This window comes from Anopheles merus, unplaced genomic scaffold (genome assembly GCF_017562075.2).
Source record: "Anopheles merus strain MAF unplaced genomic scaffold, AmerM5.1 LNR4000012, whole genome shotgun sequence".
Classification (NCBI taxonomy): domain Eukaryota; kingdom Metazoa; phylum Arthropoda; class Insecta; order Diptera; family Culicidae; genus Anopheles; species Anopheles merus.
The window spans coordinates 75,613-207,500 of NW_024427592.1; the positions used below are offsets into that span (position 1 = coordinate 75,613).

A 131,888-nucleotide genomic window follows, 5' to 3' on the forward strand; every position below is an offset into this window, starting at 1 on the left:
CCGTCTCATCCTCATCCTTGCACACAGGGCACCGAGATGAAGAGGCGCGATTGAACCTGTGCAGATAGCTTCTAAAACAGCCGTGGCCGGAAAGAACCTGGGTGACAAAGTAGTCCACATCACCATGTTTCCTGTCTAGCCATGCTGCAACGTCGGGGATCAGCAAGTAGGTCCATCTTCCGTTCAACGAGTTACTCCACTCGTTCTGCCATTGCCGCTTCGATGCTTGCCTTGAGGCTTTCTTGGCAGTCTCGGTGAAAGATTCCCCCGCACGCGATTTCCGGAAGTTCTTCGAGTCCTCCTCGAGGGTGATGCGAAGAGGCATCATGCTCGCAATAACGCATACCGCTTCGTACGAAATGGTACGGTACGCGCTAGCAACACGCATGGCCAACTTCCTGTGCACCTTATTCACGGTGTTCTGGTGCTGCTTCTCCTGTAGTATATGCGCCCAAACCGGCGCTCCGTACCTCAACACCGAGATGGCGCAGTTAGCATGAAGGCGCCTAATGCTGCTACTCGGTCCGCCAATGTTTGGAGTGAATGCCGCTAGTGCATTTATTGCTTTCATGGCCTTCTTGCAGGCTTCCTCGAGGTGGCTCTTAAATTTCAGTCGGTCATCAATGACTACCCCAAGATACTTCAGCGATCTGGTAGACTCGACTTGTACAGTTCCTGCCATTATCGATGCTTTTTGGGGCACCTTGTGACTGCTGATGACGATGAACTCAGTCTTCGCATGCGCAATCTCTAGCTTTGCATCCCGCATCCACCGGTCAATCCGACCGACTGCGTCGGTGGCAAGCATCTCTACCTCCTCAATAGACACGGCTGAGACAGTAATAGCGATGTCGTCTGCAAAACCAGTGATTTCGACACCAGGAGGGAGGGCGAGGGTCAGTACTCCATCATACATGACGTTCCACAGGGTGGGACCAAGCACTGATCCCTGGGGTACGCCTGCGGTGATGGTTTTTGTTTTCACTCCTTCCGCCGTATCATACTGCAACACGCGACCGTCAAGATAATTCCTCAACAGCCTGCACAAGTGCGGGGGAATCTTCATGCGCTCTACCGCTGCCGCGATTGCCTCCCAACTAGCACTGTTGAAGGCATTCTTCACGTCGATGGTGATGAGCGCACAGTATCGGGCTCCACATCGCTTCCGTTGAAACGCCGCATTACCTTTTTCCAGCACCGCCAGTATCGCGTCCACTGTAGATCGTTTTTTCCGGAAGCCAAATTGACGGTCAGACAGACCGAGTGGTCCCTCAGTGTATTTTGTAAGGCGGTCCAAAATCACCATCTCTTGCACTTTGGCCAGGTTATCCACAAGCCCCAAGGGCCTCAAAGCTGAAGGGTGGCCAGGCGGCTTACCTGGCTTTGGTATCAAGACTAATTTCTGTCTTTTCCACATAGACGGAAACTGGCCGGTAGTCAGGGTGTTCATTAGCACGTTTCTGAACACATCAGGGTATGCCAACATAGCAGCCTTGATCGCCATATTGGGGATGCCATCTATCCCAGGAGCTTTGCCACATTTTAATCGATTAGCCAGGTTAATAATCTCCTGTCTCGTTACAGGCACAGGGTCAGTCTCTGGCGTGTTGATCGTAGGACTGAGGTTCGGTGGTGCATGTGTTGGAAACAGGATTTCAATAATGCTCTTCAGCTTTACAGGACACTGTTCTACAGGTTCCGAAGACTTTACCTTGTTCATGAGTGTATTGAAGGCAAGTCCCCAGGGCTTCCGAGCGATTTCGTCGCATAGCTTGAGGAAGTGTTGCCTTTTACTGGCTTTAATCGCTCTTTTAAGTTCTGACCTAGCCGCAATGTATACGATCCTGAGTTGCTGTTTGACTTCAGGGCATCTTTCTCGCTGCATTTTGCGCCGTGCTGCTACGCATTCAGCCCGTTGTCTTTTAATCGACGCGTTCCACCAGTACACAGGTGGTCGTCGTCCGTTAGGAGGTTTTCTTCTTGGCATAGCGCCATCACAGGCTTTGGTAAGGGCTATCATGATTTGGGAGGCGCTGACGGCTTCGCCGAAATCTCCGAAAGCTAAGAGCTCTTTAAATAAATCCTCATTGAAGGATTCGGTTTTCCAGCCTCTACCACCAACTCGGGACCCATGCGCTGATGATGATGTTAGCCTATGCCCTTGGATGATGGCGTATCTGACAACATTATGGTCGCTGAGTGTGAGTGCATCACTAACTCGCCAGTTTAATCTCTCCGAGAAGGTGGGACTGCAGAGCGTAATATCAACGATTGATGTCCTCTCGTTTCTGTTGAACGTGGGGGTTGTGCCGGTATTTCCCAGCGTTACTCCCAGCCGGGCGAAGCTTTCGAGAACAGCATCACCTCTGCTATTAGTTCGCTTGCTCCCCCATTCAACAGCCCAGGCATTGAAATCACCGGCAATTACAAGTGGTCTATGCCCATCCAGCTCTGCTATGAGGTTGTCTAACATAACATGGAACCTCTCTAGCTCCCAACTTGGGGGAGCATAACAGCTGCAGAAAAACACTCCATTTACTTCAGCTATGCAGAAACCCTCGAAGGTGTTTGATACTACCCGTTGTATTGGGTACCTGCCTGTCACCCATATTGCAGCGTTCCCAGTCTTATCTGCCACCCAGCTACTAGAGTCTGTTGGAGCGCTGTATGGCTCAGAGACTATGGCAATATCTCCTATCTCTTCCACCATCACCTGGCTCAGTAGTGCCTGTGCCTCTTCACAATGGTTTAGGTTTATCTGGACTACTTCCATGGTGCTGTTTTCTTAGCCGCCGGACAGAGTGCTCCGCTAGAGTGATGCGCGTTGGATCCATCTGGACAAAGCACACATCGTGGTGGCTGACGACACGTAGCAGCGAAGTGCCCTTTTTCCCCGCAGCGCAGGCAGCAGTCCCTTCTGTCTGGCCCACAGCAGTCCTGAGAAATGTGGTCGGTTTGCCAGCAGCGGTAACATCTTCTGCTCGGTATATTTATACGCACCGGGCAGACTGACCAACCGATTTGCACTTTTCCTGCTCATGTAACCACCGACACTAGCTTTACCGGGAGTTTCACTAGAGCGGTCTGCATACCAGAGAAGGAAGGCTTCATCGTTACCTCGACTTTATAGCCTTCGAGGCCAGTTATCTGGTTTCTCAAATCCCTCTCTACGTCAGCTGCTTCCGTTTCTTCGTCGATGAAACGAATTTCTACTGTCTCCATTTGTCCCAAAGACTTTACGTTGCCAGCTTCACCAATGGCTTGTTGGATCTTTCCGGAAAAGCTTTCGCACTCCGTTTGATCACTTTTCTTAAGCTCAAATAGCAATCCTCCATTTTTAGTGCTTCTTATTCGAGCAACTTGTTTGCCGAACGACTGAAGCTCAGGGTCAGCTTTAAGCTTGCGGAGGATGTCTTTGTGCGTTGATACTTCAGTGGTCTCAACTAGGATTGCCTCCGTTTTTGGACGTCGCGGTACGGGTTTAACTGGGCCGTTGTGTTCACTCGCTCTTGTTTGCTTACCCTCCGCCATGGCTCCCATCTTCTTCTTGCGTTGGGCTTTTTTGCTGACAACCGTGCTCCATAGCTCACCGTTCTCTGAGTTTTTCCCCCTTCGCTATATTCTGCATCTGGACGGTTACAAGAGGGAGCATCGTTTTTTGCTCGTTTAGCGTCCTCTGCTTCCTCTGGCGTTCTCACTTTCCTACTTCTCTTCCCAGTCATAGGTGTTTCTGGAGGTTCCGATTGGACCTCGCGAAGCGCCTTTTCAGCCCTCTCCGCTCGCAACTTCATAGACAACATCTCCCGTTCGATACACGATAACGCCGAGAGGATGCTCACTGACATCTTTTTGATGCGAGCATGTACATTGTTCCGATCCTTCGTGTACGTATGCAGCTCCCTTGCTACCACCAGGGCTTCTTGCAGTTTGCTGGCACTAACCTCGAAACCCACTTCCTTGATAGGATGGGAAGTTTCCTGGCACTCCATGCTGGCTGAAGTCGGCTCTTCCGGCGTAACTTCAACGACATCCACCGCCGGTGATACAGAACCCTGCACATTATCATCCGAGGGCGATCTTGGCGTCTTGTTGCTACGTCCAAAAAAGGCGCCTATGTCCTTAAGGGCAGACCCTAGCGGACGAGGATGAAGCGATTCGTTTCCGTTCATTCCGTTAGGCGAATCCAGACACGCAGCGCATTTAGTTCTTTGAGTGTATGCGCACCCTAAGACGTTAACCGCGCACGGTACGTGTATACGCACCCTAATGCTTCTTCCGCACTCACGCACTACGTTAACACAAAGGCACTCACGCACTCGAAGATCGTAAAACACTCACTACGCACACAGTATACCGGTGGTGTTTGGACACAACAACGCAACAAACGCAACGATAAGTCACTGGAACTCACAGAACTCACGTTCGAGTCACTCACGCACTGGGTGCCACTTTGCTTCACCAGCACAATTACACTACTCGCTAAACTCAAGTGTGCGTAAAGGCACCCGCAATACCGACCTATACTTCACGCGCACTATCAATATTTGAGAGGTACAGTGTGTATCCTAAATGCACGAGATACTTTCCACGGCAACACCACTACAAAAAAACCGCACTTTCTTCGAAAACGACCTTGTTCTATAGTGGCGGCTTCACCCGCGTTCCACAAGACTAGCACGTTCCGCGCTTCTGCCCCTCAGAAGAAAAAGGCCCGCGGACAGAACCCGCTATACGCACGGAAACCACAGGCAGAACCAAACTCCTTGTCAAGGAAAAGCACCAGTGAATCGCACCAAAAACACTATAAAAAACAGTTTCGATCAGAAGCGACAGCAAAATCACGTTCTTCATGACTCAAAGCCAATCAGCCAATCCTCTGTGTGTGTGTGTGTGTGTGTGTGTGTGTGTGTGTGTGGTGTGTGTGTGTGTGTGTGTGTGTGTGTGTGTGTGTGTGTGTGTGTGGTGTGTGTGTGTGTGTGTGTGTGTGTGTGTGTGTGTGTGTGTGTGTGTGTGTGTGTGTGTGTGTGTGTGTGTGTGTGTGTGTGTGTGTGTGTGTGTGTGTGTGTGTGTGTGTGTGTGTGTGTGTGTGTGTGTGTGTGTGTGTGTGTGTGTGTGTGTGTGTGTGTGTGTGTGTGTGTGTGTGTGTGTGTGTGTGTGTGTGTGTGTGTGTGTGTGTGGTGTGTGTGTGTGTGTGTGTGTGTGTGTGTGTGTGGTGTGTGTGTGGTGTGTGTGTGTGTGTGTGTGTGTGTGTGTGTGGTGTGTGTGTGTGTGTGTGTGTGTGTGTGTGTGTGTGTGTGTGTGTGTGTGTGTGTGTGTGTGTGTGTGTGTGTGTGTGTGTGTGTGTGTGTGTGTGTGTGTGTGGTGTGTGTGTGTGTGTGTGTGTGTGTGTGTGTGTGTGTGTGTGTGTGTGTGTGTGTGTGTGTGTGTGTGTGGTGTGTGTGTGTGTGTGTGTGTGTGTGTGTGTGTGTGTGTGTGTGTGTGTGTGTGTGTGTGTGTGTGTGTGTGTGTGTGTGTGTGTGTGTGTGTGTGTGTGGTGTGTGTGTGGTGTGTGTGTGTGTGTGTGTGTGTGTGTGTGTGTGTGTGTGTGTGGTTGTGTGTGTGTGTGTGTGTGTGTGTGGTGTGTGTGTGTGTGTGTGTGTGTGTGTGGTGTGTGTGTGTGTGTGTGTGTGGTGTGTGTGTGTGTGTGTGTGTGTGTGTGTGTGTGTGTGTGTGTGTGTGGTGTGTGTGTGTGTGTGTGTGTGTGTGTGTGTGTGTGTGTGTGTGGTGTGTGTGTGTGTGTGTGTGTGTGTGTGTGTGTGTGGTGTGTGTGTGTGTGTGTGTGTGTGTGTGTGTGTGTGTGTGTGTGTGTGTGTGTGTGTGTGTGGTGTGTGTGTGTGTGTGTGTGTGTGTGTGTGTGTGTGTGTGTGTGTGTGTGTGTGTGTGTGTGTGTGTGTGTGTGTGTGTGTGTGTGTGTGTGTGTGTGTGTGTGTGTGTGTGTGTGGAAACCCCAAAACTATTTGATTCTGATGCGTACATTTTCATCAGCTACGACTACAAAGTCCATGCATTTTCGATCTCGCTACCTGAGAGACAACACAACCATTGGCATTGGCATCTTTGCGATCGGCTCTGCTGTTGGGGGTATTAAAAAGACACATGATTTAAGCAAACGTGCGTGTGATTTGTTGCACATTTATTTCTAATTCAGCTAGCGGACGCAAGTGGAAACAACATTTTGAATTGAATCCATACAAAAGAGGATTCTGGATTTGTTTATTACGGTGCGCGTATGGTGCTGTCCGTCCAGAATCTGGTGGCTTGTTGGCTTAGAGTCGGTATCATGACGCCGATTGACCGGCATTGCCTTGGAATGGGTTCGGATCGGTAGGTTCATGTCCTTTGTTCAAGTGCATTCCGTGCATTTGTCGCGCCACAGCGGTAGACCCGGCAGCACCAAAGTCAAAACAAAAACCTTCTCCGAGTGTGGACTGCTATGCTAAGTTCTTCTTCTTCTTCTTCTTATAATTATTATTATTATTGGCGTAATAGCCTACGTGATCATGCCGGCCTTTTCAGGACTTGAGTACCGCGTAGCCTGATAGTCACCCCTTGCTACGGCGGACGGTTCATACGCGGTTAGAACCCACGACGGGCATGCAGATGTGCGGAATGATGGCGGTGCCGCGAGACTGCTCCTATCCAGCGTGCAACTTGCATACTGCCACACTGTCTCCTGCTCGATGCATACGCTGCAGGCAGGGGGAAGGATGCACCACCACGATAAAAAAAACACGGCCATGTACCAGCGGCAGACCTAACGATAGGCGGACTAGGCGGTCGCCGAAGATCTCTAGTCTGTAGTATGCCGTATGTCTACAAGTGGACAGATTATTAGCAACAAGGGCCCCCGGAAAGATGGTCTTTAGGGCTCCGTGGCTGGAGAAAACCATTTGCACCTCCCCTCCCCCCATGGCGGCTACAATTTTAGGGCCTGTGACCGATGATCGTAGGGGTCCCATGGCCTTCCCACCGGCAATTTAAGTATAGTGTTCAATCTCCCAACAGCTGTGTGCCAGTACCCCCTCCTCCCTGTCATCAGTTACCATTGACAGGGGCCTCAATTCGTCTTTCCGCCTTTCATGAACACCTTCCTTTCTTTGACCGATGGATCATAACATTTCGGAAAAAAACACATTTGGCGACAGTTTTGCACACACACGCACGCTCATACCCTTGCGCAGACGGCTCAGCATATCTGTGTAATCTACAACATACGAAAGCAAAAGCTTAGTGTAACAAAGTTATGCTTAATGCTTAACTCGTTCAGATCGATGGCAGGCCCCACTGCCTGCCAGTGAACTTTCCAGCCTGCGTTCTAGGTGCTGGTGGAAAGGAAAGTTGATGAAAATCAGCGCCGGGATGAACGTGTTAATGCGAATTAGGATTCAGCGCGTTTCACAGCAAACCCTCCAGCGTTAGCTAGCGATTCCTTAGTCATTTTTACATTGCAGCAATTGAACTTATTGCGCTTTTTTTGTTTGATTTGTGAAAATTCAAATGCATCGCAGCAATGTGTGTAAACGATTTTTTAAGCGCCACAGCAACTCATGAGCATTGTCCACACGCGAGAAAGAGATAGCGCTATGGAGGGAAAAAGCACGGACGACGACTGACAGCGATTGGCCGTCTGACGCACCAACACATTCAAACCTTCGACAGCGCGCTCAGGCGAGGGGTACGAGGCGGAGCCAGGGACGGGTAGCTCGACGAGCTGCTTGACAAATTTGCCGTTGGAGGGAAAAAGATGGCATGATAAAATTCTCCGAACGGCATGATTTCTTCCGTCGCTTTGCGCAGCGGGATTGTTAAGTTTTCCTGTACTTTATTGTTGCACTACCCGTTCTCACGCGTCCCAGGCTGCAAATGTCACATAAAAAGGTGCCTTTCCGCAGTCTTTCGGGCGCCCGTACGGTTACGAAAAGGCGCCTTTATAACGATGCTTTAGGCAGTATTTGACAGAGTTCGCTTACCTCAATGTATATATGGCTTGGTTTTTGTGTGTGTTTCGTGATGATATGTCGCCCTCACACTGTCCAACAAAAAAAATTAAATAAAAATTAGCTGTCGTATGTTATTGCCTTTCTGAAATCCCTATGTGCACTCCCCCCTCTGCCCCACGTTTTTGCTCCTTGTACTTCCTGTAGTTGTCCTGCATCACCATTTCGTTCGTTGCTGCTGCCGTGTGATATTGTGTACAACCGGGTGTGTGTGTGTGTGTGTAGAGTTGTTTCGATGAGCATCTTTTTCATGGAAGGCTTTGTTGGTCCGCATCAGTGTTCAACTTCTTCCTGTAGAAATAGTTAGCATTTGCATCGCAGAGTTTATGGTAACAGCTACGGGATCCCCGATAGAGGCCATCGTTTGTGTGGCAATAACAATACGCGAGCTGCACAATACGCAACGTGGAGAAGTAAGTGCGTAAGAAGAATCGAGATGTACAAAACAATAACGCTTTTTTTCTTGCATTTTTAGCGCAAAACGACCTATGCTAAATTTGAAAATGATAGATAGGAAGTGTGTTATGGTGGCATCGAAACCACAAAATAATGGTGAGAAATTATGTTTGGTCGCTAACGCATCCTGCAATAGTATTATGAAATGTCATATTAAAAATGCTTTTATACCAGATTCAACGACTAGTGCTGCCAAACCGATTTTGCACGAGCAGTTGCTGCAAGAGCTAAATGCTCCGCTACATTCTGCCACGACTTCGGGTAATTCCAAAACGGCTTCTTCTTGTTCCATCCCGAGCATGCCAAACAAGCAAAAACAAGTACAATGTAAGTAAAAGAAAGTAGTTTTAGTAAATTCATAGTTTATCATACTACACTAGCTCAAAACTCTAATATGGTTGTTTATATTGTTTAACTTTCAGATAAAGTATCAAGATCGCAATCAATCGGGACTCAAACGATGTCTGTTGTTGATGACAACTCGTGTCTGAATATAATATTAAAAAATTGACCGAAATTCAATACAAACCACAACAGACGAATAAAAAGCTAGTAGATATGGAAAAACAGATCAAGCTGATGCGTTCTGAGCTAGATATAGTAGCTGATCGAGTTGCTCCTAGCGTAGGGATTGTACGTGTGTAATAACTCGGACCTTTGTGATATTTATGGTAAACGCGGAACAGAACCTTCTCGTTTGTTTCTTGGTTCATCACTGTCCTAGTTCCGGACACGATGCGTTCTATTTATTAGTTTCATTAGTTTCACGTCAGGCGAGATATCTGAAGCCGTTTTGCCAATGTTGCATTTTGTTGTGGGAACCGAAATTGTCATCGGTTCCCTGTTATTTTGTAAAGTGGCAAAATGTGGGAACCATTCGATAGAGTCGCGGACACGCGTCTCTTATTGCACACTGCAACCGCAGTCCGTTTTGGCGTTAGCTATTCCGGTACTGGGCAGTGCGTGTGCGTATCGAAATTAGACCTGTCTAGACGGTGTGGAATGTTCGTCACACGTGCAACTAGCTTTGAATTTGAGCCTGTTGGTACCAAAGACGAACTAGACGATCTGGAGCTTAAATTAGTAGACAACGATTTTAAAAATAAGATGGAAGCATTTGTGGATGCCCGGCTACCTACAGATAGTGTGGATGCGCGACTTCATACAAGCATGGATATTCTTTTCAAAAGAGAGTTTGTGGTCAATATCAGTTGGTCTGGTATAGGTCATCCAAACCCAAAAATTCCTTTCAATAATTATAAAAATATATTAAAATTCTATGAATATATAGGCACATGTCAGGGACTTATCCCTACGGACCAAAAAATTAAAGAAGTTTTACAAAATAAGTTTAGGCATAGTAAGCAACGGTTAGAATTAGTAGGATTAGTGAAAACTTCGCATCATAGACATAAGAAGTATTAATCAGTTAGGAATAGTTTTAATAATGTTAATACTTATAAATGAACTTTTAACGAATTTATGTACGTACTGAAAAAAAAATCGTTTTATTGAATTAAAACACATCATTTTAAAAAACGTAGTTGTTTTGTTTTAATAAACCAATGTATGTATCAAGGGAACAAAACTATTTTCATTTTCCTTAGACAATGGCACTATTACTAATTTACATTTTATATCCTGAAAACCTATTATAATATTTTCTTTTCCTAAATCGTTAATATTTCCGCGATGTATGTTCAAAAATTTAGAATTGAAAGGATAGTTGAAATCATCAATAGTCCTAGTTAGCTTTCTTGCTGTTAAGTCTACGGAAGACTGCTGTATATCTGCATTTACAAATTGACATACGCTACCCGATTTTGTTAAAAACCAAGAATTGCTACCATCATTCTTTATACAAAATCCTTGGCGCACATGAAGTGTAGTAATATTTCCTCTCCTATGAATCGTTGGATATTGTAGTTGTTTAATATATTTATCGGGTTTATAGGCTGCCCATTCTGCTATACGGTTTATTGTTTGTTCTAAACTTTTCGATCCACTTTGCAATGAATGTTTCATATGCTGAAGTTCGTTCTCAAATTCATAAAAATATATAAACCGAAGTATTCCAAAATCAATTACTTCTTGGTAAATATGCAAAAGGTTATGAACATTACTCGAAATATATTCTGGGCCGTAAATAATTCCGTACTGTTTGACGAACAGCTGTAGGAGAGTATTTGCTAATGACCAATGCTCTTTGTATACTTCAGATGAAAAAATTGTAATGCTACAAAAATACAACATAAAATGATTGTATTGTTGTTCACTCAATGTTCCTCTGAGTACAACAACGGATGCGTAAAATAAGAAAGAGTTTAATTCAGTGCCTTTCCAATACTTGAGATCACGTAATGAACGGAACTTTCTGTGTATCTCTACAGGTAATTTGATGTGCATCAACATTGCTGACATTTTGTTGATTTGTTCAGGAGATAACTTGTGCACCACACCAAATTTTCCACATATCCAGCCCATTAACAAACGTTTTATAACTCCTAAATCAATTAAATGCAATGAATCTGCAACTATTACTTGTTTTACAAGATCAAATTCGTCTAATAGAGATAACCTTACTAGCAATGAGAATGAAAAAGTGTGCGACTTTCAGGCGAGGGGCATGTAGAAGCATGGGGAGACGGTTGGAAATACGCGGAATTACGCGGTGGCGCGAGCGTGTTTTGGTTTCTACACAGTTTTTGCACTCACACAATTACACATGTGTGAATGTGTGCGTTCACTTTCAGCCTGCGCGCTCTGTTTGGTTTTCTCGCAGCGGCATGCGGCTATCGGTGTCTCGCTCGCACTAGTGCAGCGAGTGTTCCTCTGTGCGCTCCCTTTCTTGCCACCACACGAAATCGTCAGTTCAGCTCAAGCGTTCGCCGTGAAAGGCCGCGCGCGTGTTAGCCTAAGTCCCGGGCGATCGAAGATTCGCTAAGTGTTGAAGTGTTGTGCACATTGAAATGAAGCTGCGCTTATCTTTTATCATTTATCTTAAATGTGTGATTTGCGCTGCTTCATTTCAATTTTTTTGCTGTATTCAACATCAAAAACGGGATCCACGCAGTTAGACGGCTATTTTAAATAAGACGATTTTATTTAATATAAATAATGTGTGTGATTTTGTGGCAAGATTGTGTGAAGATATGTGCGAAAATGCCCCTTTATTTGCAATAAAAGTGATAAAATATAAACCAAGTTTAATGTGTTCAAATTTTTGTTTTGATTCGGGTGCACCAAGTCCGAATGAAGGGAAGCGCACAGCGTGCTACGAAAGAAACGAGCGGGAGGGGGTGTCAGTCCAGCGCAGCGCAATTCGCTGGAATCAAGTGGGAGGGGGTACCAGCTCAGCGCAGCGCAAGCCGAAAGAAACGGGGAGGAAGGGGTATGATAAAACAGCGCGAGCGAGCGTTCTTTACAGCGAGAGCGCCTCGTGTATTTTAAAGGCAAGCAAGAGAGCGCATTCTCTCCGTGGTAGCGCTCCATCCGCCATTTTTAATTTCGAGCCCAAAACAACGGACTTCGGATCCGATCTTGGGCCGGGCCCCCACCGCTTGTTTCTACCTACCCCTCGTCTGAAAATTTCGTTCTCTTTGTCTGTCGGGCGGTCAACCCCCAACGCTATTTTGCCGGACATACAGTCGCCAGCTGAAGCCATGCTAGGCAGAAAAATGCGAACAGCGTTGGAACTGCTGAAACCTCCACCTGCAGCGCAAGCAGAACCGGCCAACTTGGATAGACGATTTCAGCGCGGTGACCTCGTCTACGCCAAGTTCTATGCGCGGAATTCATGGAAGTGGGTTCCGGTGCAAATCATACGAGAGTTGGGCAGCGTTATGTTCGAGGTGCAGACGAACAATCAACGGGTTCACAGGCCCCATGTGAACCAGCTGCGAAAACGTGATTCGGCCGTGGGGGCTTCCAGCGAGGACGTGGACATAGATCATTTGCCGTTTGATCTGCTGACGGACAGCACGGTAGCGGAATCGAGTTCTGTTCCCTTGACGGACCATCAAACTAGCGCGTCACCCACACAACCATCTCCACGCCCAATCCCGTTCGCTACTACAAGACGCCAGCAGCCGATACGGTCGCCACGCCGGTCTTCTAGGCTTAGAAGACTTCCGCGTAGGCTCGAGGGGTATCGTCTGTAATTAAAAGGGGGGAGATGTTGTGAGCTAACCTGGCCCGGACGCATTCACGGCGGTAACTCAAGGATGACAGCAAAGCATCATCCGTCAATGTATGCGTGTGATCGATCCGGGGGGTCATCGGTTGCGCGGTCACGGACGTTGACCGCCAAACACCAGCGCGCACTGAAGAACTAGCGGTCAGCAAGGAAGCGTGCTCGAAGCCAACACCAATTGTAACCGAGTGAAGTTGAATACATACGTTAGTAAATTTATTAGTAACGCGTGAGTTTTATTCGACCACCTCTGCGATCGAAAGAACATAAAAGTGTGAAAGCCAACAACAACAACAGAGAATAACGCATCGCGTAGAAACAAACACACCGTTCTTGGGTCAGGGGGGGAAACAACGGGAAAAGCTTAATTCTCTCTCAGCGACGCCGCTTGGATCATCCCGAAGGAGCTTCGCGTGCAACGGATGACAAGTTAAGTAGAATGACCGCAATCGGGTTTGCGCAAAGTTTTAAAACGGACACTAAGACGAAAATCGACCTCTTTCTACCATCGCGCCAAGAGAAGCAAGTTCAGTAAATTTTTTAATACAGTTGAAGTGAATTAAGAAAACTGAAGTTTCAACCTTTACTACGCGAAAGAAAGAGCTGGTGTGCTGGACGCAACAAATACTTTGTATTGCATGTATTTCTCAAACGAAGTCAAATGCTCTCCCATCGCAAAGTCGCATGCAAAACTTTAAATAAATTTATTGCAACCGGACTTAGTGTATCTTTTTTTTATTTTTTTTTATTCAAGTGTATTGTAGTAAATTTGAAGATAGTTACGGTCGCCATATACTTAGTATGTTCGATTTTAGATACGGTTGCCATGTAATCTGATGAGCGTACGTACGGTACAATTGATCCACGAGTACCGTCGCGGTAGGTCAGTGTTTCGCTAACATGTATCGAAGTAGAATAACATTTTGTTCGAAACGAACTTTTTGACACTAGATCGTCCAGGCGATCATGGAAACCCGGAAGGGGTTTCCCTTACTGGACACGTTGGAGGTTAAAAGCCTTACCTTGGAAAAGGAAACATAACTCTTGAAATAAGTTTGAAAGGCGAAGTTTTTTGGACAACGTAACGTCCTATCTTGACAGTCTGAACGAATCTGTTTTGTAACGGTCGGAATTGGTTTTATTGATACACAATAGATGTTATGGAATTGCACATGGTTTTGGAATGTGTTTTTGTGGCAATTAAAGGTTATTGATATGAGGTGCAATTTAAAAATTGTATCGAAGTGAGGTGTCTGTTATTATGTGCTTATGCTGCGCTATTAGTGATTTTACAAATGTTCTAGAAAGTTTCAACTGTTCTAGCCGAGGAACGGGTGCGGTAGCCGGCTTTGCATACACTGCGTTCTAAGCAATAAGTTGCTTATCAGTTTGTCAGTTTGTCTGCTATATTGCAGATTGCTGCGATAACGCTTGAATTGCTTATGCTGCGCGTTTCGGTTGTCTTCCATAAATGTGTATCAATTGTTTTTATCTATGATCGGTATGGTCGGGGTGTGGATTGATTTGCTGATGTGTGATAATGAATGTGTTGCAATGGTGTGATTTGGCATTCTGAAGTATGTGAGTGTGTCTATAGCTGATAGTGCGTATTATAATATGTTCTGTATAGTAGATATGCTACAGTCTCTTATTTATATAAAATTTCGTATGCAAGCTCCTTCATTCCGAAAAATTTGCGTGTTGAAACATTGTTGATATTACATAACGGTTGCATTGAAAAAATTGACAAAAAAAATGTTGATTGTTCATGGGTTTATCTTAGTCCGTACTAATAAAACCTTAATTGCACTTTGAAAAGTAGTATCCCATGAGTCAGCAGACAAAATTTGACACCTCTATCAATTGAACTCAAACCATGTTGGCTGAAAAAGTGAAAGGCGTTTAAAAGCGTGCGCGACAAAGAATGGCACCCCGTAACGTCTAAAATGGACTCCGTGCTGAAGTTTGCAGACGTCGTATAAGCTCGTTTCGGCATTTAGGTCGCCAACATCTTGGCACTATTAGGCAACAATCAAAGCATCGAAAGAAATCCGAAGTTCATTTCTGAGGATCCAAAAGAAGCTGAAAATGAAGACAGACCGGGAGATCGATGCAACCGGCCAAACAGTGAAATAGTACCTGCGAAACATTAATAAACAGATGATGAATTATAAATCGCATCCACTGGCTTCGCAACGGCAAACAATGTCGCCAAAACTCAATGCGATCATTTCAGGTGAATTTCGGCAGGACCCTAGTCCGCAAACTGGTCCAACATCATTCACCTCTGTTTCATCGATTTTTTTCTAGACCAACATGATGCAACAGCTCGACTGTAACCATTTTGTCGTGATAACTTAGGAGAAATTGATTAAAAACGAAGGTAGAACTTAAATCATCTCCACACGAATGTCTTCGTCCACCATGGTGAAAATTCCGGATAACTTACGAAAGGCAACTTAAATCACTAAGCTTAAAAATTATCTTGAAAATTAATCATGTTATTATCTCTCCTAGCTGTTTTTCTTCAGCCAGCCCAAAAAATGCATTTTTGCATCAAATGTTACGGGGATATTGACCTCGAGTTCAAACATACTAAACGGTCCGTCATTCCATGGCACATAATATCAAACTGTAAAGAGAACTGTTTAGTCGCGAATAGTTTTCGGATAAAGTTTCGTTTTCTTTCGTGGATTTTTGCTGCTAATACTTACCGAAGCCGTTGTAATAAATTGCTGGTGATGATAAGAGAGAAAAAGCTTTTTCGCCCTCTATTTATCAATTTAAGATCGATAGAGATGTGTACATACAGGGCGTTTGGGATAATTTTGACAGTTACATTTTTGTTTATAACTCGTGATCGAGTTGGCATAGGAAAACAAACAATACGTCATTCGACAGCTAAAAGTGTACGGAACAAGCAGCGAAAACATCACACAGGAATTCGGCCGTTGGCACGTGAGATGGCACCATCCACCATGAAAATGGCCCTGAATGACGACTTCCGGTACTTCTCTTACAAGCGCCGAAGAGGTCAGTTGTTGACAGGTAGGGTCGCGAGCGTCGGTTGGGGAACGCCAAGAAGCTGCTCAACTTGCTAAAGCATCCCGTGGAGCCTGGCACGCGCCGAATGTGTGGCCTCCCAGCTCCCCGGATCTTAATACAATGAATTATTTCGTGTGGGGCGCGGTGGAACGGGACACCAACAGAACCTCCAGCAACACCAAGGCGGAGCTGATGTCGAAAATCAGGTCCGTTTTCGCGGCCCTAACCCGTGAAACTGTCGCCAGGGCTTGTTCCCGGTAAAGGAGACCGGGTGGAGGCTGTAATAGAAGCCGAGGGCGGATATTTTGAATAAAATGAATAAAATACATGGTAAGCTACTATTTCGTAAACAAAAAATTCCCCGATGATTAATTTTGCCATAAAAAAAAATTTCTTTCTCCGTAGGTGACTGTCAAAATTTTCCCGAACGCCCTGTAAATAATCGACCGTGCGCAGATGTGATCATTGAGTGATTTGTCATTTAGTATCTTGTATGTATCATTTGGTTAATTGGCGCATTGTAGGAATGTGCAGATCTTGAGAACGTAGGTCTTAACAGCTCACGTATCCTGAGAGGTCGTTCAGGACCATAAAGATTCAGATTTTCAAGTAGGTAGGGAGAGTCTATTTCCCCACTGATTAACTTCGCGACAAAAGTAGCTTGTAATGCCCGACGTCTATGTTCTAAGGTTTGTAGACCAGGAAGCATGCACCGTGACAGGTAATCTAAATGTTGTGATGAAGCCCATTGTAATCGGTGTATTGCTATTCTGGAGATTTTTTTTGTATGGTTTCTATCTTAGCCGTCCACACGTGACAGTATGGGGAGAAAATAACTGAATTAGACTCTAGGATGGAACGTACTAATCCGGTATATAATGCTTTCAGACATAATTTATTTATTTATTATTATAAAGTATCGAACCTCCATGGCCTACATACACAATTAAAACTAATGTCTTATAAACTATGTGTTCCTAAAATTAGACATAATGCAATCTCGTATGACACTAGAACATTTTGGTATACTAAAGGACAGGTCTATAACATTTGAAAATAAATTAAAATTCTTGGACATCAATAGCTGTTGTTGTTGTTGGCTTTCACACTGTTACCGCAAGAGCTTAAAGCAAGAAGCGTTTCACTCCATCACCGTCTCACCCAAACGTTGGTGTTATGATGCGTTTATTTGTACCCCCGCCCCTATGTTCTTCTTACCCGTACCGCGCACCCCTACATTCTGACTTAGACTTCAAAGCAAAGCGAAATGGACAAACTGGATTTGGCAAAGATGGATGGATGGAGAAAGAGTGATGGATATTTCATAACGATTCAAATCACATATGTTAAAAACAAAATAAAGAGACTTGAAAAAATTTAAATTTTAATGAAAAAATAAAGGTTGAAAAAATTTAAATTTTAATGAAAAAATAAAGGTTTCCGGCATCGTTATAATGATATAAAAAATGTAACTAACAACTTATTAAAAAAAATTTATACATACATACATATATATATATATATATATATATATATATATATACATATATATATATATATATATATATATATATATATATATATATATATATATATATATATATATATATATATATATGTATATATATATGATGTATGTATGTATGTATATATGATATATAGTTATGTGGCATTGGACACCAGCACGTGGCACGACACAATGCTTTACCATATTGCAGCGCGGCACATTCCATCTCTTCTAGTTCCCACGGGCGCGCATCATCGGACACCAGCCGGGCCGGCAACGCAGACAGCACGGTCGCGCGGCATCGGACACCAGCCGGACGCAGACAGCTCCCACAAACATACACCGCCAACCGAGGTAGAATTAATGTGAGAGTTTAGTTTTAGTTTAGAACTCATCGGAGTAACATTTAATCTTTTTTGAATAAAAAGCCGAATAATAAATGTACACCGCATAATTGGCGCAGCCGGGTAGGCACTAAAGAAAAGTGACGTCATAGTGAGAAACAGTGGAAAGTACTGAACTAATAACACAGTACAACAGTGATCCCGCAAAGTGCATCGTGATCTACGAGCATCGAGCATCCACAAGCACCAAGGACGGCAACGTCGCTGAGGAGTTGAGGATCCCCCCGCTAAGACGCACACGGAGCACCGTCATTGTTTTCTTGGCCTTCGCCCAAACACGACTTCAACATCAACCGTGTAAGTATTTAGTGTTGAGTTTCTGTGCGTGAAATCGTGTTCAGTAAAACTACCTAAATAATAACACAAGAAATCGGGGGTGAAAGAATTTAAAATTAATGTGAGTGCGCACTATCAGATAGACGCATCACACTAGTTTTATAAATTTCATTTCATTCACGTACCTAGAGCCACTACCAGATAGAGCTTTAGGATTGGCTTTCTTTATGCCAAAAATCAAGAACAACGCTTTCAAAAAGGCCCAACAGCTGATTCAGGAAAGGAATTTTACATCTGAAACAAGTTCCGAATCAGAAGAAAGTACGGTATCTGAGGAATATTCGCACATACCAATTGCAAATTTGCAGTTATCACTTGAGCACCTAAACATGGAACCTCAAGCCCAAACTACTCAAGAGAGTGGTAATGATCAGATGGCTCGTATGATACAAGCCATCGAAAACATAAGTGCAAGATTAACGCAGCAGGAGTTGCAATGGCAAAGTACAAATGGAAACCAGGGAATAGCACACCAACGAAACGATCCTATTCCTCGTGAAGTGACAATATCAGGTGATCCGTTCCGTATCCCTGATCCCATAAAAATGTTGCCCATATTTAATGGCAATAAAAAGCAACTCGCAAGTTGGATAGAAACAGCAGAAAAAACTCTTCGTTTATTCGAAAACCTCGTGTAACCACAAATATTTGAAATTTATGTGACAGCTGTTATAAACAAAATAGAGGGGCATGCTAAAGATGTAATTTGTACAAACGGCAACCCAAAAACGTTCAGTGAAGTGAAAGAAATTTTGATAACATCTCTAGGAGATAAACAAGATCTTTCCACGTATAACTGCCAACTCTGGCATAACAAAATGGATGGTAACGCAAACACGCATTATCAGAAAACTAAGGAACTGGTTCACAATATAAAATCGTTGGCAAAACAAAATCCTAAGTACAATCTTCATTGGGATGCCATAAACGACTTTATAGACGAATATAGTCTAGCTGCATACGTCAGTGGGCTGCAGAAACCCTATTTTGGATATGTACAAGCTGCTGAACCCAAATCAATCGAAAATGCGTATGCATTTATATGTAAATTTACATCAAATGAATCGAACAGAAATCTTACCCATATTCAATTAACTCAATCAAAACAATACTTAGGCACCTCTCATACCGCAGGGCAAGGAAATAATAAAAAACAAACAGAAAGGAAATTTAACAATACAAAAATCACACAGCCTCAGCAACAGGATTACAAACCTCGTAAACCAGTTGACACGAATCTGCCAGCCGAACCAATGGAAATAGGTTCTACCAAAAGTCGACTTACTTTAAATAAGAAACAGCTGTTTAATGCTGAAATAACAAAACCCTCCGATAACGAAGAATCTGAGTCTGAAGATGAATTAGACATAAATTTTTGCTTAATTCATCCAGAAAACAAAAACACGTAAATTACTTGCCTTACATTATATCAAATATTCAAACTTATCCCACAAACATTTTGATCGATACTGGAGCAAATAAAAATATAATACGGCCGGGCATTCTCCCACAAACAACAAAGGTAAAGGAAACCAAAATAAAAAACACCGCTGGATGTAAGCACGTTACGGAGAAAGGACGTATTAATTTATTCGGCGATAATTTTCCAAATCAAACCTATTATGAGTTAAAATTTCATAATTTTTTCGACGCACTCATTGGTTCAGAACTAATGGCTAAAAACCAAGCAATAATAAATTTCAAAGAAGAGACATTTGAAATAGGAAACATGAAATTCAAATATGAAAAATATTTTCCCGATAAACAATTATATTCGCATAACTTAGAAATGGAAACATCCGTTAATGGCGATTGGTTCGTACCAACGTTTCAAAAACTTTGTAAAGGAGTTGTTATTGAGCCAGGTTTATATAGAGCTAATAACAATAAAACGACAGCAAAAATTTTAAGCACAGAAAAAACAATACCTGATGTCAAAGGAAAATTAAACATAATAGTAAATAATTTTGAAACGATTTCCCCAATCCCATTACATCCAGAGCGTAGCGTTACAAATGAAGTGCTTAGCGAAATAATCCGCACAGATCATTTGTCAATACTAGAGAGGGATGAATTATTCAAAACAATACTTGCAAATAAAACAGTTTTACTTAGGGCTGGAGAGAAACTTACATCTACATCTTTAATAAAACATAAAATCTTAACAACAGACGAAAACCCTGTTTACACAAAATCATATAGGTATCCACACGTTTTTAAAACAGATGTGGAAGAGCAAATCAAGGAATTGTTCGATAACGGAATCATACAACATTCAATTAGCCCTTACTCATCGCCAGTTTGGGTCGTTCCAAAAAAGATAGACGCATCAGGAAAACGTAAAGTGCGCGTTGTTATTGACTATCGTAAGATCAATGACAAAACCATTAACGATAAATTTCCCATCCCACAAATAGAAGAAATATTAGATAATCTTGGCAAATCAGCATATTTTACCACCTTAGATTTGAAATCAGGTTTTCATCAAATCGAAATGGACCCTGACCATCAAAAAAAGACAGCGTTTTCAACAGCTTTAGGGCATTTTGAATTTACGAGAATGCCATTTGGCTTGAAAAATGCCCCAGCGACATTCCAACGTGCGATGAATAATGTTTTATCAAACTATATTGGATCAATTTGCTATGTGTATCTTGATGATATAATCATAATTGGCAAAAATCTTCAAGATCACCTCAACAATGTTTCAAAAATCCTTAAGAGGTTAAGTGATTTCAATCTTAAAATACAATTAGACAAATGTGAATTTCTTCGCAGAGAAACGGAATTTCTTGGACACATTATTGCCCCTGACGGAATCAAACCTGACCCAGAAAAAATAAGAAAAATTCAAGAATGGAAACTTCCATCCAATCAAAAAGAAATAAAACAATTCTTAGGACTCGTAGGGTATTATAGACGTTTTATTAAAGATTACTCAAAATTAACAAAACCTCTCACTAAATTGTTACAGAAGGATGAAAAAGTAAACTTTAATGATCACGAATATCAGGAAGCCTTTAAACATTTAAAAAATATAATAGTTTCAGATCAAATCTTATCTTATCCTGACTTTGAACTTCCTTTTATATTAACAACTGACGCCAGCAATTATGCCCTCGGTGCCGTTTTATCACAAGTAATAGATAAAACAGAAAAACCCATAGCTTTCGCAAGCCGTACTCTAAACAAAACAGAGTCAAATTACTCCACAACAGAAAAAGAGGCACTAGCCATCATATGGGCAGTAACCAAGTTTAAGCCGTACCTGTATGGTAACAAATTCACTTTGGTTACCGATCATAAACCCCTTATTTACATTAAAAACTCAAATAAGAACGCTAAATTGATACGTTGGCGATTAGACTTAGAAAATTACGACTACGACGTAATCTATAAGACAGGAAAGACAAATGTTGTGGCAGACGCACTTAGTAGAAAAGTCGAAGTTAACAACAATCAACTAGAAAATGTTGTTTCTGTTGATCAAGTATCTGTGGAAAACAATAACAGTTCATCTTCTTCCGAAACAGCACATTCAGCAAACACATCCGATGACTATTATATGCATTTTACAGAAAGAGCTATTAATAGTTACAGAAATCAAATCATTTTTAAAGTAACGGACTCCGACTCCGTTATCACGGAACAAATTTTTCCAAACTATAAGCGAACAACTATTTGCTCCACTTCGTTTGATAATAGAAAAGTTACAACATTTTTGAAAGATCATTCGAATGGAAAGCAAAATGCTGTGTTAGCTCCGGAATGCTTACTTAATTTAATTCAAGAAGTTTACAGAGAATGCTTCTGCAACACAAACTGCCATTTCATTATTACGCAAAATATGGTTGAAGACGTTACTTCCGAAACAATGCAAGACATTATCATAAGAAAAGAACATGATAGAGCCCATAGAGGCATAACCGAAGTTGAAAGTCAGATTAAACGATCTTACTTTTTCCCAAACATGATCAAACGAATCAGGCAATTAATTAATTCATGTACAATTTGTACTCAACACAAATACGAACGAAAACCATATAATATAAAAATTTCACCAAGGCCAATAGAAAATGGTCCTTTTTACAGAGTCCATATGGATATTTTCGGCATGGATAGACTATACTACCTTTCTTTAATTTGTGCATTTTCGAAGCACCTTCAACTTATAGAAATTAAATCTAGAAACATGACAGATATACGGAATGCCCTTTCACAGTATTTCAGAACATTTAGACCACCAAGAAAAATCATTTGCGACCATGAAGCAGCTTTTACTAGCATTCAGTTCCAAGACTTTTTAGCTAATTTCGGAACCGTAATAGAATTCGCTTCCTCATCAGAGTCAAATGGCCAAATAGAAAAAACTCATAGTACTATCATTGAAATTTATAATACCAACAAACACAAATTCATCAATAATTCATCTCCTGAAATAGTGCAAATAGCAAATGCAATGTACAACGATACTGTTCATTCAGTCACCACTTATACCCCTAATGAAATTATTTTTAATCCAGGTTATACGATGAACCCACCAGAAATAGCCGATAACGCCGACAAAATTTTCAAAAACGTAAAAAAGAACCTTCAGCTAGCTGCAAATAGAATGAAAAAAAATAACGAAAAAAAAGAAATTGCACCTGATGTAAATGAAGGACATGATGTTTATGTAAAGAAAAACACTAGAAAAAAGCTAGATCCACGCTTTTCAAAATCAAAATGTTTGGTAAATAATGAAAAAACCATTCAAATTGGACCAAGAAATGTCAAACGCAATAAAAATAAAATAAAACGCATAAGAACATAATTGTACATGAAACTAATATTTTTTATATATTTACAGGATTTGACGTCTCAAAAACAAAAAAAAAAGAACAGACGACTGGCTGAGCACAATTTTTTATTTTTTTCATTCTCTTTTTAGCAAAAAAAAACTAAAGAAGAAGAAAACAAAAGGATCGCAGTGGAACGACTCATTGTCGCTCATTTAAATTTAAAGCATTTAAATTAGGAAAAGAATCGAGAAATCGAGGGAATCACAGGAAATAGCAAATTAAACTATTAATTGAAAAATGAATAATTTTGAATTTAAATTTTTTTCTGCTGCACGACAAGACGTCGTCAGAATAGTTATGTTGATGGTCATTCTAATGATAGCTCATATTAAAGCCCAAGAATTAAAAATAACTAGTTTGATTGATCAACCAATTTTAATTCTAGAGAAACATAATTGCAAAATTCAAATCGGTAATATCAATATAATACATGAGGTAAACATAACAGAAATTGAAAATACAATGCACCTATTAACTCAAGTAGCTTTTCGCCCAACCAATAGTCCTCTATCAATAATTGCGAAGCATAAGGTTAGAAACTTATGTTCTAATTTTAATCTCATAAGACCAAGGAAGCGTTTGATAAGAAGCGTAGAAGCTATAGGCTCGGTTTGGAAATGGATTGGAGGAAGCCCGGATGCACATGACCTGCAAATCATCAACAGTACAATGAACGATTTGATAGAGAGTAATAATCAGCAATTCCTAGTAAATGAAAATCTTGGAATGAAAATTAAAAACCTCACCAACGAAATGAAGCAGATGATTGAAAATAGAAACGACATTCTTCTTAATGAATTAGACATGCTGACGGCAATTATCAATATAGATACAATTAACAAGATATTAGAAGATATACAAGAAGCGATATCGTTATCCAAAATGTCTATTACAAGCAGCAAACTTCTATCACCACGGGAAATTGCTATTATACAACAGCTATTAGAAGACCAAGGAGTTAAAAGCGATATTCCTGACGAGATCATTTCTTATGTCACACCTAAAATAGCAGTCAACAACAACAAACTGCTCTACATACTTAAAGTGCCAGAGTTGCAAAAAGAGGAGTCAAAAGTAATAGAAATACTAGCACTGAATCACAATAACTCGTTAATCAAAGACTATCCAAGGCAACTCGTGAAACAGAAAAAGAAACTATATACAACAAAGAATCCAGAGAAATACGTACAAAAGTATTCTGATATCATGGATTTTTTTGATAACTGCATCGCTCCATTAGTAATGGGGAAAGAGAGCCATTGTATAGTAGTTCCGGAAAACGAAACAACAGCTAAAATGATAGGTGATAATCAACTTCTTATTGAAAACGCAAAACATCATTTGGTAACATCCGATTGTGGACCGAACGATCGACATTTGAATGGAAACTTCTTATTAACTTTTTCTAACTGCACCATACAATTCAGAAACAAAAGCTTCACATCAGAAGAAATCCATGTCAAGAGTCCAGCTGTATATGGGACAGTATTCAACATCGCAATTCATCGAAAAGTTGTCGAAACTCCTTTAGCCTCCTTGGATGATAGAACATTGACGAATCGCAAACACATCGAACACATCTACTTGCAACAATATAAAAATATTACTTGGAATTGGAGCTTATTAACTGGACTGGGACTGTCCACTACAGTATCTATTGCCATTATCATATTTGTCTATTTTTACTTTAGTCGTTTCATCTCAGCCATATCAAATCAGATAGAAAAGAGGAAATCCCGCTCACAGAAGTCGTCACGAAACCATCGTAGAGAAAATAATCTCGAAGACAGTTTAAACGCATGAGGACACGCTTTTTTTACCCCCTGGAGGAGTTATGTGGCATTGGACACCAGCACGTGGCACGACACAATGCTTTACCATATTGCAGCGCGGCACATTCCATCTCTTCTAGTTCCCACGGGCGCGCATCATCGGACACCAGCCGGGCCGGCAACGCAGACAGCACGGTCGCGCGGCATCGGACACCAGCCGGACGCAGACAGCTCCCACAAACATACACCGCCAACCGAGGTAGAATTAATGTGAGAGTTTAGTTTTAGTTTAGAACTCATCGGAGTAACATTTAATCTTTTTTGAATAAAAAGCCGAATAATAAATGTACACCGCATAATTATATATCATATCGTATAATAATAATCGTATAATATATATATATATATATATACGATTATACGATATGATATATATATATATATATATATATATATATATATATATATATATATATATATATATATATATATATATATATATATATATATATATATATATATATATATATATATATATATATGTATACGATTATACGATATGATCTATATATATATATATATATATATATATATATATATATATATATATATATATATATATATATATATATATATATATATATATATATATATATATGTATGTATGTATGTATAAATTTTTTTAATAAGTTGTTAGTTACATTTTTTATATCATTATAACGATGCCGGAAACCTTTATTTTTTCATTACAATTTAAATTTTTTCAACCTTTATTTTTTCATTAAAATTTAAATTTTTTCAAGTCTCTTTATTTTGTTTTTAACTTATGTGATTTGAATCGTTATGAAATATCCATCACTCTTTCTCCATCCATCCATCTTTGCCAAATCCAGTTTGTCCATTTCGCTTTGCTTTGAAGTCTAAGTCAGAATGTAGGGGTGCGCGGTACGGGTAAGAAGAACATAGGGGCGGGGGTACAAATAAACGCATCATAACACCAACGTTTGGGTGAGACGGTGATGGAGTGAAACGCTTCTTGCTTTAAGCTCTTGCGGTAACAGTGTGTGTTGTGAGCTAACCTGGCCCGGACGCATTCACGACGGTAACTCACGGATGACAGCAAAGCATCATCCGTCAATGTATGCGTGTGATCGATCCGGGGGGTCATCGGTTGCGCGGTCACGGACGTTGACCGCCAAACACCAGCGCGCACTGAAGAACTAGCGGTCAGCAAGGAAGCGTGCTCGAAGCCAACACCAATTGTAACCGAGTGAAGTTGAATACATACGTTAGTAAATTTATTAGTAACGCGTGAGTTTTATTCGACCACCTCTGCGATCGAAAGAGGCGACGAGTAAAAAAAAGCGACGTAAAAAAAAAACGCGATTTTTTTTTCATTGCATTTCGACTGTGAGTGAAGCTTGTGCTGTTCGAAAAATTACGCGCCCGCGAGCAAAACGCAGAAGGATGAGCACCAGCGAAAACGGTGCATCGGATTTCCCCATGGAAGGAGAGCAGCGAAGATCATCCTTGCTGCGTTCGACTGGTTTTGCTACGGGACAGCAAATTTTTCCACCCGCGAACGAGAATGTTGTGCCAACGGTGAATCTGCCATCGCAGAATGCAGCGGGGCAGCCATCGCTACAGCATTTTGCTGCGTCATCATCAGTGCCGGCGCAGTCACCCGATTCTGCGATGCTGATGCAGATGATGCAGTTAATGCAACAGCAGATGCAGCAGCAGCAGCAGCAGCAGCAGCAACAGATGCAGCAACAGCAGCAACTAATCACGCAAGTATTGCAGCAGTCACAAGTTACAAACCAGCAAAGCCAGACCTTCCCGACGCAGGTCATTGCCCCCAGTAATCCGGAGTTGATTATTGATGCGTTGTCGGGTAGCATCACCGAGTTCCGGTACGAGGCGGAATCCGAAATAACTTTCGATACGTGGTTCGCGCACTACGAGGACCTGTTCGCACAGGATGCCTCCCGCCTCGACGATGCAGCAAAGGTGCGCTTACTGGTGCGCAAGTTAGGCCCTGCGGAGCACGCACGCTACGCTAGTTTCATCCTGCCCAGCGTTCCTCGGGAGATACCGTTCGATGAAACGGGGAAAAAGCTGAAGGCCCTTTTTGGGAGAGCTGAAACGCTTGTGAGTAAGCGCTACAAGTGTTTGCAGCCAACGAAATCTCGTACGGAGGATTTTGTGTCGTTTGTTTGCCGTGTGAACCGCTCCTGCGTCAACTTTCAGCTGTCCGCAATGAGCGAGGAGCAGTTCAAATGCCTGATATTAGTGTGCGGCTTAAAGGATGATGCTGATGCGGACGTGCGCACGAGACTTCTCTCTCGTATCGAGGAGAGAACCGACGTCACGCTAGAGCAGCTCTCCGCTGAGTGTGAGCGAATCTCCAGCTTGAAGGTGGATAGCGCCATGATCGCTACTCAGGCGGAGGAGCAAATCCTAGCACTAAGAGGTAGAAGCAATGCACAACAGCAGGCGAGCAAGTGGAAACAAAGAAAGCAGTACCAGCATACGAGGAACAGTGATAATGTAAACAAACCACCTGGGCCGTGTTGGTTATGTGGAGACGCTCATTGGGCAAGTGAGTGCTCATATGCTCTGCACAAGTGTCGCGATTGTAACGTAACCGGTCACCGAGAAGGTTTTTGCAACCAGCAGAAAAGAGGCAACAAAAAGGGGAAGTACAAGAAAAAAAAACGCACGTCGGTGGACATGCGTACGGTGACGGTCAATGTTTGTAATGTCCAGCAAGCTAGAAAATTTGTTAACATTTTCATCAACAGTAACAGGGTCCGCCTGCAGCTTGACACTGGATCGGATATTACAGTAATCGGACGAGAAACGTGGCAGCAGCTGGGTAAGCCAACACTGAAGCCGGTAACAGTCCACGCAAAAACAGCATCTGGGTCCCGCCTTGAATTGGATGGTGAATTCGAGGCACAGATAACGATCGGTGACAGAACGCGGTCTGCTGTTATACGCGTTATGGACTCGGCCTTGCATCTTTTGGGGGCCGATATGATAGCAACGTTCGAGCTCGGTGCCGTCCCCATGGACCAGTTTTGCAACAAGGTGGAAGCAGAGGGAGTGAAATGGGAGAGCCGATTCCCTGCATTGTTTAAAGGCAACGGATTGTGCACCAAGGCGAATGTACAGATTCAGCTCAAGCCAAATCACCGTTCTGTGTTTTGTCCCAAGCGCCCGGTAGCGTACGCGATGCGAGCAACGGTGGACAAGGAGCTCGATCGCTTAGAGGATCTAGGGGTGATTACTCCGGTGGATTATTCGGACTGGGCGGCCCCAATTGTGGTGGTGAGGAAGCAGAACGGCAGCGTGCGGATTTGTGGAGATTATTCAACTGGGTTGAATGCAGCTCTTCAATCGTACGAATATCCACTCCCACTCCCAGAGGATATTTTTGCAAAACTGGCACAATGCAAGTATTTTTCAAAAATCGATCTAACGGATGCATTCTTGCAGGTACAAATTAAAGAGGAATATCGTCCACTCCTGACGATTAACACGTATCGCGGATTGTACCATTACAACCGTCTACCGCCTGGCATTAAAATTGCTCCAGCCGCGTTCCAGCAACTCATCGATGCAATGCTCTCCGGCCTAAAATGTACATCTGGGTACATGGATGATGTAGTTGTTGGTGGCAAAACAGAACGCGAGCACGATGAGAATTTGCTCAACCTTTTCCGGCGCATAAAGGAGTACGGATTTACAATCCGAGCGGAAAAGTGTTCGTTTAAAATGCCAAGGATAGAGTACCTGGGTTTTGTTATCGACAGACAGGGTCTCAGACCAAACCCAGCGAAAATAGATGCGATCCTGAAGATGCCAGCACCGACGAACGTTAGTGAGGTTCGGTCCTTTCTGGGTGCTGTGAATTATTACGGCAAATTTGTACCAAAGATGCGAGAATTGCGATACCCGCTGGATGCATTGCTCAAAAACGACACCAAATTTGTTTGGACACGGGAAAGCGCAAATGCTTTTAACAGGTTCAAAGACCTGTTAGCATCCGACTTGCTGCTGACGCACTACGACCCGAATGCAGAGATAGTGGTCTCTGCCGATGCATCGTCGGTTGGACTAGGCGCGACCATAAGCCACAGGTACGCGGATGGCTCGCTGAAGGTTGTCCAGCACGCATCGAGAGCCCTTACGAAGGCTGAAGCAAATTATAGCCAAATTGACCGCGAAGGTTTGGCGATTATATTTGCTGTGAAAAAGTTTCATAAGATGCTGTTTGGGCGCCATTTCCGACTGCAAACCGATCATCGACCCTTGTTGCGGATTTTCGGGTCACATAAGGGTATACCAGTGTACACGGCAAATAGGTTGCAGCGGTTTGCATTGCAGTTGCTGATGTACGATTTTACCATCGAGTACGTGCAAACCGATAAGTTTGGCAATGCGGACGTGCTCTCAAGGTTGATACACGAGCACGCAAAACCGGATCCGGAATACGTAATCGCAAGCGCTGAGTTGGAAAATGATGTAAGTTCCATAGCGTCATACTGTATTAATATATTTCCACTCAATTTTAGAGACGTTGCGAAGGCCACGGAGTCCGACCCTGTCCTGAAGAAGGTTTACGGATACATCATGGAAGGGTGGCCCCAAAATGTCGCGTATGCTGCAGAGCTGGCTTGCTTTTACCACAGAAGCGAAGCCCTAACCACGGTGCGTGGTTGCATTTTGTTTGGGGAAAGAGTGGTGATCCCTAGCAAGCTGCAGCAGCGTTGCTTGAAGCAACTACATAAAGGGCACCCCGGTATCCAGCGAATGAAGTCGAAGGCCCGGAGTTACGTGTACTGGCCATCCGTTGATAAGGACATAATGGAGCACGTAAAGGGATGCCACGCTTGTGCGATAGCGGCGAAGACTTCACCTCGCGAGAAACCTGTTCCCTGGCCAGCGACACAGAAACCTTGGGAACGTATTCACATCGATTTCGCTGGGCCAATCGATGGTGACTATTTTCTGATCGTGGTAGACGCGTTTACCAAGTGGCCAGAGGTGATACGAACGCGAAGTACCACATCAGCAGCAACGATCGCGATACTGAGGTCAATCTTTGCGAGATTTGGATACCCGGAAACGATGGTGAGCGACAACGGGCCACAATTTGTAAGCGCTGAGTTTTCGGAGTATTGCAGTAGTCGCGGTGTACAACACGTCACAACTGCGCCATTCCATCCGCAATCGAATGGGCAGGCGGAGCGCTTTGTTGACACCTTCAAGCGGTCGATGAGGAAGATCCAGAAAGGGGGAACAACGCAGGACGAAGCGCTTGACGTTTTTCTGGCGAGCTACCGCCCTACTAGCAATGAGAATGAAAAAGTGTGCGACTTTCAGGCGAGGGGCATGTAGAAGCATGGGGAGACGGTTGGAAATACGCGGAATTACGCGGTGGCGCGAGCGTGTTTTGGTTTCTACACAGTTTTTGCACTCACACAATTACACATGTGTGAATGTGTGCGTTCACTTTCAGCCTACGCGCTCAGTTTGGGTTTCTCGCAGCGGCATGCGGCTATCGGTGTCTCGCTCGCACTAGTGCAGCGAGTGTTCCTCTGTGCGCTCCTTTTCTTGCCACCACACGAAATCGTCAGTTCAGCTCAAGCGTTCGCCGTGAAAGGCCGCGCGCGTGTTAGCCTAAGTCCCGGGCGATCGAAGATTCGCTAAGTGTTGAAGTGTTGTGCACATTGAAATGAAGCTGCGCTTTTCTTTCACCATTTATCTTAAATGTGTGATTTGCGCTACTTTATTTCAATATTCGTTTACTGCATTGAACAGCAACAACGGTATTCATGCAGTTAGACGGCTATTTTGAATAAGACGACTTTTTAAATATAAATAATGTGTGTGATTTTGTGGCAAGATTGTGTGAAGCTATGTGCGAAAATGCCCCTTTATTTGCAATAAAAGTAATAAAATATAAACCAAGTTTAATGTGTTCAAGTTTTTGTTTTGATTCGGGTGCACCAAATCCGAATGAAGGGAAGCGCACAGCGTGCTACGAAAGAAACAAGTGGGAGGGGGTGTCAGTCCAGCGCAGCGCAATTCGCTGGAATCAAGTGGGAGGGGGTACCAGCTCAGCGCAGCGCAAGCCGAAAGAAACGGGGAGGAAGGGGTATGATAAAACAGCGCGAGCGAGCGTTCTTTACAGCGAGAGCGCCTCGTGTATTTTAAAGGCAAGCAAGAGAGCGCATTCTCTCCGTGGTAGCGCTCCATCCGCCATTTTTAATTTCGAGCCCAAAACAACGGACTTCGGATCCGATCTTGGGCCGGGCCCCCACCGCTTGTTTCTGCCTACCCCTCGCCTGAAAATTTCGTTCTCTTTGTCTGTCGGGCGGTCAACCCCCAACGCTATTTTGCCGGACATACAGTCGCCAGCTGAAGCCATGCTAGGCAGAAAAATGCGAACAGCGTTGGAACTGCTGAAACCTCCACCTGCAGCGCAAGCAGAACCGGCCAACTTGGATAGACGATTTCAGCGCGGTGACCTCGTCTACGCCAAGTTCTATGCGCGGAATTCATGGAAGTGGGTTCCGGCGCAAATCATACGAGAGTTGGGCAGCGTTATGTTCGAGGTGCAGACGAACAATCAACGGGTTCACAGGCCCCATGTGAACCAGCTGCGAAAACGTGATTCGGCCGTGGGGGCTTCCAGCGAGGACGTGGACATAGATCATTTGCCGTTTGATCTGCTGACGGACAGCACGGTAGCGGAATCGAGTTCTGTTCCCTTGACGGACCATCAAACTAGCGCGTCACCCACACAACCATCTCCACGCCCAATCCCGTTCGCTACTACAAGACGCCAGCAGCCGATACGGTCGCCACGCCGGTCTTCTAGGCTTAGAAGACTTCCGCGTAGGCTCGAGGGGTATCGTCTGTAATTAAAAGGGGGGAGATGTTGTGAGCTAACCTGGCCCGGACGCATTCACGGCGGTAACTCACGGATAACAGCAAAGCATCATCCGTCAATGTATGCGTGTGATCGATCCGGGGGGTCATCGGTTGCGCGGTCACGGACGTTGACCGCCAAACACCAGCGCGCACTGAAGAACTAGCGGTCAGCAAGGAAGCGTGCTCGAAGCCAACACCAATTGTAACCGAGTGAAGTTGAATACATACGTTAGTAAATTTATTAGTAACGCGTGAGTTTTATTCGACCACCTCTGCGATCGAAAGAACATAAAAGTGTGAAAGCCAACAACAACAACAGAGAATAACGCATCGCGTAGAAACAAACACACCGTTCTTGGGTCAGGGGGGGAAACAACGGGAAAAGCTTAATTCTCTCTCAGCGACGCCGCTTGGATCATCCCGAAGGAGCTTCGCGTGCAACGGATGACAAGTTAAGTAGAATGACCGCAATCGGGTTTGCGCAAAGTTTTAAAACGGACACTAAGACGAAAATCGACCTCTTTCTACCATCGCGCCAAGAGAAGCAAGTTCAGTAAATTTTTTAATACAGTTGAAGTGAATTAAGAAAACTGAAGTTTCAACCTTTACTACGCGAAAGAAAGAGCTGGTGTGCTGGACGCAACAAATACTTTGTATTGCATGTATTTCTCAAACGAAGTCAAATGCTCTCCCATCGCAAAGTCGCATGCAAAACTTTAAATAAATTTATTGCAACCGGACTTAGTGTATCTTTTTTTATTTTTTTTTATTCAAGTGTATTGTAGTAAATTTGAAGATAGTTACGGTCGCCATATACTTAGTATGTTCGATTTTAGATACGGTTGCCATGTAATCTGATGAGCGTACGTACGGTACAATTGATCCACGAGTACCGTCGCGGTAGGTCAGTGTTTCGCTAACATGTATCGAAGTAGAATAACATTTTGTTCGAAACGAACTTTTTGACACTAGATCGTCCAGGCGATCATGGAACCCCGGAAGGGGTTTCCCTTACTGGACACGTTGGAGGTTAAAAGCCTTACCTTGGAAAAGGAAACATAACTCTTGAAATAAGTTTGAAAGGCGAAGTTTTTTGGACAACGTAACGTCCTATCTTGACAGTCTGAACGAATCTGTTTTGTAACGGTCGGAATTGGTTTTATTGATACACAATAGATGTTATGGAATTGCACATGGTTTTGGAATGTGTTTTTGTGGCAATTAAAGGTTATTGATATGAGGTGCAATTTAAAAATTGTATCGAAGTGAGGTGTCTGTTATTATGTGCTTATGCTGCGCTATTAGTGATTTTACAAATGTTCTAGAAAGTTTCAACTGTTCTAGCCGAGGAACGGGTGCGGTAGCCGGCTTTGCATACACTGCGTTCTAAGCAATAAGTTGCTTATCAGTTTGTCAGTTTGTCTGCTATATTGCAGTTTGCTGCGATAACGCTTGAATTGCTTATGCTGCGCGTTTCGGTTGTCTTCCATAAATGTGTATCAATTGTTTTTATCTATGATCGGTATGGTCGGGGTGTGCTTTTATGGTGTGGATTGATTTGCTGATGTGTGATAATGAATGTGTTGCAATGGTGTGATTTGGCATTCTGAAGTATGTGAGTGTGTCTATAGCTGATAGTGCGTATTATAATATGTTCTGTATAGTAGATATGCTACAGTCTCTTATTTATATAAAATTTCGTATGCAAGCTCCTTCATTCCGAAAAATTTGCGTGTTGAAACATTGTTGATATTACATAACGGTTGCATTGAAAAAATTGACAAAAAAAATGTTGATTGTTCATGGGTTTATCTTAGTCCGTACTAATAAAACCTTAATTGCACTTTGAAAAGTAGTATCCATGAGTCAGCAGACAAAATTTGACACCTCTATCAATTGAACTCAAACCATGTTGGCTGAAAAAGTGAAAGGCGTTTAAAAGCGTGCGCGACAAAGAATGGCACCCCGTAACGTCTAAAATGGACTCCGTGCTGAAGTTTGCAGACGTCGTATAAGCTCGTTTCGGCATTTAGGTCGCCAACATCTTGGCACTATTAGGCAACAATCAAAGCATCGAAAGAAATCCGAAGTTCATTTCTGAGGATCCAAAAGAAGCTGAAAATGAAGACAGACCGGGAGATCGATGCAACCGGCCAAACAGTGAAATAGTACCTGCGAAACATTAATAAACAGATGATGAATTATAAATCGCATCCACTGGCTTCGCAACGGCAAACAATGTCGCCAAAACTCAATGCGATCATTTCAGGTGAATTTCGGCAGGACCCTAGTCCGCAAACTGGTCCAACATCATTCACCTCTGTTTCATCGATTTTTTTCTAGACCAACATGATGCAACAGCTCGACTGTAACCATTTTGTCGTGATAACTTAGGAGAAATTGATTAAAAACGAAGGTAGAACTTAAATCATCTCCACACGAATGTCTTCGTCCACCATGGTGAAAATTCCGGATAACTTACGAAAGGCAACTTAAATCACTAAGCTTAAAATTATCTTGAAAATTAATCATGTTATTATCTCTCCTAGCTGTTTTTCTTCAGCCAGCCCAAAAAATGCATTTTTGCATCAAATGTTACGGGGATATTGACCTCGAGTTCAAACATACTAAACGATCCGTCATTCCATGGCACATAATATCAAACTGTAAAGAGAACTGTTTAGTCGCGAATAGTTTTCGGATAAAGTTTCGTTTTCTTTCGTGGATTTTTGCTGCTAATACTTACCGAAGCCGTTGTAATAAATTGCTGGTGATGATAAGAGAGAAAAAGCTTTTTCGCCCTCTATTTATCAATTTAAGATCGATAGAGATGTGTACATACAGGGCGTTTGGGATAATTTTGACAGTTACATTTTTGTTTATAACTCGTGATCGAGTTGGCATAGGAAAACAAACAATACGTCATTCGACAGCTAAAAGTGTACGGAACAAGCAGCGAAAACATCACACAGGAATTCGGCCGTTGGCACGTGAGATGGCACCATCCACCATGAAAATGGCCCTGAATGACGACTTCCGGTACTTCTCTTACAAGCGCCGAAGAGGTCAGTTGTTGACAGGTAGGGTCGCGAGCGTCGGTTGGGGAACGCCAAGAAGCTGCTCAACTTGCTAAAGCATCCCGTGGAGCCTGGCACGCGCCGAATGTGTGGCCTCCCAGCTCCCCGGATCTTAATACAATGAATTATTTCGTGTGGGGCGCGGTGGAACGGGACACCAACAGAACCTCCAGCAACACCAAGGCGGAGCTGATGTCGAAAATCAGGTCCGTTTTCGCGGCCCTAACCCGTGAAACTGTCGCCAGGGCTTGTTCCCGGTTCCGGAGACCGGGTGGAGGCTGTAATAGAAGCCGAGGGCGGATATTTTGAATAAAATGAATAAAATACATGGTAAGCTACTATTTCGTAAACAAAAAATTCCCGATGATTAATTTTGCCATAAAAAAAAATTTCTTTCTCCGTAGGTGACTGTCAAAATTTTCCCGAACGCCCTGTAAATAATCGACCGTGCGCAGATGTGATCATTGAGTGATTTGTCATTTAGTATCTTGTATGTATCATTTGGTTAATTGGCGCATTGTAGGAATGTGCAGATCTTGAGAACGTAGGTCTTAACAGCTCACGTATCCTGAGAGGTCGTTCAGGACCATAAAGATTCAGATTTTCAAGTAGGTAGGGAGAGTCTATTTCCCCACTGATTAACTTCGCGACAAAAGTAGCTTGTAATGCCCGACGTCTATGTTCTAAGGTTTGTAGACCAGGAAGCATGCACCGTGACAGGTAATCTAAATGTTGTGATGAAGCCCATTGTAATCGGTGTATTGCTATTCTGGAGATTTTTTTTGTATGGTTTCTATCTTAGCCGTCCACACGTGACAGTATGGGGAGAAAATAACTGAATTAGACTCTAGGATGGAACGTACTAATCCGGTATATAATGCTTTCAGACATAATTTATTTATTTATTATTATAAAGTATCGAACCTCCATGGCCTACATACACAATTAAAACTAATGTCTTATAAACTATGTGTTCCTAAAATTAGACATAATGCAATCTCATATGACACTAGAACATTTTGGTATACTAAAGGACAGGTCTATAACATTTGAAAATAAATTAAAATTCTTGGACATCAATAGCAACGGATCCCTAGCACAGAAAAGACGATAACGAAAATCAGTTATTAAAAATTGTCGAGTTCTTAAAGGTCTAGTAGGGACATAAAAATTTACATGACTTAGCAATAGAGGTGCATCGATTCTTCCAGTTAATAGTTTAAAAATAAAAATTCCTTGGGCAACCATTCTTCTCTTTTCCAAAGTTTCAAGCCCTAACAACTGACACCTCGTATGATAAGCTGGTAGCACGTCGTTATGTCTCCACGGAAGCCGCTTAATAGCTACCCGGGTAAATTTTCGCTGGATCCTCTCAAGCCTCTCAATTCTAGTAACTTGCTCCGGAAACCAAGCAACTGAAGCGTACTCAATCAAAGGACGAACAAGGCAACAGTAAAGTGATTTTAAACAGAGAGGGTCATGAAACATTTTGCTACTTCTAATTATTTGTCCAAGAGTCCTGTTGGCCCTAGCAATTACGTCGTCAAATTGTTTTTCAAAATAAAGTTTCGTGTCTAATATAATTCCTAAGTCCCTAACAGTTTCAGATCGAGGCAATGAAGTGTCAGAAAGAACATAATTAAAACATAATGGAGCTCTCGCACGAGTAAACGAAATAACCGAGCACTTACTGACGTTGAGTGACAAACAGTTTAAGGAACACCAATTATTAAAAATAGAAAGAAAGCCTTGCAATCGGAGACAGTCATTAGAACTACGCACAGGAAAGTACATTTTAAGGTCATCTGCGTATAGTAGAACCGGGCAGTCAGGTATAGCGTAGACAATGTCGTTAATAAAGAGATTAAATAATAGAGGCTCTAAAATGCTGCCTTGAGGAACACCAGATACCCTGCTAAATTCACTAGAGATGCAATCCCCAATCTTAACACGTACTGAACGACACGATAGGTAGGAATTCAGCCACTTAACTATACTGATATGAAAACCAAGCTTTAAAAGTTTGCTAGTCAAAGTATGGATATTGACGCTATCGAAAGCAGAGTGAAAATCAGTATAAACAGTATCTACTTGGAACCCTTTGTCTAGCTGCTTATAAGTAAAATGCAAGAACTGCAATAAGTTTGTGACGGTGGAGCGTCCAGGTAGGAAGCCATGTTGCAAAGGTGTAAATACGTTAATAGCGCCATGCATTATATGTTTATGAACCAATTATTCGAACAGTTTACTGGGGGCACATAGCCCACATAGGAAATAGCTCGATAATTTGAGATAGAAGTTCTGTCGCCTTTTTTGTAAACAGGAAAAATCCATGACTTTTTCCATTGGTCAGGGAAGAATCCAGTGCTAAGTGATTTATTAAAAATGGTTGCTAGTGGTGAAGCCAATTCGTCGATGCATGAAACGATCACTATTCCCGGAATGTTATCGGGTCCAGAGGCTGAGGAGGGTTTCAGCTTTGAAGCCATTAAACGTACATCATCGATTGTAAAAGAAGGCAATGAAATGTCTACGGAGTCCTGAGCCACAAAACGTAACGCTTCCTCTACCTTCAGGTTGTGTTCGGGATAGCTCGTGCAACTACGCGCAAACAGCTCTGCAAAACCATTACATATTTCTCGCGTGTCGGTAAATAATCGACCATCAAGTGTCATGCATGATGGGAGGGAAGTACGTTTCATCTTACGGTCCATAAAGTTCCAAAATGATTTTGGACAAGCCCGAATGGATATCTGGACACGGCGGATGTAATTAGCATACAATTTTCGGTTATGAAACTTGAAGATCCTTGCAGCCTCCAGGAAATTGCTTCTATCGGCTTCTTTGCGTGTACGACTGAATATACGATACGCAGAACGACGCATTCTTTCTAACCTTTTAAGGTATCTAGTGCACCATGGTTGTGAATTTGTAAATATTCGTTTAGGTACAAATTGTTCAATGATGTTTGACACTGTTGACGTTAAGTATTCAGAAGCAGCTTCTACTTCCATGTTTTGAAGTCTAGTCCAATCAGTGTCGCTCAACGCTTGCTTTATGCTAACAACATCAGCTCTGGCAAAATTATAAGCAGATACAGCACCAGGCAAGACTATGCCGGAATTATCGTCTTAACTAGTGTGGGAGTTCTGCAGCGTGATTTCCAGTGGTGGATGGTGGTAATCAACCGGAACAATCGCGACAAGGGGGACATTGACTGAGTGCATAGGCACGCTATTTTCAAGCTCATTTGAGACGAACACAAGATCCAATTGTCTTCTTAGATCATTTACTATCCCACTAATTTGTTTTAAGCAATGATATTTATCAAATCCAAAAAGCGATTTTGACCAGGCACAGATGACGCGGGTTCATAGTACCTATCGATAGCACGCCAGGCGATCATTAGTTGGTTGAAGTCACCCAACAGACACATCGTATCGTTGTCGTTCATAGAAGCACTCACACTATCAAGAGCCTCGTCGAAAGCAGTCATAATTGCAGTATTTGTACTAAGATCAGGAGGGATGTAACTTACACCAACAAAGATTTTACTTGAAGGCAGCAGGATTTTAACCCAGCAATGTTCAATACACGTTATATTGGTGTGCACAGGAAGGCATTTGAGACGTTTGGAAACAGCGATCAGGACACCACCACCAATCTGTCTGACACTGTTATTAGCATTTCTATCGCTTCTTTAGATAGCGTATTTGTCACAGATTACCTGCTGCGATAGTATTGTATCATCAAGCCATGTTTCTGTGAGAACAATAACATCGTATTCAAGCTCACTAGAAGCAATGTAAACATCCTCAAGTTTAGTGCGGAGTCCATGAACGTTTTGGTAATATATGGTAAGGTCATTATTATGCCGGTTTAGTGTTTGGCCATTGTTTTCAATAGTGGTCTCTGCGTGCGTCGATACAGTTGAATGTGGAACGAAATGAAATGGTAGTTGAGTATAGCACTGAGTCGCGGAATATTTCACACCACAACATTCATTAGGTTGTTTAATTATAGTACCGGGTAGATCAAAGTTGTGTTCAGGCATTCTGGAGGTTGTTCGTCCGTGATTGGCATACCGGCAACAGGTGTGTAATTTGTTTGTGAAGGCATTACAAAGCTCGGTAGAGCTTTGGAGTTTTTTCGATCGACAAATTCCCGGATCGGAAGGCCACTTGGCCAGTTTGTTGGGTTCAGTGCTTTAGTACGGAGCGATGCTGGTATTAGCACTTTGAATGATAAGAAGGTAACTGTAGATAGGTCAGTGTCCTTACGCCACAAACAATGGACCAAACACATCATCAGTGCCCAAAAAGTGCTTCACTGTTTTTTCGACTTTTTTTTTGTAGTGTCAGTAGAGAGACGCGAAATATATAGTTATTGTTGCTGTTGTTCAATCTTGTTTGATCTTCTGGTGTTTGCGTTTTGGTTACATTAGAAAATAGCCTTTTCGCATGGTTCACTCGCCTCATTTGAGAAGGCTGGCTACTAAGCGGTGTTGCTGAATGAGCTTGATTAACAAGAGTAAAACCGGAGCGAATCTCTTTTATGAGTGGTTCAAGTGCTGTTTTAAAGCAATCAGAAGCAGTCATTAATGCCGTTTGCAAGCCCATTTGAACAATACGAGGGCGCGTATAACCAATCGACCAAGATTGTGCAGACTAGTGGATAATAGATCTTTTATCTCAAGAGTTTGCCTGATTACAAATCCTAACATCCTATTGGCTTTGGTAATAATAGAGTGGTAATGCTCGCGAAAGGATAGTGATGAATCAAGGATCACACCAAGATCCCTGACTGATGACACGCGAGACAAATTGTAACTGTGCAATGAGTAATAAAAGTTTAAAGGGATTCGTTTCCTGCTCAATGTAATCGCGCTGCATTTATCCACACAGAGGTTTAGCTGGTTTGCCACACACCAATTGATGAATAGGTTGAGATTGTTCTGGAGCGCGAAAAAGTCATCGATTAACCTGATAACTGAAAAAAGTTTAATATCATCAGCATAAAGTAGTACAGAATGTTTTGGGAGAATAAGAGTCTCGTCGTTTATGTAGAGTGTAAATAATAGCGGCCCCAAGTTGCTGCCTTGTGGAACTCCCGAAGTATTTGTGAATGGTTGCGAATAGATGTTATCTATTCTTACAGAATACATTCTGTCCGTCAGATATGATTTTAACCAATCGATGACAAGAGGGAAAATACCAAGCTGTGCGAGTTTTGCATAAGGATGTTGTGATTGATGCTATCAAACGCAGCTCGGAAATCAGTGTACACTGTATCCATTTGATATTCCGATTCAAACGATGTATGACATTCCAAAACGAACTGAGCTAAGTTGGTGGTTACGTGACCGATATGTAATTGATACATGACATAACTAGGACGTCGTAGATCTTGATTTCCAAGATTTTTGCTAAAGTGCATAGAGATGTTATACCACGATAGTTTTTTGCATCATTCTTAGGTTCTCTTTTAAGGATAGGTGTCATCCATGAAAATTTCCACGGCTCAGGAAAGATTCCCATTTTAAGCGATGCTGTAAAAACACTGTCTAGAGGAGCGCGCAAAGCATCAACGCACTTTTTCGTTACGATGGTCGGTATCCCATCGGGCCCCGGAATATATGAAGTTTTCAGTCGATTGATGGCATTACAGATGATATCACCGTTAATCTCGAAATCATTAAGCGAAACACAGAAAGCGTTAGAAGGTGTGTATTCCAAAGCAACCTTAAGCAGCGATGAGGTAGTAGTATCAACAGAATAAACGCTTTTGAATTTTTCAGCGAATAGTTGACATATGTCGTAGCGATTATCTGCATGTTTATCGTTCCAAACAAGATGACTAGATGCGCCGCTGTCCTTTCGTTTATTGTGCACGAATTGCCAGAATAATGTTGGGCAATCGATGAACTGTGATTGTAGATTTTGTATGTAATCATTGTAGAGCAGTTTGTTCACTTGTCTAAAATGGCTGGTAATGGTATTTAGCCAGAGCTTGTCTGATGGCAAACGAGTGCGTTTATATCGGCGCTTGGCTCTATTTTTAGACCATCTTATATTATTTAATATCCTGTTACTCCATGGAGGTCCACGTTTTCTTGATGCTGTCTTTAAGGGACAACATTCAGCGAATATACTTATTAGTTTATCAGTGAAGGAACGAATAGCGGTTTTCAAATCATAGTTGGTGGTGCAGTCGGGATTACAGAAGGACCAATCTACATCGCGCAGCATAGCATCCATTTTAGCGTAGTCGGCTTTGCGGAAATTAAAGCTCATGAGTGTATTAGCGTTGTCCGAGACAGGATCGTTGATATTAGTGCAATACGATTTGAATTCCGCAATTAAACATGGATGATACACATCGGTATTTATTAGCCAATCTTGTGTAGATTGGATCTGCATCCCTTCCTTCACAATATTGTCGTCAGCAAAAATGAGGTCTAGTACATTGTTTTTGATATTTTTAATAAATATAACTTGTGTCAAGCCTGCATAGTTCATTTCATCCAGCAGATCCCCGCATAAGGTGGAAATTTGAGAACCAGAAAAATCGAGCATTGGTAGTCCCCTGTCTGACAACTTCCATGCAAGATTAGGTTGGTTAAAATCTCCTAGTATTAACAATTAATCGTGTAGGTGCGCTTCTCTAGCGTTCCGCACGGTTGAGCATAGAGCATTCATTACATGTGTGTTATCAGATTTATCTGGAGGTATGTATATGGCTCCAATAATGTGGGCAGTGTTCATGTTTGTGATACGAATGAACACGGTTTCAATTGAAGGGTCAGAAGAGAACATTTGACTCACCCATTTTGATAGTACTGCGATTAGAACCCCTCCTCCTTTAATCTTTTTACTATTTGCAGAATTTCGATAATTTCGGAAGACCGTATACCAGTTGTCAAAAAGTTGACCGGAGTAAATTGTACTGTCCAGCCAAGTTTCCGTTAGTACAATAATGTCATAGTCGCATACTGATGAAGCAGCAAAAAATCACTGAGTTTTGATCGGAGCCCATGCACATTCTGATAATATACTTTTAAGTTAACATAATCAATTTCATTGTTTTATTATTATTATCGGATCGTAAAATATTAACATGATCATGTGAGCTTACCGGATCATCTGACTGCGCAATTCGTATCGTTGTGTTGGAGGGGATGGGGACAGAAGATGCGGCGGAGATGTCAACAGAATCGGGGAGCATGGTTCTATGATCGATGAAGAGTGTAGCGGTAAAGTTTCTGTTGTTGTCGTTAGCGGCAGGTGCACTAACGGGCCGTTGAACGTTTGCCTCATGCGAGCACGAGATTGGGACGACGGTGCATTCTCGTTTTTTGGATTGCCATTGGAAACAAATCTTTTGTATGCCATGCCTAGCGGCCAAGTGCTGGGTTCTAACGCTAGATTCAATAGCGATTTAGGTACACCGATTTTGAATGAGATGAACTTTAGTTCATAAGACATGTTGTGTGGTCGAATCTTATATATCAAAATATCGGTAGTACCCAATTGTTTTGATATCAGTTCACGCATATCATTTATTGTTGTGCTGGGATCAACTCTCGTAACAAAAAGCCAGAATTAGGTTTCTGTGTTAGGAATGAACTTGACCTCTTCAGGTATATCAGCTGTACCATGCTTTAATTCAGTGTTGCAATTTCGAATAATTGTTTGTTTATCTGTACAGGATGGTAGTATGAGTGAACGAGAACGGGTTTTTTCTATCCTTGTTTTCAACGAATCTAACGTAGAATGTTGCATTCTTGCGGGCGGAATAACTGCTATCGATGATGCCGTGCCGCCATACGTAGGACTGACTATCCTGCTATGGGGGGAAATCAATAAGTCACTGAAAGCCAACCCCACAAGTGTGTTGGCAGGCCTTGACCGGCATCGGTTGTTGAGCCAAAGAAGAAGAAGAAAAAGAAGGACAACCTGATGAATTAGACGAATTGGTATTTGATTGTAACGCCGTAATAATGTCGGTGTATATGTGATCACTGAATCGCTTGTCTACTTCTTTTACTATATCTTCTTTGAAGGTTTGTAGGAGTTGGGCTATTGTACTAATACAAGAAGATTTGCTTTCATGGCACTGTGTGCATATCCAACTGAGACCGCTGTAGCTGAACAATTCTTTACTACATGCATTCGTAATGTTAAGGCACCTTGGATGAAAAGCAACTGTACATGTAGACAACTCCGAATTACCACAACATTTTATGCTTTCACCAGCAATGAGGAGTAAACACTTTTTGCATGTGTCACTCATGATTGTGTATTTTATATCACTGGCTGGTGTGAGTGATACAATGGTGTTGGCGTAAACGATGAGCTGACTCGCAGATAATTATGCGTCTTAGTGTGCGTAATGCAACTGGAAGTCTGATGTTCGATGGCCAAAGATGCGATCAAAGAATGCGATATCAGCTGATGAAATATCGTTTAAGCAGGATGCTGCGATATCACCGGTATCGGTATGTACAAGAGCGGCAAGGGCAGCGCTTAACTATTTGAAGCTAGTACAATATCACAGAGAAACTACGAAGTTCAACCCAAAAAAACTGGAGAAGCACGGAGCACAAACTAAGCACTTGTTGTTCCGTCGACGATGATCCGTAGTTCAAATCTACACGATTCGTGCAGCTGCTCTAACAAATACTTTGCCGACCGCTATTCTTATCCATTCCCACGAAACACTCACGTCACGAAAAATCGAATCGAAACGAATGTACTTGGCGCGAAATTCGATGGCGACCGATCGTTGACCGTTGCCCCTGATGCAGGGTGATTTGCGATGGCGGTAAACGACGATGATGAATCAGCACACTTGCTGCTCTTGATGCAGAGCATATTCCCAAGCTCTTGATGCAAAGCGATGAAGGTCCAATAAATGTAATAAATTATCACTAAGCTGGCTGTGATATACGGATTGCCGAAAGCCGAAAAGTATCGATAAAACCGTTGTGTCCTTAGCGCCAATCAATTTGCTACTGTTTAATCACATTTCATTTCATTACATAAAGTTCATTTGTTTCTCCATTTCATTTCTAATTCCAAGAGTTCATTCTCCAGTTCCAATCCGCAATCGATCTAGTTAAGTTGAAATATTTCACCATTTGAAATAATTCACGATCGACATGAAACTTGAATTAATGTATTAAATCCAAATTTCTAAACTAACTACTATTCATTAAATTCAATTTCCAACAATATTCATTTGGTGAAATTTGTTCACAAGTTTTCACTAGCTTCATATTTCAATTGTTTTGTGTGCACGGTGGTATGCATAACATATGCATAAGATTTTTGAGTTTTTGCCTCGAGTTTTCGGGTCGTATAGCGAGGACTTTGAAAAGCTTTCTGCTGAAACGATCTCTTTAGGCCTGTATCTGTGCTCCATCACATGCGATTCAGTGGCGGATCAAGCCTCTCGGAGGCCCTAGGCTTTATGGTAGACGGTAGATATGATAGATAGAGATGATAGAGAGATGATAGAGATGATATGATAGAGCTTCATAACCAAATCCTTCGACGGGGGAGGGGGGAGAGGGTATAATGGTGTACGGATCATACACAGCAAATTTTCGAAGTTTGCTGCAGTATTGTTTTTTACTGAAAGCTATTCAGTAATAGATAGTTTTGCTGAATTTCACCATTAACGCTATGTTTTCATTGATTTTCAGTTAAACAATTTACTGAACATATTGCAGTACAACAAGTTTTACTGAAATTCAGCTATATAAGTGTCAAATTTGTCGTTTCACTGGATATCAGTGAACCAAATTACTGACAATGCAGCAATTCATTCTGTAAAAACGACATGTTAGTCAACCTGAGCTTCAAAAGAAAACATAATGCGATGCCCGTTTGCTCATGATGAACAAAAAGTTGATTTTGTAGGCGCTTACAGACACCCCGATAAAATTTCAGGTGAGTATTCGGCTTGCAGGAATGTTGGGAATGTAAAAGAATGTTTTGGTTGAGAAAAATCTTCACGCCACTGTGCTGTTCTTGCTGAAATTTCGTGGTAACCGTGAGAGCATACCAAATCATCAAACTTGTTTCAGCAAAATACAGTTCACATCTGTATAAAAGTTAATGAAACAGAGATGAACATGGGCAGAACGGACTGCAACCCTGCGCATCAATAAAAACCCCAATTCAAATACTTTTTTTCGCCACTTTTCAATCGATATCAATTACTGAACAATCAGTTATATCTGAAAGGTTTTGTGGTATGTTCGATTTTTGGGTACTGTGGGTATTGTTTCGAAGCGGACTTTCGACACTTGATCGTCCTGGCGATCATAGAAACCTTTAGGAGGTTTCCCTTACTGGAAATGTTGAAGGCCTTGGGTTGGGGACATAAGTAAATTCTTTAATGTTTTGCGTATTCTTTTTATGATAACTTTTTATTCGATTATCAAATCGAACCAATACCTAGAGAAACATGTTTTAAAACTTTTTTTTTATTTTTATTGTGCTTTAAAAAATAAAATCAACTTTTACCTCTTGTAGTTATATTTATAGAATCTATTCCAAAAGTTTTATAGCTCGTAACATTCTTCTAATGTCACATAGATTAAAATTATTTCCCCGACAGTCGGGAAGACATGGCGGTGTATTAGTATCAATTGAATTAATTGCTGTGCATTCAATTTACGTAACTAAAAGTCATACATAATAAATTTATAACATAAAAAGAAGTATTGTTATTATAGCTGCATGAAATAAGTTAAAAAAGACATTTTTGATCAATAAAAATACAAATTTCTGTATAAAATGTATTACCCACCCCGGGTAGGTGGTCATAAAGATGAGGATGTATTTTTGGTCATTGATACGAAGGTTAAATGAGAAGTCGATAGATGTTCGAATCTGATCGAATGATCGGAGTTGGTTTTATTTACACTCAAAAGAAGTTAAAGGTTTAGCGCCTTTGATTCCTGGTTGTATGTTGGGAAGTTATTGTTTTCACTAAGCTAGTTACGTTAGTCTTTTGTTGGCAAGAACGATGGTTCTAAACGATATTTTCTTTCCTATTTTACAGTATAATGCTCTTGTTTCACATTACGGACGATTTAATTTAAAATCTTGACAGTAACAAAACTCAATTTTGTTTCGGCAGACCGAAGTTTACAACTTCATAAACAATCTTCCTTCGAATTCCGGGCAAAATTCTAAAGTTGTTTCTCGTAAATATGAGAATAACATTAGAACAATATTTTGCTTTTACGTTGGTGTTTACCTTTACAATGAATACTGATGCACCGTCTTGCTTCGAATTACGGCCACTTTAGGCAATTTTTGGAATTTCATATGTTCTTACTAATTCATTTTCAATCGGTATAATGTACAATTTATTTTACTGTAGCACACAAGATTTTGCTAATTGTTTTCAGGATATTCTAAAGATGGTACAAAAACCTTAACAGCTGATAAATTATCGAGGCAAACGTATAATCGTTCAGTACTATTATGAGGCTTTATGGACAAGTAATGCCAGGTCAGACAAATTGATAGCGCATTTCTTAAAAAAAGTTCCTAGAAAATCGTTCTACTCTTAAAATGCAATAGTGTGTAACCATTGTTCTCGTAAAATCAAAAATCATTTTTTTGTGAAATATTCGTTATTATTTTCAAATTTATCCTCAAATGGTCAAATTCATTGGTCGCCAATCTATGATAAGGTGATCAAATTTGGAAAAGTTCAACGATCTGAAATGTCATACTATAATATGTTCAGTTAATTTTTAATGAATAGGATCTTCCTATCTTTCAAAATTGCGCAAATATTTTCGCGGGCCTGTCTGCATATTGCGGCGGGCCGGACTTTGCCGACCGCTATAGACCCTTTATTGTTTCAATTTTTACGAATTCATTCATATCGATATTTACTTTCCGTCGACCCTTGCAAATCTGACCCTAACCCTGCAACAGCATGCCTCCATCATCACTTCGTCCAGTCTACAATTTGGACTGGGGTCCCAAAAGTTAGCCGGGGCACGAGTTTTTAGTTTTTACGTGATAACACAGACACATGCCAAATTAAAGAGCGCACACATCGACATCTGAATCGATTCTTGAATGAAACCTCAACAGATAAAAAGAGCGTGCTTGGTGTCAACCAATTTTTCTTGCTAATTTCTCTGGCTAGGAACCGTTGTGTTGAGATTGGTTTCGGAGTCTTTAAATGTCGTATGTGTATGTAGTTTGCTGTTGTAACGGATTTTCGCTTTACCCAACTCGTGCGTAGCGTTCTATGCATTAGATTTTCTTTGGAAATGTCCGCGTAGTTTCGTTGCACATGTTAAAACGGCAAATATGTTCTGCTTCTGATAGAACAATGCTTCTCATAAATAAAATAAATATGCTTCTGATAGTTCTGATAGTAATAGTAAATCTTTTAGTAAACATAGCCCCCAGGGGGGGGGGGCGTCATGTGTATTGGGTTGACGACACCAAATGCAAGGGGCCCCTCAATCGACGGGATCATCAACGGGCCCCCCAAATTGCTGAGTATGTAGATGATGTAGAGATATATGTAGACACAGCTGTAACAGTTTTTGATTTTGTTGTATTCGAGAAAAAATGGAATAATCGATTAAAAAAACATATGTAAATTAACATGGCCTATAGGTCCATTGCGCATTTCCATACCCCCCCCCCCCTCCCTTCTGTAGTGTCTAAGTATAGGTATAGCGTAAGCGTATAGTGTAAGCGTTAGAGATAAGTATATCTATGTATATGTAAGGATAGGAATAAATCGTCAGTCATAAAACAGTACTCGATTAAGCAACACGCAACTCTATAATAGTTGGCGACGAGGATACAGCTACCGAAAAAGTCAAATTACACAAGTCTAAAGTCATGTCGTTAATCGGTGAAATTGAACCATTTGTCATGGGCGAGATCGTCAGGGAGTACTTGGAACGTATGGATATTTTTCTCCAAGTAAACGAGGTGGAACCATCGAAGAAGACGATTATGTTGCTGACCTTGGGTGGAGCGTCGCTGTATAGCCTCATATCAAAGCTGGTGTTGCCTGAACAGCCAAAAACGGTGAACTATGAGAAGCTGTGCATTAAGCTACAAGAGCAACTGGAACAGAAAGTCAACGTAGTAGCGGAACGGTTTAACTTCAGAAACTGTCTGCAAAAAGATCGGTCGGTTGCAGAGTACATCGTTGAACTAAAAGCACTCGCACAATCGTGTAAATTCACGTGCTGTTTAGCACAATGCTTGCGAGATCAACTAGTAGCTGGTGTTCGAGATGAAGGATTACGAAAACGTCTTCTACGAGAGTCGGATTTAACATTCGAGAGCGCAGAAAATATCGCCAGAACGTGGGAAGCTGCAGATGAACAAAACGAAACGTTTGCAGCGAAGGAGAAACCGAGGGAGATGGCGGTGATAAAGTGTGCGCCAAAACGAAGCGTCGGTCCGAAAGTGCACTACTACCGTGGAAGCAGTACACCTATACATCAACAGAGCAGTGCGCATAAGCAGGAGAGCAAGTGTTACAGATGTGGAAGAGCGCATAATCCACAGACATGTCCTGCGCGTATGTGGCAGTGTTTCACTTGTAAGAAGTATGGTCATGTGTCGTCGTGTTGCCGAAATACTAACGTGCATAGTTTGCGATCGGAATATAGGGATGTGTCACTAACACGCATATTCGATGATAACGCGATTAGTAGTCCAGAAGTGTGCGTACTAAAAGTTAATGAGAAAGACGTTGAGTTTGAGATAGACTGTGGTGCGTGTAATACAGTCATACCGGAGAGTGTGTATAACGAAAAATTTGCCAATATCGAATTAGAACAAACACATTTGCGTTTTATTACGGCATCGGGTCAACGTGTAGTACCGTTAGGAAAAATATGTGTAAATGTAAGCACAAAGACTAAAACGGTCAGTCTAGAAATAACAGTAATCGCAACTGAAAACAAAGGGAATCCTCTACTAGGTCGTGATGCGTTAGACATATTATTTCCTAATTGGCGAAAAAGTTTTAATTTAAATCAAATTGATACCGATAAATGGCTTGAAGAAATAAAAAAAATGTTTCCGAATTTAACAAACGGTGATCATAAAGAAGCGATAGAAGGATTTGAAGCGAATTTAGTGTTAAAGCCAAACTATACACCCATATTTCACAAAGCGTATTCAGTGCCGTTCGCTCTAATTGAAAAAGTAGAAGCCAACCTAACTAAATTAGTGGATGACGGTATACTTGTACCAACACGTACATCGGCGTGGGCGAGTCCTATAGTGGTGGTAGGAAAAAATGATGGCTCTGTACGCATTTGCTTGGATGGAAAAGCTTCAATAAATAGGTACCTTTCGGTTGAACATTACCCATTACCGAGGATTGATAATATTTTGGCAAAAATTGCAAATTGGAAAGTGTTTTGCAAAATAGATCTAACAGGAGCGTATTTACAAGTTAAGCTATCGGAAAGCTCTCAAAATGTGTGTACGATAAATACACATAAGGGTTTATATAAGTACACTAGAATGCCATTTGGAGTACAATCAGCACCTGCAATATTTCAAGCTATAGTCGATCAAATATTGTTAAATACTAAAGGCATTGCGTATATGGACGACATAATAGTTGGTGGAGAAAACGAAAAACAATGCAAATAAAATTTATGTAAGGTTTTAAAAAAGCTAGAAATTCATAAAGTAAAGATAAATGAAAAAAAGTCGGATTTTTTTAAAACTGAAGTAGAGTACCTAGGCTACAAAATATCAAAGAACGGAATAACACCGAATGAGTCGAAAGTAAAAGCGATTATTAAAGCACCGGTACCATCAGATGTGATGCAATTACAAGCGTATCTAGGCATGATAAACTACTACAGCAGGTTTTTGCCAAATCTAGCAACAATACTAAGTCCAATGTATCAACTTCTACGCAAAGAGAAAAAATATGAATGGTCAAAGGAGTGTCAGGAATCATTCGAGAAAACAAAAGCAATGTTAGTTACCAACAACATTTTAGTACCGTTTGATCCAAAAAAACCTGTCATATTAGCAGTGGATGCAAGTCCTTACGGGTTAGGAGCAGTGTTGTCTCATGAAATTGGAGGAGTAGAAAAACCTATATATTTTGCTTCAACAACTCTTTCTCAAGCACAGAGAAATTATGCTCAGGTTCATAAGGAAGCATTAGCTGTTATTTTTGGTGTCCAAAAATTTCACAAGTACATTTACGGCATCAAATTTAAACTGGTAACTGATAATACAGGTGTCAAAGAAATATTTAAACCATCAAGAACAACATCTTCTATAGCAGTAGCTAGGCTGAGCCGATGGGCATTGTTATTAGCGAATTATGAATACGTGATAGAGCATAGACCAGGGAAATGTATGAGTCATGTGGATGGGTTAAGTAGATTACCCTTGGCAGAAGTTTTAGAGATAGAAGATGAATTCACGCAATTAAACACGATGTCGTCTTCCTCAATTGTAGATATTGAGTTGGTCAAACAATTCCAAAAGTCAGATAGTATTTTGCATAAAGTCTACATAAATGTGAAGTACGGATGGTCAAATAATGTGAATTGGGAATTGAAAGATTATGCTAATTTTCGCAACAGTTTAGCAATCGAAGATGGAGTGTTGTTTTTCAACGATCGAGTAGTAATACCAGATAAGCTAAAAGATAAAATAGTCAGTCTATTCCATGAAAATCATAATGGGTTAGTAAGAATGAAAATGTCAGCTAGAAAACTCGTATGGTGGAAAAATATGGATAGAGATTTTGAACAGTGCATAAAAGCATGTCAAGTCTGTCAGTGTAGACAAATCGTACCAAAAGAAATAGTCACAACGAAATGGGTACAATGCACGCGTCCGTTTCAGAGAGTGCAAATCGATTTTTTCTTTTTTGAAAATAGTACACTATTCATAATAGTCGATAGTTTTTCCAAGTTCATGGAGGTTAAAATTATGAGAAGCACTAATGCGGAAAATGTCATAGAGATGCTTGAAATATTTTTGCATGTTTTGGATTGCCAGAGGAAATAGTGTCAGATAATGGTCCTCCTTTTGGTTCAGAAAAGTTTTTGTCATTCTTAAGAGCAAAAGGTATAAAAGTCAGTAAGTCCCCGCCGTACCACCCACAGTCAAACGGGTTGGCCGAGAGAGCGGTTAGGACAGTAAAAGATAGTCTTAAAAAGTATTTGTTGGATACGAGATTAAAACCATTAAGTCTACAAAGGAAGCTGAATCATTTTCTAATCAGTTATAGAAACAGTCCATGTACGGTAACTAAAGTCACACCATCAGAGAGAGTATTTTGTTATGTACCACACACATTAATAGCAAAAGTAAATCCTATAAAAGGACATGAAAGACAAGTCTCAACGAAGGAAGAAACAAGAAAGCAAGTCCATGTGATAAAAGATCAAGATGAATATGAAGAAGAAGAAGAAGTGTATTATAAAAACCACTTTAAGGAACATATGAGATGGATTCCAGCAATAGTCAAAAAGAAAATAAGTGGTTTAAGATACTTGATTAGTCTGAATGGAGTAATACGTATGGTGCATAAAAACCAAATAAGGAAAAAGGATAATCGAATGAATAAGAATGTAATCATAACACCAACAAATGTAAATATTTCACATAAAAGGAAAAGGAGTGAATCAAGTCCTCCGCCGTTAAGACGATCAAAAAGATTAGAAGGACAACCAAGATTGAAATATCCAAGATAGAAGTAAACTTCGTTTAAGGGGGAGAATGTAGTGTCTAAGTATAGGTATAGCGTAAGCGTATAGTGTAAGCGTTAAAGATAAGTATATCTATGTATATGTAAGGATAGGAATAAATCGTCAGTCATAAAACAGTACTCGATTAAGCAACACGCAACTCTATAATACCTTCAATCTTAAATCTTTCCCATTTCCCCTTCTCTTCGATCCACAAACTTGTTGTGGTCGATTAGGGCCAAGAATGAAAATTTTAGTATTTGCATGAAAAAACACACACACTCCAGTATCCCAGGCCAGGAATGTGAATACCATTTTTAGTGTGAAACAGCTGTCTGCTTTCGGCACACAATCGCATATCGGTAGCAGGGGCCCCGTATACAAGAACAGGACGGTTCATCCCAGCCAAGAGCGCACACAATGACATCGATTTAATCGTTTCTCGAATGAAACCTCAACCCACTGAAGCACCGTTGACCAAACGACCTTCCTAGGCTTTTTAAAGCGACGCGTGCTTGGTGTCAATTTTTCCTGCTAATTTCTCCGGCTCCGAGCCGGTGTATTGAAATAATGTGTTGGGGCCTTTAAATTTTTGTCTGGGTGTGTTATAGTGATGTGCTGTATGGAGCGCACCCACGACTCCGATCCGACTCCGACTATTCCGGATTCCGGCAAAATGGAACCACTAGATCCGCCCGGAGTCGGAGTCGTCCGGAGTCGACCGGAGTCGTCCGGAGTCGACGACTCCGAACGACTCCAAACGACTCCGAACGAGTCCGACTCCGAACGACTCCGGACGACTCCGAACGACTCCGGTCGACTCCGAACGACTCCAAACGACTCCAAACGACTCCGAACGACTCCGACTCCGGGCGACTCCGGACGACTCCAAACGACTCCGACGACTCCGAACGACTCCGAACGACTCCGAACGACTCCGAACGACTCCGACTCCGGGCGACTCCGGACGACTCCGGATGACTCCGAACGACTCCGGATGACTCCGACTCCGGGCGACTCCGGGCGACTCTAGTGTCGGGTTATATGATTCATTTCACGACCCGACCCGGAGTCGGATGCGAGCCAGCCGGAATCGATTCCGACCCGTGGGTGCAGCGGGTGCGCTAGGTCGGAGTCGAAATCAAATCTGACCCGCGGATACAACGAGTTCGGGTCGACCCGACTGATGAGTAGGTGCGTATGAGTCAAGGTAGGTTCAATACCCGACCCGAACTCGCTGCACCAACGGGTCAGAGTCGCTTATGCTTTCTCGCACCTACTGATCATCCGGGTCGACCCGAACTCGCTGCAGCCTCGGGTCAAAATGAACCTAACGCGACCCGACCCGTCCCGAACTCATTGCACCAACGGGTCGGAGTCACTTATGCTATCTCGCACCTACCGGAGTAGTTGCACCCACTAAACCTACTTGTATCTTTCGGGTCGACCCGGCGATCTAGGGGGCCCCGTCATTGTGGAAGTTCGACTTCGTCGCAATTCTACCCCCCCCCCCCCCTTCCCTCTTATTTAAATCTTATTTTCAATGAATTCATTTTTCCATTGCTTCACTCACTGTATTTTGTCGAGGGCTCCGAGCTGCAGAAAACCGGGGCCTCATACTACTCAAAGTATTCTATAAAATGTTCTATGAAATCTGCCATAAGTATACTTTTATCAAAGTCGCAAGCAAAGAACGCTGCGATACGCGCGTCAGCTCAAATAAATACCATTTCATCATCGTTGGCAAAAAGCATTGGACAGAGCGAGAAACCGTCATTTTTTGCTGGTGTGGATGCCGGTGCATGAGACACCCAAACCGCACAGAGACACTTGCTGCTAAAATCGAATGCACAGAACGCTGCGCTTAACCACCACCGAAAACCCGTTAAACAACCACAAGCATACAACACACTAGTGATGGGTAAAGTTGGCAAAAATCCGGAGTCGACTCCGATCCGACTCCGTTAAATTCGGAATCGACTCCGGAAGGTAGGTCCGCGCTGCAATATCCGGAGTCGTTCGGAATCGTCCGGAGTCGTACGGAGTCGCCCGGAGTCGCCCGGAGTCGGAGTCATCCGGAGTCATCCGCAGTCGTTCGGAGTCATCCGGAGTCGTCCGGAGTCGCCCGGAGTCGGAGTCGTTCGGAGCCGTTTGGAGTCGTTCGGAGTCGTTCGGAGTCGTCGGAGTCGTTTGGAGTCGTCCGGAGTCGCCCGGAGTCGGAGTCGTTCGGAGTCGTTTTGAGTCGTTTGGAGTCGTTCGGAGTCGACCGGAGTCGTTCGGAGTCGTCCGAATTTAACGGAGTCGGATCGGAGTCGACTCCGGATTTTTGCCAACTTTACCCATCACTAGTGTGTTGTATGCTTGTGGTTGTTTAACGGGTTTTCGGTGGTGGTTAAGCGCAGCGTTCTGTGCATTCGATTTTAGCAGCAAGTGTCTCTGTGCGGTTTGGGTGTCTCGTGCACCGGCATCCACACCAGCAAAAAATGACGGTTTCTCGCTCTGTCCAATGCTTTTTGCCAACGATGATGAAATGGTATTTATTTGAGCTGACGCACGTATCGCAGCGTTCTTTGCTTGCGACTTTGATAAAAGTATACTTATGGCAGATTTCATAGAACATTTTATAGAATACTTTGAGTAGTATGAGGCCCCGGTTTTCTGCAGCTCGGAGCCCTCGACAAAATACAGTGAGTGAAGCAATGGAAAAATGAATTCATTGAAAATAAGATTTAAATAAGAGGGAAGGGGGGGGGGGGTAGAATTGCGACGAAGTCGAACTTCCACAATGACGGGGCCCCCTAGATCGCCGGGTCGACCCGAAAGATACAAGTAGGTTTAGTGGGTGCAACTACTCCGGTAGGTGCGAGATAGCATAAGTGACTCCGACCCGTTGGTGCAATGAGTTCGGGACGGGTCGGGTCGCGGTAGGTTCATTTTGACCCGAGGCTGCAGCGAGTTCGGGTCGACCCGGATGATCAGTAGGTGCGAGAAAGCATAAGCGACTCTGACCCGTTGGTGCAGCGAGTTCGGGTCGGGTATTGAACCTACCTTGACTCATACGCACCTACTCATCAGTCGGGTCGACCCGAACTCGTTGTATCCGCGGGTCGGATTTGATTTCGACTCCGACCTAGCGCACCCGCTGCACCCACGGGTCTGAATCGATTCCGGCTGGCTCGCATCCGACTCCGGGTCGGGTCGTGAAATGAATCATATAACCCGACACTAGTAAGCGCCTACCAATCCAACGTTTTGTTAATCACGAGTAAGCGGGCATCGCATTATGTTTTGTTTTGAGGCTCAGACTGACTGACATGTCGTTTTGACAGAATAAATTGCTGTATTTTGAGTAATTTATTTACTGATATTCAGTGAAACGACAAATTTGACACTTATATAGTTGATTTTCCGTAAAATTTGCTGTAGTGTAATGTATACAGTAAATTGTAGTAAACTCAGTAAATTCAGTGAATTGACTGGAAATCATTAAAAACATGGCATTAATGCTGAAATTCAGCATCAATAAAAACCCCAATTTAAATGCTTTTTTCTCGCCACTTTTTTATCGATATTATTGGAATTATAGTAAGCCGTATTTGGGTTATGAGTAATTTAATCATAGTAACCTATGAATTTGTGTAGTTATAAGTTTTTGTATGAAATACAATTCATTCTGTTTCTAACCGTACACCAAGCTGGTTGACTGCATTTCTTCCAATAGGTTATGGGCCCAGGACCCAGAAGCGTACAGTGATTGAAGCAGAATCTTTTCGCCGTTATTCCGAAGAAGTTTTAAGATGAACCCGAACTCCACTGGATCCTCAAGCGCTGCAGGTAGTAGCATAGTTTCGTCGAATCTTCCTGGCATCGAACGTCTTACCGGTAGAGAAAATTGGGACACTTGGAAGTTTGCGGTACAAACCTTCCTTGAGCTCGAAGATCTCTGGTGCGTGGTAAAGCCGAAAAAGAATGACGACGGGAGCTACGTAGCCGTGGATGCAGGCAAGGATCGCAAGGCAAGAGCAAAAATCATCCTTCTTCTTGATCCGTTGAATTATGTGCACGTCAAGGAAGCAACGACAGCAAGAGAAGTTTGGGCTAAGTTGGAGAGAGCTTTTGAAGATTCTGGTCTTACTAGAAGAGTCGGACTGCTCCACAAGCTGATAAAAACGGATTTGCTGTCTTGCGAATCCATGTCCGAATACGTTAACCGCATAATTTCAACGTCGCATCAACTCAACGGAATAGGCTTTGTGATTTCCGAAGAGTGGATTGGAACGCTTCTATTGGCTGGTTTGTCTGAGCAATATCGTCCAATGATAATGGCTTTCTGGAAAATTCAGGTGTAGCCATTACTGGAGACGTTATCAAAACAAAACTTCTTCAAGAAGTGCCAGCCACATCCACTGAACCAGCGTTTGTTGCAAAAAGGAAAGTTTTTGGAAAAACATTTAAAGAACAGAATCCTCCGAAAGGGCCGAGATGTCGGAAATGTTCCAAGTACGGCCATATAGCAAAGGATTGCTACAGTTCGAAAAAGGAAAATACGTTTTGCACAGTGCTTTCTACTATCGGGACAGCCAACGGTGAAGATTGGTATTTTGATTCGGGAGCTAGTGTTCACATGACACGAAACGCGGAACTCCTACAAAATGTGAAGCCATCGAATGGTACTGTGGTAGCGGCTAACGGCGGTAATATGAAAATCACCGGAACGGGATCGTACATAGCGAAGCCTTCGTGTAGCAACGATGAGATTCCTGTTTGTGATGTTCAAGTATTACCAGACCTATCAGTGAATCTATTGTCCGTCAACCAGATCGTCAGGAAAGGATACATCGTCGTTTTTAACAACGATGGATGCAAAGTGATTGACAAAGGTGGCGATGTCGTAGCTACGGGCAGCCATGAAAACGACCTCTTCAAGCTTCAAGAACGCAAGCAAGGTAAGAAAAATGCTTTGGCGGTTTCATCTACAGGAAGCTTGGAGTTATGGCACCAACGGATGGGACACCTAAACATCAACGGTGTGCGCAGCCTCGCTAACGGATTGGCAGATGGAGTCAATATCGACGGAGGAAGCATGGCCGACTGTAATGTGTGTCCGATGGGGAAACAGAGTCGCCTACCGTTCAGCAAAGAAGGATCGCGTGCGGCTGAGATATTAGATTTAGTTCATTCTGACATTTGCGGGCCGATGGAAGTCAAATCTCTAGGAGGAAGCCGATATTATATTGTATTTGTGGATGACAAATCACGCCGGATGTGGACATATTTCTTGAAATCCAAGTCGGAAGCTGAGGTAAACAAAATTTTCCAGGATTTTCACAAGATGGTAGAACGGCAATCTGGACGAAAATTGAAGGTACTCAGAACAGACAATGGAAAAGAATATGTCAACACAGGGTTCACAAACTACTTAAAGAAACACGGCATTGTTCATCAAACATCCAACGCATACACTCCGGAACAAAATGGCATGGCGGAACGAGCGAATAGGTCGATTGTGGAGCGTGCAAGGTGCATGTTACACATGGCGAAACTTTCGAAAAGTTTTTGGGCGGAAGCTGTGGCTGCTGCTGTGTACCTTCTGAATCGTTCTCCAACCAAAGGCCATAATGTTACTCCGCAGGAAGCGTGGTCTGGTAAGAAACCTAACTTGTCCCATATTCGGATCTTTGGTACTAGAGCGATGAAATTTATTCCGAAGCAATATCGCAAGAAGTGGGACGCTAAATCAGAAGAGTGCATTCTGACCGGTTTCGATGAGTTTACCAAAGGGTATAGATTGTACAACATCAGATCGAAGAAAGTTACAGTCAGTCGTGAAGTAAATTTCATTAATGAAGGTGTTGCTGTTCCTATCCAAGAAAAATCAAGCGGAAGGCATATGATTCTCCTTGAACATGAAGAGACAGTTTCTCTTTCACCGAATTCTACATCACAAATGGAGGCAGTTTTGAGAGAAAATGAGGACGAGGACAGCGACAGCGAATACTTCACGGACGTGAACAATGAAACTTCCGAAGATACCGATGGAACTAGTAACGAATTTGACGAAACAGTGGTCGATAATGATGCAGCTGTGAACAGCGAACCTCTCGTTATACCAACTCAATCGCAAATCCTGAGGCGAAGCAGTCGGACGCGTAAAGTCCCAGAGAAGTATAATGATTGTATAATCCCACATGGCTCTGGTCTTTTCAGCAATGTTACCAGTTCAAAGATCATGAGCAGCAATTCAAGCGAGGATCCAATCACACACCAGGATGCAATGTCGCGTAACGATTCAGAACGTTGGAAAGTAGCGATGCAAGAAGAATATCAAGCGTTGATTGACAACAGCACATGGAGATTGACAACTCTTCCAGAAGGTAGGAAAGCAATCAAATGTAAATGGGTGTTTAAAACAAAACATGATGCCGCTGGAAAAGTCAACCGCTACAAGGCGCGCTTGGTGATAAAGGGATATTCTCAGCGAAAGGGGGTAGATTATAACGAAACATATTCACCCGTAGTTCGTCATAGTTCCCTGAGATATTTATTTGCACTAGCGGCCAGAGATAATCTTTTGGTGGATCAGATGGATGCGATAACTGCTTTTCTACAAGGAGATTTGGAAGAAGAGATATACATGGAGCAACCACCGTGTTTTGAGCAGCCTGGCAAGCAAAACATGGTATGTCGATTGAACAAAGCGTTGTACGGACTAAAACAATCAAGTCGTGTCTGGAATACGAAGCTAGATGCAGCACTGAAACAACTGGGTTTGGAGCAATCGAAGTATGATCCATGTTTATATTTCTATAATGGCAATGGAAATATGCTGTTTGTAGCCATTTATGTGGACGATTTAATGATTTTTAGTAATAATGAAGAAATGAAGAATCAGCTGAAGACGAAATTGAGCAGCATGTTCCGGATGAAGGATTTGGGACCAGCTAAACATTGTTTAGGGATTCGTGTGAATTATTTAAATGACGGAATTGCACTTGACTAGGAAGCCTACATAGAAACTATCCTATCCCGGTTCAAAATGCAAGACTGCAAAGCTGTTGCTACTCCTATGAACTCTTCCATAAAGCTAACTAAGGAAATGTCGCCACAGACAGAAGAAGAAAAGGAAGAGATGTCAGCGGTGCCTTATCAAGAGGCTGTAGGGTGCCTAATGTACCTAGCTCAATGCACCAGACCTGATATCCTGTTTGCAGTTAATCAGCTAAGCCGATACAACAATAATCCTGGATCGCGTCACTGGCAAGCTGTAAAACATCTTATGCGATATCTAAGAGGAACGGCATCGATGAAACTCAAATATTACAGAAAAGGTAACGAACAAATAACTGGATATTCAGATGCTGATTGGGCCGCTGATACAGAAGATAGGAAATCCACCAGTGGATATATTTTCTTGATGCAAGGAGGAGCGGTGTCATGGTGTTGCAAACGACAACCAACTGTTGCATTATCAACCTGCGAGGCGGAATACATGGCATTGTCAGCAGCGGTACAAGAAGCATCGTGGTGGAAAGGATTGTTAGAACAATTTGGTAAGAAGCAATCGATTCAGATATTTTGTGATAATCAGAGCACTATCTGTATTGCAAAAAATGGAGGATATACACCACGAACGAAGCATATCGATATAAGACATCATTACATCAGGGATGCTTTGGATCGAAATGTTGTAAATCTCCATTACATTAAAACTGAAGAACAAGTTGCAGATGGTCTTACAAAAGCATTACAACGAATCAAACAAGAACGTAATCGACGATCTATGGGAATTACACAACAATCGGCTTAAGGAGGAGTATTGGAATTATAGTAAGCCGTATTTGGGTTATGAGTAATTTAATCATAGTAACCTATGAATTTGTGTAGTTATAAGTTTTTGTATGAAATACAATTCATTCTGTTTCTAACCGTACACCAAGCTGGTTGACTGCATTTCCTCCAATAGATATCAATTACTGAACAATCAGTAACATCACAATAGCTTCACTATTATTTCAGTAAACGAGCTGTCATTTTTCTCAGCAACCAAAAGTACTGAACAATTCAGTAAAAATGCTTTGACTGAAGCATCAGTTCAGATTACTGAACTATCAGTTGGAAAAATTTCAATAAAAAATACTGAACTGCAGTAAAAAAAATTAGTGTGTAGAAAATGTGCTGTGTAGGCTGGCTGAAAATTGCAGGCTAGTTTTTTGTGTGGTTTTATATGGAGTGTTGTCCTGATTTCAGCCTCCAACTGTCAAACTCCATAAAAAACCTGCCTAGAATCCAAAAGGGCCCCATAATGCTTTTTTTATTCCGTCGCACGACAAAAATAGCACGTCAGGCGTTATATGTCAAGTCCCGTATAAAATTTGGACAGACTTTTCGATAAAATCGTTTCCGATGGAGGACAAACTCAGGCCTTAGGAGAGTAATATTGTTCTAAAATAAGCCATTTACTGTGTTTTGTTACTTGCTAATTATGTGTGTGCTCTGTTATATATCAAAAGATTATTTTGCTAATATTGTTTTTGCTTAAAAGATAAAAGGTGACTAGAGTATAAATAAATGAAACTATTTCAATGCAAACAAGTAACGTCGAAATCACTAAAACCGGCATTTGTTTATTTATTTCCCATGACATGAAGAGTCTTTGACAAACTATAATTTGGTAGTACTACAGCATTAATCTTTTTACATAAATGCTACATAGAAGCAATATTTTTTTATCGAGTCGTAAAATATAGCGGCTGTTTCTCTTGCCTATGCTTTAGATTTTCTTTTTATTTGATGCGGCATGCAAAGAATAATTGCTATCTTGTAACTTCCTCATACGCTTACAATAACTTTGAGCAAATGTATTAACAATCGATGTTAGGAAGTAACATATCATGGCGAAAACGAAATACTCGAACAAACCAGCCAATAAATTACCATCTGAAGAGTTAATCGATTGCTTGTGACTATTTCGGTGGAGACGCTGCTTCTGGGTTTCAAAGAATCCTTTAAAAGGCTTTTGCAACCGTATACCAACCATTGGAATGAGTGCAAGAATGTCGATGAACTTGTCAACCAAGCTTTCGTTAAAGGATATGATAACGAATATTTTTTGTATATGCATTTTAATCACCGCTTTACCGATAAGCGTAGCACCGAAAAACTTCCAGAAAGGAACCAGAAAGTGACCACATGTTATTCCAGCCAGATCAAATAATGGATTCGGGATCTATATTAACAAATGAAAAGAATTTATAAAATAAAATGCAAAAGATTTCGGAATATTTCTATACTCACACTAGCACACAGAAGAATACCAAAAAATCCTACACGTTCAACAATATCCTCCATCATCAGTTTACCTTTATCGAACAAATTCAAATTTTCACCTTCTTGTTTACGTTTTTGAAGTTTTTCTAGTTCTTGTAAATTTTCTAATTCTTCAGTATTATTACCCGATAGCCGAGCGGCCTTAGCCATAAAGTAGGGTGGAAGTTCTCCCAATGCAGTTCCGGCACCCCAAAGAAATGCTTCATAACGAACCTTTGTCATAATAGACCATAACGATGGTACAATAAGTTCTGCAGTACCGTTCTCATCAGGGCAAAGTATTCTGAAAAAAAAAACCAAACATAAAATAAATTCAATGGTCTCATTTGGAATACCTTCTTCTTCTTCTTTGGCACAACAACCGTTGTTGATTTGTGTTTGCCAGTACCACTAATGGACTTGATTATCAGAGACTTATTGATTTCATAACAATACAGTTTTAAGTACAGAATAGTACTTATAATATTCTTACAAGATGTATCTCCTTTATTCTACCTCATTTGCTTTGCACGCTCATTGTATTTGCTTGAATTATGTATGTATGGGTTATCTGCACATGTCAGTGTTCGATATGAATAGCATCCTTAGTTTTCAACAATTCGTAATAATTTTGACTATTTTCAACACATTTGAAGAGACAACTAGATGCATCAACGAGCCTTCATCGTTACTTACACCTGTTCTCCTCTGAATCTTTATCCGGTTGCTATGGATCGCAATCCATGAGAATGGATCGCAATCAACTACGTCTGAATCGTTTTCAGCTTCGTTTGGATCGTTTTCAGCTACGTTTGGATCGCTCTCATTTCCCTTTGGTTTTTGCGGTAGCCCGCGCAAATTTCATTGCAGCGCGACCGTTTATTCAGTGACCGCGGGACACATTTGCATCCCAAGGAAAGAATTAAATAATTAATGCATTCAATTGTAAAATCTAATCGTATTTTTTTATTAGAAGCTTACATCACAATTTATACATTTTTTTATTCTTTGACCAAGTTTTCCAAACAAACCTGCACAATCTTCTTCTTTTTGACGTAACGACCTACGTGGTCATCCTGTTTAGGCTTTCCAGATTTAGCCGGATATTCCTTCTTTGCTATGGAGGGACGGTCTGGTTGGGAATCTATTCTGATGCGTAGAAGCCGACATAGTTCAAACATAGAACAATATGAAATATTCTATGTTATGTTGCTTTTCATATTGTATGTTATGATGTGAATCGTGAGGTACACCGGTGGACATAAAAATAGGAAAAAAATTGTGTGTTTTTTTTGCGTGCACTAGGTGTGTCATCGCCAACAGTTCAAGGCGTACTGAATTTGCAATCGCCAATGTTTGCCTTTTATACTCTCAATTTTGGTGCGCTACTTATCTGAGCTACGAGTGTCGATAGCGTTTTGCGGCAGTATAAAAGGAGAGCCAAACCGTGTTGCGCTTTATTCTTCAAACAGAGGTCAAGGTGAAAGTTTGCGATTAGAAAATTCCACAAATTCATCATGGATCGCGGAAAGCACTGCACTCCAGAGGAGCGGAAACATATTCAGGGTTTGTATCGTGAGAACGTGCCCATCAAAACAATCTGCAAGGCGTTCGGCCGTTCGCGGAAGTTTATGGACAACGATATTCGCAGCGAGGCTACGGATAAATCCACAGGACGTCCGCGAAAAACTACGGCTGACGTTGACGCGCAGATTGATGAGATAATCAGGGCGGATCCTTTCAAAACTTGCAGTCGTATCAAGCAGGAGCTTGGATTGCAAATTTCGACGAAAACGGTGTCTCGCCATTTACACGCCGGTGGGTTCTAGAAACGCGCATTCGGTTTGCCGAGGAACATGAACATTTAGCTGCATCCATCTTTTGGTGGAGCAAAATCATTTTTTCGGATGAGTCCAGAATCAATCTGGATGGTTCGGACGGCACTAAATACGTCTGGCGCCTTCCTAATCAGGCGTATCATCCGAAAAATACGATAAAAACCCTAAAGCACGGAGGCGGCCAAGCAATGGTGTGGGGTTGCTTCTCCTGGCACGGCCCGGGTCCTTTGTTCCGTATCAACGGGACACTGAACTCGGAAGGGTATAGAAAAATACTTAGTCGTAAGATGTTGCCATACGCCCGAGAAAAAATCGGAGACGAAGACCATTACATCTTTCAGCATGATAACGACTCTAAGCACACATCGCGAATAGTTAAATGTTTTTTGGGCAAACGAGGATGTGCAAGTTCTACCGTGGCCTGCGTCGAGTCCTGACCTAAACCCGATTGAAATCTGTGGGCAACTCTCAAGCGTCAGCTTAAGAACAAGCATGCACGTTCTGCCGATGCGCTATGGAGACGCTGCAGGGCTATGTGGAAACGCATACCCAGAAGCGAATGCCGTAACCTTATCGGCGATATGGCCAAACGCTGTCAGGAAGTGATAGCGAATAACGGTCAACACATTGACCGTTAGAATGTGTTTTCGCTCTGTGGAACACCGCAACACCACCTCCCAACAACCACTTAAACAGTCCTTTTCAGGGCTACCAAATATTTCTGACAAGAACTATGTCTTTCGGTCACAGAATAAAGTTCCTCTTTTTATGTCCACCAGTGTACGCCAAGCAGTCACCAAGTAAGCTTTGCGACGCAACGAAATTTTCACGAGCTACCGCAAAATCCAAAGGTAGCTGAGAGCGATCCAAACGTAGCTGAAAACGATCCAAACGTAGCTGAAAACGATTCAGACGCAGTTGATTGCGATCCATTCTCATGGATTGCGATCCATAGTAACCGGATAAAGATTCAGAGGAAAGTGAGAACAGGTGTAAGATGTCAAAATTGGTGACAGGAAAATTACAAAAAAAAGTATAGGAACGAAACTAGATTTTTTTCCAAACGAGACGAACGGGTATGTTCGAATGAAAGAATATAGAACGGATTTTGAGTTGCGAGAGAGGTAGGGGAGGAAGGGGAGGAGGTATTCCGATACACTAACACAAGGATCGTAGCCAACGGTACGGTGTCAATCGCTCATAGCCAAAGTTCTCCCATGTGATCCAATGTGGAGGGGGAGTCTCCGCTTAATACCTATCGTTGCGATTGCTAGCAAACCATTGCAGCCCGATCTGGGATGCAACCAGACATGTAGATACAATTTCACGCCGTGAACCGTGTAAAATAGCCAACATTAACCAGATTGAAACATTTCACGCCTAATTGTATGTACCCAGCTGTCATCTTGTATGGTTCGATGAAATGCCAAATATCTATCGTGGAACATATTACTTTTGTATGGACTCGTCATCGAATATCATCGAATGTCATCAAATTTGGCTTCATTTTGGCTTGCCCGCTTGCAAAATTCCCCAAATCGATTGCAACACTCCCCTACTATATGATTGCAAACCTCCACAGCTTGCTTGCAATATTCCCCTACCGATTTGCAACATTCCCCTAAGTGATTGAACTATTCCTTTATATGATTTGAAACCCTGTATTACCTTAAGTCCCGGGTGCTCGGTGTTTTAATTTTGTGAAGTGTTGGGCGCATTGATGAAAAGTTGCGCGATACTTTCATTGTGAAACTTGAACAAGCGATTCATGCTGTTATTTTTAATCATAGTTGTTTTTACAGATTTCATAAAAACGGGCATCATGGTAACTCAGTGACTGCATGAAGAACAAAGTACGACGATCATTCGAATTTATCTGAAGTAAAATTATGTCACCCTTTATTACAATTTTCTCCACAAATTCACAACAAAAGGCCTTGATTTGAGCAATGCAAGGCGTTTGTTAAATTTGCCGCCATATGCGAAAGGAGGTCTGCAAAAAAAGGCCGTACGTGGCTTGTAACAGTATTCGCTCTCTTTGCTATGTATTGGTATTTGTGTATGTATTATTTACAGCTGTTCTTCGTTCGTTGTGGTTTTCGATCTCAGGGCGGAACTTCATTCACGTCGCATTTTTTTAAGCTGCGCTTCTTTGTTGTGATTGAAAAGAATATTAAAAGTAAAGCGTAACTATCATATAGGTTTTTATACTTTGCCGGCGTTGCGTTGGATCCATTGTCAATGTCTTCGGCTAATTTGGTGGCACGTACCTGCCTACGCTATGAGTGAACAAAATGCTATTCTATGTGTTCTTGTTTCTTGCCATCAAAGACTACGCAAACTATGTGGCCGTGCGAGGCCCGAGGTCAAAAGGATTAATTGAGTTCGCTTGCTCTCCGTATGAGTTACTCTTAACTGTCTATAAAATCAATAATTTAAGTACTTTTCAACACCAATCTTAGAAAAATGAGAGTGTAAAACTGTTTTAAACATTTTGTCAACCTATTGGCTTTAATTAAAACATTTACCGACCCGTATTCGCGTTGCCGAAAATAGTAGCACAGCCTGCCGAAAATAGGACCAAACTGCCAAAAATAGGATCAAACACAGTGTTTGCATTTTAACGAATGTCTCTAAAAAATACATTTAAATCGGCAAATAAAAACTATCACCACACAATATGTTAGTTTATCGCTCAAAATAACGTCACTTTCATGTAAAGTAATAAAAATTTTAAGTGTACAAGCAGTTTTTATGAAACTAAAGCACTAACCTGCCCAATACTGGTACATATGACCTATCAGTTGGATGTGAAATAACATTGCACGCGATGAATAACAATGTTCACATTCGAAACTGATTTGAAAACCCCTGTAAGTCACTGGAAGCCAAGCCCACTAGATGTACATTGAAAATCAACGGTGGATGAATCAAAGAAGAAGAAAATTATGTCTGGATATGTGCCTTCAGTAGCAATAAAATGATTGAACATTAACATATTATAACGGTGTATGAGTTATTTTTTCTTCGATTCTGTCGAAATTATTACGTAGCTACTGCAAGTAAAGGAATTTGCACAGCGCAACGCTAAAGAAACAAAAGGGAGCAGATTTCAATTCAAGCACAGCATAGAAAGAACACAAACAATACATTTGTAACAACAGAAAGTGACATTTGCTCGAAATTGTTTTCCCATACCTGTTCGACTAGAATTCAAAACGTCTGAAATTGTGGATTTGTTAGAGATGAACTGTGTTGAAATTACCAAGATTATGTTTACTCGTCGAAAGTCGATAAATTTTATCGGATCGGATAATATGATCGATTCTACCGGTGGAATTTGTTTTCCACCGGTGGATAATTTTCTCCTCTGGTGGATAACTTTTTTCCATTCAAATAGCCATTGGTTTTGCCTATCTGTCAATCACACTTCTGTTTACATTTAGCGGTGTTGTTTTTCGCAATGAATGAAATAGTATATTTGGATAATTTACGGACTATCTAATGAATAATCTACATCAGAAGTGGCCTTAGACAGTACCGACTGTAGGCCTATTCAAACAATCCAGGTAAAGTGTAAAACGGGTGGTTGTCTGAACAAGTTTAGATGAAAAAAAAAATCGCATGAACTGGAGGTTTGAATCCTTTCGGAAACCTTCATGTCATCTGGCCACTTAAATTTAAACCTACTACACCCCCTCCGCCATGGCGAATTTAACGGTAATGTAATGTTATGTAATGAGGCTGAGTGACCACGAGGGGGGCCAGTGGATGGAAAGCCCAGCATATATGGTGTATACAGTACCCAATGGACATTTTCGAGCACGAATAATCGGGAATTCGAGCAAATTTCCTTAAACTGGAGCCTTTAACTTACCTTAAACTGCACCAGTTAAAGGGAATTTAGAAAAAGTCCTTTGAAATCAACTGTGATGCGGCTTTTTCGTTACTTTCTTCTAGATTCACTCGGAAATGATGTGTTTGGTATCTCGGAAAATGTTGGGTAGTCTCATCGCAGGCCTCCGTGAACGATAGAGGCTCCATGGGCGAAGAGACTCAAACACTATAAGGGGCTCATTTATGAGGGATCCCAACCAACCCCCCACTCCCCAGCAACACCCCAGGAAAAATATTAAAGTGTGTTTGATCCAAAGTCAAATGAAGAAAATGACGTTCAACACCTACAGGGAGACCCCACTCCTTTTACCGCTTAGGGCCTTACGGTCAACACCCTAAATCCGCAACTCTCCCTAAGAACATTTTACGAACTGGGTCGTCCGTTTTCATGCGAGATTCCACACATATGGGGCCAAGACGATTTCGTCAGATTTGATAAAAATAAAATAACTACGTTAAAATTGTAAACCATGTGATTCAGTTGAGATGCGCTGTTCAAGTGTACATATTGGTTTAAATTAATGAAGAATAAAAAATCATTGTGTGTCGCGTTTGTCACGAGGCGTGGAACTTAGCGATGTGTGATTCAATCCGAACATTCCCGGGCTGTAGTCATCCATAAGCGACCCAAAGATGTTTATATTTCTTTATTATATTATTAGATTTTGATATAGTCCGGAAGGTACAAGTAGCCACAACACCTTCGATAGGCGCAAGAAAACTCCAACGATTCTGACCGGAACTCACCGCTCTAACGGTATGAGTTACTTATACTTTCTTGCACCTAGTGATCCTATGCGTCTTCTCAATCTCGTTGCATCCACGTGTCGGAAACGATTCTAATATGGCGTCACCAACCTCTGTGTCAAGTCATGGTATTAAAATGGTAGCCTTGGCAATTTAATGATAACGGTCTCCTGATTTTGTCAACTAAACGTGCCGTCATAAGGTTGGATAAAAGAGAAGGATTTCTTTTGTTGGTTTCTTATTCCGTAGTTTGAACTATAAAGACTAAAAACCTATTACAAACCTAAAATTATGTGTTTTGATTCTTTATTAAAAACATATAAATTCTTTAGTCTAGATAAAAATTCTAGATAAAGATCTAAAAAAATATTTTATCAATCAAGTGATAAATTATCTCAAATGACTCAAACAGCGATAAAACATCCTTGTTTTGTTTGCTGTTAAACATTGTTTTTTTCTTCATATTATTTAGTTTTTCACTGTTATATCAACTGGGGTACAGCAGTGGATATGACTATCCGACTGAAATGATTTTTTTTTTTGTATGAATTTATTAACTGCATATCCCACTGTCGACATTTTAAACAAGTTGCTATGGAGGTAAACTCCATTCCACTCCACTGCCATGCCGACCGGATACCGAAGCTTCTGATTTAGAAACCGCAATCAGATCACATTGAAATTTTGCTAACCGGTTGAGTTATCCACTCCGTTATAGACTTTCGTTCGCGATCAGGCCCAATTAATGATGGCGTCAAGTTCATTTTGCATTGATATCATTGGCTTTTGATGAATAACGAAAGCTACAGTATTTTAAAAAATCGGGTTTAAAGCTAAAATTGCTAATTGAATAACTATAACCAGCGCAAACTTTATTTCCCGACAAAACTGCAAGAAAGGTCGTAAAAGTCACACCACAGTCGATTTTAAGAGTTTTTTTTGTCGTTCACTTACACTGTAAGAGTTTTTTTTGTCGTTCACGATCACAATATACCAAAAATTGTGGATTTGTGTTGTGATAAAACGTGTTGAAAGCATCAAAATTCGTTTATGCAATTGAGTGATCTTCTTCTATTGGCGTCAAATTCGTTTTAGATTCATCTGCTTGAATGTTTGGGGAAAATAGAAGGCACATTTCGTGCGGCGTCATTTTGTGTAAATTCGGTGAGTGTTGGTATAAAATGACGGTCAGTGATAAGGATTGGAAACGTTATTTACCAAAGCACAGAGAAGAAAGAAATAATAACATCCACATCACAGTCGATTTTACTTTTAAAAAATACCCAAAAATACTTTTAAGGGAAGTTTAAGGCGGCACTTTCTGGGAAATAGCTCGAAATCCCGGTTTTCGAGCTCGAAAATGTCAATTGGGTGGAGCTGTTTAAATGAAGTTTAAGGCTGCAGTTTAACACGTTGACTGCCAAGCGGATTTCAGCAAAATTTCCCATGGGATCACAGAAATCGCTTTAGAACGCGAGCCGCTAGCTTAAACATGTTAGTGTTTAGCGCGCCTCGCTCGCTTCCAGCGATACGTATTAATGTCTGGACTCTAGGTGCCTCCTAATCCCCTACATAAGCGCAACTGAGAAAGTATATAGGAATTGTGGGTGGGCTATATCATTTTCTCTTTTCTTGGAACTGTACAGCGCGTGCCGTCTTTCGTAAGCAAGCCATAGTATTAGTGTGTATCGTACACGAGGTTTCGCGAGTGCTTTTGTTGTCACCCGCAAGTGGACGGACGTGGTCCCCTGGGAAGCATCGCTGTCACCCATATCTGGATGACGTGGCCAAAGTCCATATAGCATTCAAGTCGATGCATGCAAGGACCGTAAAGATATCAGGTCAAGTTATAAGCCCGTTTTGACAGCTAGGTGGAAGAACAATCGGCGAAGAAAACCGACAGTTAGTTTTCCGCGTTTGGCGAACGCTTCAAGTTCTCGAAGGAAAATTTCCATTTTAAATCACGGGCTGTGTTCTAATAAACTAAAATATTCACCCAAATTGATCTCTACCAAATATTGACTATGCAAAACGTAAACAATCCATCAATACATATACAAGCGGAAAACCATCTGTCAAAATCGGAGCCCAGGGGGGGGATCGCCAAAAGCGCTATAACTACACCTCATTATACATTCCACCTTGGATGCATGCCTAAGTAATTGACAAATGACAGTAAGTAAGGAAGAAATCTTGGTTTGACAGTTGCCTCGTTCAGTTCGTTTGTTTACATTTTGTATGGGATGCTGCATCCGATTCATTAATTTTGGAATTTTTATCTTGAATGCTCTTTAAACGATATTTCTCGGTTACATCAAGTGTAATAATTATTTATGAGTACCACACATCCAAAAAACACTCAAAATCATGTGATATTGTGATGAAACTGGTGCATCGAATACAGTTTATTTTCAGTAAAACCATTGTGTGTGGTGCAAATATTTGCTGGGAGAACACATTTGAACATATTCATAATATTATTAAATTAATAAAAACGAAAAAAGCTCCAAAATAAGTAAAAATATTCGCCAAACTAACACCCCGTTCACTTCGAGCTTGTGTACGTGCGTGTAGAAATGGACGAGGCAACTGTCAAATCCATGATCTTTGTATTAGGGGAAAAAAGAGCAATCCCATGTGACATTTGCTCGAAATTGTTTTACCATATCTACTCGATTAGTCCTCGATACGCTTGAAATTATTGATTTGTGTGTGATAAAGTGTGTTGAAAGCGCTAAGATTTGGTGTGTTCGTAAATTTGACTTTCTTGTATCGATGGACGATGCCGCCGAGGTCATTTTTCATACATAGCTTTGGTTTTTGATGAAAACCAAAGGTAATTTTGTGGGATGTAATTTTATAAAAAATCGGCATCAATTAAATATAAAATGGCTGAATGTCCTATATGGCTATCACGACCGAAAACAAAATTTGCGAGCGAATCTAGAAGAAAGAAACGAAAAAATATCACAACAGTTGATTTTAAAGGACTTTTTCTAAATTCCCTTAAACTGGTGCAGTTTAAGGGAAGTTTGAGACTCCAGTTTAAGGGACTTTGCTCGAATTTCCGGTTATTCGTGCTTGAAAATGTCAATTGGGAAGCATCGACCTATATAATACACGAACTTTGGACGTGGCAGTCAACGTGTTAAGGAGAATTACTCGAATTCTCGACCATCCGTACTCGAAAATGTCAATTAGGTGAAAAATGGGTGTCAATAATATGAAAAATACGTACTCATTAGGATACGGCGGTTCAGGAAAGTTGAGAGAACTGCACTCATATGCTGCTAGGGTTACACTGGCAATATGTGGTCCTAGATACAACAAAAATGTATGCAATCCGGTCCCAAGTCCCACAGAGGATAAAATACCCAAACCTAACCAATAAATTACGAAGATTCCTTTATGTTTCAAGTGTTGTACAAGAATTTGGTGTTGACCTGGTGTGTAAATAGCCACAGCAGTGCTACATATTACAATTAATAGGGCGATAAGCTGTGTTCGTCGATGTAGTAACCTGCAAAAAAGATAAATATTTGAATGTCAGTGTTATTGTTCTAATTATCAATCAACCAAGCATAATTTGGATTGTTACATATTTATTATTAATGCAATTCGCTACCACAGCAACATATCAACATCATAACAAGATTATGAACAATCAAAATATAAAAAAAAACTTTTTTTTTAAATGCCTTACCTACTTAGGTTAGTTTGAAATAAGTATATTACTTCAAGGCTTGCATATTTTAATGTTTTCATTGGTGATGCCCACAGCACTAGTGATTTGATTTCTTTGGCCAATTTCTTATTATCATTTTTCTGCGATACTGCATTGTTGTTATTATTGCCATTGCGATTTGAGTTTTTGTTACTATTCAAACTACCGGCGTTCATTTTCATGGTGATGTCGGCTCTGTACTCCAAATGATGGTACTGTATGTATAGAGATAAAGATAAAATCGAAGAAAACATGTAATTGAATCACGGAAAAAGGTATTTCAGGATGAAGGAGAGCATTAGTGATAGCATAGAGCAGGTATGTCAAACTGGCGGCCCGCGAGAATATGTTGAGAATTGCTAAAAGCACTGCAAACAAAAAATCTATTATTTTTATTTGTCGAAGAGTAACCATCATTTTGTCGGTATATTTTTCGAAACTAACATGAATGTTCCCATAACATCTCATAAACTTATATACAGAACAATCGAGACCCTTAAGAAACATTGAATCAAATGCAAACTCAGTCGTATTATGTTTCGATTATATTCTGAATATTAGCATAATTTTGTGCACACTCGATTGCACATTCTGGATATGGATGCACATTTCACATATAGAAAAATTGATTTGCGTCAACTGTATAGAAACCAAAAAGGAATGAAAATAACTTGAAACCCAGACTTGCAAACTTCGCACCAACTAGTCATGGATTGTCGGAATCATAACAACGGCTCAAAACCATTTCCGAATCTTAGCTAGATCTTAGACTCCGATTCCGGCCTAATGAAACCAACAGTTCCGTTCGGTGCCCTTCGAAGGCTATAGAGCCGTTTAGAGCCATTCGGTTCGGTTCGAGTCATCGGTTGTCGCGCGGAGCGACTAGTCTGCAGAAATGGATCCAGTGTCAGCGCCTACACGTACGATCCAAAACAGCCGAAGTCATACAAAATCATGAAAATGTCTGCGCCCTTTTGTTCCGGCGTCCTCGTGAAGTTTACCGAGCCGAACCGAATAGTTATGTTCGATAAATATGTGTGCGTAACAGGTAGCAGCATTTGTACTGCTTACCTGCCGTATGCCGCTGTGATACCGAGCAAGACGCATAGACAACGCATCAAAAGGACATGTGTAGCCGTGAGGAAACTTTTCTGTGTCTCTTTAGCCTTGTACTTGCCTTTAGATCTTGATGAGTGAAGCAAGCATACCTTACGAGTACGTTCGGGGTATAAGCTCTATCCCTCTCATGTTAATGGTGAAGATAGAAGCGCCGATTATGTGACTCAACTGCTTGAGAAAAAGTATCAAAAATGCTCATTTTCTATTATGATCCGTGTTAGAGAACTCAATTTGTCTCTGGTTTGATATAACGAACTGAACGAAGGTCATTTGCATTACCTGACTCAAACGGAGACCGTTTTTTGTCCAACAGCTTTCCGTTAGGTTATAGCTACGGAAAGCGTTTTTTTATACGGTTTAACTACTAATATAAATATATTTAAACCACACGAATTGCATGTAACAGAGATTTTTTGTAACTATTCACTGGAAAAAGGGTGGGAATAACAAAATACACAGAAATTAGATATAATTTCTGTGTATTTTGTTATTTTTTAACAAGCGCTACTTTGCATGACATTGCTAAAAACATTTTAAGAACAATGATACGGCACACCTATAAATAATTATAAATCGGTACGATACTTCCTGCGTTCCGCGATGCAGTTTGTTTCAACTAACAAAGCCATTTGTGATCAATTTGGTAGAAATGTCTCGAGTCAACGAAAGAAGTCTCTAACAAGCTTGTATAATACCGATTTCTTTTCAGTTCGTGTAGCGCGGTTTTATTAGATACTTTTCCGTTTGAATCAGATAATCGACACTAGAATCGTATGCCATCGGCTCTGCATTCGGGCGTGAGCAGGCTCGTGGACGCCGTCCGTTCGCAGACAGTCGGTCCCACCAAATGTGACAATCTCAATGCCCCCGAATGCCCAGTAAAGGATTCATTCGGCTCCGAATTGCTCCGACCGGATTTGCACGGCTTCAACCTTAGAATGTTACATTTTTGATGTTCGATTGGAGCCACTTATGTTTTTTTTTTCTTCATAATCATGCCATCATAAAACATGTTAATATCCAATATTTATGACTCATTGGGCCTGATCGCCAACGAAAGTCGATAAATTTTATCCGATCGGTTAATATGATCGAATCCACCAACGGGTTGTTGGTTGAACAAGTCTAGATGAAAAAGAATCGTATAAACTAGAGGACAAGGTTAGAATCCTTTCTGAACTAGCCGCCTTCGGTGACCTTTGTCCTCTGAATTTTAGCCACCGCGAAGTAGTAGTAGTAGTAGTAGTAGTAGTAGTAGTAGTTGTTGTAGTAGTAGTAGTAGTAGTAGTAGTAGTAGTAGTAGTAGTAGTAGTAGTAGTAGACGGCAGCAAGCTATCAGCCCGTTGAACATTGAGAGAGTTGCGAATAGTATCATCTGCTCGAAATTTTATGGTATATTAAATAATCTTTATTTTTTATTTTTGTAAAATTGCACTACAAATTGCACTGTTATGGTCTCGGAGTGCTATAAATATAACTACTAAAACTAGGGGCACAAAAATTACCTAGGCTCGCAAGCTATTAAAGCCGAGGGCGCTGGGGCTGTTAACTTGATGTCGTGCCAGCCCTCGCAAATCACTATGAATTGCATAGCAGGTGTTATCGTTGAATTCAAAATTTTAAAGATTTCAAATAGAACCCGTTACAGGCCTGAAAGTTTTGGGTAGAAATCTTTATTCGCCTTTTAGGGCGACTAAGGCCTTAAATCCCTTCAAAGTCGTTTAATGATGGTAAGACATTGCTTCTCAATAAAAGGGGTTATTCTCAAAAGCTGCATGATAATTGTGATAATTATCGCAATTGTGCATCTAAAGCTAGCTTGTTGGTTGCAGACAACCCAACGATTGAGGTGCCTAAGTTTTAATCTGTATTGTGTTGAGTAATTATTTATTATGTTATTGGTCTAAAGAAACGTGTAAACAGTACAAAACATAAAACTTTTAATGAGCGCCCAGTTAGAGCCCGAGAAGACCGAAATCGCATAGGTTTTAGTACCGGGGAGCTTCTAAGCGATTATTTTAATGGGCGCACAGATAGAGCACGATGCGACCGACATCGCATGGATTTTGATAGCGGAGATGAAGAGAATTAAATAAATTGACTAATAATGTAGTAAACATGAACTGCATGTATGATAGACGCTGTAGCACCGTTGAAGTAACGTGTTTCTTTAGTGCTACTAATGAGCACGTTTTGAGAACATTTTGAGCCCGTTTTTTCATATAAAATTTGTAAAATATCGCGCGATAATGTCGGTTAAGTAGTGACTGGGTTAGTTAGGTTAACTAAAAAGACCCAAACAGTGAGATTATACTGTACATCAGCGGGAAAGCAAGCGCGTTTGCATGCCCGGTGAATTTGACGGTCCAATCCATTCAATCGTTACACGTGTTTGGCTGCGACGAACTCGCTTCGTCTGTTTTTGCTAATATATGCACACTTTTTAGCCAAGCAATTACAGGGTTTCCAGTCCAATAAACAACAGTCCATTCGCTTATAACAATTGTTGTTTTTTTAAAATACACCGTTGTATACCACTTTATCACACGTTAGCGGATGTGAGCTACACTGAGCTATTTAATAACGCAATTGTAATTTTCTATTGCACATCTCTCAAACTCAGCACTGCTTGATGCGATTTTACGAAACACATTAGCTAAGGGGCAAAATTAAATTTTACACATATTACACCTTCACTGTGTTCATCGCTTCCTCATTATATGAATGTATAGTACAGTGGAACCCCTCGTAATTAGTGCCCCTTTTAAAGAATTTTTCGCAAAACAAGCAAATCTGAATGCTCTACGAATAAAATCACGCATAACGAGCAATTTCATTTCTGTTCCCGATAAGAAATCGTGATCATTTCGAATGTTTCAATACTAAGATTTAGTCATGGACAAATCGATTATTTTCACCGAACGCGAATAAACTAGTTCGCTAACCAAAACACCCGAACGCGAAAGACGATTCTTTCGTTCTTTTTTAAAATTTCAAATACAGGGTTTCCCACGTATCCCCAGTTCTCATAAATTTTGGGCTCGTCTCGTCAGCATGTCTTATTTCTCTAGATTCTATCTTTACCATTAACATGAGAGGGACATGGCTTATACCCCGAATGTACCCGAAAGGTATGCATTAGTGGTGTGAGCTCGGAATCGGACCTACTCGATTCCGATTCCGTGTTCGGAATCAATTCCGGAGCCGATTCCGATACTGGAATCGATTCCGATTCCGTAGCCGATTCCGGAACCGATTCCGGAGTTGGTTTCGGAGCTGATTCCGGAGTTAAATCCGGAGCAGACACCGGAATCGATTCCGGAGCCCACACCAGGATCGGAATCGGCTCCGGAGTCAGAACTTGACTCTAGAAATGGAATGGTTTGAATTGAAATAAGAAGTGTGAGAAGCGAAATAAGTCCGCGAATCTCCATGTGAATAGATCATTTACAAGTAAATTTTGATTCTTTGTCAATATCAACACATAGAATCATTGGACCCAAACGCCTATTCCTACGAAGATGCCGAAACCGACTCCGTTTCGGAACCAATTCTGATTTCGGAGTCAATTCCGATGTCACAACCGATTTTGATTCCGGAGGCAATTGCGGAACCAATTCCGGACCAATTCCGATTCCGGAGCCGATTCCGGAACTAATTCCGGAGCCGATTCCGGAACCAATTTCGGACCCGATTCCAGAACCAATTCCGGAGCCGATTCCGGAGTTGATTCCGGAGCCAATTCCGAAATGCTTCCGGAATCGATTCTGGAAACTGATTCCGGACCTACTATCCGGAATCGATTCCAGAAAATTTCGGAGCTAGCCGGAATCGATTCCGACGAGATCTTCATTTTTCCCATCGCTAGTATGCATGCTTTACTCATCAGGATATAAAGGCAAGGACTAAGCAAATGAGACACAGAAAACGCCCGAATGCAAAGCCTATGGCATACGATTCTATCTTCACCATTAACATGAGAGGGACAGAGCTTATACCCCGAAAGTACCCGAAAGGTATGCATACTTCACTCACCAGGACCCGACAGCGGCATACGGTAGGTACCCAGCCAACAATTGCCGAAGGCGCCCCGTGTGAAAAATTTTTACTATAAAATTTCCTTACCCAAGTAGCAGAGCCGAAGTTGTTGAGATATTTTTCTGTGTGCCAAAGCGAGAGGCCCTGTATTCTTTCTCTAGATTTTGGACGGCAAACCGCCGCGCGTGTAGAGGTGTGTGCGTGTGACGAAAAACGATGGATGAAACACGCGAGGAGCGTTGACTGAAGTCTTTCGTTGGTCACACACACACATGCATCTACCATCTTATTGCGCTACACCGAGTCTACCCATCTCTCTCGATCCACCATGATTTTTCTGCTATCGCTCTCATCCGAGTGTGAGGCATCCGTAGTCTGTCCAGAACTTTCCCTGTGGAAGGATGTACTGAAGTGAAGTGCGATTTCTTGTGCGACGTACTTTGCTCGTCTACGTTTTGGGCCGTGTTCAGTTCAGTTATGGAATGATTTATCCTAGCAAATTGTTGAGGTAAGTTTCTTGCTCACATGTGTGCTTGTGCAAGTACATTCAACTAACCCTTGGCGTCTAAAAAGTTACAGGTGTGTGCGCTATTTATCAACGACTACATGCTGGCCTCGTCAACAATGTTCAAAATGAGCGACGAAAAGAAAACGTTTTTCAGTTTAAAAATATTAAGGTAAGTGTTGATCTAATCTTATGCGCAAAACTCTCCATAGTAATACATACTACATACATTAATTATTGGTTCTTTTTTTTTTGGACAGCGTTCATCACAACACTGCCACAAACCAACGCACTGGATTACGCCAAGAACCTGTCGAAACGCGCGCAGCCCAGCGTCATTACTTAACAGAAGCCGGTTCAAAACGCGCAGCTCCTGTTCATGACGTCATCACTAAACTGAAGCCAGCTGAACACGCGCAGCACGGATGGTACCCCGAGCGCGGTAGGAGGAAGGAAGAACAAGAGGAGGATGAACAGTAAATTTGGAAGGGGGAAAGCGTTCTGCCGTCTACACAGCGGGAGTATGCCAAAACACATGTGGGAAGGGAGAGAGATACTATTCAATAAACAGCATGCGAATGTGTGCTTTAAAGCAAATGTGAACAGCCTCATCATTTCTATAAGTAAACCGAAAAAGGGGGTGGAGGAAACACATTGGTATGCGTGAGTGGCTGACGAAACCAGAACGTTTAGATGTGTGCGTGACGGATGGTTCGGGCGCCTGTGGCGAAGCTCTCGACAAGAGTGCAAACGACAGCTTTGTGGAGAGCTTTGTAGGGAGCTCAGATTACACAGGCCGCCGTCGGTTTTTGCGTCCTTGGGTAAGTTTTTACACTAGCAGCAGCTAAAGTAAAAACATTCAGCACGGCACAAACCGACCTGCACGCACACATTCAAATGCTTGGATTGCTGGTCCTGCTCACGCATACATTTGTATTTATCTCTCCCCTTATATTTTCGGATTGCTGGTTGTAGTAGTGACGCTTTTTCTTTTTGCTTTATGCACACTTTCGCATGCTATTTATTGGACTTCCTCTTTCCACATGCGTTTTGGCACACTCACACTCTATACACGACTGGATGCTTCACCCCCTACAATTGTAGCGGTAACCTTCCGTTACCCTTCCTCTCGTTCCTCCTTCTGCCCTTCTCGCTAGGACATCCCCGACTGGTGCTGCGCGTGTTCAGCCGGCGCCTATCTGGAAATGACGTCACGGGCTGGTGCTGCGTATGTTTAGCCGTATCCTAGGCGTCCTTGAAGTGCGCTCTTCTACGAAAGAGCTGTGATGAACCCTGTTGATGAAAATTAACCAATAATTAATCCATGTTTTTTTATAAAAAAAAACAAACTAAACAATATTTTGCACATATGATTATAGAAACGCTTACCTTGATATTTTAAAACCGGACAACGTTTACCTTCCGTCGATGGTTTTGCAGGATGTTGGCAACCGTCGATTAACATGCGCGTGCACTATAACTTTTTAGACAACAGGCGTTAGTTGAATGTACTCATTGAAGCACACACGAGGATAAGAAACTTACCATACTTAAAACGTAGACGAGCAAAGTACGGGGCACAAAAAATCACACATCACTCCAACACATCCTTCCACAGTGAAAGTTCTGGACAGACTGAGGATGCCTAACACCCGGATGAGCGCGATAGCACAAACATCATGTGAGATCGAGAGAGATGGGTAGTCTCGGTTCAGCGGAATCCGCATGCAGATGCATGTGTGTGTGTCACTCGAAGGATATTGGTTTCCCCTTCTCCCGTTTTTCGTTCATAATTGTTTGTCTGGCTACACGATTGGCGTTGTGTCGTCCAAAATCTAGAGAAAGAAGACATGCTCTCTCCCTTTGGCACACAGGAAAGTTTTCCAATAGCTTCGGTTTTGCTGGTTGGGAATGTTTATCGAACACAACTATTCGGTTCGGCTCGGTTAACTTCGGGAGGAAGCCGGAGTAAAAGGGCGCAGACTTTTTCATGATTTTGTATGACTTCGGCTGTTTTAGAATGAGCCTTGATGAGCGCGATGGCTCCGATACAAAGGCCTTCAGCTTTGCTAGCTGGGCTGGTCGTTCTTTTTTTAAGAATCTCGTTCGTTAGTGCTCTTTACCAAACTGTTCGAACGGTGCGATTCTCGTTCATTTTACACGTGCTTACTTGTCGTCAACGGACGGTACAACGGTACAACAAGTATTTGTTAATCTCGAAAATGCGAGTAAAGGAGTACAGGCGGTCCCCGAGATACATGGTTAATGGGGAATTTCCGCGTAAATCGAATCTCGTAATTTCCAGTTAAAATATCAATAATCTTCGTATAATTTTGCAAGTGGTTTTAGGCTCTAAATTAATTATTTGATATGATTCTGACTGAATTGAACAATTTTACACCATTTAAAATGTTTTTTGATATTCGATCAGATGGGATATTATTTGGCAATTGACAATGGTTGTGTCAAATCAGTATAATTTGCTCAAATAATCTGCCAAATTTAGGAAACCGCGTACCTCCGAATCCACGTATAAGAGGTACCGTGTATTTCGGGGACTGCCTGTAAAACAAAAATACTGGCACAAAAACTCATATAAAAACATAAAACAGCTTGGATAATCCCATTTCGGAAAAACGGAACACTAGAACTAGAAAGCAACAAAATATAAAATTGCTAGTCACTGATGCATTACCGCATGGAGATGTAATGTCTCCCATCCTCATCAACATTTATATTCACCAAAAAAAATATAAAATATCCAATTTGTCCAATATGCAGATGATATCGTGACCATAGGTAATTGAAGAAATTAACAAGAACTCCAAAATAACCGACAACCATCTTTTAACACTTTTACAAACCAAACATAATCTCTAAACCTTCTTATAAATATTGTAAAAACAAAATATATGGCATTTGGAAAAGGAACCAATAGCATAAACCTCAATAATAGAAACTCTCCAAAAGAAAAAAAAAAATAACTCATGTAAATACCTTGGGTCTATTATACACAACCAACTAAGATTTAACAAACATATAGAGTACATACAAATATAGCCACTAATAGACTTAACATAATACACACTTATGCAGCAAAATAATATCCAGAAAAAGCTTCTGTAACATTTAGATTAATTTATCGTTTGAATTCTCACATAGGAGCTAAGAGGCCTTACTTTGGGAAGGGGGAAACTCCCAGCTCATGAATAAGGACGTGTAGTCTCATGTACTGTCTAATTAAATCTATGTTTATTTCACGAAAACTCTAGTTTATATTCTTGAACTATTTGTGTTTTTTGGTTGTGTTTGTACATCTTGTGTCGATGTGTAGGTGTATATGATTAATCTATGTCTATTTTGTATTTCTTCCCATTGGTCTGTTTTAGGATTTTATGGTTCTCTATGTATCCTTATGTTTTGCCTTTTATGTTTGTCTTGCAATCCTTCGTGTTTCTAAAACGTTTAAAAACATACTTAAGATTTTATGACCTACGGGTCTTACGTTGTTATCTTACAGGATTCAATTATTGCTACGCATATGCATGTTGCATTATGCAGTCTGTTTCCTATTTTCTTGTCATGCTGTACGGACCTACGCTGAGACATTTTATTGCCTTACGCTTACCGATGCAGTCAAGTACCGGGCCGTTCCAAAATGCTTGTTAATTTACTTACTTGCTTACTTATCCGGCGCTACAACCGCTTTGCGGTCTTGACCTGCCTCATGAGTGTTCGAAACTGCTCACGGTCTCGCGCCTTCGTCTTCCAGTCCGTTATTCCGCCCTTAATGGCGGACGCCTCCACGCCTCTTGCCACCTCAATTTGGGCCTACCACGCCTCCTCTGTCCGGCCTAAAACGGCCTAAAAAGATTTCCCAGGCTGGATCGTCCGTTTCCATGCGTACAACATGGCCAGCCCACCGGAGCCTGGCGAGCTTGATACGCTGGACGACAGTGAGGTCGCCGTACAGCTCGTATATCTCGTCATTATAGCGGCTCCTCCATTGTCCTTCCACACATACGGGGCCAAGTATCCTTCTGAGTATCTTCCTCTCGAACGCGGCTAAGAGGGTTTCGTCAGATTTGGACAACGTCCATGTCTCAGAGGTGTATGTGAGTACCGGAACTATACAGGTACTATATAGTCCCAGCTTCGTCCGTTGCGACAGGATCTTTGAGATGAAATGATTTTTTGCTTGTTTATTTAGGCCAACGATAAAATTCCATACGATAAGTTACAGTTTGATTCTATCCTTGCATTTGCTACATTTATCAGTTATGTTTCAAATACGTTTTTATCACTGTGCTGTTCAAACCGGATGTGTCAAAGACTTAACTATTTATTCTGTGAAATGTGATAGTTTCAAGATGGTTCTGTTATTATATAGTTCTGTATACCAGACAAGCTACACCATGACAGGTATGTTGTTAAGTCGTACGAGTTGACGACTGTACCACCAGACGGGCTCAAAAAAAGCTGCTCAAGTAAAGATAGTTATCAGGCGTAGCAACAGTTGATCACGTACAAATCCACAATTTCAGGCGTTTTGAGATCTAGTCGAAATGATATGGAAAACCATTTCGAGCAAACATTACTAGAGTTGGGAGATCTTTCGTGCTAAAACCAGGACAAATTGACAAATTTAAAGAGTCGCCAACTATAAAACGTTCAATTTAAACGTGTACATATTCAAAACCTTAGCTATTCAACTACTGAATTTTTAGCGCTTAAGCAAACATTCTAAAGCGAATTCTGATGCCTCATGAGAAGTTGAAATAAAAATCGCTTGGTATTCAGCGTGTTAAGTATGGTTTTGATCAATGTCTTTATTAATTACGCTTAACACGCTTCTCGAAAGAATCGCACGCGGCTCGTACGTGGTCCATCGGTATTTCGTCCCAGATCGTGAAATAACCTTCTTAAATTGCTCAAAAGTATGCAGTTTATGTTCACTCTGCTTGTCCAGTGGGTTGACACCGCGTAGACCTGGGAAGCTACAAAGTCTTATCGAGAAAATCAGTCAAATTGCCTCGACACCACGCTTGGACGACATTCGCCGTGTGGGCATACACACAATGCAGTAATACAGTCCGTTAAGTGCTAGGATCACAATTTTCTCCAGAACGTCGGTTTTGTAGAACACGCAGCATTGATTTTCACCTTTTTCTCTATTAATATCAGTAGGAGCTTCTCACGTTTAGATACATCCCCCAAAATCATCACTGACGCGGAGTTTTGGAATCTTGGTATGTTTATTAAGGATGGGGGTATGCTAGCCAACGTCGGTGACCACAACCGATCATATTGGACATTGTGTAGCTGTTTGTGCAAGTTTTCATGACCAGCGTGCCGCAAAAGTAACAGTTTGGCTCGGATCAGCCTCTTTTTCGCTGTAGTTGTACCATTTTGTTGCAAGTTTAGTGTATATATGGGGCTAAAACTGACATTAATGCCGTTACACTAGGGTAAATGTACCAATTATGACTGCAATATGTCATTAAGATACCTATTTTACGCCTGTAAAAATAAGTATTGGATAAAATTTTAAACTTATTTATGTTTTTATGTAGCCTACAATGTGTAGAACACGAGAGTATTTTTTATTTTGACTCAATGTTCAGCGAAACAACAGAAAATTACGATTAAAAATTGTATCTCAAGTTACCAAGTTCCTAGCAATTCGCCATAGCTGTACCAATAATAGTTGTAGGCCAAAACTCGTGGATATTTACACCAAAAATTACTTTGTGACATTGTTTTAACTGAAATCAAGTAAAAATAAGTTCACTGCACCAATATAATGTATGAAGCCACCATTAAATACGTAAAAATAACATTTTAAAACATCCGTTTTCTAACACTGGTTGTATTGATATCCACGCTCAATTAATCTCACAATTGATGAGGCTAATCATAAAAAAATACTTTCGTACACCTTTGACACCGTACTTGGACACACACCCGACAATCTTTCACATCACCTGGAAGCTATACCGAAGCCAGCCACCGTTTCAGCGCGATACGAAGAGGAGCACAGACAATCGGGGTGGTCTGTTGGAATTTGTTTAAATAAAAATCGTAGCCATAGTTCAACTATCTTTTGGCCATGATACTTCTAGCCAAGACTAGCACTAACTATCGATCAGGGAAGAACAAAAGCGCATTTGGCAATAAGGCGACATGAGCGGCTTCAGATTTCGCTTTCTTCGTGTGAAAGTCATTCAAAGCTGTATTATTTTGGTGAAACTGATTCGATTTCATTATACTGACTTTTCCACTGATTACTGATTTGAACACTTTACAAGAAAATGATGCTTAAAACACAAAATAACACTTTATATTGCGAAAATAACAACGAGAAACTCTGATTTGATCACTTGTAAACTACGCACTACGACCAAAACGACAATTGTCAACAAAGCATCCATAGCATACTGCGATATTTGGTACACCGAAGGTTAGTTGTACCAATTATGGACGTACAAAAAAAAGGCATATTTTCGATGAAATTTTGGTGAATTTTGATGCGTAGTCGTTAAATAACTAATATTTTGCACCAAAATGATGATTTTGAGATGAAATTATGGTTAGGTGCTTGAAAATCGCTAATATCCTACAGTGCTGCTCTTAGCAAAATGGTAAGAGATACCAAAAATCCTGCCAACACATTTTAAAAGGGTGATATTTAACAAACGGAAGTGACCAGCATGGAACTAATGAAGCACAAATGTGTTAAAATGTTCCTTCCGTGGTTTTAGAATGCAAAAAGACTGTTTTAGAGCAAAAATAGTGTTCGTTATAGCCATAATTGGTGCTATAGCCACAATTGGTACACTTACCCTAAGTGTAAATGGTACAAAGCTACACAACGATGAAAAGTTGTATTTGAACTTATTGAACTTATTGTAGAGGTTGATGCATAGCTCGATTGTAGTTCACCATTTTACAAGGTACCAAGGTGGGTTTTGACAGTTAGCACAGACAGGACGAATTACACTTGGACAGTACAAATCCTAACACTGCATTCAATACAACTCATTCCGCGATGAAACAAATGAAACTTTAGATCCTATTGTCAAAATTATTCAATGTTCCAAGTTTTCTGCATGACCCTCTCTGTATTATATGGACTTTGATTTTGGTATTGAGCTGATTTAAAGCGGTTTGAGCATCTCGCTTTCGAAGCACATTAATTCTAAAACTAGGAACTAAACTTACATTACAGATTATCAAACTTTCTTTTAATAAACACAGTGAAATCTCCCTACGATGAAACTTCAAGGGACCGCCAGCTTAGAGAGATATTCATGTTATGGAAAACTAATGGAGGTGTCGCTATGAATTAACCAATAAACCATAGAATGTACCTTTGACCAAAATTTGTCTCAATTGTCATCCAAAAATTGATCTTAAAGATTTTTGGTTGAATATTGAATTGAATATCCAGCTTAGAGAATATTTGCCTCAGAGAGGCATTCATCTAGAAGAGACATAAAATGTATGGAATATGACGGGACCGTCAAAATCTTCACCTTAAAAAACATTTAATCTTAAAGAGACTACATCTTAGAGAAGCAGCACTGTATTAAAACACAATTTTAACATCACGATCCGATTGTGCAATGAAAGCAATGTGATTAAGAACAATGAAAAATAATCGTAATTTTTATCTGCGAATAACAACTATTTCTACACAAAAACTATTATTTACTACATTTTTATCACCTGTTTCTCATCATTGAAGGATCCAAGTACGGAGCTATCAATTGAGTAGTTGTTTTCGTTATTTGAAGAATTGCAACGAGTTTTTTTATTGCCAGGATAGCTACCGCCGCCTTCATTGCCCAAAGGTGTAGAACCGCCAGATCTCTTATCATCAAAGGTGAGGCTTCTAGTGTCTTCGGTACTTTTTTTCATTTTCATTGATTTATTTTTAGCAACAATTCCCTTTTTAGGCATAACAACGATGTTTTACACTGCACAGTTTCTCAGGTTTAAAGCAATTGGGCAGTCGTCTAGAACGTAAACTACATTAAAAATATTTAAAATAAGCATAAATGATTATTACTTTCAGGTTATTACTATTGGTAAAACTTAACAAAAGCAAAACGCATTTCAAAAAATTTGTATTATTTAAACGAAATTTAAATGATAATGTATAATTTACAGTAAAAGCTACACATAGCAGTAAATAACAAATCACAAATCACTTAATTTTGCTAATACTGGAACAACATCCATAACCCATGCCGAATTTGACAATTGTGCAATTAAAATCAAGGATGTTATGAGAGACCATGAGGTGGAATAGCCATTCTAACAGCTAGTCACTAGATAAGTCATATCCCAAATAACCAAATCGTCCTTAACCCACTGTAAAACCACTTCAAACCCACGTGGTGGTCGATTCAGTCGTTAACCCACCAAATTTTAGAACAATCGGAGCTGCCAGTTCCGATCCGATGTATTTACAGGGTTTTCGAGGATTATATAGACATGTTCAGCGAGATGTAGATTTGTTCAGCCATATAATAGACTCTTTCAGCGAGATATAGATTCGTTCGAGCATATAATAGACTCTTTCAGCGAGATATAGAATTGTTCGGAAGTAGGCGTAGACATGTTCAGCGATTCTGTAGAGCTGTCAGTTGTTTTGTTTATACACTGTGCCGCAGGGTTCAATTTTTCATTCTTAAAAGTCCTAAAAGAAGCTAATAATCATTCCCCAAGCTGTTTAATGCATGAATTAGTTAAAACAAACATATTTTTACGAAAATCGTTTGTTTATCTTCTGATGAGAATGATACAAGCTGCAGTCCAAGGGGTACGAAAGTGACAGCTCTACAGTATAACCGAACATGTCTACACCTACATCCGAACAATTCTATATCTCGCTGAAAGAGTCTATTATATGCCTGAACAAATCTATACCTCGCTGAAAGAGTCTATTATATGCCTGAACAAAACTACATCTCGCTGAACATGTCTATATAATCCTCGAAAACCCTGTATCTTGCCTACCCTTAACTCACCTTTTCCAAATATGCTTTGAGGAAAAGTTTTGTCAAAGGTTGGCTAAGGTCAATATGCTGGACAGGATTTTAACTCCTCGGTTGTTTAAATTCATTCACTTACATCACTGCACTTCAACTTCAGCAATATTATTAGTCTATAAACTATGCACTGACCAGCGAAATGAAAGATTTCATTCGCAAGTAAACAAACACACATATACACATATTACACTGGAATGTTTTACAACAAACCAACTTAAACACACACGTTTAATTGCTACCTTTGCACAATTAAATAACATTTTAACACTGATGAAACATGTTGAGCAAATGAATTAACCGTGCATAAAAAAAATACTTCTACACTTCAACGCCTACTTCCGAACAATTCTATATCTCGCTGAAAGAGTCTATTATATGCCTGAACGAATCTAAAACTCGCTGAACATGTCTATATAATCCTCGAAAACCCTGCATATATACTCATCAATACGAATTATCAATGTGACTTGTCTGTATTAGCGATTGCTGTACTTTTTTATATTTGTTCAAAATTGTTCCTTTTCTAATTATCATATTAAAATAAGCGATATAAGGACATGATTATCGTTAATTTACTCATCCACGGCGGTTAAAACAGGCGTTCAAAATCCCCTCCTGTCATTTCGTTTTAATTTTTCTTCAGAACGGCTGTCAAATTGTTCGGCATAAGGCCACCTGTATAATAAACCCACTTAGGGTAGGATGAAGAACTAGGAACGGATAGCTCGACGAGCTGGTTGACAATATTGTCATAGGGGGAAAAGAATGCCTGTGAAAATTCGTGAAAGGCAATGATTTCTTCCGTTACTTTGCCCAGCGGGTTACTTTTACCGTATTTTCAGTAGCACATCTGTCGGCAGCTAGATCATGCCAGCCATAAAATTGTATGCTTGTTGCGAAATACCGAAGAAATAGCTGAAAAATATAGATATTTAATGGGAAACATCACAAACTTAGAATTATTCCTATCTTGTGGTGTTGTGGCGTACAAAGATGTCGAGGGCGCGTATTTCGGGGCTATTTATCCATTTTCTCCCCACCACCATCGCAACCGTAGTTGCAAAATGGAGTGCACTGTATCCCTACGTCGACTTTTGTCGCAGAACCCAATAAATTCGCACGAAAACGAGAAGTTGCGGGGTTTCACCAACGTAAACAAACGCAATTGTTACAACAGTGCCACTCAAGAAAATATAATATTTTTCCTCTTTTACGTTAACCTACACGGATAGGTGGTTCCTACAATTAAAATTAAAAGCGATCATTTACGCCAGCGCTCGGCTAAGTACGGCCCGCGGGCCAAATGCGGCCCGCCGCAACTTTCAACCCGGCGAAAGGATTTGACTGATTTTGAAAGATGGAATGAAACATTTCGTACACAAATTACTGAAGATCTTTTAGTATACCATATTAAACCATCGTACTTTTTCAACTTTTAATTAAACGGTCCATCATTCCATAGTAGTTTAATTAAACGTTGGAAAAGTACGATGTATCGACCTCGAGGTCAATATCCCCGTAACTTTTGCATGAAAAAATATGTCATTTTAGACTGGCTGTAGAAAAAAAACTAGGAAAGATAATTTCTTTACATTTACATCTGTTCAAAGGGAATTATTTCAGATTACTTGCACAAATATGTTCAAGATATTGCGAATTGCCTTTCGTCAGTTATTAGGAATTTTCACCATGGTAGACGAAGACATGCATGATTTAAGTCATACCTTCGATTTTCATCAATTCCTCCTAAGTTTTCGCTACAAAATTGTTACAGTAGAGTTTTTGCATCACGTTGGCGTAGAAAAAAATCGATGGGACACAGGTGACGGATGTTGGACCAGTTTGCAGAACAGGATGTTATATCGAAATTCTGTCGAAATTCACCTGAAATGATTGCATTGAGTTTCGATGCTTTCGATGCTTTGATTGTTGCCTAATAGTGCCAAGATGTTGGCGACCGAAATGCCGAAACGGGTATATACGATGTCCACAAACTTCCGCACGGAGTCGATTTTGGACGCGACGGGGTGCCATTCTTTGATTGCGCACGCTTTTGATTCACTTTTTTGGCCATCATGGTTAGAGTTCGACTGATAGAGGTGTCAAATTTTGTCTGCTAACTAATGGGATACTACTACGCAAAGTGCAATTAACGTTTTCAATGCAATGAGAATCAATGCGACGAAGACGAAGTACCTGCTTGCCGGTGACTCAGACCATCTGGGAAGCAGTGTATTAGTTGATGGCGACAGTCTCGAGGTGGTGAAGGAGTTTTGCTATCTCCTTACTTCGGAAAAAGACATCAGCACCGAAATCCGGAGACGCATTGTGCAGAGGAATCGTGCAAATTGTGGGCTTCATCGACTGCTGAGCCACCACGAAATGTGAGATATATCACACATTGATTCGCCCTGTGGTCCTCTACGGACACGAATCCTGGACCATCCGAGCGGAGGATGCAAACGCTCTGGGCGTGTTTAAGCGACGCATCCTCCGGACCATCTTTGGCGGTGTGTCGAGCATGGGGCGTGGAGGAGACGGATGAGCCACGAGCTTGCTGAGCTGTACGGTGAACCGAGAATCCTGACGGTGGCGAAGGCTGGGCGGATACGATGGCTGAGGCATGTCATGAGGATGCCAGACTCATGCCCCACCAAGAAGGTGTTCGACAGCGATCCCCAGTTCGGCATAAGGCGCAGGGGAGCACAGCGAACTCGATGGCTGGGCCAGGTGAAGCGAGACCTGACAGAGATCGGGTGTTAGCATGAATGGGAGGCTGCAGCAGGGACCGAGCATCCTGTAGAATTATTGTTGACTGAGCTATGTCACATCGACGTGCTCTATGAGCAGGCCAACAAGAGAGAGAGAGAGAGAGTAGTGCGGGTTAAGATAAACCCATAAAAAATCGACAATTGTTGTCCATTTTCTAATGTTATCGTTATGTAATATTAACATTATTTTAACACCACAATGAGACTATCAAAATGAAGGTTGCATACGAAATTTAATGATTTATATTTTTGCATATGAAACAAAATTTTAGTAGGTATTATCAATTTTGAACGATACTTAGATGAAACAATTATAGAAAAACAGCAATAATTCCAATCGCATTGCTTGATATCATTTACCAATTGTTGTTTTTAAAAATTATATAATGTAATAATTAAATCACAATAATAGAAAAACCGCATTCTCCTGGCCCGCGACTTTAGATCATTTACTAAATTTGGCCCTTTGCCTCAAAAGTTAGCCGACCGCTGATTTACGTAGCTGCCGTGAATAACATTATATAACAATAAAAAACACAGTCTGTTCCTGAGTACACGGTTTATGCATTCCCGAGGAATCCGCGTAACTCGAATATCCGCGTAAGGCAAGGGTCTATTGTTGTTTCGCGCAACATCGTTGCTCGAAAACATATTGCTGAGGTGGTCTATGAATGTTACAGGCAACATTACGCTTTGACATTGTCTAGCGTAAAAAATTAGCCAATCAACAGCTCAGAGTTTATTTTTTATCATTCACATGTTGAATACTCCACCTGGTCCTGAACCAACAATATAACAACAGTATCACCCCCCGGTGAATGGTACCTTGGAAGCTCAACGCTTGTCAACGCGAACTCAACACTTGTTTCTGGACCGCCCCAAAACCACCGCGCTTCATCTCCGCACCTGCACCAGTCTACCATCGATTTTTTTTTTCTCAATTAGACGAAGTTTCGCTCCTTACACACAACAAACACGCCAAGCCTCATGCTCTGACAACGCAGCTCAATTGACTTACCGTATACCCGCTTTATCCAACCGCCACAATGACAACGCTACCGCTGAGTATTTAAGCTGCTATTATCAAAACGTTAGAGGTTTGCGTACTAAAACAAAAGAATTTCACCTAACTGCATCGGAGGCTGACTTCGATCTCATCGCTCTCACGGAAACTTGGCTTGTTGATAAGATTAATCGAATATTCTATCTGCTCTTCTCTTCAACAACAACTTCTCTGTTTAACGCTGTGATCGCTCTCTCAGCGGCTCTAGCTCTCGTGGTGGTGGTGTTTTGCTAGCCGTTTCTAACGCATACGAGTCGATAGAATTACCTTCCCGTGATCGTTCCCTCGAGTATATTTGCGTGCGCGTCGCCTGCAATAACGCACATCTGTACGTCATGGTAGTATACATTCCACCGCAGCTTAGCTCCGAGATATCGACTCATCGCTCTCTACATGATTGTATCAGCGGCTTCACTCTCACATTGAAGCCTTCGGATTTGCTGTTTGTTATTGGCGATTTCAATTAGTCTAGCATAAGTAGATCCACAACTGATCCTTCGTCCTCGCCAGCATACTCATCAATCATGAACAATGAACCAACTGCGCGCTTACTGGCCAACAACACCTTTGTCGATGGATTTAAATTTAACGGATTAGTGCAACTTAATCACATCAATAACTCGCACGGACGCATGCTTGACCTGCTCTACGGTAACAATGCCGCAGCTTTGTTCGCCTGTCTTTCCAAGTTTTGTTCCGCTTGTACCTCTTGACTCCTACCATCCAGCGTTTGACTTCAATATACGTATTAACTCGTCGACCCGACGCAATTCGACGACTCGACAATATCGACGACAACCGCATTTTATCGTTATAACTTTGCTAAAGCTGACTATGTGAAACTGAACGACATGATATCAATGTTTAACAATAGCTTTCATTGTTCCAATTTTGTTTCACTTGACGAAGCAGTATGTTCATTCTCGTCCTTCATGCTGCAAGCCTTTGTTGTATGCGTCCCAGTTCAGCGTCCTAAACCTAACCCCCCCTGGGCGGACCGCACACTCAAACGACTCAAACGTGTAAAAGGAGCTGCTTATCGTCACTACCAAACGCGCCGATGCCAAAGATCTCGCTCGATCTACTTTGACACGCACTCTTTATACTGCAGCTATAACAGGTTTCGATATCGCAGATATTTGAGTAAAATTCAATGTTAACTCTGCAGGTGGCCTGACTCGTTTTGGCGCTTCTACAACAGCAAAACAAAATCCACGCATACACCGAAATCCATTACGTACAAAGGAGCAACAAGTGCCAACACTAATGAAATGTGCAATCTCTTCGCGGATCGCTTCGCAGATTGCTTTTCACCGGCCATGAATGATACCGATACCATTGATCGGCCACACGTCAACACTCCGGCTGGCGCAATTAACATGAGCACTCCTTTCATCGACAGTGAGATCGTTTTATCTGCCCTAGCGCAACTAAAGCCTTCCTTCGCTCCTGGACCCGACGGAATTCCTTCTACCGTGCTGAAACGCTGTCAAACGACAGTAGCACCTATCCTTGCAAAATTGTTCAATGCATCGCTAGCCAATGGCTACTTTCCCAAAACATGGAGGAAATCTTGGATGGTTCCTATTTACAAAAAGGGCGACAAGACAGATGCCATCAACTACCGGGGTATTACATCTTTGTGTGCCATTGCCAAGGTGTTCGAACTAGTGATATACAAACATCTGCTACATGCATGCCGCAGCTACCTAAGCCCGTATCAACATGGATTCGTGCCAAAAAAATCGACTACCACGAACCTGGTTGAATTTGTAACCTATTGCACTAGTCAATTTGATGCCGGAGCTCAAGTCGATGCAATTTATACAGATCTGAAAGCAGCATTCGACTCTCTTCCGCACGCAATTCTTCTCGCTAAACTCGATAAGCTAGGAGTTTCCAGCTCGCTAGTACAGTGGCTTAAGTCTTACCTAATTAATCGCACATACATCGTGAAATTGATAAGCACATGTCCAAAGAAATAGTCAGCAGCTCGGGTGTGCCACAAGGAAGCAATATTGGCCCGCTTATCTTCATATTGTTTAACAACGATGTTACCCTCGCTTTACCTCCCGACAGTATCAGTCTGTTTGCCGACGACGCAAAAATTTTTGCGCCTATTCACAACACAGGTGATTGTACATTCCTGCAAGACTGCATCGAAATTTTCTGTTCGTGGTGCAAGCGTAACGGACTGACTATCTGCATCGAGAAATGCTACTGTGTGTCTTTTAGTCGATGCAGGAGCCCAGTCACTGGGACCTACTTCATGGACGGCACTGCAGTTAATCGACAGAATCATGCCAAAGACCTGGGCGTTCTGCTTGACTCTAGTTTGAACTTTAAACAGCATATCGATGACGTTGTAGCCAGAGGAAATCAATTACTTGTAGCGTGGTTATCCGGACAACTAATGAATTCCGCAACCCCATGTGCATCAAAGCTGTGTACAACTGTATCGTTCGTTCGGTTCTGGAATATTCGTGCGTAGTCTGGAGCCCAACTACCGCTTCTTCAATTGCTCGACTTGAGGCGATTCAACGTAAGCTCACGAGATATGCCCTACGCCTACTTCCCTGGCAGGATCGCAATAATCTTCCTCCGTATGCTGCGCGGTGCCGTCTTCTAGGCCTTGAACCTCTTTCGGTTAGAAGACGCAATGCACAGTGCTCTTTCATCGCTGGATTGCTAAATGGCTCTATCGACTCATCGCCTTTGTTGCATCGAGTCGATATCTATGCACCATCCCGAACACTAAGGTCTAGAGAAACTCTACGGCTCGCTCAACCCCGTTCCAGTGCTGGTCGGTCTGACCCTATGTTCCGCATGTCGGCTGTCTTCAACACTGTATCGGATTGCTTCGACTTCGACATCTCAACTCAGTGCTTCAAGGAACGTCTCCGGCTTTTGCCGTGGCCGCAGTGAATTGCGATGCAAATCTTGTTTTTGCTATGTATTTTTTTTAATTGAACTGTTACATCTTAATTAGACTATACGGCCCGTTAAAGATTAAATAAATAATGATAATAATAATAACAGTCAGTTCAGGTCGGATCGCAAAGAATGGTGGGAGCAACAGGTTCAGTTTGAACCTGCTTGGGTTAAAAATAAGGATCGCGGTCCGGATACTTGCAATTTGGAACGGATCGCATGTGGCAGGTTCGGAACGCAACGCGCATCACTAGATTAAACACATTACCTACGCAAACCAATGAATTTCAACTACAAACATATTCTAAATAAATTTTATTTAAAATCCGTATGTATGTTATCGTTATGTATGTATTACGTTATATAAACCACTGCCACTCGACCCATAACAAATATTTTCGTTCAAACAGGTGAGCAAAAATAATTCGCACATTCCGCTCACATTCTGCAATGCTTTAAATCATTTTCTGTACGAAGCTTTCAAACGCACATCTTCTAGCTCATCGTTTAACTTATCCAACAGCACTCCTGGCGGAGAGAAATTTCGTTCCTAGAAGCGCATCGCACATACGCAGCCCTGCGTGCAGCACTCCTTGTGGTGCGAAATTTCGTTCCTGGGAGCGCATCGCACATACGCAGCCCTGCGTGCAGCGCTCCTTGTGGTGCGAAATTTCGCTCCAGGGAGCGCATCGCACAATCGCTCCTGTGTGCAGCGCTCTGTGCGGAGCTCAACCTCAAGCGCACCGCACACTTTAACGAGCGAGAGCGGTGCGCTCCGCTTTTCCAAAAGAGCTACTTGATCCAACACTTATTACACCTACTTAGATAGCTGCTCGAAAACTGTTATACAATCCAAACAGCTGACAAGCTGAAATATCAGCCTACAAACTTAAAACGGGAAGGAACCCAAATTTAAAAAACCGCGAATCTCAGAATCCGCGTAAGTCGAGAACCGCGTAAATCGGGAACTACGGTGGATTCAAAATATCCAGCTTGCTCGGGAATAGACTGTATTTATCACAATTGTCATATAGACCTCACTTCAAGTTTAAGCCACCCTTGATAAACCCTAGTGTAAATGACCGGCTACACGGGTAGATTTTCATTTTTTATTTCTCTATATCTTTTGATAGAAATGTCGTATAGACTTGAAATCCATAGAATGTCTGGAGAAATATGTTTTGTATGTTTTAATATGTTTTACACTACTTCAGCAAACAAAATTTAAATATTTTTTATTATTTTAAAAATCAAATTTCGATTTCACTAAATCACCTAATTTTTTACATGAATTATATAAAATAAGTAATAAATTACATAAAAAACTAAATTCCATCAAAAATCATTATTAATCAAGTATATTTTGGCTGTAAAACGTAACATTCGACTTACGCGAATGTCCCCGAAACTCATTATTCGCGTTACTCGGGGAAAGACTGTAGTCAAAATGTTTTAAAAAAATATGTATTTAGTTTAGATTTCACTATACATTACATCGTTGATCGTTGTCTTATAAATATTTTTTGTTTGCTATTTTTCAATTTCAAATGATTTAATAATACCTTTAATGAATATTTTATGAACTTTTGTACCAAAAATTCAACAACGTTATTTTAATAAAATGTTTATCATTTTTTATAAAAGATTGCCTAACAAAAAGATTATCGACTAATGCATTCTTATTGTTCAGCGTTATTATAGTATGAACACCTAGTACAAACATTATCACTTTATTTGATTTTTCTTCTTTTTCTTCTATTTGGCATAGCGTCCAATGCGGAATGTCTGGCCTACATGGGAATGTCGGAATGTCTGTATATCGGAATATCTGGCCTATTCCGAGACTTTTTCAGTGCCACGCAGACGGATAGTAAGCCCATGCAACGAGAGGACGGTCTATTCTAGGTTTGAACCCATGATGTGTATGATATTGAGCCATCATCTCGCACGCATTGGTACGGTACCTAATGCGAGCATCCACATGACGCCCACGGGCCTGCCCACGCCCGAATGCAAAGCCGATTGCATACTATTCTATATTTACCATTAACATGAGAGGGACAGGGCTTATACCCCGAACGTACCCGTAAGGTATGCATGGTTCACTCATCAGGATCTAAAGGCAAGGACAAGGCAAAAGAGACACAGAAAAGTTTCCTCACGGCTACACATGTCCTCAAGACGCGTTGTCTATGCGTCTCGCTCGGTATCACAACGGCATACGGCAGGTAAGCCGTACAAATGCTGCTACCTGATACGCACACATATTTATCGAACACAACTATTCGGTTTGGCTCGGTAAACTTCGGGAGGACGCCGGAACAAAAACGCGCAGACTTTTCATGATTTTGTATGATTTCGGCTGTTTTGGACCATCCCAAGTAGCAGAGCCGAAGTTTTTCAGAGATTTTTCTGTGTGCCAAAGCGAGATGCCCTGTCTTCTCTCTCTAGATTTTGCCGCGCGTGTAGAGGTGTGTGCGTGTGACGAAAAATGATGGATGAAAAACGCGAGGAGCGGGGTCTGAAGTCTTTCGTTGGTCACACACACACATGCATCTACCAGCGGATTGCACTACACCGAGTCTACCCATCTTTCTCGATCTACCATGATTTTTTCTGCTATCGCACTCATCCGGGAGTTAGGCATCCTCAGTCTGTCCAGAACTTTCGTTGTGGAAGGATGTGCGGTCCCCTACTTTCCTTGTTTATGTTTTGCGCAGTGTTGCTTCTTATTCCATTGAGGAATGATTTATCCTAGCTAACTTGTTGAGGTAAGTTTCTTGATCTCATATGTGCTTCAATGTACTAATTCAACTAATGCTTATCGGCTTCTAAGTTACAGGTGCATGCGCCATTCATCAACGCCTACCTGTTGGCATCATCAACAATCTTCAAAGTGGGTGACGAAAAGAAATTGTTTTCCAGTTTTAAAATATTAGGGTAAGTGTTGCTCTCATCATATACGCAAAACTATCCAAAGTAATACGTAATACATACATTAATTATTGGTTCATTTTTATTGACAGCGTTAAGCACAACTCAGCCACAAAACAACGCACTGGATTGCGCTAAAAACCTGACGCGCGCAGCCCCCGGGAGCGGTAGGAGAAAGGAAGAACGAGAGGAGGAAAAACTAAAGCCAGCGCGCAGCTCTGATGGTACCCCGTACGCGGTAAGAAGAAAAAAGATCGAGAGGAGGAAGAACGGTAAATTTGGAAGGGGGAGACCGTTCTGCCGTCTACACAGTGTGAGTATGCCAAAGCACGTGTTGGAAGGGAAAGAAAAAGTATGGAATAAACCGCATGCGAATGTGTGCATACAGCAAAAGTAAACATGTGTGCCTCATCATTTCTATAAGCAATCCGAAAAGGGGGTGGAGCAAACACATTGGTATGCGTGAGGTGCAGAAGAAATCAGAGCGTTATAGTATGTGTGAACGCGATCGTTCGGGTGGAAGGTGTCTATGTGTGCGTGAAACCACATTTCCATTTCTACTGCAAGTGGGTACGTAAGTGGGTACATATGTGTACGAGACGATCCCATACAAAACTTCGGCTTTTTGCGGACTGGGAAGCTCCCTCGAACCCATCTCGAACCTTATTTCCTTCGAGTGACTTCGGCTTTGTCTGTTGGGGAGCGAGAGACACCCAACAGACAAATCCGAAGTCGCTCGAAGGAAATAAGGTTCGAGATGGGTTCGAGGGAGCTTATCGCTCGAACCCTTGCTCGACGTTGAGTGGAAGCGATGCCCAAGGACGCAAAAACCGACGGCGGCCTGTGTAATCTGAGCTCCCTACAAAGCTCTCCACAAAGCTCTCGTTTGCAGGCTTGTCGAGAGCTTCGCCAAAGGCGCCCGAACCATCCGTCACGCACACATCTAAACGTTCTGGTTTCGTCAGCCGCTCACGCATACCAATGTGTTTGCTCCACCCCCTTTTTCGGATTGCTTATAGAAATGATGAGGCTGTTCACATTTGCTTTATGCACACATTCGCATGCTGTTCAAAGACTTCAAACTACGCTTCCCCAGTATTTCATCCATATTTTTTCGTCACACGCACACACCTCTACACGGGCGGCGGTTTGCCGTCCAAAATCTCCCAAGGACGCAAAAACCGACGGCGGCCTATGTAAGCTGAGCTCCCTACAAAGCTCTCCACAAAGCTCTCGTTTGCAGTCTTGTCGAGAGCTTCGCCTCAGGCGCCCAAACCATCCGTCACGCACACATCTAAACGTTCTGGTTTCGTCAGCCACTCACGCATACCAATGTGTTTGCTCCACCCCCTTTTTCGGTTTACTTATAGAAATGATGAGGCTGTTCACATTTGCTTTATGCACACATTCGCATGCTGTTTATAAAATAATATCTCTCTCCCTTCCCACATGTGTTTCGGCATACTCCCGCTGTGTAGACGGCAGAACGCTTTCCCCGTTCCAAATTTACCGTTCATCCTCCTCTTGTTCTTCCTTCCTCCTACCGCGCTCGGGGTACCATCCGTGCTGCGCGTGTTCCACTGGCTTCAGTTTAGTGATGACGTCATGAACAGGAGCTGCGCGTTTTGAACCGGCTTCTGTTAAGTAATGACGCTGGGCTGCGCGCCTTTCGACATGTTCTTGGCGTAATCCAGTGCGTTGGTTTGTGGCAGTGTTGTGCTGAACGCTGTCCAAAAATGAACCAATAATTTATGTACGTAGTATGTATTACTATGGAGAGTTTTGCACATATGATTAGATCAACACTTACCTTAATATTTTAAAACTGGAAAACGTTTTCTTTCCGTCGCTCATTTTGAACATTGTTGACGAGGCTAGCAGGTGATAAATAGCGCACACACCTGTAACTTTTTAGACGCCAAGGGTTAGTTGAATGTACCTGCACAAGCACACAGCAAGAAACTTACCTCAACAATTTGCTAGGATAAATCATTCCATAACTGAAGAAGAAGGAACACGGCACAAAACGTAAAGAGCAAAGTACGTCGCACAAGAAATCGCACATCACTTCAGTACATCCTTCCATAGGGAAAATTCTGGACAGACTGAGGATGCCTCACACTCGGATGAGAGCGATAGCAGAAAAATCATGGTGGATCGAGAGAGATGGGTAGACTCGGTCCAGCGATATCCGCTGGTAAATGCATGTGTGCGTGACGAACGAAAGACTTCAGACCCCGCTACCCCCTTTTTCCTCCATCATTTTTCGTCACACGCACACACCTCTACACGGGCGGCGGTTTTCCGTCCAAAATCTAGAAATAGAAGACTGGACCTCTCGCTTTGGCACACAGAAAAATCTCTCAACAACTTCGGCTCTGCTACTTGGGCTAGAGAGAGAAGACAGGGCCTCTCGCTTTGGCACACAGCAAAATCTCTCAACAACTTCGACTCTGCTACTTGGGTACATATGTGTACGACACGATCCCATACAAAACTTCGGCTTTTTGCGGACTGGGGAGTGTGCTGTGACAATAACACACGCGCGCACATGACGACACCCGAAATCTGGTGCGATACCGGCTTTCAGTGGAGCAAGTACACACATGCACACATTTGGCCACACCAGCGCTCTGTTCTAGTGCAGGTAGTTTTCTGCTGTCCACGGTAATGCTGCACAAAGCCACGGACTTGGCGATACACGGCGGATGTTCAGAATTCAAAGGTGCAAATACACACATGCATACACTTGGCGACACACGCTCTGCTGTGCGGTGAGATTTATGTTCTGTATCCAGTGGTGCAAATATACACACACACGTTCTTGGCTACACACGCAGTATGGCGCGGTTGGCTTGGCAGAAACGCATACACACATTAACGCAGTAGGCTTTACGTTCTGTCCAGTGAGGTTGGTGCTTGTGTAGTGTTTCTGCGCTTGGTAGTCGGCGGATAAACTCCGTGAAAAATAGAAATTTGTTTAATTTGCGGTAAGTAAAAGTGATTAAAATTATCAACAAACATCCTCCCTCCTAATTCATAACATTTTTCTTCCATTTCATGTGTGTTTCACGGCAAACGGAGACAACAAAACCTTTGGCTGTGTCGTAGTGTTGGTGTATTTGGCCCTTACAGTGTAGCGAAAAGAAACAAAGCGGAACAGCGAGGAAGAGCAGCAAGTGTTGTGACGATTTTGTGATTGTATTCACTGTGCGAGTATGGAAAGTGTGTTTTGAAATATTGTGCTTTAATTACTGCGAAATTAAGTTCAGTGTTCGTAGTGCATATGTTTTAGATTTTTGTAAAACATGTTAGATTAAAGTTATTAATTTCAATAAATAGAATTGTTTTGATATAATTGTTTGGACTGTATCATTTTGGAAAGAAAACCTGTGCAAAAAAGGGGGGGGCTATTAAAACGAAGAAATCGAAATCCAAAATGAATTCAAGATGAACAAAAGTTCATTTTGAATGAACAAAATTCACTTTGACATCGCATACGGATTGCCCGCTGTGCAAAGCGACGGAAGAACTCATGGCGTTCGGAGAATTTTCTCATGCCATCTTTTTCCTTCCTACGGCAAATTTGTCAAGTAGCTCGTCGAGCTACCCGTCCCTTGCTCCGCCTCATACCCCTCGCATGAGCGCGTTGTCGAAGGTTTGGATGTGTTGGTGCGTCAGACGGCCAATCGCTGTCAGCCGTCGTCCGTGCTTATTCCCTCCATAGTGCTATCTCTTTCTCGCGTGTGGTTAATGTTCGCAAGCTGTTGTGTAGTGATGGGTAAATATAATTTTTTCCGGAGTCGGATTGATCCGACTCCGGCACCCCTCGGAGTCGGACTCGGAGTTACTCCGGACTGTTTAGCGGGGGGGGGGGGGGGGCGGTGCGTACGGGAAAACCCTCGGACTCATCGACTCCGAGTCCGGATCAGTCCGGATTACTCCGGATCAATCCGGATCACTCCGGATCACTCCGGATCACTCCGGATCACTCCGGATCACTCCGGATTACTCCGGATCACTCCGGGTTATTCCGGATCACTCCGGATTACTCCGGATAAATCCGGATCACTCCGGATCACTGCGGATTACTCCGGATCACTCCGGATCACTCCGGATCACTCCGGATCACTCCGGATTACTCCGGATCACTCCAGATCACTCCGGATCACTCCGGATCCGGAATGATTGTCCATTATCGTTTAGACAATTCTTGATGAGTTCATTGACTTTCAAGTTGTACATCGAATATTTACGAAAACTGATCCGGACTGATCCTAAATGATCCGGAGTGATCTGGAGTGATCCGGAGTGATCCGGAGTGATCCGGAGTGATCCGGAGTGATTCGGAGCGATCCGGAGTGATCTGGAGTGATCCGGAGTGATCCGGAGTAATCCGGATAGATCCGGAGTAATCCGGAGTAATCCGGAGTGATCCGGAGTAATCCGGAGTAATCCGGAGTGATCCGGAGTAATCCGGAGTAATCCGGAGTGATCCGGAGTAATCCGGACTGATCCGGAGTAATCCGGAGTGATCCGGAGTAATCTGGAGTGATCCGGACTGATCCAGACTGATCCGGAGTCGAATCGAGTTATGATCCGGAGCCGGAGTCATATTTTGCGCACCGGAGTCGGAGTTGATCCATGATTCCGCTCCGGATTACCCATCACTACTGTTGTGGCACTTAAAAAAGCCGTTAACAAACATTGCGGCGATGAAGTTGAATTTTCACAAATCAAACCAAAAAAGCGCAATGAGTTCAAACGCTGCCAATTAAAAATGACTACGGAATCGCTAGCTCATGCTGGAGGGTTTGCTGTGCAACGCGCAGAACCCTTATTCGCATTAACACGTTCATCCCGGCGCTGATTTTCATCAACATTCTTTTCCGCCGGCATCTAGAACGCAAGCTGATAGTAAAACCGGTCTACTGGAAAGTTCACTGGCAGTTCCTGGGGCCTGCCATCAAACTGAACGTGTGAAGCATTAAGCAAAACTTTGTTACCCCAAGCTTTTGCTTTCGTATGTTGTGGATGACACAGATATGCTGAGCCGTCTGCGCATGGGATTGAGTGTGCGTGTGTGTGCAAAACTGTCGCCGAATGTATGTTCTTCTGGAATGTTATGATCCATCGGTCAAAGAAAAGAAGGTGTTCATGACAGTGGCGGATTAGAAGAATCGAGTGCCCTAGGCGGAAAGACGAGTTGAACCCCTGTAAATAGTAACTGATGCCCCTACGATCATCGGTTACAGACCCTAAAATTGTTACCGCCATGGAGGGGGGGGGGAGTTCAAATGGTTCTCCAGCCACGGGGCCCCAACAACCATCTTTCCGGGGACCCTTGTCGCTAATACTCTGTCCACTTGTAGACATACGGCATACCACAAACTAGAAATCTTCGGCGACCACCTAGTTCGCCTACCGTTAGATCCGTCGCTGGTTAATGACGGTGTTTTTTATTGTTGAGGTGCATCATTCCCCCTACCTGCTGCGTATGCACCGGGCAGGAGACAGTGTGGCAGTATGCAAGTTGCCCGCTGGATAGGGCCCGCGGCACCGCCATCATTCCGCACATCTGCTTGCCCGTTGTGGGTTCTAACCGCGTATGAACCGTCCGCCGTAGCAAGAGCTGACTATCCGGCTACGTGGTACTCAAGTCCTGAAAAGGCCAACATGATCGCGTAGGCCGTAATGACAAGAATAATCAGTGGTCGCCTAGAACCCCGCCGATATGACAAGAATAATCAGCGGTCGCCTAGGGCCCCGCCGATATAGGGGCCCCGTAGATCGCTATGCCGTATGGACAGGGCCCTAGCAACAACTAGCAACAAGGGCCCCGGAAGGATGGACGTTGGGGTCCCGAGGCTAGTGAATCATTTGCACCCCTCTCTCCCACCACCCCGGTCAGCAAAAATGTTGGAGCTTGTGAATGATGATCATAGCCCCCCCCCCCCCCCCCCGACGGCATTTCAAGTTTACTGTTTAACCGAACACCATATACCATTTACAGGGGGCCTCAACTCGTCTTACCGCCTAGGGCCCCGATACCCTTAATCCACTGAGAATAGTAATAAGAAAAAGAACTTTGAAGCGCCATCCGTACCGGGGAAGAGTTTGTCTTGACTTTGTTGCTGCCGGGTCTACCGCCGTGGCGCGACAAATGCACGGAATACACTTGACCAAAGGACATGAATCTACCGAGCCTTACGCATTCCAAGGCAGTGCCGGTCGCACGGCATCATGATACCGACTCTAAGCCAACAAGCCTCCAGATTCTGGACGGACAGGTGCCGCACCATACGCGCACCGTGATAAACAAATCCAGAATCTTCTTTTGTATGAATTCAATTGAAGTTTTGTTTCCACTTGCGTCCGCTAGCTGAATTGGAAAGAAATGTGCTACATATCACATGCACGTTTGCTTCGATCGTGTGTCTTTCTAACACCCCCAACAGCAGAGTCGATTGCAAAGATGGTGGTGCCAATCTAATGGTTGTGTTGTCTCTCAGGTAGCGAGATCTAAAATGCATGGACTTTGTAGCCGCAGCGGATGAAAATGTACGCATCAGAATCAAACAGTTTAGGGGTTTCCGCACGCACGCACGCACGCACGCAAACAGACACACACACACGCACACATGCACGTACGAACGCGCACGCGAACACGCACCCCCCCCCACCACCCTTCCCCTTCCGCATGATCCATTACGGCTACCTTATCGGAAAAAGGCTGGTTAAGCTATCTTGTAGGGCATTCTCATTCAAAGCGCCGGGCGGGGAGGGTGATCGCGGTATGGTAGAGTGGACGGTCACTTTCCCCGCGCTGTGTGTGTGCGTGTGTGTCGATTACCCGAAAACTCGAGACAGATTTCGGCACATTAAAAAAAACATTGTGCTACATGATGCTTAGAACACACTTAAAAATATTTCACGACCTCGGTTAAAAAACTGCCGAAATCCGTCGGCTCTGATATATTATACTGATATGTCAGTTGAAAATTTCCCATTGCCGATATTCAGTACCATTTAAAACTGAATTATCAGTTAAACAAATATTGTCGCTGACGACAATTTAGGCTTAAAAACAAAGCGTTGCTAGGTCAATAAATGCTGACTAGCTACGTTATACAACGCGCCAGCGATGCGCGCTGGTTTAACGATTAAATGGAAAAATAGGCTAAGAAGAATAGACTAAGAAGAATATGCCGATCGACGACGGTCAGCAATTTTAGAGTATAAAATCAATTCAATGAATCAATGAAGCCATTATTTGCCAAGAGCCAGTTGGTGCGTTTATTATTGTGCTTAAGTCGGCGTGTACTGTGCCTGTCTTAAGCTGCTGCTCCGAAAGACACTTTCGTGTGCGCTACAAATATTTTAACTGAAACTCGGCAACACAACATGCCGATTACGTACGTTAACACTGCTGTCACCGAGGTCATCCGTCAAAATAACCGAAATTTCGGCTATACTATTTGAGTTAGCCGAGGCTCGGTTTTCTATCTGTCATTCGTCATTTTGTCGATACAGAAACCTTTCGGAGTGATTTTGTGTTATACCATTAATAGTGTGAAAAATAAATGAAAATATGACCCCAAGCGTGAAGAAACCGATCATCAGTAGCGTACGATCGGACACGAGTGGGCTAGGAAGCTCTGTCAACGCACGTAGCCAGTGCACATAAGATCGTCGCTCAAAGCAGTCCTTATCCAAGGATTACCGGATGCTAGTCCGATTGGACCAACCTTTGCCGGCCCGTTCGAACTTCTAGGTTTCATTTCCAGTTACCTTCACGAGGTAAATATCCAAATACTCGACCAAGTGACTTCTAATCAGGGTTCACTCAGGCTTATTTCATTCTGCCCGCTTTACAGAACCGTGTCTGTACCGATGCCTATATGCCCGGCCCATCTTCCTGCACCTTTACTACATCCAGACGCTGTACACCATCTGGTGTTGTACCGGCGCCCGTCCCTGCGCTTCCCATCCCACCACAACTCTCATAATGGGAGGGGGGGAGAGGGGGGGGGAGGGGAGGTGACTTCCTGCCGTCCAACTACAGATACGATGGTGGCATCATGCAGCAGAAAATGTACACCGGCAATCAGCATGGGCTCAGGCTGCTATGGCTCAATAAATAATTGTGTTTGTTTTTAAAACTCAAACTAACTTTTTACGCAAATAAAACCACTAAAATTAAAAAAAAAATATTGTTTTTATAATTGGCTGAAATCACGGATTGCTCTAACCAAAAATCTCGGTTAAACGTAAATGTCAAAACAAAATATCAATTGCATTTTTAACCGAGATATCGGCAACAGAAATTTAACCGAGATCTTTGCCGAGATCTTAGTTGTGCAGATCTCGGTAAAAATTAACCGAGATTCGGCAAAAAATTTTAAGTGTGAAGGTCGTTGAAACATTAAAAATGTTCAAATTAAAAAAAAATAGATTAGTGTCAGCCGTTCTCCTACGCTTGTTTGAAATAGGCTTCTTCACAATCGATGGACACGGGCATCGGATGGTCTCATCAGCAGCGGCACGAAATAAAATAAACCATCAATACACCGATAACACTTTGAATCCCAATCCAGCTTCTCCCGCATCGTCTCAAGGTCACACTCAAATTAATAAATGCTAACACCCACCAATTACAATACACAACCGCAATGCACATATATGAATCAACGCATACACCACATCACCCAATCAGCTGGCGGCGGAAGGCACGGGCAGAATCTCAAGTAAGGCAAGGCAGGGTGAGGGAGGGAGAAGAAGCGGACGAAAATATGGGCGCCAATATTTTTAAATTTTTTGATCGTTTTTTTGCTCTGCCGCCTAAAATAGTTCGTCCATTTCCCCAACAGAGGGCGCCAAACCTGTGCAGGCCTGCGCAGGAGTCGCTGAAATCCTGCGCGGGAAACGGGCCAAAATCTGCGCTAGCGCTAGCAGCGCAGGAAACTACTTGAATTTGCGCAGCGAGCTGATCGAAACTTACTTTTCAATTTCGATAACGATCGAATGAACAACTCGTATGCGATGCCAAAGTGAATTTTGTTCATTCAAAATGGACTTTTGTTCATCGGATTTCGATTTCATTCGCAATCGAAATGGTATGCGATACAGGCCATGCATATAAACACTAACAATTTAAAAACTATTTAATCTCAAAATGTCTAATGCTATGAAGATGCAATGAAAATAGCAAATATGACATTGCACGCGGTTGTAATTATGCGCCGAAAAAAGTCTGAATCTCGTTCATTGTTTCGTTTGTCAAATCGTGCACGAAATATCAATTGAAAACACAGCCGAAAAGTGACATCTTCACTCGCTTGGGATGTTCATCGCGTATTTATGGTTGAATGATAATGGTATTATGTTTTGTACCATGGTGGACCTGAATTCAGTTCCCTTTTGATTGTTTTCATTGATGTTGATTAGATTTTGTTTTATTTTTATAACATCCATGTGTCCAGTAATTTCAGACCCCTTTACTCATTGTAAGAAATGCGTGTTTTATAGTCAATCTTTTCTTTGAATTATTTTATTTATTTCTTTTAAAGGGTTCTCCAATTGAGTTTAGACTAGCAGTATACTTTTTTGAATAGTCGCAATAGATTCTTGACTAGCATCTTCTATTTTTGATTACGAGCAATGGATTATTGACTAGGGGCAATTGATTTCAGCAGGCCGGTTGCTGGCGCGGAGTGACCAGATTGTTTTTAGAGGTTATCGGTAGGAACTCTAAAGCAAATACGGTATTTTTCTGTAAAAAACAACTTTTTATTCACTCATAAAACTCATTAAATTCCAATTTTATGGTTGAATGGTCAATACTTAGAAACATATTTGATTTTGGGTTAGAAAATTTGAGATTTAGTGTGCTCAATTGTAAACCGATATTCGATCAAAATTCGATAGAACTAAATATGGTCACTTTGACAAATTTGCTCAATCTAGCTTATGGTTAGGTTATGCCAGTCGCCCACTACTACATATTAAGTTAAGTGCTTTTGTTTTATATTGTGCATTCATAAAATCCAAACAATAGCACCGAAAACCTATCAGATAAAATATCTCTTATTTTGTGGATGATATATAGCAGTAAAACAAATGCTTTAACCATTGAGTTGGCAACCGGATACCCGGGTATTTTTTTCAACTTCGAACTGCAATAACTTTTGATTCATTGCTTTTATTCACCCGAAATTTTCCGTAGCCTCCCAACTTTTAATTTGTGATTTTTTCGTGCATAAGTTGTAATTTTAAACAGCCTGTAAGTATTTTATTTTGAACTCAATTGGAAAACCCTGTAATTCATTTAATATCAGCACCCTTTCATACAAGTAAACCAGCAAATAGCACGATAATGAATAATAATATGGTGGCGCAACTGGCAAAGTGAATCAAAGTAGAACTAGAGATGTGGTTCGTGGCATCAAGGATGACGGATGAGGATGAATTGGAACATGAGGGAAAGGAGTGAATCCGAATGTTCATTTCTATTTATAACTCTTTTTTGCATGGGTTCATCCTTCACGTGTGTTCACTGTCCCCGAAAATGGACAGTACTTCGTTGATGTTTTCGGAGATAATTCGGTAACAAATTATCGCTCAAAAGACTAGCGAAAACCAACGAAAACCAACGTTGCGTTTTATGGCATAGTCCGATGTCGTTCGGTACGTGTAGCTTAGGTACGTCTAACGTAAGACCGCAGACAAGAGATTCGCGTCGGGCCGGGCCGTGTCGGATCACAGCGGGCCGATTTTGTATAAGATATTGGGATACAGTTGGCGTTTACGGATTCATCACCACAACATGATGACAAAGATTAGCGGTGCAAAGAAGATCGGATTAGATCAATCCGGATGGGATTACAACATGGAACAGGGGACTGGATGAAGGGCCATCACTATAGAGGGACGACATGATAAAGCAAGTTTGATGCAGGACGCGGACCGAGACAGACGAACATTGAGGGTACTACATCTGGCGACGAGGATAAAAGTAAAACCGAGGAAATTAGTGAAAAGTAGTGAAAACGTGAAAAAGAAAAGGTTAACAAATAAATGTGATAGTTGTGATTGTCCAATTGTACCGTGTCATAGTATATGTGTTATGATCATCGGCAGGAGAGCGGGTGTTCGGAAAGAAAGGATTGTCGGAGAACAATACTAAAAAAAAAAAAGAAAAAAGAAAAAAAAAGAAAGGCCGGAGAGCAAATATATTAGAATCGCACCGTAATTGCGTGGATCGCAAAATTAGGTGGTGAATGCCGGAGAGCATTTTCACAATTGGAGTAGGAGAAATAAATCAAGGTTATCTGTCGGAGAGCAGATAGGAAACGCCAAAAGGATCGGTCGGAGAACCGATAGGGAAAAGAAAATGGCGAGGCAGAGGAGAATGTTCCCGTTGCGGGAAAAGAGACCACACTCCGTCAGATTGGAAATGTCCGGCTCGTAACAAGGAATGTTATAAGTGCAAGAAAGTTGGTCATTTCGGTTCGCAATGCCGCACACCAGGGTCGATGAAAAGGCGAGATGATCAGAAAAGCTACAGAGAAACCAAACGGTTTAGATCAGAGAAAGTTAGAGCCGTAGATAATGAGGGTGAAAGTGAAGGGGGAAATGGAAACTTTATTTACAATATCAGTGACGGTGGCGAGAGATTTCGAATTAAGATCGGGGGAGTAATGTTACAGGTATTGGTGGATTCGGGCTGCAACAAGAATATTATCAGTGAGAAGGCTTGGGAATATTTAAAATCAAACTCACTAGAAAGATGGGGCGAAACGAATGATTGCAAAGAAGTGTTTTTGTCATATGGGGAAAACGCCAAACCACTCACGGTCTTAGGGAAATTTGAAGCCATAGTTGGAATTGAGGATAAAGGGCAAGAAATTATCAGAGAGGCGACATTCTACATTATCAAAGGAAGTGAGCAATCACTTTTAGGTCGCATTACAGCTACGGATCTAGGTGTTCTGTTCATAGGATTACCTAGTACCTATGAGGTAAGAGCTATAGAATCCCAAGGAGTAAAACCATTTCCTAAGATAAAAGGGATAAAGCTTAAAATCCCTATCGATAGGGACGAACAACCCGTATGCCAACACCCACGTTGGCCACCAATAGCGTTGTTAGGAAAAATTGAAGAAAATATAGAGTACCTATTGAAGGCAGACATTATAGAACCTGTAGAGGGAGGGTGCAAATGGGTTTCACCATTAGTGCCAATCATGAAAGACAATGGGGATGTCCGTTTGTGTGTAGATATGCGCAGAGCTAATGCTGCTATCGTGAGAGAAAGACACTTTATGCCGACCATAGAAGATTTTCTACCGAGATTTGCTTCAGCCAAAATATTAAGTAGATTGGACGTGAAAGATGCTTTTCATCAAGTAGAGCTTGATGAGCAATGTCGTTTTATAATGACATTTATCACTCACATGGGCCTTTTCCGGTATAAACGTCTCATGTTTGGAATAGTGATCGCGCCGGAAGTCTTTCAAAGAATCATGGAACAAGTTTTGGCGAAATGCAAAAATGCCGTAAATTATATCGACGACATACTCATCTTCGGAAAATCCGAGGAAGAACATGATGAAGCCCTACGAGAAGTATTAGAAGCCATTAAGACACAAGGAATACTATTAAACCAAGAGAAATGTATTATGAAAGTAAGCGAGGTCGAGTTTTTAGGACATAAAATCTCGAGCCAAGGAATTGAACCGACGGAGAGGAAAATAGAAGCGTTACGGAAATTTCGAGCCCCTTCCTCCGCGGAAGAAGTTCGAAGCTTCCTAGGCTTTATCACATATCTAGGTAGATTTTTGCCAAATTTGGCCACAGTAACAGCTCCATTACGCGAGTTAACGCGTAAAGGTGTAAAGTTTGAATGGCAGAAGAATCAAAAGGATGCGTTTGACACTTTGAAAGGATTGGTGGCGGATGCAAAACTATTACATTTTTTCGATAACAATTTGCGAACCAGGGTTATCGCTGACGCTTCCCCGGTTGCATTAGGTGCAGTGTTAGTGCAGTTCGAAGGTGCAGGGGATAATTTGCCAAGGCCAATTGCGTACGCGAGCAAAAGTCTGACCGAAACAGAGAAACGATACTGTCAGACCGAGAAGGAAGCGTTAGGACTAGTATGGGCAGTGGAACGATTTGCGCCTTATTTACTAGGGCGTAAATTTGAACTGGAGACAGATCATAAGCCACTGGAGGTCATTTTCAAACCGTCATCTCGTCCTTGTGCTCGAATAGAAAGATGGTTATTACGGTTACAGTCTTTCAGCTATGTGGTGAAGTATAAGAAAGGTTGTGATAATATCGCCGATCCATTTTCACGATTAGTAGTGGACACAGATAATAAACCATACGAAGAAGAAACACATCACACGATAAGGGCAATAATGGAATCAGCAGCAATTGACGTCCAGGAGTTAGAAAATGCAGCCAGCATAGATGAAGTACTAGGAAAAGTTAAACACAGTCTACGCTCGGGTTGTTGGAATGAAATAGAACTTAAACAATACATCCCGTTCAAAGAAGAGCTAGGAATGATTGGAGAAATGGTTATTAGAGAAAACAAATTAGTAGTACCAGATGCAATTCGCAAAAGAATGTTAGACTTAGCTCATGAGGGACACCCTGGAGAATCGGTGATGAAACGCCGTTTAAGAAACAGAGTGTGGTGGCCCGGAATGGATAAAGAAATTGAGCAGCATGTCAAAAACTGTGAGGGGTGTCGATTAGTCGAAACTCCGGGTAAGCCCGAACCAATGATGCGCCGCCCATTACCTTTAAGACCATGGGTAGATGTAGCACTTGAAACAACTGATTGGTACCGAGTTAGAAGCTTACAGCCGAGAGCATGGAATATATTTAAATCATTCAACACCATACTGGCCACAAGAAAATGGGCTGGTCGAGCGCCAAAATAGATCGCTCCTCAAAAGATTAAAAATTAGCGCAGGTCTAGGAAGGGAGTGGAAGAAATATTTGGAGGAATACCTAATGATGTATTACACGACACCTCATTCCACTACAGGGAAAACGCCGAATGAACTTTTATACGGAAAAACTATCAGATCTAAAATACCGGCACTAGAAGACATAGAAACTGCGATATCTAGGGAGGAGATTGAGGATCAGGATCAAGCAAAGAAATGGAAGGGTAAAGTAATTGAAGATGGGAAAAGAAAGGCGCGAAGATCGTCCATCGCAGAAGGAGACATAGTAATTACACAAAACACAATACCAGGAAACAAACTGCAAACCACGTTTAATCCAAAGGAGTTTCTCGTAAATGGAAAGGAAGGGCCGAGGGTGACTATTATGGATACAGAGACGGGTAAAAAGTTCAAAAGAAACTCGGCACACTTAAAGAAAATTACCAACACCGACATCAGAGAATCAAAACTCAGAGAACCTCGAGAAGAAACTAGGAATAATTTAGAGGAAACAACGAGTCGTGGGCAACGGCAAAGGAAAGCTCCAGCCAAATTAGCGGATTACGAAATAGATTAGTGAGATAATATTAGGTTGTGAATTGTATTAGAGAAATGCAGGTAAACAGAAATAATGCAGAAACAAGAGATATGAATTCATAACAAACAGTGCAAAAGAAAAAAGAAGGAAGTGATGTGGTACGGCAACTGTAGCTACCCATCACCACAACATGATGACAAAGATTAGCGGTGCAAACAAGGACCGTAAAGATATCAGGTCAAGCCCGTTTAGACAGCTAGGAAGAACAATCGGCGAAGAAAACTGATAGTTAGTTTTCCGCGTTTGGCGAACGCTTCAAGTTCTCGAAGGAAAATTTCCATTTTAAATCACGGGCTGTGTTCTAATAAACTAAAATATTCACCCAAATTGATCTCCACCAAATATTGACCATGCAAAACGTAAACAATCCATCAATGCATATACAAGCGGAAAACCATCTGTCAAAATCGGAGCCCAGGGGGGGGGGGGGGGGATCGCCAAAAGCGCTATAACTACACCTCATTATACATTCCACCTTGGGTGCAAAGAAGATCGGATTAGATCAATCCGGATGGGATTACAACATGGAACAGGGGACTGGATGAAGGACCATCACTATAGAGGGACGACATGATAAAGCAAGTTTGATGCAGGACGCGGACCGAGACAGACGAACATTGAGGGTACCACAGAGCGTATTGAATTTCTTAATTATGATGAATGAAAACAACAAAAATGGGAAACCACGAATGATTCTTTCGGAAAAAGCCAAGAAAATTAATAACTTAAATAATAAATGTGAAAGTTAACAGAACAATTATCTTGCATTATAACACACACGTACGAGAGGTATTTTTGTGCCAAAGTCTAAGTTTGGCAGATAAATGCCAATCGAGAAATGACAGTATTTTCCTACCTCTAACAAGGCCTTAGGCCCGTGGCAGCGCTCATCCGATGCGATTTTATCGGACGAGATTTGTATAGGATTTGACAGATAACGTCGGACGTGCGATTTCGTCGTACGACGGAATCAAAAAATTTTGATTCCGTCGGATCGTCGCATCCGATTTTATCTGTCAATGTTATCATGCAGTTTATGTAGGAACAATAGGCCCGATTATTAAACACAAACGGAAATGACACAAGACAAGTGCGTCAAGACAAACGGAAAATAGGTATGCATTTTGAAACCGTTCTTGTGACAGACAAGTTTCGTTAAATTTTTTCTTTCGTTAAAGCTGTGTCGATGTGTCAAAATGTTCAAAATCAAAACAAAAAAACGTAAACAAGTTTATTTAAGACACGATCGTTTATCAAGCTAACAATCCTTGTTTAAAACATCGAAATGATTTTATCCCACTTCGTAAGTGACGATAGCGGCAGTGAAGAAGAAACAACGGTAGATCTGGCAAAACAGCGCCGACTGCTTCGAAGTGTTTTCGACCCGTTACAGCTTTATAACCAAGCGTGAGTTAAGCATACGGATCATTTGTGCAAACCGTGTTATACATGTTTCATTTCGTGGTTGTTAATTTCACATTTAAGAAAAAAATTCGTGCGTCGAAGGAAATTTTCCTTAACATTCTGGCGGAGATCGAGCCCTCCGAGTATTTGTTATTACTAAAAGTGTATGCAGTATTAGATGTGATAATTTCATGTGCGTATGCTGTTGGTTGTTGAAGCAGCCACTCACTGAAGAAGTTGCTGGAATCCAATGCTGTTGAACACACACCAGGTGCGTGAGCCCTTCATCTTTCGACTACCATCGAAGAACAACAGAGGAAGGAAATAACAGCAGCTTCTTAACCCAAAACAGCATCACGTTACCAGTATCTCCAGCTTATCGCCATTTGATGGATATGGCAGTACACATATTTTTATTTAAAATGATAAAATTGATTATTTCTGAAATAAAATACTTATTTTTTGTCGTGAAAGCAACAGCAAAAACTCTGTTGTTGTGTTTTGTCGGTCAAACAATCTGAGATTGGCGCCTTTCCGTGACAAAAAGCTGACGGAAAGCAGTTTGACAATTATGGATTTCCGTTTGTGTTTCATAATACGTATCTTGGTAGTATCTTGTGAGTTTGTGTTTCGTCAAATTTTTTTTCCAACACACAACACAAACGGATGTCATAATACAAATCTTCCGATTTTGACAACTTGTCTTTACAATTTGTGTTTAATAATCGGGCCTAATATCAAATAATTTTTTTATAATGGTTTAACAATTCAAATCATTCGAATTTTCGCAATATGAGCCGAATAAGTGTTTGACAGAAGCGTCCGATAAAATCGCATCGGATGAGCGTTGCCACCGCGCTTAATGCGAGGGCTCTGGGGTAGTGATGGGTAAATTCAACAAAAGTCCGCAATCGCTTCCGAATGACTCCGCCAAAATTGGAAACGGTTCCGGAAGGTAGGAGCAAAGCTCCGACCTCGGAGCCGTCTAGAGCCGTCCGGAGCCGCTAGTCGGCAGCCGGAGTCGTTCGGAGCCGTCGGAGCCGTCCGGAGCTGTCGGAGCCGTCCGGAGCAGTCGGAGCCGTCCGGAGCCGTAAGTCGGCAGCTGGAGCCGGTTGGAGCCGTCGGAGCCGTCCGGAGCCGCCAGTCGGCAGCTGGAGCCGGTCAGAGCCGTCGTAGCAGTTGGAGCCGACGGAACCGGTTGGAGCCGTTCGGAGCCGACCGAGCAGACGGAGCCGTCCGGTGCCGGTCGGAGCCGTCGTAGTCGTCGGAGCCGATGGAACCGGTTAGAGCCGTTGAGGCCGTCAGTGCCGTCGAAGCCGACAGAGCCAGTTGGAGCCGTCGGAGTCGTTGTCATAGTCGGAAGTATTCTGAAGCGCTTTAATTTCCCGATATTAGCGATAATTTAATTTAAAAAAAATAGCTCACGAGTAAAAACAGTCTTCTTCATTTATTGCTTTGAAGTTTTTTTGTATTTTTTTTTTTTTCAACAATAAAGTCAAAAACATTTGTTTGCTTCGTATATATACATAGGGAAAATGAGTCAGTAATGATATCGCGAAATTAAAGCGCTTCAGAATACTTCCGACTATTACAACGACTCCGACGGCTCCAACTGGCTCCAATCGGCTCCGTCGGCTCCAACTGCTACAACGGCTCCGACCGGCTCCAGCTGCCGACTAGCGGCTCCGGATAGCTCCGGACGGCTCCGACGGCTCCGGACGGCTCCGGTCGGCTCCGACGGCTCCAACGGCTCCGGACAGCTCCGGGCGGCTCCAACGGCTCCGACGGCTCCAGCTGCCGACTAGCGGCTCCGGACGGCTCCGGACGGCTCCGACGACTCCGGACGGTTCCGGACGGCTCCGACAGCTCCGGGCGGAATCAACGGTTAAAATTTTTCAGAATCGGAGCAGGAGTAGCAATGCTCGGAAGTGATTTCGAGCCGTGTGTGCGATTTCGGCTACCCATCACTACTCTGGGGCTGTGAACTTGTATGGCGTGCAAGCCCTAGCCCGCCCGCAAAATGCTGTCATTTGCAAGGCGGGTTTAGAGGTTTGAGCTTTTGTTCCTGTGTATAGTTTAGATGCGGCCACGAGAAAAGCTCTTTTTGAAAGTGGACAAGCAGTTTTGATCATGTTGTAATTTGTTTCAACATTTTGTCACCTCCGTGGCGCCGTGCCATATACAGTCTGTTCACGAGTTACGCGGATTTGGAGATACGCGGTTTTCTAAATTTGACAGATCAAATGTTAATTCAGTACAATTTGCTGCAAGAAATATCCAATGCAGTATGAATTGCTTTTTGCTAATTAACTTTCAAACAACAAATATCAGAACTTTTGCACAAATCATATCGAATAAATGATAGTGTATGAAGTGTATGAAAAAAACGAGTGATCAATGATATTTTGGTCGAAGCCGCGAGATTCGATTTACGCGGATATTCGAGTTACGTGGATTTCCCGGGAACGCACAAACCGCGTAACTCGGAAACAGACTGTAGTTATAAAACTATGCCTAAGCACACCTCATCAGTTCACAACAAATTACACTACGATTGTTCAGAAACGAGATCAGGATCAACTAATCGTTTGGTTGAGCCATTGCATGAATCAATTACATATTTGATGAATACTTCCATTATTTTAAACAAAGTACAATTAATTAACTAACAAAAACCATACATACGCACTTTGCTGGTCCTAACTATTTGACTCCCGTTCAATATCGAGAAGCAAATTTGTGGAACGCTTTCCAATGACACTAAAAAATCTTTTAATTCTTCTAAAATAGCAGAGATTCGACTGTCATTAATTACAACACAATTGATGATGCGAAATAGCTTTATAGTTAGAAAGAAAACTTGTTCAAAACAATCAGCAAATCAAGTAGGCAATACGTGTTCAAGTCAATGTCATTTCACTCGACAAATTATCAAGATGCACACAGACACATGTGCTTCTATTTCACACATGTTTATTCCCAGCGAACATAAAACCAGAGTGAACAGAAAAATGATTTGTGACCGTATTAATACATGACGCGCAATCTCAGATTGCGCATATATTTATCTGTCAAACGGATCGGTTTGATATATTTATCTGTCAAAAAAAAATTATATATCTCGGACATAAAATCTTCAAAATTTATGCGAAATCTTGGCGCAATCTGAAATTGTATGGAAATGACGTTTATAGCTCAGGGTTGACTTCGCGAATTGACATATATTTTGATAAAACGAATATATGCGCAATCTGAGACTGCGCATCGTGTATTAATACCAAAGTGGGTTTATTATACAGGTGGGCTTGTCCCGAACAATTTGACAGCCGTGCTGTAGAAAAATGAAAACGAAATGACAGGAGGGGATTCGATCATTTGTTGATGTATGCGTGTGAATTTCAATGGCTGGTTTGGTTGATGTGTCGTAGTGCGGTTGAAAAACTACGTATCACAATCGAATCCCCTCCTGTCATTCGTTCGTCCAATATGGCCTTCCCGCCAAACCAAGGTGTTATAAATGACAAGGTGAAGTTGTTCAGAGCAAAATGACATTTCTCGACTTGACATTTCTCTTCCGGGGGCTCCGGTACAAAAATCGGGGAGGGCTGGTGAGGGGTAATGAAATTTGTATGCAGAGAGTGACAGATGTCCCCCACAATGTCGCCCAGCAAAAGCGATAAAAATCAACCTTCTAAATACATTATCCTTGCGCCAAACCTACAAGCCCACCTAGTCCAAGGACCGTAAAGATATCAGGTCAAGTTATAAGCCCGTTTTGACAGCTAGGTGGAAGAAGAATCGACGAAGAAAACTGACAGTTAGTTTTCCACGTTTTGCGAACGCTTCAAGTTCTCGAAGGAAATTTCCATTTTAAATCACGGGCTGTGTTCTAATAAACTAAAATATTCACCCAAATTGATCTCCACCAAATATTGACCATGCAAAACGTAAACAATCCATCAATACATATACAAGCGGAAAACCATCTGTCAAAATCGGAGCCCAGGGGGGGATCGCCAAAAGCGCTATAACTACACCTCATTGTACATTCCACCTTGACCTAGTCCCTATACCCAGTTTGATTTAAAGGTGAACAGTAGACGGAGGGAAATACTGTCATTTTTCGAATGGCATTTATCTGTCAAACCTAGGCTTTGGCACTAAAGCAAGGTGTGTTTATTTAGAAGGTGAATCATTAGCGCATTTCCCGGGCGCCATCATTGAGTATTGTTATGTCAAAACGCATACAATTTTCTATACCCATCTCAAGGTGGATGTAAAAATATCAGGTGGTGGAATCTAACGCATTTTGACAATTCGTCACTTGACGTAAGGTCCCCAGGATTAAAACATTGTTTACATTTTTCAAACTGGTTCATTTAATTTATCTACCACACTTTTGCGATTAAATATTTTTTAAATATATATTTTGGGCGTTGCGAGTTCGAAGTAAACATTAAAACATACATTAAAGTGTGTTCTTTCTTGTTATTCCGTAAATTTATTCTATAATTCATTGTTTTTTCTACATTTTTGAGGATGAAACTAAGAAATTATTTTTTTTTGCAATTTTCACGTTAATTCCTCATTATCTACGAGCAGCATGGACAATTTACCTGAGATTCGAACTCTTACTCGCATGATTTTACATTTCGTGCATAAAGAAATCATCAAATCTTTTGTTAAAATATCTATTTTATCAATAAAATCAATAGAAACTCAAAATTGCACGTAGTAACAAAGGAATCTTTTCTATTTGCTATGCTTTATGTGCGGAAACCATTGGTTAACGGTTTTAAAATGACGTAAAGACCTTCAACTATGGTACCCCCATAGGCAAGAATCGTAAAGATATCAGGTCAAGTTATAAGCCCGGTTTGACAGCTAGGTGGAAGAACAATCGGCGAAGAAAACTGACAGTTAGTTTTCCGCGTTTGGCGAACGCTTCAAGTTCTCGAAGGAAAATTTCCATTTTAAATCACGGGCTGTGTTCTAACAAACTAAAATATTCACCCAAATTGATCTCCACCAAATATTGACCATGCAAAACGTAAACAATCCATCAATACATATACAAGCGGAAAACCATCTGTCAAAATCGGAGCCCAGGGGGGGGATCGCCAAAAGCGCTATAACTACACCTCATTATACATTCCACCTTGCGTAAGGCTGGAAATAGACGAACCGAGATCGTCGCGGTACCGCGAAAATCGCGTATGACTTGAGCTGTCAATTCTGTTATAAAATCTGACAGCTAGGCGAGGTAATCGCGGTTCGTGTATCGAACCATCCGAGGGCTGGTGACGTTTGAATGTCCCGCTGTTCAAAGCGACGGAGAAATCATGCCCTTCGGAGAATTTTATCATGCCTTCCTTTTCTCTCCAACGGCAAATTCGTCGAGCTACCCGTCCCTTGCTCCGCCTCATACCCCTCGCATGAGCGCGTTGTCGAAGGTTTGGATGTGTTGGTGCATCAGACGGCCAATCGCTGTCAGCCGTCGTCCGTGCTTATTCCCTCCATAGCGCTATTTCTTTCTCGCGTGTGGTTAATGTTCGCAAGCTGTTGTGGCACTTAGAATAGCCGTTAACAAACATTGCGGCGATGAAGTTGGGTTTTCACAAATCAAACAAAAAAAGCGCAATGAGTTCAAACGCTGCCAATTAAAAATGACTACGGAATCGCTAGCTCATGCTTGAGGGTTTGCTGTGCAACGCGCTGAATCCTAATGCGCACTAACACGTTCAGTCCGGCGCTGATTTTCATGAGCTTACCGTTCCGCCGGCATCTAGAACGCAAGCTGATTGTGAGATCGGCATACTGGAAAGTTCACTGGCAGTCCCTGCCATCGAACTGAACGTGTTAAGCATAACTTTTCTTACACTAAGCTTTTGCTTTCGTATGTTGAGGATTACACAGATGAGCCGTCTGCGCATGGGTGTGAGTGTGCGTGTGTGTGCCAAAACTGTCGCAAAATTTATGCTCTTCCGGAATGTTATGATCCATCGGAAAGGAAGGTGTTCATGAAAGGCTGAAAGACGAGCTGAGGCCCCTGTGAATGGTAACTGAAAACCGGGGGTACTGGCATACAGCTGTTGGGAGATTTAACAGTATATCTAAATTGCCAGCGGAGGGAGGGAGATTGGAGGGGACTTAGGCCATGGGACCTTTACGATCATCGGTCTCAGGCCCTACAATTATTGCCGGCATGAGGGGGGAGGGGGAGGGAGTAAATGGTTCTCCCGCCACGGGGCCCCAACGACCATCTTTCCGCGGGCCCTTGTCGCTAATACTCTGTCTACTTGTAAACATACGCCATACATACTAGCGATCTTTGGCGACCGCCTAGTCCGTCTACCGTTAGATCCGCCCGCTGGTTCATGACGGTGTTTTTTTTGTTGAGGAGGTGCATCCTTCCTCCTGCCTGCAGCGTATGCACCGGACAGGAGACAGTGTGGCAGTATGCAAGTTGCACGCTGGATAGGAGCGGGCCCGCGGCACCGCCGTCATTCCTCACATCTGCATGTCCGTCGTGGGTTCTAACCGCGTATGAACCGTCCGCCGTAGCAAGAGCTGACTATCCGGCTACGTGCAAGTCCTGAAAAGGCCAACATGATCGCGAAGGCCGTAATGACAAGAATAATAATAAGATAAAGAACTTTGAAGCGCCATCCGTACCGGGAAAGAGTTTGTTATGACTTTGTTGTTGCCGGGTCTACCGCCGTGGCGCGACAAATGCACGGAATACACTTGAACAAAGGACATGAACCTACCGAGCCTTACCCATTCCAAGGCAGTGCCGGTCGCACGGCGTCATGATACCGACTCTAAGTCAACAAGCCGCGAGATTCTGGACGGACAGGTGCAGCACCATACGCGCACCGTAATAAACAAATCCAGAATCCTCTTTTGTATGGATTCAATTCAAAATGTTGTTTCCACTTGCGTCCGCTAGCTGAATTAGAAATAAATGTGCAACATATCACACGCACGTTTGCTTAGATCGTGTGTCTTTTTAACCACCAACAGCAGAGCCGATCGCAAAGAAGCCAATGCCAATGGTTGTGTTGTCTCTCAGGTAGCGAGATCGAAAATGCATGGACTTTGTAGCCGCAGCGGATGAAAATGTACGCATCAGAATCAAATAGTTTGGGGGTTTCCACAAGCACGCACAAACACACACGCATACATGCACGTACGCGTGCACGCGGGCACGCACCCGCGAAAGCGCGAACGCAAGCACGCACCCACGAAAGCGCGATCGCAAGCACGCACTCTCCCCCCCCCCCCCCCCCCTCGCCACATGATCAGATACGGCTACCTTATCGGTAGAACGGCTGGTTCAGCTTTCTTGTAGCGCATCCTCATCCAAAGCGCCGGGCTGGGTGGGGGATCGCGACATGATAGAGTGAACGGTCACTTTCCCCGCGCTGTGTGTGTGTGCGTGTCGCTCGACCCGAAGACTCGAGACAGATTGCGGCACATTAAAAACAAATATTTTATTGCCACTAGACATTGCTACATGATGCTTAGGAGGTCGTTGAAGCATCTAACATGTTCAAATTAAAAAATATTAGATTAGTGTAAGACGTTCTCCTACGCTTGTTTTAAATAGGCTTCTTCACCCTCAGTTGGCAGCGGCATCGAATGGTCTCATCAGCAGCGGCACGAAATAAAATAAACCATCAATACACCGATAACACTTTGAATCCCAATCCAGCTTCTCCCACAGCATCTCAAGGTCACACACTAATTAATAAATGCTAACACCCACCAATAACAATACACAACCGCAATGCGCATATAAGCATCAACGCATACATCACATCACCCTATCAGCTGCCGGCGGAAGGCACGAGCAGAATCTCAAGTAAGGCAAGGTATGGTGAGGGAGGGAGAAGAAGCGGACGAGAAAATTGGCGCCAATCATTTTAAATTTTTTGACCGTGTTTTTTGCTCCGCCGCCATAAATAGTTCGTCTATATCGTCCACAGAGGGCGCTAAACCTGCGCAGGCCTGCGCAGGAATCGCTGAAGTCCCGCGCGGGAGACCAGTCAAAATCTGCGCTGGCCAGCGCAGGCTATGGTACATTTCCTGCGCAGGAAACTGCTCGAATTTGCGCAGCGGGCATGTGGAGGTGCATTGTCAGACACGAACAAACAAGCAAGGCAAACATGTTAAATCCCATACATTTTCCATGTTCGATGTCGTGTTCGATTGGTGCTAGAGCGCCGGGTGACTGAGTAGAGCATTTTGACAATCCGTCACTTGACGTAAGGATTCTAAGTTGGGGGCGTTCACGATTCTAGTTAGTTTTTTGTATAGAGTTTGACAGTTGGAGGCTGAAATCATGTAAATACTCGATACAAAACCACACAAAAAACTAGCCTGCAATTTTCAGTCTAGATTAATCTAGCCACAAAGCTAGAATTAGATTCGAGTACCTGCTCGAAAACACGGCGTTGTTTACATTTATCCCAAGATGCATTAAAGAGATCAGGTGGGGGAATCTGGAATCAAAGTGTATGTAGTCCAGGTGGTCTCATATCATTTTTTATAACCAATTTTGAACATCACTTTTTGACAGAACGAGTGAAAACTTTTGCTCCAACGAGCTTTCTGGAGGCTTGACGAATACTCAAAACACTCTTAACCGTAGAGTTGGCAACCAGATTTACAGACGTAAGTTGGCATCCGGCATACCCGGGTATTTCACACATTTTGATGCAAAAAATTAACGATTTTCATAGGTAAACATTGCTTTCTATATTTTGATGCTGTAAGCAAGTAATGCCGACCATATATTCTCTTCTATTTCATTTATTCATTACGTGTTTTCATTTTATTATATAAATAACAGTCAAACGGAAATTTGACTTGAAAATAAGCACAATACGAAAAGAGGAAGAAGAGAAACGTCATTCTCCATACAAAATGTATGGAATACCCGGGTATGCTGGTTGCCAACTTACGTGGCAAAGTTAAAAAAAATCAAAATAAAATACTTACAGGCTATTTTAAATTACAATTTATGCACCAAAAAATCATAAATTAAAAGTTGGGAGACTACGGAAAATTTCAGGTCAATAAAAGCAATGAATCAAAAGTTATTGCAGTTTGAAGTTGAAAAAAATACCCGGGTATCCGGTTGCCAACTTAAAGGTTAAAATCATCATTCAGAAGTAGAAGCGATAAAAATCAGCCTTCTAAATTCATACACCTTGGGATAAGCCCACATGTATGTTATACTCATATAGATAGCTGCTTGAAAACTGCTATACGATACAAACAGCTGACAGGCTGAAATTTCAGCCTACGAACTTCAAAAGGAAAGGGCCCCCTTGTTGACATTTATTTATTTGCTCATTCAATTAATGTACCCCATTTTATCGATTAAATATTCTTTAAAAATACCCAACTAACTAAATCGAATCGCTTTCATTCTACCCAATAGAGCAATAAACCTGAGAGAGCGAGAAAGCATGTCGATTTCGTCGCTTGGGTATATTTTGGGCTTTGCGAGATCGTAGTTAACATTAAAACATAGATTAAAGTGAATTATTTCGTGTTATTCCGTGAATTTATTCATTAATTCATTGTGTTTTCGACATTTTTTATGATAAATACTAAGGAGTCTTTTTTTTCAATTTTCACATAAATTCCTCATTATCTACGAGCCGCATGGACAATCTACGTGAGAATAGAACTCTTACTCGCATGACTTTACATTTCGTGCATAAACAAATCATAAAAAAAATGTTTTTATGTTTCATTTTTTCGATAAAAACAACAGACACACAAAAATGCACGTAGTAACCATGAAATCTGTTCTGTTTGCTAAACCAAAAAATAACGATTTTAAAATGACGTAAAGTCTCTCAACTATGGCGACCTCCCAAAGGCGCTTTTCCACTACCCTAATTGTACCAGTTTTTGGCAGAATAGTGCAGTAGTTTCACAAAAACTGCTCAAACGCCTACTTTTTTTACTATTTTACATGAAAGTGATATTATTTTGGTTGATAAACTATCGTAGTATGTTATCCTTTTTTATTTGCCGTTCCAAAGCCCCTTGTTTACAAATATTCGTGAAAATACAAGCATTGGTTTTGCTCCTATTTTCGGCAGTTTGTTCCTGTTTTCGGCAGGCTGTGTTCCTATTATCGGCATCGCGAATACGGGTCAAAAAAAGTGTTTATCAATGTTAATAGATAAATAAAAATGTTTAAAGCATTTTGACAATATTACTTTGATAAGACTCGTGCTAAAAAAAACTTTAATTATTAATTTTATGTTGCTTATTTTGGCCCGTTTTGACTGCCTTTTTGATGCGGCATTTAAATAGAGCAGCCATTGAAGAAAATTGACAGTTGGACGGTTGGAGCGTACGGCACCAACTGGCTTACAAATAATTATTTTTCTCTTAAGTTATTCCATTATTTGTCGTGAAATTGGTTATATTTGATACAAGAAAGGTCTTATTATGTGTCGACATACGCATTGTAGTGTTCTGATCAAGTTTTAAAGGAATATTTAGCCAAATCCAAGGTCTGTTATTGTTCTGAGTTTCGGCAGGAGCCCACAACTTTGAGCTTTCATAAATGAATATTTACTGTGTACCTATTTTCGGCAGCATAAAGATAAAAATAATATTTTTATCGTGATTTTAAAATTCCGAACAAGTTTGAATAAATTAAATAAGCACAAAATCTTTAATATACACCACTTAATCATTGTTTTACTGTTCTGGTTTTCTTAATCACAAAACCTGCTGAACTATTGGCTATTGCCGAAAAATGCTGAGCTCTGCACAATTTAGTTGATATTTTGGAAAATACGTAAGGAAATGGTGTGAAATTTTGTATATGAATAACAAATGAGTATACTTTCACTACAATATTGTGTTTTGTGATACTTTTTACCGCATTTGTGTCGAATTTCACGTTTTTAGTTACCCTGCCGAAAATAGGTACACTGCCGAAAACTGGTACAGCTACCCTACCTAATATTTTGAATCCACGTTGAGATTCCACCATCTGATATTTTTAATGCACCTTGTGTCAAGTAAAAAAATGACATTTTGCTCTGAATAACTTTACGTTGTCATATTAAAACACCTTGGGTTTGTGTCGTGTCCAGACATTAACGTAACAAGAAATAGATACATTGTGAAGTCTTCGCTTATCAATAATGACTGATGGAAGCTTAGGAACGTGTATTTTAAAGTTTCTTCCATTTCAATCTTTTATTCACAACGATTTTTGGCACAAGTATGTCGATATTAAAATAGACATCGATCGCTTAAATGAAACAGGTCGAACAATTCTCGGTACTATAGCCTTGAGAAAGAATAAGGTCCCAATGGTAGAAGTGACGTGCAGTTCTCTCAATACGTAAGAGTGTGAATTTTCTAAATGCTTGAAATGGAGCTTACCGATCCAATATTTTTCAGGAAATACGAAGATGACTCGGTTTTAGGATTCCGATGCAAAGGAATATTGTTAAATCATAATACGTTAGAGACTTTTAAGAATTGTGATAAAAAAGCAGTCCTTAAAATGGAAGCCATTAAGTTATACAGTGATCTACTGAAACAGGAATCAATACAGAGCAGCTCAGATTTAGTGAAATTTTGTCTGCTTTCATTTGCTGTAAGTGCAGTACATAGCTGTCTGATATCGATGTGTTAAGGCCGGGCTACATTGATCGTACTCGCAAGTGTAATTTCGATTTTCAGTAGCGCATCTGGCGGCGGCTGGTGGAAGCTTTTTTTGGTCGTCGGGGTAATGGTCGTGCTGGATCTCAAATTTAAGTAGTTTTTGAACCGTTTTTCGATGCAAAAACGGCTGGAATACTTGCACAATATGTTTGTCTATTAATTACAAAGCTTTACCAGTCCAGTTGAAGTAAAACAAATGGAAAAATACCATATTTCCTGGAGCGGCTCCAAATTGTTTGGCAAAATGCTTCGGTCAGCCGCCGCCAGATGCGCTAGTGAAAATAGAAATTATACTTGCGAGCACGATCAATTTAGCCCGGCCTTAAGTTAAACAACGAGTTATTATCTTGTTATCTCTTAGGATATAAAAAAATATAAATTCTACCACTGGTTTGCGTTTCCTGCACCTACGGAACTGATATTCAAGTATGATGATGAAAAAACTATCACATCAATATCAGAAGAAAGGCTTCGATCGTGCATCGTTCAGTTTCTGTATCGAAAACCTACACCAAATGAGCCTTTTTTTATTTATGATGTCAATAAAGGGATCAAACTTATCTCAGAGTATATCCAACATCGCAATAAATTTGCGAACTTTCGTGAACAGGATTTAAATAACTTATATTTTTGTTGCTATGACCCATCGGGTCACGACATCTCTTCACCTCCCGGTTGGCAGTTCAGACAATTTCTAACGTATCTCGTGATAACAAGGTAAAAATGCAATATTTTTTGTTTAATCAACTATCATTTGTAAATATACCAGTAGCCCTGAATATCTTAGTTTATTATTATTATTTACATAGTCCTGCCCTTGCGGAACAAGGAATAAAATGTATTCGAATAACTGGCGGCACTGCATCAGAACTTCAGTTTAGTGAAATGAGAATATATCTACCAAAACATGTGTCGAACGTAAACAGCCTGTCTTCTTGGGTAGGTTGGGAATCAGATGAAAATGGAAAATATCTTCCACGCTTGACTTCTTTGAATAACAGCATGTCTCCGAAAAGGTAAGCATTTGAACATTTATTATTTCAAATGTTAAAGCTCAATACCGACAATGACGTTTTCAGACTCGCAGAGAACGCTATAAACCTAAATTTGAAGCTTATGAAATGGCGTCTAGTCCCTTCAATAAATCTTACCGGTATCAGTCGTACTAAATGCCTTCTACTGGGTGCTGGAACGTTGGGATGTAATGTTGCTAGGTCTTTATTGGTAAGTCATTATTCATTACTTGTTATTGGTTATTTATTAATTTAAATTCATCGAACCGCGAGAGGCCCTCTTGAAGCGAATTCTCTTACATATATTGCATTAAAGCCACATTTCACTCATCGATTCACTCAGCGCACGCGCCCCTCATAGTTCAGTTGGACACTCCAGGAGCGCAAAGCGAACTGCGTGATTTTGCGCTGGATCGACTCTAAACGAGCTAGGGGGCGAGCGGCTGTAGGCCACCATACTACCGAAGCCTATTCTAGCACTGGCCGCACCAAAGCGCAGTATAGCGTCTTGATGTAGACCGGGTCAGTGATGTCTCGTGCTATTTGTTTTAGTAAGCCGATCAATTGGTTACTCTAAGTGACAACGTGCTAGCTGGTCGTGGAAGTGCAACTTTTCGTCAAGGAACACTCCTAGATCCGTGACACAGCTTTTGCACCCAATGGTAGTTCCATTTAACGTATTGTTATACACTAAGGGGCACCGCTTTCTCGCAAACGTAACGACAACGCACTTCTCAACACGCAATTCAAGACCATTCAAAGAGCACCATGACTGGAAGGCACTTAGAGTGGCTTGAAGGCAGAGTTGGTCTGACCGGTCGCGGATAGGCAGTAACAGCTTCGCGTCGTCCGCATACAGTAGGTGACTGTCAGGAGGTAGCAACCGTGTTACGTCATTCTGGAAAATGACAAACAGCAGCGGTCCAAGGTTACTCCCCTGCGGCACCCCCGAAGAAGCATCAATACGGCGTGACGTATGGGGTCCAATCTTCACGTAGTATGTGCGACCAGCAAGATAGGAACGCATCCAGGCCAGCAGCAGCATTGGCAGGCTAAACGTTTGGAGCTTTGCGAGCAGCAAGGCGTACGGGACGCTATCGAAGGTAGCCTTGATGTCCGTGTAGACTGCGTCGATCTGCGAGCCGGCATCGATCCTGCTCTATCCTGTGGCAGAGGCTAACGAACTCAATCAGATTGATGGTGGTTGAACGCTAAGGGACAAATCCTTGTTGAGTTGCGCTAATGTAGTTCGAGGCAGCTGCGAGGAGAGGTTCGCACACCAGGAGCTTGAAGACCTTAGCGCAGACACAAAGCAATGTAATGCCACGGTAATTACATGCATTTGACAGGGTAGCCACTCAACTGGGAATTAGCCGGGAATATTTTTCTCTGGGAAAAACCGGGAAATTCTCTAAAATAAACCGGGAAATTATCACAAAGTTTGGCTATTACTGTTTACCATCGCACTTAGTGTATTTTAATTAATGGGATGTTTGGTATATTGTTCGCAACTTACCACAGGCCTGCAACATCACACCAATGTGTAAGGACAACATTTTCCGTTTTTCACCTATGGTACGCAACATATGTACTATACTTCTCATTCGCACTGGTGCAATACTTGCGTTCACCGATATCGGTTATTGCATATTTCGGGTATGGTGTGCCTATTCGTTCTACCTTGTACTCGCCTTTTGTTATTCATCTCTCGTGAAGTTGCGGTCGTGTCGAATTCAACGGTGGATTTAGTGGGCGATCCCAATTTATGAACATAACTGATAATTTTTGTCCCTTTTAGCAATTTTAAGGTTACCCAATCACACATCGCCTGTACATTGGCATTTTGCATTTTGGTTTCGGGCCTCTGGCATTTTGAGGTGGCGTCGTTTCTGCAGTCCGATTGTTGCTCCTTAGTTTTATTGTCACATAAAGTACACTTTCCGTAAAACATATTCAAGAGAGTGTGCCAAAATTAAGAAAACCCCTGAAATCTCCTGTATCTAGTCGTGAGGTGCATCATCAGCGTCGTGCGAGTAACAGCATAATGCATGGCTGCTGTTTAACAGGAAGTTCGCATTCGTTCTTCGCAGATTTGTATGCTTTCTCCAGTGGCTGGTTGGTCTATGACTTCGGGTTACCCTTTTTTAAGGTTGTGTAATGACATCTGTTAATCAACAAGTGATAGCACTTGAAAAATATCTCTGCCACGGGGAAAAGTCTTTACACGTTAGTGTCATTATGTGAAACCATCAAAAAGAAATATGTTTAAAGATTTTTTTGTCGTTTTTTCATCAGTTGTTTGCTCATATAAAACTTCCGAAAATATAAAGAATGCATATTTAAATAGCATAAGATCCATTGTAACCAAATTAGATCCACAAACGAGCGCACGATTGAAAATGTGATGGTACAAATTTGATAGAAATCATGCCAAAAATGGTTCTGAAATGTGTTGTCACACCTCCAGATTGGATACTATATTGTTGAATAATTCACTAATGAATTTTATTCAGTTTTTATGACAAATGTCCATCTTTCCCGCAATGCCCGTGTCTACTTACCAACCACTAGATAACGATTTTTGAAAACGTATGATATAATAATTTGGAATTGAAGTATCGATAAAACCGGCACACGAAGCATAGTGAACCGGGAAAACTCAAAAAAAAAAAATCCGGGAAAAAACCGGGAATTTAAAATCCTGATTCGAGTGGCCACCCTGATTTGATTTGTCCCCCTTGTTGTGCACTGGAACTAGCCCTGAAGTTTTCCAGCAGGCAGGATAGATGCCCGAACGCAGCGAGTCGCGAAAATCGAGGCCAGGATAGGCGCGATGGTGGTACTATAACGCTTAATCGTGAAGCCGGGATCCCGTCAGGCCCTGAATCAAGCGAAGATTTCAGTCTGTCTACCGCTTTCAAGATTGAAGATTCATTGTTTATACTCACATTGTTAATTATTATTAACGACCGATTTGATCGCAAGGTGTTGTTCCCAGTATTTATCGATAGAGGGCGACAAGGCCCGCGTTTAGTGTGGTCAACGTTCAACGCTGATCGGGCCCGAGTATTCCCGAACGCTTACGATCGGAGCTGCAGGAGAGAACAAAGTTCATTCTTTCTCCTAACCCCGAGACAAGCGACGGATTTTTAGCTTCGCAAATAAAAATATCGATGCTTAAAAAACGCTTGACTTGATAAAAACAATTTACTTGGGCTGAAAGAAAGAATCCTGTTGCAGTTCGCAACATTCTAAAAATCCTAGCTCGTCTAGAATCATTAAACTCTTTCTTACTTTCACATGTTGCCAGCCTAGAAAGTTTCCTGAGGTAATTCGGATTCGCTGTGCCGCAGAGCAGGGTAAGAAACAAGGCAAAAATGATTCCTGAGGCAATTCGGAATCACTATGCTGGAGTTAAAGATAAAAAAGAGACAAAGTGAGGCAATGTGCAGTGAAAATAGTTTGTGTGTGTGCTTACATTAGAGCTACGGATTAAGGACATCGTGTCGTTTTCTTGTACATCTCACCCGTTGCCGGCGATGTAATAGTTCTTGAGGAAATTCGGAATAAGGCCGTGCTGAAGTGAAGTAAAGTAGAAGAAGTGACACTAAAAGGAACCACATTCGTAGTGTTGTAGAAGCATACTTAAAATATTTACACTTTGTTCTATTAGTGAAGTATATTTAATATTTGTGTTAATGTTAGTGAGAATATTAATGCTAGTCATGGCAATTTGCTCAGCGAGAAGTGAACCGCCATTCTTGTCCACAAAGAAAAGCAATAAGACAGGGGTGGGCAACCTAACAGGGCAGAGCAACCAGCTAGCGGAGAACAATCTAGATGTGCTAAATTGTGCTAACACAATGGCGAAACTTTCGGCTTTAGGTGGTCACCTAAATAGGCTAAAATTGTGTTGGGACAAGAAAAGTAAGCAACGAGAGACAACACCGAATCGGAACAATCAGAGTGTTTTTATAGCTTGCAAACACTGGGGGAGAGTGTTAATTATTATTAACGACCGATTCGATCGCAAGGTGTTGTTCCCAGTATTTATCGATAGAGGGCGACACGGCCCGCGTTTAGTGTGGTCAACGTTCAACGCTGATCGGGCCCGAGTATTCCCGAACGCTTACGATCGGAGCTGCTGGAGAGAACAAAGTTCATTCTTTCTCCTAACCCCGAGACAAGCGACGGATTTTTAGCTTCGCAAATAAAAATATCGATGCTTAAAAAACGCTTGATTTGATAAAAACAATTTACTTGGGCTGAAAGAAAGAATCCTGTTGCAGTTCGCAACACACATATTTATATGTTTATTGATTAATCCATCGGGATCTTGAAGATCCTACATGAATGTACTTAAATTAGTGCTTATAGACTATGTAAGGTACATAAATCGATCGGGGAGAGTAGGTGCACAAGAATAGAAAATGTATTTTGAGAAAAAAATTATTACGTAAGTTGTGTCCTGAGTCTATCTCTAAAAACATTCTGTGGCATGTTGAAATCAAATAAATCAAAGTTATTTATGAAAGTTCGACACATAGCTGACATAGGATCAGACTGGCCAAACGAGTTCTTCATTGACGATCGGCAAGTTGAGAGTCACAGCATCCAGTAATACGTTTACTAGTGCGTCGGCTATCTGCCTCTCATAAGTTACCGCTTGAAGGAAGGTGGCGGCAAAGCGGGAGACAAAAATATCGCAAACAGCAGACAGATTGTTGCCTGATGGAGCTGGGAAAACCAGAGGATTTCCGACGATTGTTTGCGAAGTTCCACAGTACACGAGAAATACCGCGGCAGCGCAAAACCGTACCCCGTACGTGCCCCAGTTAGCGGAACCTGTTATAACGTCGATAGAGAGAGTGCATTATAATTGCGCATTGCAGCGGGACATCACCAATGCACAACGAATAGACTTGCCTTCTGGCAACCTAAGAAATGCTACACAGCTACAAGCCTGTTCGCTAGCATCCGTAAATACATGTTTGGGGGTTTTCTAAGTAGGGTTTCGGATGATGAGTTTGCAGCGGTTTTACCCACGTCCGTTCTCTTAGGTTGGTGAACTAGAAGAGGGCGTTTATTCGTATAATCATGGGGAGATTGTGTGGTCGGCTCTGAGCCCGGTTTTTGTCGTCAAGTTGAGCGTTCGTATCTTTATATATTCACCACACATGCAATTGCACTGTTTCTTGTGCAGTCGAGCATGCACCTTTGACATACGAACGTGGTATCTTAACTTTATAAATATTAGGGAGTATGGCTATCCAGTTGCTTGATTTAATTAGTTCCTCGTCGCCCACTTGCTCGTCCCAATCGATACGGGTTTGCCACAGATCTTGCATCAGCAAGCGTCCGTGAATTAGAGTGTGAGCTAGTATTCCAAGAGGGTTGAAAATGCTTATCGCTCTCAACGCAATTCGTTTCGTGGGTCTTTTTCCTTCAACCTCATATGGATTTAGTTCCTTGTGCCAGGACGAAGGAAATTGGAAAACATCACTGATTGGATCCCAAACCATTCCAAGCACTCTTGTTTCGGTTTCGGTATCAATGGGTTTGAAGATTATTAGAGTTCGGGTAAGGCTCTCAGTTGGTGTGTCGTCACTCGTTCCTTCATCACTAATATCTTCGTAGAATCTCTCCTCCTGCTGTCGGGGTGTTGGATGCATTCCTAGGGTCATCCTTCCAGTACACGCATCGATTGGTCTGTAGATGGCCCAGCCGAGGGCACTCCTTACTGTGACGGGCTCATGGGGTAGGCCAAACCGTGTTTCGAGCGATGGGATCAACTGCATGTCTCGCAGTCCGATCAGGTTGGTTGGCCTTGCGATAGTCAGGGACGTCATCGGATGGTGCTGTAAGTGTGTAAAAGAACTTATCGGTGCGTCGTATTTAATGTTGTTAGACGGCAATCTTAGCTCTTTGACGGTGCGGGCGGCCGCTACGTCATAGCGCCGCCGCTCTCCTTTCGCTGATATTTGGAAACTGACGCGGCGAGAGTCTTCTTCCTTCCGGGTTGGCTGTCCAGCAGAGCTCTAGCGGTTCTACCTCTCCGTCGAGACCCAACTATGAGGCCAATTCAGTTTCCACCGGGGTGATGGCTAATCCCTCATCGAAAAGGCGACGGTGTCGCAGGCGCGCCGTCCGTGGTACACTGTAACTGGCACGCTGCTGAAAATCGTCGGCTGCTTGACGTAGTGATGTGCTTGGTAGTGTAGTGTAGTGCAAACCAGGCATTTTATAATGACCTGCCGCGAAGTGTGTGAAGTATGCGTTGGTGACTTTGGGTCGGAGTGCTGCACGTGCAAGTGAGAGTGGAAGCTTCTGGATCTTGTTTGATCTGCTCGAGGAGGAGCGTAAGTGGGGACGTCGAATGCATTGTCTACCAGCGTCTCTAAGAATTCACCGTTCTCCTTTAGCGCTGCTTCGGGATATTTATGTTTGTACCTGTACCACTCAAGTCTCCTTTTGCGGGTAATTTATCCACCAAATCCGCCAAAAGCTCCGCGTTGTTGAAATAGCCAGTCAGGTTGCTCAGAGTCAGGTGATCGCACAAGTTGATGACATCCAAGCCGAACGTAATAAGACTGTTCAACTGCTCTGGCTTGGGGGGGGGTCCAATCTGCGAACACGGTCCGTGAGTTGTCGTACGAGCTGGGCTGGTTTTCCAAACAATTTTTCCAACCGTTTAATTAGGAGCGTAGCGGCATTGGGCAACCTTAGTTTGGACTGTACGGCATCTCGATCGGGGCCCCTTAAACACTCAGTCAATCTGATGGTATTTTCGCCATCAGTATACCCACAGGCTTTGGTCGACTCTTGGTAGCAGTTGAGAAAGATGGACCAATGATTGGCACACCCTGAGAATATGGGTAGTTTTTTGGAGTACATTTCACGCGCGATATTTAACAGGTTGGCTGATAAGTCCCCGGTCTAACAAAGAAAAACACATTTTTTTGTCAAAATTCGTTTTTATTATTCAACATAGTTCCCTTCAAGAACGATACAACGATTATAACGACCTTCCAATTTTTTTTATACCATTTTGGTAGTACTCCTTCGGTTTTGCCTCAAAATAGGCCTCAGTTTCGGCCACCTCTTCATTGCAGCCAAATTTTTTCCCTGCGATCATCCTTTTGAGGTCTGAGAACAAGAAAAAGTAGCTGGGGGCCAGATCTGGAGAATACGGTGGGTGAGGAAGCAATTCGAAGCCCAATTCATGAATTTTTGCCATCGTTCTCAAGTCATTACTTGTGGCACGGTGCGTTGTCTTGGTGGAACAACACTTTTTTCTTCTTCATATGGGGCCTTGACAAAATTGCTTGACAAAAGACGCTCTGTCTCACAAACTAATTGACATACAGACGTCAAATTTTGATACGAATCATTTGAAGGTTGGTACCATATCAAAATAATATGCATTTAATACTAGCGGCGCCATCTATGTGTCAGACCGGGGACTTATCAGCCAACCTGTTAATTCGGTCGTTCGTGAATGTGTCGCGACCAGGGTGGACGTTATTTCTGACAGAATGGGTTGCGATGGAGGCTCGTCTCTTCGGCTCTGTATGGGAGTGGCTTCTATAACATGCCGATTTTGGTGCTTGACCCATTCGGCTGTCCTATTTGTTCTAGAGTCTGACGAGTAGATCGACAGGTTCTCTATCTCGTCTTTCAAAGCGTTAAGTTGCGTTTCGTGTTGTAGCTCCATTTCGGCCATCTTCGCACGAATTCCCGCTTCCATTTTTTCTTTCTCAGCCAGCAAGAATTGTTTCTGCAACTTCTGCTCCTTCTCTAAGCGTTGGAGCGCCATTTGTGCCGATAGCCGGGAGGAAGCGACACTTCCTTACCTGGTTGGAGAGGGGTTTTCCGGGTGGCTCTTTACAGTGTTCGGGCTAGGAAGA

The 131,888-nt window shown here is 42.0% G+C and overlaps 5 protein-coding genes and 2 long non-coding RNA genes across 17 annotated transcripts in view; 5 read left to right on the forward strand and 2 right to left on the reverse strand.

Annotated features, from left to right (window-relative positions):
* The first annotated feature begins 8,094 nt into the window (after positions 1-8,094).
* On the forward strand, positions 8,095-9,015 carry LOC121600944. Its single transcript, XM_041929724.1, has 4 exons — positions 8,095-8,449; positions 8,512-8,588; positions 8,667-8,819; positions 8,915-9,015. The coding sequence occupies exons 2-4, from the start codon at positions 8,525-8,527 to the stop codon at positions 9,001-9,003; spliced, it is 306 nt and encodes a 101-aa protein (XP_041785658.1). The 5' UTR covers positions 8,095-8,449; positions 8,512-8,524; the 3' UTR covers positions 9,004-9,015.
* A 16,694-nt stretch (positions 9,016-25,709) lies between these two features.
* Positions 25,710-30,007, forward strand: LOC121600939 (uncharacterized protein K02A2.6-like). 2 transcript variants are annotated; one of them, XM_041929719.1, is made up of 2 exons: positions 25,710-29,106; positions 29,170-30,007. In XM_041929719.1, exons 1-2 carry the CDS (start codon positions 26,057-26,059, stop codon positions 29,993-29,995), a joined length of 3,876 nt encoding a protein of 1,291 aa, XP_041785653.1. In that variant the 5' UTR covers positions 25,710-26,056; the 3' UTR covers positions 29,996-30,007. The 2 variants fall into 2 exon arrangements, with proteins under 2 accessions (XP_041785653.1, XP_041785652.1); XM_041929718.1 differs by having other exon boundaries at positions 25,710-25,900; positions 26,010-30,007.
* A 17,418-nt stretch (positions 30,008-47,425) lies between these two features.
* On the forward strand, positions 47,426-54,515 carry LOC121600942. Its single transcript, XM_041929723.1, has 2 exons — positions 47,426-48,679; positions 54,431-54,515. The coding sequence occupies exons 1-2, from the start codon at positions 47,505-47,507 to the stop codon at positions 54,513-54,515; spliced, it is 1,260 nt and encodes a 419-aa protein (XP_041785657.1). The 5' UTR covers positions 47,426-47,504.
* Positions 54,516-59,953: 5,438 nt separating this feature from the next.
* LOC121600931 (vacuole membrane protein 1) lies at positions 59,954-114,209 on the reverse strand. 4 transcript variants are annotated; one of them, XM_041929701.1, is made up of 6 exons: positions 113,943-114,209; positions 84,258-84,559; positions 70,847-71,082; positions 70,382-70,663; positions 60,650-60,965; positions 59,954-60,581 (listed from the first exon to the last, which is right to left on the reverse strand). In XM_041929701.1, the coding sequence occupies exons 2-6, from the start codon at positions 84,489-84,491 to the stop codon at positions 60,126-60,128; spliced, it is 1,524 nt and encodes a 507-aa protein (XP_041785635.1). In that variant the 5' UTR covers positions 84,492-84,559; positions 113,943-114,209; the 3' UTR covers positions 59,954-60,125. The 4 variants fall into 4 exon arrangements, with proteins under 4 accessions (XP_041785635.1, XP_041785636.1, XP_041785638.1 ...); XM_041929702.1 differs by having other exon boundaries at positions 113,939-114,209; XM_041929704.1 differs by lacking the exon at positions 84,258-84,559 and having other exon boundaries at positions 113,939-114,199.
* On the forward strand, positions 76,410-76,953 carry LOC121600933. 2 transcript variants are annotated; one of them, XR_006005921.1, is made up of 3 exons: positions 76,410-76,532; positions 76,598-76,701; positions 76,790-76,953. It is a non-coding gene; the product is annotated as an uncharacterized LOC121600933 (long non-coding RNA). The 2 variants fall into 2 exon arrangements; XR_006005922.1 differs by having other exon boundaries at positions 76,604-76,701.
* Positions 77,231-80,472, reverse strand: LOC121600932. The gene is made up of 3 exons (XR_006005920.1): positions 78,075-80,472; positions 77,919-78,009; positions 77,231-77,822 (listed from the first exon to the last, which is right to left on the reverse strand). It is a non-coding gene; the product is annotated as an uncharacterized LOC121600932 (long non-coding RNA).
* An 8,149-nt stretch (positions 114,210-122,358) lies between the features above and the next one.
* Positions 122,359-131,888, forward strand: part of LOC121600934 (ubiquitin-like modifier-activating enzyme atg7) — a 38,045-nt gene continuing 28,515 nt past the window's right edge. For 5 of the 6 annotated variants that reach the window (XM_041929707.1, XM_041929711.1, XM_041929706.1 and 2 more), the window contains exons 1-5: positions 122,359-122,642; positions 122,702-122,900; positions 123,330-123,685; positions 123,778-123,984; positions 124,048-124,192. In XM_041929707.1, coding sequence (XP_041785641.1) covers positions 122,440-122,642; positions 122,702-122,900; positions 123,330-123,685; positions 123,778-123,984; positions 124,048-124,192 — 1,110 coding nt within the window. In that variant the 5' untranslated portion in view covers positions 122,359-122,439. The remainder of the gene's footprint in view (positions 122,643-122,701; positions 122,901-123,329; positions 123,686-123,777; positions 123,985-124,047; positions 124,193-131,888) is intronic. The other variant, XM_041929709.1, reaches the window with a different exon arrangement.

Excerpts from the sequence above, each read along its gene's own strand:
- LOC121600931 (XM_041929701.1), bottom strand. The coding sequence starts at position 84,491 with ATGCCTAAAAAGGGAATTGTTGCTAAAAATAAATCAATGAAAATGAAA. Across the intron at positions 71,083-84,257 it reads CCTTCAATGATGAGAAACAG|TACCATCATTTGGAGTACAG; the intron begins GTGATAAAAATG and ends CTATACATACAG. Across the intron at positions 70,664-70,846 it reads TTTCAAACTAACCTAAGTAG|GTTACTACATCGACGAACAC; the intron begins GTAAGGCATTTA and ends TCTTTTTTGCAG.
- LOC121600942 (XM_041929723.1), top strand. The coding sequence starts at position 47,505 with ATGTCGTTAATCGGTGAAATTGAACCATTTGTCATGGGCGAGATCGTC. Across the intron at positions 48,680-54,430 it reads CAAATTGATACCGATAAATG|TCGGGTCGACCCGAACTCGT; the intron begins GCTTGAAGAAAT and ends CCTACTCATCAG.
- LOC121600944 (XM_041929724.1), top strand. The coding sequence starts at position 8,525 with ATGCTAAATTTGAAAATGATAGATAGGAAGTGTGTTATGGTGGCATCG. Across the intron at positions 8,589-8,666 it reads ATCGAAACCACAAAATAATG|ATTCAACGACTAGTGCTGCC; the intron begins GTGAGAAATTAT and ends CTTTTATACCAG. Across the intron at positions 8,820-8,914 it reads CAAGCAAAAACAAGTACAAT|ATAAAGTATCAAGATCGCAA; the intron begins GTAAGTAAAAGA and ends TTTAACTTTCAG.
- LOC121600939 (XM_041929718.1), top strand. The coding sequence starts at position 26,057 with ATGAGCACCAGCGAAAACGGTGCATCGGATTTCCCCATGGAAGGAGAG.